The sequence below is a fragment of the Bombyx mori genome, chromosome 1, assembly GCF_030269925.1.
Source record: "Bombyx mori chromosome 1, ASM3026992v2".
In the NCBI taxonomy this organism is placed as follows: Eukaryota; Metazoa; Arthropoda; class Insecta; order Lepidoptera; family Bombycidae; genus Bombyx; species Bombyx mori.
In genome coordinates, this window is record NC_085107.1 from 6,858,627 (window position 1) to 6,996,496 (window position 137,870).

Below are 137,870 nucleotides of genomic sequence, written 5' to 3' on the forward strand. Positions count from 1 at the left end.
AAAGAATTCTGAAGAGATCGAAACAGGTGGAAATCTGAAGGTGCAAGGTCAGGACTATACGGCAGATGCATTAACACCTCCCAGCCAAGCTCTCTTAGGTCTAGCGTTATCATGATAAAAAACCACACCCCTTCTGTTGATTAACTTCGGCCGCTTTCTCTCAACTTCTTTCTTTAATCTCATCAGTTGTTCGCAATAGAGTTCAGAGTCGATGGTCCTGCCTGGTGGTAACAGCTCATAATGAATAATGCCCTTTCAATCCCACCACACACACAGCATCACCTTGTTGCGAGTTAACCCGGGTTTCGCCAGTCTGTGAAGCCTGACCGGCCTTTGACCACGACTTCGCACGTGTTCTTGTCGTACGTGATCCACTTTTCATCACCAGTTATCAGCTTGTTAAAAAATGGTTCGGTTTCATTACGTCGTAATAAAGAATCACAAATGAGTACACGGTTCATTCGGTTTCTTTCAGTGACCTCATGAGTTACCCAAATTTCGAGCTTTTTTGTGTACCCAGTTTTTTTTAAAATGCGCCAAAACTGTTTTGTGGTCAATTCCCAGTTCTTCAGCTACGTCGTAACTACTGATATGCCGATCTTGCTCCACTTTTTCAAAAATGACATCCATTTTATCCGTAATAGGGCCAAATTTGTGCTACTCTCACAGACACTGCACTATATAAGTCCATAAACATCGCAAATTTTTTTCGAGGCTTGCGTTGCATTTAACCTTTTTTGTAGTAAAATGTATCGAATTTCTTCATTAGATTCACTCATCTTGATAGTACGAAAAATAAATACAAATCACACATTTTCCTTATTTGAATTTGGAATTATCTTCTTTAAAATTTAAACTTTTAATGATACCAAAACCAGGCAGATACAAATAGTATAGCCAAAGAGATTTTATTTTTTATTACAAGTTCATACATACTATAATGCGATAAGACATTTTCCCCAACCTATTATATAAGTATGTTTATCAGTCTCTGTTACCAATAACAAAGGGAATCCTAAATTAATTAGGGCCGGATGAACATGCGTGATTTATTTAAAAAAAGAGAATAGGTGACCTCCCTATTCAAAATGACCATAATGATTACTTTTATTTAAAAATAAAATAAAAAAATGAGGGAAAGGTTCATTACATAAAAAAAAAGCAACTATTTTTGGTGGTGATATGGAGATAATGCCTTACCATACGATTTATGTTAACAAAACGTTATTCGTGAGTAAATTAAATTAAAGTAAATGAATCTTAAGCTTTAACAGCTATGGAGTTATGTAGGAATGATTAAAAACAAATATATCAATTTTAACTTTATTCAATAATGTTATTCGATAAATTTCGCCAAATTAATGTTATACGTCGTTACATCGGGTACAATGATAAAAATATACACAATGGAGCACGTGTAAAAAATAAATCAATTCTTAATTTCTTTAAATTTCACATTTCGATCATCAACTTTTAGCTTATTGAATTAAAAAAAAAAAACGTAGCGTGCTATTAATCGCATAATTATGCTTGTTGTCGTGTATGGCATAATTGTGCAGACTCTTTCTTTCTATTCCAATTTCGCGCGGACCGGTAGGTGAGCTTATGGGCTCAACCTGACAGAATTGCTAACACTTGCCCTAGCAAGAGCAGTGCTTCGCTGAATCTATTACTGGATCGGAATCGTGACCTACTGAGAAGATCCGGCGAGAAACTCAGTGGGTTGTGTCTATGGGCTAGTTCGCACGTCGGAGTCGACGAGGACGGTGACCGGTGCTTGAAGAACCTAAAAGCACCGAGAGTGGATCTGGGTGATCCGAATGTGCGGACCTAGTTATGTTAGAGCAGCACTATGTAAAATTGGTATTAATGTTTTACGTTTAGTAGCGTTTACGCTTAATGACATCACACAACGCTAGCATAACGAAAACATGATAAAACATGACGAAACTGCTTCTTAGTAGAAATACATATTTTAAACTATAAATATTATTAACGTTTTTAAACAAACTTAGACTTTATTAACCTATTACGACGGTTGAAACTAGTTATGGGTCTGACTTCTGAAAGTCAAATTGTACTTTTTTTCTGCATTAGACACGTACATACATACTTAACACGATTCTACAAAAGAATTCGTTCTTTGTCCTAAAGTTTATCTTATAATTTTCGGTTAATTATGCATATAAACGAAAAGAAAACACATTTTTTGTTATAAAGTTTGCTTTTGTGAAAGTTATACCTACTAATAATACTCATTTTTGAATTGCTTAATAAATTTTAATGCATTGGTAATGATTGGTAATAGAGTTTAAATGTGTGTTGTGTCTAAGAAAACAATTACCCAAGTACCTGCGCTTTCACGCGAGCATTACGCAATTTGTTACCATATTGCTCAAAGTGCTACGACTTAGACCAAATTTATCAATTATGATTTGATAATATGTATTCATTAAATACAATTTAAACAAATTGAAAATACAGTCTACCACATCTATGGAAGATATTCATGGTTCCTACCTTTCAAATGTGCCTATGGCAGATAAACGACCAATTTTAGGAAAAATTTAATAATAATTCTATTTTGTTATAATTTATTTATTAATCTTGAGGTCGATGCCCTAAGCAACATTCATACAAGCTTTACAGCTTACACGAATTCGTATGGAAGAAGTAGCGCCGACTAATTTTTTTTGGAGGGATTCAAAGGTAACTACATATTTGTCCGAAGACCTTTCAGGCTTTGCCCAGGAGGATGGACGTACTCAAGGACTCTGCCGTGTGGGGAAGATTTGCTAGCTCGGACTCTATCTTTAATGCCGAATTTTTTTTACAAAATATTTTATTGAACAAGAATAATTCAAATTTTAATTTAATACGGCTCTAGTGTATCTACATATTATATGTATGTGTGTTGTTTGATAATAAATAAATAATTACTTAAAAAAAAAATGAAATTTTTTAGTGCTAACCTTACGTTTAAACATAAACTACTAAAGATAATACTTATAACCTACTGAAAATATTTGTAACATCACAAGATAGTAACTATTTTATTGTGGAAAATCGATTTTTATGTTTTCGTTTTACGAGTTCTTGCTCAGGGAAAAACTTAATCAACTCAATTCAAGTTTTATGCAATTTTTATCGAAGGAAACAATCAGATTAGTTCCGTTTTTATTATCACTGGTTTCTGATAGCCCGACATGTACGAAACAATATCATCTACATGTCTGTGATAGGAAATGTATTTCCAGGAAACCAAAGCGAAACAATCAGATCTCTTTCTAGAAATTCTAGAACCAATGGATGCAAATATAATTAATAATCTAAAACTTCGATATATAAATAAGTTAGACGACTCAAATCCAACTTGTCCGTTTCACGCAGTTCAATAAATTCTACTATATTATATACTATTATAATTATACGTATGTACATATTGATATGTTTCGATATATGTTAAAAATCGTATACGTAGTGTGGTTCCGATACCCAGTCTCCAGTCGATTGAATATCCAATTCATAGTCTTAATATCGTTTGACGGGCCTGAACTAAATACACTCATTTTGTTTTTGATATCACAACCTTTGTTTATTTGGAAGCTTAAGCGCTTAATCTATTATTAATATGTGAAGCAAAAACTTTGTACCCATTTTTACCAAAATTGCGCGGACGGAGGAGTATTTCGGACAATTATAGGGAATATAAAGAATAAATAAATAAATAAATAAATATAAATATTTACTAACAATCACGCCACGTTAACTGGTCCCGTGATAAGTTCGTAAAGAACTTGTGTTACAGGTACCAGATAACGGAAATAAATGTAAGATTTTTATTATACACATACATATATTTAATATACATCCATAACCCTGGAAAAGACATTTATATTTATCATACAAATATCTTCCCTTGGCGGGATTCGAACCCGCGACCCCCTTGTGTAGTGACCATGTCACTTACCACTACACCAGACGGCCGTTCAGAAGGAGTGCAGAATGTTAATATTTTTTTAAATTATGCATAATAAATACATTAAATTAATAATAATAAAAACATTACACACACTACCATGTATTTGACACACACACGCATGCATAATATTTTTTTATTGTCAAACTCCTTATTGCTTATAGTAGGTATGTGGTTAAATTGAGAATAGATTTAATATTGTTTGATTTTATTAATATTTGTATAAAGTGGTGTCTTGGCGAAATCTGTGATTATAGAAGTATTAAAGTCTTTGACAATACAATCATAATAGTATACAAAATAATTTCAATTAATTATAGTCGAATTTCGACTACCTCCCAGAGGACCACTAATTATTCTTAATTTTATTTCTAGTATGAGATTATTTTTTTCTATTGCATTCAATAACGCAAAAGAAACTGGACTTAAATAGACTTGTACATACTAAGGGTTTTTCATGTATTGAGTTACCTATTGATTGTACATTCAGTTCATAGTATCACTACTGTATGCATTGTAGTAACAATGGACGGACAATGATATATGCCGAAATCGATGTGATATTCCCACGGTTCTCTACTCTCATGTGGCTAGCTGCTTTGATATTGATTTATTATCAAAATAAATTACGAATTCCTGTCTCCCATGTCTTGGAGCATAAATACCATGTCGTTTTGTTGTTCGTTCCGAAACACCGATACGTAACCTGAAAAACACGTACGGTTAGTTATATACAAGTCCAATTAAAATCATATATCATGCGTTTAATTATTAAGTCGATAAACGTGAATTTAGTTACTATAGGTAAGAAGAGATCAGTCACACGCAACAAACAGTTTTTGAACGCCCGCGTTCGTAGGTCGTTATTTATCATTATTATATTTATTATATATTATATATATTGACATAGTCAAGTTGAAATTAGAAGCTATGTGAGATACCGAAGCAAATGTGATTTTGTTAGTTCATTATCGTGCCATATTTCTGTTTGTTATTCAAGCACAGTTGATTATTATAAACAAACACACGAAAAATTAAATAATTTAGGCAGTGAATATATAGATTTCTTTATTTATAGCAACACTGACGTGGATATTATATAGGTCCTGCGACTGTGCATGGATAGTGTGCAAACATTTTAAAGCTGATTTTGACATTAAGTCTTCTTTGTCCCCACCTTATCCCACTAGGTGGGCTACACAGCGAGTTTTTCTATTCCATTCTCTTCTATCAGCCCCTATTTCAACACTCAGTCCTCTCTCTCTCTCATATTGTCATTCACACACTCCATCCATGTCTTCTTCGGTCGACCTCTTCCCCCTCTACCTTGCACTACCATTTCCATACATCTCCTAGTCACATGCATCTCCTCTCTACGCTTCACATGTCCATACCACGCTAACCGTCCGCTTTTTAATTTGACAATCACCGGGGCTGCTTTCACAAATCCTCTGATATACCTACTCACGATCATGATGATTTTGGCATTGAGTATACGATAAAAGTTTTTTTTATATGGCGTATTTGGCATAAACAAATTTAAATCAGTTCGACGAATGAAAAAAAAATTTTTTTTGCAGTTTTCAATTTATTAACTTTTAATAATCTGCGTAATGAATAGCTTTTGTTTAGCTAGGATGACTGATAAATAAATTTTCGATAAAAGCTCTAACATTCTGCATTAACTAAGGTACTTAATTACTTAATATGGCAACCATACAATCAGTATTGTTTTTCAAAGAAAATCAATTGTAATCTGTTTATCTGGTTTAAGCGACCTTTTTACAACTGTATAGGAGAACCATTTAAAGTTTAAAATTTGGAGAAAATATCATAACTTCTTCAGCTATTCGAATGGAGTAAACTTAGTTAAACGTTCAATAAAAACACCTTATTGTCGATGCTGATTCCAAATAAAACGCACCTTTATCAACAAAGATAAATGTCGCCAAAAAGGCTTATTACACTTGGCTGAATTTAGTCGACTGAATTCAGTGAAGTGTAATAGCATTAAGTAAGTTAGTCTACTGAATTCAGTAGCACAGATGGTTTCTGACTGACTAAATCATTTAGAATTCTAATTAGAGGAAGGTGTAATCGCATTTAGTTACGAATCCATTCGTACATAATTTCTGAAGTCTGCTGTTTCTAAATCACTCATAAAGTTCATATTTGCTAACATTCCGCGCAGCTATAAATATTTCTTCACCGATATTCTTGTTTTTATTTTATTTTTTATTTTGGAAATTGAAACCTAAAACAATAACAACAAAAAAACTTTTTTGTTGTCTAGAGAATACTGGGGCCATCCTCTTCCGCACACGACACATACTACTTCGTTGCGTTTAAGCTGACAATTGATTCAGTAACTGAATTTAGAACATTGTAATCAGGAGCTTATAAATTTGCTTCTGAATTCAGTCGACTAAATTCAGCCAAGTGTAATAAGCCTTTAAACCATATAGCCTTTCATCACTCGTTAAACATCTATAAGTAAAAATCGGTAACAAATACACATAATAATTATTGAAAGAATATTACTGATTGTTGCTATTAATTTATTGAGCGAATATTACTGAGTCTTCGTGTTAGCAAAAATTCATTAGAATCTTTTTTAATCAAGCTCGATAGGTAAATAAAATACTAGTGAATTTGTACAATGTGAATTTTGCTTTTAAGTGACCTAAACTGATCCTAATATATCACTAGTTAATTTTGTTTGAAAATTATTAAAAGAAATAAAGAGTAGATATGGTTGGACGTAGCTGGAGACAAGGAACTAAGCCAAATAATAAGACGGAATATATTTATGACTGTGATAATAATCTTTATTATATAACGATTTCTAGCAACTGTGGACACCTTTTCTGATAAAATTACGATATTTGGTGCCCTCTTGGATAACCACGTCCAACAAACATAATCATTGAATGTAGTCTTCATTAAAATCTGATACGATTGCGTGGTAAAATCGTAAGATATTGCGAACAGAATAATAGTAATATAATTACGGAACATTTATCGGCAATTGTTGTCATGCAGGATTCAATAGTGTTGTCAAACGCATGCAGAGGCTCGCATGCGTCTAAATAGAACATAAATCCAAAAAAAGAAAATAAATTTGTACTTGATCCTCTATCTGCAGAAAACAATTCAAACGTAACAATGTTGTAGGGAAACTTGTTGGTGACACAGCTGAAATAAGTTAGAACTTAAGGATTATAAACGATCTCTGAGCCGTCGAGAAGATTCTATCCATCTTGAGTCGATCCCGAGATTCAAATGAACCCATCAAACGCTGCCACACAATGTCTCTTGGTAAATATCAAACGAAATCACCTATTTCGGGAAGACAAACAAACCGACGGTTTTATAAAATGGTCAATTAAATAAAACAACCGTACGTGTTCAATGTTTAATACAATTATAATACTGTAAAAAGGAACTTAAATACACAACACCAGATTGTTAACTAGTCGACTAAATAAATGCTTACAAATCATTAATACTAAAGATTAGATACATTAGTCACGAAAATAAACCTATAATAAGCAGGGAATGTTACATTTACGGAAAACAATCTTCGATTAGCCACATTTAAAACGTGTTGGTTTTGTTTTGTTACGTAATAAATAACTTGAATGTCCAGAGGATCGACATAAGACATTGATCAGAGATATAAAACGAATACTCCAGTTGTTATAAATAGCGGAGTCCGAGATGAAAGGGTGAATGCAGCAACGGTAAACAAAACAATGAGCCTTTAGAAGGCAACGAAAACAGCCAACAATAAAACGATCACAAAAGTATGGGACGTACAAAACGAAAAATAAATAAATATAAAAACGAGATATATGTAAATAAGAGAGTAATGAGAAATAGAGGTTTTCCTTGATTCCCAAATAAATGGAGGCCGTCCAGAGTTCATTCTGCTATTTGCTAACGATGGTAGAAAAATAGACTAATGTATCGGATTTGACTTATGCTAGCGAAAAGTCACGTCATCTTTCTTCCGTCAATCCCATAATTTTTAAACATTAGCTTGAAGTAGATTGCGCTTTGGCCAGACCAACTGATTTTACTAAGGTGAATATTGCAAGTCAATTAACTCTACTGATTACATAAGACACACTTATGAATTATTATACACGTAAGTATGTTTTTCGATACAAACACTATTTAAAAATCTAGTACAACGAATTTCAAAGGCACAGCCGTTTCTAATGTACTAAAATATTACGTCATTATTGAAGTGAAACTTCTTTAGGTGCGCTGAGAGTAAAATTTTACTCGCGACATATTCGTTACGGCTAGAGAGAGAAGATACAATTTGGGATGAGCGAGAAAAAGTCAGAGCGCCCCATAAACCACTCGACCTTGGAGAGGGAGAAAGCGAGCTAGGTCGTTTCTCTTATACAAATTCTGTTTACGGGCGTTGGCCACTAGATGGCTCGTTATTAGTGTAACATTGATCCTGCAGATGATAGGGACATATTAACTATTATACACTTTATTTTTAATAAAGGATTTAAAAAATATATTTATTATTCTATATATAATTTAAAAATATATATAAATGGCGAAGAGGTCGTTTTTCTTATACACGTAATTCCCTATTACAAATTAATTATATTTAAGGATGACAAATGAAAAAATAAAACACAAATACACACCACAAAAGAAGTTTCACTTCTTTCACGTGCACCACGTTGCACACGTACAAAATTTTTTTTTTTACTAATCGGTAATTTTTTTTCATTCTATAATAAACTATATAGTAAATAATTAAGTATCAGTATTCAATGCCGCAAGGAGAAGCAATGTTTTTTTTTATTTATTTTTTATTCGTTCATGTCTTTTTTACCTTGAGAAAGTCCGACACGTTGAATTTTGTCTTTGAACACGTACTGCACGGTCAAGTGCAGCGCGCAACAGACAAGCGAACCTATTCCGTATATACGGAACGTGATCCAGCCCTGATAGTGATGGTACAATTGTCCGCCTATGAAACTACCAAGAGAAGCGCCAACGCCCTCGAAAACGGCACCGACGAGGCCCTGAAAACGAATATTGTATGAAGCATTCTCGTTCGCGTCTTATTGTATATTTCCTACCTGTGCTGATAGCCTAGTGTAAGATAGTATTAAGTGATTGATACTATAACGCATTGCCTTATGAATACACAAAAATTTCCTACCTGTGCTGATAGCCTAGTGTAAGATAGTATTAAGTGATTGATACTATAACATTGTCTTATGAATACACAAAAATTTCCTACCTGTGCTGATAGCCTAGTGTAAGATAGTATTAAGTGATTGATACTATAACATTGTCTTATGAATACACAAAAATTTCCTACCTGTGCTGATAGCCTAGTGTAAGATAGTATTAAGTGATTGATACTATAACGCATTGTCTTATGAATACACAAAAATTTCCTACCTGTGCTGATAGCCTAGTGTAAGATAGTATTAAGTGATTGATACTATAACATTGTCTTATGAATACACAAAAATTTCCTACCTGTGCTGATAGCCTAGTGTAAGATAGTATTAAGTGATTGATACTATAACATTGTCTTATGAATACACAAAAATTTCCTACCTGTGCTGATAGCCTAGTGTAAGATAGTATTAAGTGATTGATACTATAACGCATTGTCTTATGAATACACAAAAATTTCCTACCTGTGCTGATAGCCTAGTGTAAGATAGTATTAAGTGATTGATACTATAACGCATTGTCTTCTGAATACACAAAAAATTCCTACCTGTGCTGATAGCCTAGTGTAAGATAGTATTAAGTGATTGATACTATAACATTTTCTTATGAATTACACAAAAATGCAGTTAGCACGTACACACTCGTATATACACTACTGAAAATTTACGAAAATAGTATGTTAATTTTGAATTGAGACTCGTTCTGGGGGACTAAATCTATTAATATGTGATATTTTTTTTAGATATTAGACAAGTTATATGAGTTTGTGGTAATCAACCTAATCTCTATCTAATCTAATCTAACCTAATCCTAATCTTAATCTAACAGTTCTACGTCAAATTATATTTGTTTATTTTACTGAGCATCCTAGCAAAAAGATTTGCAGATATAAGATGAGAATGGTACCACTGGGGACACAACTCAGCTGACTCAACTTTTCCTGATGAAAATCTGACAACAGATTAGATTATTGTTTTTCAAGAAACAAATTGCTAAGTTGCAGGACAGAAAAAAAAACAAAAAAAAATTACTTAGGAACTACTTAATCACATCTAAAATTTAAAAAGATTCGTTGTTCGATACAAAAAATGGTATGACATGTCCTTCTTCAAACGAGGCTTGAGGAGAGTATTAAGCGGTAGGCAGCGGCTTGGCTCTGCTCTTGGCATTGCTGAAGTCCATGGGCGACGGTAACCACTCACCATCAGATGGGCCTTATGCTGGTTTGCCAACAAGGGCAATAAAAAAAAAGCTGTCTAATAAATTATTATCGCAGAATAAATAATTTTTTGCTCGAGACCTACGTTTAGGCTACACAATATGTTCCCCGGAGAAGACATACATAACTAATGAATAATACTATATGAAGATACCTGTATGGTAGTTTCTGTGCCCGGTGGTGATACTATACTAGCATATGACGTCATGGTCGGGTAGAACATCCCAAAAGTGATACCCTGAAGCATCTCTATTGGTAGGATCCACCAGGCGTTCGTTAGAAACGAGTATAGTATGAATCTAACACCGAAGGCGAACAAGACCAGACTCATCATCTTCACGTGTCCGACTTTCTTCAAGATATAACCTGTAACGGTCACGTTCGATCACTGAGACATTAAGACTCATAAACTCTCATAAAACTCATATTCTTTTTTTTTGTCCGCTCTGAGTTGTCCTATTGCGCTGAACTAATTTTAAATGAAATATATGTTTCTTCTAATTGTCTCACAACTACAGGAAAAATCTGTCGCGGATCGCATTTCCCAATTAAATATAAATTAATCTTAAGCAATCCATCAAATGTAATCAAATCGTAGTTATATAATTTTTTAATATTTATTGTTAACTAGCGACCCACCCTCGCTTCGCTTCGGAAACTGTAATTTATTATTGATTTCTTCACTATTTAATGGATGTTATTATACATATAAACATTCCTCTTCAATCACTCTTTTTTTTTTTTAAAACCGCGCCAAAATCCGTTTTGTAGTTTTAAAGATTTAAGCATACATAAGGATATAGGGACAGAGAAAGCGGCTTTGTTTTATACTATGTAGTGATGCACTATCGATTGCACCTATAATAATTGAGGTGACATCTGCCATGAACTTTTGTCAGTTTGTCAATGTTTTGTATCAATGATCACTTTGTTGGTGCAACTTAATAAATAAATAAACTCTCATAAAACTCATAAACTCAAAGTCGATCATAAACGAATTCTTTTTTAGATATTTCACTAACCTGACACGAACAAGAAAGGTATCTCGCCGAAGAACGTTTGGATCGCGCTTACCAAGCCCTGCAGTGTTTTTATGTACATAACACTGTCGCAAGATAAACGCGAAACGTCTTCGAGGAGCCAAAACAGAAAGTTCCACAACAATCCCGTGCACAATCCCACCGCCACCGTCCACATCATGAATACGAAAGTGGGTAGCGAGGTCAGAAGGGTTCCGACGTCACCCAAGATGTTCAACGACATCTTTGTCGAGTCGGTCTGCATAAGACGACAACATAAAACAAAAGAAAAATATTTAAATAAAACAAAAAAAAAAAAAAAAACATTCGGTGTTAAATATTGACAATTAAGACGATTTCATATTTAAAAGGGCTGTGTACAGATTGCAGAACAAACCTGAAAGAAAAAGAAAAATCTGAAGAAAAAAATCTTGATAGAATTTTTCATGTCGGGCGTTAATGCTTAGATCAGTAGACGAGCTCACGGCCCACCCGGTGTTAAGTGGTTACCGGAGTCCATAGACATCTACAACGTAAATGCCGCCACCTGTCTTGAGATATGAGTTCTAAGGTTTCAGTATATTTACGGCTGCCAAACCCTTCAAACCGAAACGCATTACTGCTTCACGGCAGAAACAGGCAGGACGGTGGTACCTACCCGTGTGGACTCACAAGAGGTCCTACCACCAGTAACCGTGATCTTGGCTTATTTAGATCGGATATTTACCTTCAAAAAACATGAAACGATGACGTCTCCCATCATAAATACAAACATCAGCACGAACGCCACCGTGTAATCCTTGTACGCGCCGTCGCTGAATGTGTCGATGAGAAAACCAGTTAGGAACGAGAATATACCCCAACCTACCGAGCCCCATAGCCTCTGTTTTCCGTATTGGGCGACTTCGGTACCTGCAAAAAAACAGAACCGATACAACAACCGACAATTAATATCAGCACACCATGCAATCTGTACATCTATATACGTGAAGCAAAAACTTTGTACCCCTTTTTACGAAAACCAGTGATACTCCCGGTAATCGAAATTCGACTTATAATTAATAGAAATTATAAGTTTGTACACTATTATGATTCTATTGTCAAAGACTATTAGCTATTTATACTTTTATAATCATAGATTTCGTCAAGACTACACTATAGACAAATAATATTAAAGACAAACAATATTAAACTATTCTTAATTAGACCACAGACTTTAACAATAAACAAGAGTATATATCCGTGTGGGTGTGTGTGTGTCAAATACATGTATGGTAGTGTGTGTCATGTAACCACTAGTTAGTATGGATACATCAATCAAGACAAACAAAATAAAATATTTGTTAACACCTGAAGTGCGTCCTCCTTTTTCTATAAACGAAATCCTAGATATCCAGATATCTCTGTCGTGCCGAAACCGTAACTTAAATTTGATTCAATGTAGAAAAGAGATAGATATATAGAAAGAGTATACATAATATATCTAAGTTGTCATATTAAAGAAAAACGACCGCTGTGAAACCGTTAATGATCGCTTCTTGATTTGAAAGTAATTCGTTTTTATTTATTACTAGCTGTACCCGTCCGCTTCGCTGGGCCTTTAAAATTAACATTAATATTTCTCACCCTCACAAAGATTCTCATCATTAACGCTTCCACAACTGGTGTAGGGAATCCAAAACTCATATAAATATTAGCCTATCCATTAAATACATGTATTTTCTACATGGATACCAAGTTTCAAGTCAATCCGATGCATGGTTCAGTAGTTATAACGGAATATCCGTAAAAACCACTGTAGATTTATATATTAGTATAGATACGTGACAATATTCTGTGTGTTCACTTACCAAGTAAATTGAAACAAATAGCATCAGCGAAAGTCACAACGACGGCCTGTCCCACCCAACTAATGATCATAAACATGAAAAACATCCAAAACTGACTTGTGAACTGTGAGCTCTCCTCCACTTCAGTACTCTCTTGAGATTCTTCGAATATCTCATTTACCTGCATCAAAAAAAAATTATAAAATACAAAATGTGTGCAATTCACACGTGGTAGAAGTGAAACCTTCCAAAATTAAAATTATCCTAAACGTCTTAAGTATATGTAAAATTTTGTCATTAGTAAATAATTGTAAGGTAGCGCCCTCTGTGAATTGATATTTTAATTTCACGTATAATCCTAAATTAAAATTCACTACAAGAGCTTTCATACACACGTTAGTATTAAAAAATCACACAGATGGCGCTGTATTAAATAGTATGTATATTTCTGTCTCATTCTTTGCTGGCTTCATCCTACACATTTTTGTATTTGTGTCTCTTACCTGTCGTTTTTTCCGTTGCATCCGGTTTGAAATCACAACGATTCTAAAGAAGTTTTCACTTCAAAAACTACAGTTTCCGCGATTTTAAATAGTCTCAAAGTATCGCAAAATTAAGTGATTTGTATCTAAATGATGAAGAAATAATGAAATTTCGAAGCTTTATAGTCCGGTATACGTAATTGGAGATTCTCAATTCGCAACTGATTCTAATAATACTGGCGTTCTTCCAATGCTCGAAGTTCGACGACAAGAAAATCGAAAATCAGTTGACGATTTGAGGAGAAAATGTTATTTAAGTGATTTACCTTTGCCTATTTGTATGTATGTAGACTGTGGATGACTTTTACACTATTAGATTTCTTTAATAGTAAACATGAATCGCGATTTTATCAAAAAATCTTATCTGAATTTATTGGTACTGCTACTGCTGTGATATGATCGCTATGATATGATGTAATAGCTATGCTGTGATGTGATAATATGATGTTACGGATCAGAAATGAAACAAATTATTTCTAACGCACTTAATACACACCATAGTGTTATCGCAGTTCATTTCGCAATTGGACTCGAACAACTGTGAAGTGTTTTGATAATCAGTTTTCATTTCACAATAAGGATAATGTATGGTACCTGTAATTTAAAATGACGAAACGGGTTTATTAGGGGTGTAAACATGTTCGATTCTGTTTATCATTTTCCATTTAACATCAAGTAAGGGTCAAAAGTAAGCCTTTTAGCGCAAACCTTAGTGAAATTATTTGTACAATGACGTAGATAGCATCAAAATAATTTTAATGAAAGATAAGTTTAGGGTGGTTGCTGCAGAAATATTGCTATTGCTCTATCGTGCCTTCACCTGGATGCTACGTAAAGATATGTTACAGACATCATTGTTGATCCCTTCGCAATACCCCATCCCCAAGACACGTCCTGATTTAAAAACTTCGTGACCTTAGTCAATATTATAAATTATTTGAATAACTTTTGCAGTTTTAAGCTTTGAGTACGTATTTTTGTGAGAGGAATAATATTTTTTTTTTCTATTTTTCAGTCTTTGATATAGTCTTGCTTAAGCGATAAAACGTCCGTTGTACTCAGATCGAGCCATGATACTATGCCCTAAAATTCGCAGGTGGGTACTAATTTTTGTAAGGAAAAACGTGTTTGAGTTAAATTCGCGAACGACTCCAATGACAAAGAAATAATAACGCTTTGACGTAAAAATCACCCGTAAAAATATGCTCATTTACCGGTTTGCTAAGGTCGCTGGTATTTCCAAATTTTTGTCATATACCATACTGTTTAAGCATATATTTTTACTATCGACTGATGGTTTAAAAAAACAAACGCAGTAATTTCAGTGCACATCAGTTTCAGGCATTTAAGGGCTGTCAAATCAGATGTACTATGTCCTATTTTTATTTACTATGAATGTATTCATAAATAAATATATGAGCAAATCATTCTCTTTTCGTGTACTTGTAAGTAGCAGATTCTGTAAAAAAAACTAATAGTGAAGTGTAGCAACTATTTTCTCTGTTCCCGATAATAATAGTGTTTTTCAAGCCATCTATATCGTAGACCTACATACACACCCTAACATCGTGCACCATGCGCACCGTACATTCTCCCTGAAGACCTCTAATTTCAATATATTAAAATTAAACCTGTTTATATCAAGTTGTTTAAATTAAATAAACTTACCATTGTCCATTATGATGTTCTTTAGTTTGATGTAAACACAATTCTCCACCGATATCATTGACGACAACTTCAACGTGGCCGTGAATGATAATTTAGATGGAAACGGTTCGTCATTACTCGTCTTTGGGTAGCACGTTTCGGTGACGTCAGCATGCCATCCCTCGCAAATTTCCATTAAACGCCAAGGAGTTTTTTTATCCAGAACACAATCTGCCTAAAATAATTTATTAACATACTTATATATATATTTTTTCATATATTGTCTTTTTGTTCTTTAATCATTTCGGGCAATATATTTTCAGTTGGAGTTTTGTGACGGATTTTAGACTTTACTTGAACTTTGGAGCACACATACATAGCTCACATTAGGACGGTAGAGTAAAAAAAAAAAGAGAACGAAAGAAGAGAGGAGGGAGAGAGAGGAGAGAGAGGAGAGAGAGAGAGAGAGAGAAATACAAAAGAGTTAATTTTCGTTTTAATAGCGTGGTATATCGAAAATTCTGATAGGCTTTATCAAAAATATTTCGCATTGTGTTGGCTCGACAACCACCTAATTCTGATTTAGCTGCAGTCTACCCATAAACAACAAAACAAAATCCAACAGAAATCTCATTCTATAATAAAAAGCCGATAAACACTAACCTGACAGTCACTTTCTATGTTTTGTTTAGTCAAATCCGCGAGGCTAGAGTTCGTACACAGACGATAGTTCAAATGTCGATCCACACAAGTCATGTTCGCTTTTTCCCTCCCGATCACCGATGAAAGATTTTCATTTGTGCAATTTAACGAACACGGCTCGTTTACGTCGACGTAGTTCTGTCCTATCCGACATCGCGGCGTGAACTTCAAGCCTATTGACGAGATACACGATAGATAATTATTTAGTTTTACGGCCTAACGTTTTCATACATTTTTATTTTATTTTTTTATTGCTTAGATGGGTGGACGAGTTCACAGCCCACCTGGAGCCCATAGACATCTAGAACGTAAATGCGCCGCCCACCTTGAGATATAAGTTCTAAGGTCTCAAGTATTGTTACATAATAATTTACAAAAGATATTCAAATCACTTAAAACACGTCGGTTAAGTGTGTTTAATAGACGTTGCCTTTTACACAAATAATTAAAGTAAGCCATTAACAATAAAAAAAAAAAAATGTTTCGAGTTTGTTATATTATTATTCGTCGGTTTTTTGCACGTTCAGATTAATACGCGTTAGAGTTCGCTTTGCGACAAAACAAAATGTAAGAGAGTAACATTGAAATAGGTTATAAATTGCTGAAAAATATAAATTTAACAGCTGAGTACGTCTAGTTTTAAATTGAAATACTAATTCTAACCTTACCTCTTACCTTTATAAAACACCATTTGTTATTTTATAACTATCACATACTTCGTGATATTTAAATGCTAAAACGTTCCAAAATTAAACCTCCTCAATATTAATTCTACAAATTGACTGAAAAAACGTTAACTCAACATGTTATTAACGAGATACGTTTTCAAACGATAAAAGTTAATGACATCGTTGTCCACATTACGTTTGCGAACTCTCAAACTTAACGTCTACCATAAGACAATAGCTGTAACATGAAAGACTTATATCACAGCTATTGTCAAACCATACCGTCCAGAATGACACTATTGGCTGAAAAATATGCGCAATCATCCTTTAATGTGACATTTGTTACGTGGGACGTATATCGTATCCGATCAGTGTTCGAATAACAGTACTGAGGTAGATGCCAGTATTCGCACACTGTTTCCCACATCCTCGGGTTTCCCATGTTACACTCCATCTGAAAAGATATCAGTGACGTAATCTTTTAAGAATTAAGCTTTACGAGGCCAGAAGCCTCACGGTCCGACGGTGGTTTTAAATTAATAAAGAAAGAAATATATTTGTACAACCTATAGGATACCTTGAGTTACATAATTATGTTACACTATTTCTGTAGCTAGCTGTAAATTTTTTTTTATTGCTTAGATGGGTAGACTGGTGTTAAGTGGTTGGTTACTGGAGCTCATAGACATCTACGACGTAAATGCGCCACCCACCTTGTGATATAAGTTCTTAGGTCTCAAGTATAAGTATAGTTAAGTTACAACGGCTGCCTCACCCTTCAAACCGAAACGCATTACTGTTTCACGGCAGAAATAGGCAGGGTGGTGGTACCTACCCGCGCGGACTCACTAGAGGTCCTACCACCAGTAATTACGCAAATTATAATTTTGTTTGGTGATGGTTTGTTAAAACGTCCCTGACGTTTGTATGTACATATATCACTAAAGATATGTGTCCGTAACAATGTGTGATTTTTAACTTGCTTTTATTAGCTTGACCTATGTATAAGAACTGAATATTTCAAAGTTATTTTCGCTTCTTTCAGGATGTCCAATTGATTTGAAAACGTATCGGAAACCGATCAAGTAAAAAAATTTACTATTTTTTAGTGTAGAAAAGAGAACAGAAAAATATATTTAGTATTTTCTTTTCATTGTACCTATATTTTTTATTATTTATTGGTCAGGAATACATGATTAACTAGCAAATAGCCTGTGTACAAAGTGTACAGTAGCTGCTAATAGCCAATGAGGCCGTGAGCTCGTCTACCCATTTAAATCAATAAAATAGACTCAATCAGAAAGCGAGTGTCGCCGTCTTCATACTTTTTGATTAGGTGCACTTACAATGCATTCAATTGTTATACGATATTCGGTGATTCATAAGTTCTATATAATCGCGTCAACTGCCTAGACGTGTGTGTGCCTACTACATAACACTAAATATTGAAGTCATTGTGGTCTAAAGGATTAGACGCCCGGTTTACTCGTATTTAGGGCCTATTACTCCGCACTGGTAGGTACCCTCACCTTGCCTATTTCTGCCGCAAAACAATAATACCACACAACAGACTTCATGTCTTCATTATTGTAGTCATGTCTATAGACTCTAGTAAATACTGAACTCTAGCTTGGTCATGAGCTAGTTTACCCATATATGCAAAATTAATAAATAAAATGTTGTTCCTTAGACCAAATATCTATGCATTGTTTCTGGTCTGATCTAATTGTTTCTGCTTTCCTGCATTATTTTCAATTTGAAGAAAGAACGAAAAGAAAATATTCGTGTTCGGTAGTTCGGAATAAAGTTTTTTTTATTACTTAGATGGGTGGACGAGCTCACAGATTCCCTCAGACACAGTCCACTGAGTTTCTCGCCGGATCTTCTCAGTGGGTCGCGTTTCCGATCCGGTGGTAGATTCTGCGAAGCACGGCTCTTGCTAGGGTTCGTGTTAGCAACGTCATCAGGTTTGAGCCCCGTGAGCTCACCTACTGGTTAAGGCGACGCTGATATAGCCTCTCAAAGCTATCAGTTTAGGTAGGAAAAAAAGAGCTCACAGCCCACCTGGTATTAAGTGGTTACTGGAGCCCATAGACAACTACAACGTGAATGCGCCACCCACCTTGAGATATAAGTTCTAAGGTCTCAGTATAGTTACAAAGGCTGCCCCAACCTTCAAACCGAAACGCATTACTACTTCACGGCAGAAATAGGCAAGGTGATGGTACCTAATCGTGCGGACTCACAAGACGTCCTACCACCAGTAAGTTTCTTATTACCAATAATTTTAATCAAAATTTGTTAATATTTATAAATAAACACAAAATAATACTCACCTTGCAGGTTGATGTGACATTTAAGTCGCCCGTTGCTTGAATTTTACAGTCCAACGACGGTGAATCTTTGTAGCAGCTTGTTAAAACTGTACCAGCCGGACCACAATTGAGTTCTACATTTATTTTGGGCCGATTGTGTGGCACAAAGTATATTGCTGAGAAGCTTATTATAGTCACGAATTGAAACAATATAAATATTGATTTCTGCAGTTTAAATCTGAAATAATATTTGAATGTTACGATGCAACTTCTGCTTGCTACGAGATCGAGATGTGGAATAAGTCGTCCCCCGTTCTGCATACAACGTCCCACAATTTGTGCACAATTATCCTTAAGAAGATAATAATACCGTTGCCGAGAGATGGTCGAGATTGACGACGACCACTTACTCTTATTGAGACGAGTCGTAAGGGTCATTTTCGGATTCGATCTATCGTTGGCGAAAGCTTTTGTATTTCAATTACCGCTGAGAATGAAAGGTCAAATTCATAGAAGCGTGTGAGCATCCGCTCGGGGGATCGTTATACATGCAATATTCTTATTACTTACAATATGAATAACAAAATTGAGTGACCATTAAAACATTACAATGCTGTTAAATTTTGCATGGAAACACTACTTTTGGTTTAAGAATAAAGATTATTGGGTTATGAAGATTGCGATAAGATAGATCGAATGATAAAACAGAATCGTAAATAGCTTATGAAATTACAGTTATATGACAGCTGATTGTTCTTTTAAGATATAATTTAATACATTATATCGGGACATACCATAAATACTCATTTACAATAGAGATTATTACGAAGAATTCTCTGTGTAAAGCCTATGTCGACAAGACAATCATTTACGTGCACTTTAAGTTGCATCCTACCGGACTCTTTGCCTCCTACTCTCTTATCGACGAGTTCATAGTCCAAGACGGTTTGTTAACTTACTGTCGGAGATGGAGTGATACTCATCAAACTCTTCCTACCCATACTCGAAACAGGCGTGATTCGAATACGTTCATTTGCGGAGAATCACACGTTATTATTACCATTATATTTACCTTGAAATGCAAGTATAGTACTGTAGATATTATGTGCAGCTACTACGGTAATACCAATGATAAAATCTACTAGTCACAAAATTGGACAAAACGATGAAGCATTCCAGAGAAACAGAAAAAAAACAACAATGTTACATACCTATCCGCAATAACACCGAACAATGGTTTCGCAATCAATCCACATATTGGTAATACAGTATAGATTAAGCCTACTGTTGTAGAAGAAAATCCCAATTGCCGTGCGTATGTTGTCAAATATGGGACAAGCGGTGCTGTGCCTGTAAGATTTTATTTGTTTTATTTTACTAATTTATTTAATTAACTAAACTTGATTGTGCAGAATAATAACAATAGTCTTTAAAATGCGTTATTCCTTCTTTTTTCTTTTTTTTCTTTTTATACCTACTAACAATCACGCCACGTTAACTGGTCCCGTGATAAGTTCGTAAAGAACTTGTGTTACAGGTACCAGATAACGGATATAAATGTAAGATTTTTATTATACACATATATATATTTAATAGACATCCATAACCCTGGAAAATACATTTATATTTATCATACAAATATCTTCCCTTGGCGGGATTCGAACCCGCGACCCCCCTGTGTAGTGACCATGTCACTTACCACTACACCAGACGGCCGTTAAAAGTATATGCTGTGCGGGATTTCTTAAATAAAATTGTACAATTGATCGGTTTTTTCTTACCAATTATACAGAATTATTAAGTATATAAATAAATTAAATGTTTATTAGCGCATACTTTCGTTCGGGTTCGTAAAGTACCTATGTATTCGTAAAATTCAAATCTATTCGATTCAACAATATCGTCAATGTAAAAAAACATAGTTATTCACACACATGTGTAAATAATATAATTATAACCGTATTAAGATTATGTGCGACATTTTATATTATGTAACAGATCGGATATACTTAACAAAGGAAAAAAATATCATTTACGGTTTGAATTTCATATTGTTTGTCGCATAGAACGATAATAATAATGGAATAAAACCATTTGTTAATTATATTTTTCGTAATGAAGAATGTCTATCAGTGATAACCGTTAGCCTTCTTTACTATAACACCCTTGGTAAGTGCACGGCATAAATATACGTATGTACACCGACCGTAAGCATCACTGGTTCATTTATTTAAATGAGTCGTCTATTGTCAAAGGTGGCAATCTGTGCATTTGGACAAAAAAATGTTATTGATATGGCGATACAGATTGATTTGAATATAATCGTCTCCTTCAAAGAATACGGTTCAAAACCTGCATTAAATAAAGGTTAATACTTAACCTGTTATTTATCTAAGATGTCGTTCAGAAGAGTTTTGTGACTGCCAATGGAATACAAAGTCAATAATTCGTTTTTCTGATTTACCAATAATTGTCCAAAAGTCACATTTGATAATAGTCGACGCAAATATGACATGACGATATGAGCTCATTTCAAATGATATTAATAAAAATGAATTATTCTTCAATAATATATTCCTCTTAATAATCGATCATAAGTTCTGCTAATTTTTTTTTTGTTTCTCAATAGCCTAATTATTTATTCTTATATTTGTAGGTAGGTTTGGAATCTCCATTTAAGTAAATATATGCTTGTGTTTGGAGAAATCGCTTTTAAGTAACGATATTAACATTTATAAATAACAGCGAACAGTATTCATGAAATTTGAATGTTCCGAATACGGCCACATTCGTGTGATCACAATACTTAGAAAATATTTTACGGCTCTGGCCAATATATTTCGCTTAAAAACGTACGATCGTAAGGTTCAAAATAGACATATAAATAATCTGACCTTAATGACGATCGGAGGACACACAGGACGAAGGTTGTCGAATAAAATATTCTTCGGCATGTGGCTTACTCTTTTTTATTCTATTGTGAATATAGCAGAGATATAAGATAAGAAATATTTAGGAACTCTTTAGAAGGTAAATATTCTTTATAGTTGAAATGGATGTACACATGCGCGCAAAACCTATTATAAATAGAGATTTGAAATTCATCTTTCAATAATTCATTAATGAATTGTACTTTTTTTCTTTCCTTACCTATGCTGATAGTCTTGAGAGGCTATTTCAGCTTCATCTTAGCGTGTAGGTGAGCTCTCGGGGCTCAAACCGGAAGTGTTGCTAATACTAGCCCTAGCAAGAGCAGTGCTTCGCAGAATCTACCACCGGATCGGAAACGCGACCGATTTAGAAGATCCGGCGAGAAATTCAGTGGGCTGTGTCTGTGGGTTAATTTACTCGTCGAGCCCTTTGTCGCTAGCGACGAGTTCGGCGAGGACGGTGACCGAGAAGTGTATCCCTTAATACCTTGGATATCAAAATGTAAGTTATCGCAGTATTCAAACTACAAGATTTTTATTTGATTTATTTATTTATTTATAACTTTTTATACTATAAAGTATAAAGGCGGACTTAATGCCATAGGCATTCTCTAACAGTCTACCTTAGGGGAGTGCAGAGATGAAGCTTGGTAGGTGTAGTGTGAAGGTGATATTACTGAAACATAATAATATGTGTATATATAACATACATAATATTTATAGATACAAATACTCGTACTTAAATAAATACATATACATAAATATATACATATACGTATCATAAATATATACATATAAAAACATATATAAACAAATATTATCAATTAGATGACTCTGCTAACTCTCTGAGAAACAGTTCTCGAACCTTCGTCTTAAACGCTTCACGTGTAGTGGCAAATTTTTATGTTACTTTTACAGAAATATTCGAAAGCTTTATCATTTTATCGGTAGGAATTGCTGAAATTGATGAATATTATTAGTGCCTCTCTACAACTAGTTACAAAACTACATTTAAAACTACGTTTTCGGTACATCGTGCTCTATCTACCAGTACTAGAGATAATTTCAGCATTTATTGTCCCTTATCTCCATTTGATCCTAAAAGATAAACAAAAATGATTTGTATATTCAAATTGTAAAATTGTGTCTAAAAATTTAACTATCTTTATGGTGGTTATTCATTTATAAATGTTAACCAGCATTTGTCTGGAAAAATATGTCATTTTATACTTTGTTTATATGTAATTTCATGTATCGGTTGTATTTCACTACATTAGTTTTTACGCCTCTTTAATATACTTTACCGTTTTCTGGTCTACTAGAAGAAATTTCATTAATGCGTTTTCATTAATTATAAATCGATTTTGTACGCCCTTGTTTAATATATTTCTTCTATCATTGTGTTTTACGTGTACAATAAAGTACAAGATAAAATTGGAAATATGTGGTAATATCATATCATAACGTCAAATATCTCACGTCGCGTCTACACTATGAAAGTAGTTGCAATTTCACCAAAAAATCGCGCAGAACACGAAACTTATTAGCATTCATGAAATTAATGCATGCATTACGAAAATATTAAACTATACGTGAAACTGTAAAGCTAATGTCACGAAATTAATTTCATGCCACTAATTTCGTTATGTAAATTAACCCTTAGGATTTAGTAACACAGTAAAAATTCCAATTCAATAACACAATGAAATGTTTTTCACGACAATATGACATTGTAAGCGAGAAGCTGCCTAGATGTGAATTTGGATCAATTACATGAATCGATCACCACGAGAAGATTCATTTCACAAATTCGTTTATGAACTCCCATTTGTTTAAACAATTAACATTAATTTATTTTGTTTGTAAAAGTCTTCAGAGCTTGTATTTTTAAACATAATGTAATTTATGAAATTTGAGGAATTACTATGAATTCGAACCAGAATAAATTGAACAATCCTTTGTGATCCGTCCGTTCTGTTCAATTTAAAGTTTACATGGTTACTAGGGTCCATGGACATCATAATGGGAATGCCATAAATCGACCTTACGCCATGAGATATATATTTCGCTCAATTAATGAACAGCTTTCTAACTACTCAAATAGAAGCTGTGTGACTATTAACTCAATTGCGAACTCTTTATATTCAAATCACGTCAGTGAGTGGGTGAGTAAGTTAAAAATACAAGGCATCATTGTATAGTAAGAATCAGAAGCAAATAATAAATTTAGATTCGATATCAAAATTTTACACAATAATTGCATTGATAATTATAATTAATATTATGTTAATTTGCTTCAAGAGTACATCTCAACCTTGATACTTTATCTTGTGATTGTGTTTACATAAATTTTGTTATGATCAATGATTATTATTATTCTAAATTAAAATAAATTATAGTTTAAATGTGTATTATTTACGACATTTAGAAAGAATACGGATGCGAGTAATTATTTGATTTTGTTAGAATTTTCAATGTTTTGCAAATGCCGATCGCTTTTTTTTTTATTCCACAGAGTTGAACGAGTTTAGGCCCCACCTAGTGTTAAGTGGTTGCCGGGCCTTATATAAATTACAACATAAGTAACGCGACTCACCTTGAAACATGAGGTCGTAGTCTCAATTCTATTATATAACAGCTGTCCTACTTCAAACCAGAATGCAGACTAATTCGCGGCAGAAATCGGCAGTATTGCGGATCCTACCCCTGTGGACTTACAACACACCCTACTAATATGTTAAGCAAAATATTTTTTGTGGGTCTAATTTTTTCACACTATATTTTGTTCTTACATAATGATTGTCGTCCGTGATAATTGGTTAATTGCGTATTACCTTAGAAAAATTAATACCTGCATCCGGGTTTTGAACACTAGCATTCTCTTCGTTTGATACAAGTATACCAAGCGTCTTAATCTTTAAACCGCGACTTTTTATTTCTGAACTAAGTTCAATGCCTTTTTATTAATTCTGCTTATTTTTAGCATGAAGTAGTAAATGTTCATGTTTTAAAGGTAGTAGAGACATTAATCGATATTTATGGTATCGAGAATGCGTTGAAAACGTTTCACGCATCTTATTCAGGTGTATTTAGAAGAGTCCTAAAATCCACAAAAAGTCAGTATTGCACCAAAGGGCAAATAGTTGCAAAACGATTACTTTTGGCATAAACCTATCTATCTAATAAAACAATAGCCCGAGAAACGCGCCTTAAATTAAGCATTTCGTGAACTCAAACTATATAGAAGTGTGGTAGTACATAACATACATAGCTACCATCGTTGTTTAATGGCATTCTCAATGCAGTGTTTTTTCATTGGAGGATTCCTGAGATAATAATGATTTTTTTGCCTCATACTGTCCCCCCATTAGCTTGCTGCCGAAAATGACAGTTCTTTGGGAAGATTCTTCTCTTACAATACTTTTCTGATAAAATAAATGAAGGCAAGATCATTGATTTTATTAGCACACAATTAAGTTTGCACTGTTAATATGGAACTTCAGAATAAATATGTACATATTTAGAATATTGATACTGATACTGTTTCTGGACATTTGATAAAATTTGGTATTAAGGGATTTTAAAAAAAAAAAAAATGTCATAATAAAAACATTAGTTTGACTCCCTGCATAGGGGCTCAAAAATCAATATAAATTGACATTATTCTAATGCATATTATAACTAAATGATCTACTTTTCTAAGTACTTTGTGTCATTGTTGGTGTATGTATGTGTGTATGCAGATTACTGAATAAGCTGGACAATTTTTTTGAGAAAACACACTTTGGGACAATAAGCTTGATTCACGAGTGCAACAATGCAGTGGGTATTTATAAATTTTATCAACTTTAGATACATAATATATTTAAACATAATAATTTAATAACAAATTTTTTATCTGAATATTTTAAATACATGTGATATGACGGTGCATTTTTTATTTTTATTTTGTACGCAGACTAGCTTAACGGTCCACCTGATGATGGTGGCTACCGTCGCCCATGGACTTCGGCAATGCCAGGGACAAAGCCAAGCCGCTGCCTACCGTTAAGGATTCTCCACAAGACTCGTTTTAATAATGACATGTCATAGGGCTTGGGACTCACTGTGGAGGGAAGCTCATTTCAAAGCCAGATGGCATGTAGCAAAAAAGGTAAAGGAGACACACTGTGTATGAACACAACAGTGGCTCCAGGTAGTACGGATGAACTCTAGCCCAATGCCGGGCGGTACAATTGTAAAAATGAGATGATGGAATTGTCTTAAACAACTCCTCAGAGCACTCCTCATGAAACATATAGTACAAAATACAGGGAGAAGCTAAGTTCCTCTGCAGGCTATGTTTACGTTCTTAAGTCATTTTTACTTTTCATTAAATTTAGTAATTCAACCAAAATATATGGCATCAAATTATTGTATTGTATTTTTTACAGAAAAAGAAAAAGGTACTTAGCCCTTCAACTCAATTGATGCTTGTCAAATTTTACACCCACAAGATCATGCACTGTTATGGCAACTGGAGCATATATTTGGAGATGCTTTGAAAATATACAATTATTTAAAAAACTGAAAATCAGTTTTACTCAATATAAAAACTTAATTATATTATGATAATGCTTTTATAGATTACACATAAAATTCCAAGTTATTTACTATCTTATAATATTGTAATGTTTGGCCAAAAAGTGTAGAAAAAGATGTGTTAGGTAAATAATATTTTTAGAAAATAGCAGCCATTTCTGATAAACTAACATATGGTTTTTTTTATAATGTTGAATGTATTCTGAAACCCTTGCATAAATAAGTTTCAAATGTTAAATGGAAGTTCTCTGTCACAAAACAAAATTTCATACTTAATTATTATACACAAAAAGGAGGGGGATACATTACTTTTATCTTTATCCTTCCCATACAAACTGTATGTCTATAGATTTAAAGCCACACTACAAAGAAAATTTTGAATTGGATGTGTGTGTAGATACATTTGCATGTGTTCTGAGCTAACCATATCAAAGAGTAGTAGTAAGTTTGAAATCATATGCAATTCGAGACCAAGAGCTAACTCAATCCATTTGCTTTTGGTTATATTCGTTTGATTATTATTTCATGTATAAAAACACAGGAAAACTAACCAGCATTGAAAAAAAAATAATGTCCTTTTATAGGTAATAGTTTTTTGTTAACTTGCATTTTAGACGGCAGCATTCCAAAGTCCAAAACAATTATGTTCCCATATAAATCAGTTTTTCTCCTAAAACAAACAACTGTGATGAAATAACTTTAAATCATAAAATATTTTCAACCTCAATAATATATTTCTCAGCAGCACACAAAACATTCATAATTAATTATGTTCTGAGAAATATTTGTAACAGGAACAACAATTTTTTTTGAGATGAAGGGAAGGTCGTTCTTGTACAGATAGCAATTAATTGTCATTTAACTTTTTTTTATCTAATTCTTAAATTTCTATGATACATATAGATGTACGATAAACTTACTACACTTTTAAACTTAATAATCAGTTGAATAAATTCAGCATACACGTGATCAGAAACAAGCAAATCGTGTTGCTATTAACTTCGCGGTTTTTGAATGAAAAGATGAAAAACTGTGCTTATTTTGAATATATAACGCTAATATTCATAAATCAAAGTTAGCTTTATTTTATAGTACAAGTTTACATAGCACTAAACTTTACTTTTTTATTTATTTTTCCCTAAATAGCGTCTTCCTTAGCAACTCCCGGTTTCTAATAATTGTAGCTGTAGATAGATAGTAGATACTATTTGGTCTGTGGGATTGATTATGACATTTTTGACAAATAGCAAACCTTTGACGTTTTATGACAGATGCTGTGCCTTGTGCATTATTATACGAAAATGAAAATCGATTTTTATTTTGTGTGAAATCTGATATTCCTGCAAATATTTGTATTTATTAAATTTAAAGTACTTATATATACCTAATGGGTTAGTGTGGTGTATTAAATAGTATAGTTTAACCTTGTTGCGTCGTGGTAAATGAGCGTGGACTGTATTTATAGTTTTTGAGATATTTATTTGTCCATAAATGACAAAATAAAGACATATAAAATATAACAGACAGAATTATAAAATCGCTGCTTCGCTCTTGGCGGCCGGATTTGAAAGAGAAAAAGTGTCGTGGCGGACGTCGCTCGCGACACTTTTTTACAATGACGTTCAGAAATTGAACAGCCTTTTGCATAATTGAATTGAAATGTACTATGAAACATTTAATTTAAGTTAACAAATATTTTAATTTATTGTCAGAAAATACTAGAGATAAATTAACTGTGTTTTAAAACAATAAAAGTAAAAGTAAAATAAGAAGAGAAAATGTTTTATATATTTAAACATTTATTAAACTAACTTTACCTGACATAAAACTTCGAGTTGAAAAATAATTATCCGACAGAATGTTTGAAGTTTGATGTGATTCAAAATTGTTATTACTCTCTTTACCTTTTATAACTTTTAAACTATAGTTGTTATATATATTTTTATGCATGTAAAACTAAAGTTTCTTTATAAATCTACTGTGTTTGAAAAAGTTTATTGTATATTAGATAGAGATTAATTTCTAAAACCGTACTATGGTTCTTCTGCTACAAATAATAATAATAACATTTATTTACTCCACAATACAAATAACTTGTCAATTAATATGACATAAAAATTCTAATTCTAAACAAACTTGTCAAATATGATGAAAAGAGACAATCGAACTAACCCATAGACATAATTCACTGAGTTTCTCGTCAGATCTTCTCAGTGGGTCGCGATTCCAATCCAGTAGTATATTTAAAGCGATACTGCGCTTCCCGGGACCGGTGTTAGAAAGTTCTCTGGGATTGACCACGTGAGCTTCCATAGCTCGCATAACCCCGTAAGCTACCAGCGAAAATGTAGAGGAAAAAAAACGAATTGTAAGCAACGAACAAAAAAATATTAAAATCGATTTTTAGTTTGTTACAGCCCTAATTACAGCTCAGATGTCACTGTCATTTACATTTACAAATGAAGTCAAGAGACCTAGTACCAAACAGCCAATAAACACGATTTATTATCTTATAGGTAACGCATTGCAGATTAATAAATTATTTTAACGAAGGTGGTACGTATACCTTTTTTCGATTCCACCCATTATTCTGTATATTTTTATATTTAAAATAAATAATTGTGCATTTTATTAAGATATAACCATTTTTTTTAACTTCATGTATCAAATTTTGAATACTATATTACGAAGATAAATATATTTATTTTAATTTATTGGAAAATTATGTACTTTCTGCGACCCGTTCATTACAAAATTTTCAAATTTAAGTTGTTACAATAAATGGTCTTTATCTGCCCGGCCCAATTAAAGAGTAGAATAGCCGATTATAGATAGCAATGCAACCTATTCACATTATTGTACTTAATAAATGCTGCGGATGTTGCTTGATATGGTGCATCGCTCGCTCATGATGAAAAATGCTTATAATTCTCATTGATTTTTCTTTTCTATTATTAATAGTCCGTATGTTTCATACATAGGGATTTAAATAGTATCTACCATGTAGGATTTATTGTAATAAAATTCCTTGGGGTGATATGAAAATATATTTAGCCAGATCCACTTAAAACTTTTTAATGACCTAAAATTATGCGACCGCAATTTTTAATTTCACCTAACTCAATATTAATACATATGTACGTATTTAAATATTAATATTTGTATAATTTCTGTTTAGAATATTTAACACTCACATTTCCAAAATAATTATGGTTTATCAAGAACATGCTAGAGATAAAACAAAGAGTTCAGCGACACCACCTAAGATTTATATGGATTAGTATATCTCTCAAATTGAATTCTAAAATGATAAATACTCAATGCAGTTGCTTCTCGCCCTGACTCTTGGCGTGGAGTACTACTCCCATCTCTGGACTGCATCTTCAAGCTGCTTCTACGATTTAACTCCATACAGAAGAGGGGTATTCAGATTTTCTTGATAGTCTAGATCAGCATCGAAAAGGACTAGTTCTCTGTGTATTGTACCGTACATTACATGAGGACTGAATTCATTATCAAAGGCACGAACAATGCCGGCAGGAATGACCTCTGCTACGGTGCTGGGTTACGCGATGGCAAAATGTAGATGACCATCACAAACAATAACTCACAGTTGATACTGTAACTTCACGGTCTATAGCACACCTGTCTAAACTCAAAATTTAAGAGGAAGTACGGTTTTTTCCTTAAGTTTTGGGCTGCCACTTTATTGATGACGACAGGAACGTGATTAACTCTAGACCCAAAATGTTGTGTCTAGGTTAGCAGGTAAGGTTTATGATACATACCTACTACCTTAACAGCGTCTCGTGACATCTATTGATTCGGGGAGTTCTGTGTACGTCAGCTTATTTGATAAAATTCCGTAAATGTAATGTTTGGGAACTTATGTACCTACTGTAAAGTCCGTTATAGAATAGATATAAACAGTGGCGTAGTTATGGCGATCAAAATAAATATGGCAGCCTGCAATCCCACTTTATTCATGACAACTCAGATGAGAGAAATTCAAATATGCTTAGGGAATTCCAATAAATTCTTTCTGTAGGTTGCCAGTGTTGTTAATTTGACGGATGAGTGATATGTGCGTTTAATTAATAATCGAATTGCGTTTTATTCTGAATTCGAGTAAATATTTTTTTGTCGAGAACAGTTAAAAAATTTAATACTGTAACAGGAGTAAGCTCGTAGAGGCCACGCGGTGCGCTACCAGCACTCTAGCACGCTGTCAAGGAGATAAGATACACCGAGTGTATCGAGTCCGGACCCGGCAGGCTGGTTCTGATCCAGTGGGGTATTCCGGGACACCAGCGGCACCGTCTGGGCGACCTGACGTGCTGCCGTACCGAGACGGCCGACGGAGCTTTCGAGGCGAATCGAAGGCTCTGAAACGTCGGCCGGGCGTCCTTGAGCTGAGCTGCACCGTCTGGTTGTAGTGTTGACCACGGTAACCTCCTTACCTCATCCGGGTTCTGACCTCGGAGAGGATCGGATGCTTGTGCGAAGAGTGCAGGGTAGTAGTTTAGTGGGTAGGGCCCTGAAAACATCCTTGGGCCCGTGGTCTCGCAGTCGCGGACCAGTCCCACATATCGCGCGCGCCCCCAGGCGCGGGGACCTCGTAGGAGGTTCGGACCCAGCCCGAGAAAAAAGGCCCGATCTTTATATAATAAACCCCTGAATCTTCTCTATTTCGTTTTATTAGCCTAACCTACACCAAGTATTAATTATAATTTATGTTGTTACTGTTTAATATTTTTATTACCTGCCCTGCAGTGCACAAGAAAGAGCTAAAGTAGCTTAGAATTTTTAAAGTATTTGTATATTTCATATTTTTATTTGATAAAACCTAATCAGCTTACATAGCAGTGGGGCCCCATTTTTTAATTTGCCCCAGGGCCCTTGGTTACCTGGCTACGCCACTGGATATAAAATTACAATTCTACAGCTTACTGTCCGGTTTCTTATAATAGATCAAAATTATAGGTTTAAACATCGAATTTCTAAAATACCTACTTCATTGGCATAAATATTTTTTCGGATTGTCTGTGCGTTTTTGTCGGCCAATTTCTGTTTTTGAAATTGGTATTTTGATTGTTTGGTATATAAAAAGCGTTAGCGGTGACCAATCAGCGCTTATATCTAGGCAGTGCCGGCGCTGCTTCGAGATACCGTCCTGATCCAGAACCAAACCGCAACGGATACAGCGCCAACCAGTAGCAGACCACACCACCATTTTTAAAAATCGTGAATGTGTTAAATTGGTTATGGGATGCTCAGTTATGACAATGTTAGTGCAGTCATCTAATTTGAGGCCTAAAGTCTAAGTCACAATTTTATAGTCATACGGATGTCTGACTTGAAACCGGGAACCGGCTTCGCGGCAAAAATAAACGGTTTCTACCAATGCCACTTCTTCTAGCTTCTACCCATGCAACTTCTTCTAGACTTGCAACTGTGCCACCAGTGATTACTTACGCAAAATAAATTTTGTTAGTTTATTTTTTATTATATGATGTATAATTCTCTATTCCTACAACGAGGAAGTCCTTTGTGAACATATTGTGCTAAGTACGTATTTCAACACAAAAGTAGGCAAATGCCGGGGGGGTTTGTTCATGTTCGGATGTGGGGGTCTTTTTATGTAAACCACGGCATCTTTTTTTTATTGCTTAATTATTATTTATTGCTTATTCTTTTTTTTGCTTGTGTTAAGTGGTTACTGGAGCCCATATACATCTACAATGTAAATGCGCCACCCCTTGAGATATAAGTTGTAAGGTCTCAGTATGGTTACAACGGCTGTCCCACCCTTCAAACCGAAACGCATTACTGTTTTACGTCAGAAATAGCCGGAGTGGTGGTACCTACCCGTGCGGACTCACAAGAGGTCCTACCACCAGTTATTTAGAAAGTTTGGAAGAAGCCGGCCATCGCCATCATCCGGGGCGTATACTTTCAAAACACATTAGTTCTGCACAGACTAAGGTAAGGCAAGCGTGCGAATGTTTTTAACCGAGCTACCTACCATTGAATGTTAGTCCCACCGTCTCTTTTTGGCGAAACTGGAACGGCCTTCGGGCCGCCAACTATCCTGTAAAACTAAAAAAATGTGTGAACGACAGCGAATGGAATGGAATAATTTTTTAGGAGGTCACGTCATATATTACAGTCGGATCCGATAACATAAAACCGAAATAAAAAAAAAATTGTTAGGTTTTGTCCATATTTTATAAAACATTTATAACGTAAAAAAAATTCATATTAGCCTCTATATTAATCGACGAAATTAATTTGGATGTTGTAATATAGTTTTTTTTTGCCCCGATAAGTCGACGAGTACAACGTAGCACATCAATGTAAGGATTACGTAGCCAATACATTTTGTTTGATGGCAAAAATAGCAAGGTCAGTTCTGTAGTTACGCTAAAAGGGGAAGCAAAGTACGTACCTGAATCGATGTTTACTTACCTAACATCGACTTTACAATGCGAACGCTCATTCCGAGAGTTCGTTTTTAGATACAAACACGTCCTGTAAAAGTAGGTCGAATATTGTGTACTGGATTTACAAAATGGTTTTTGAAATAAGAATATTATTTGTATTATGCCTTAAATACATATATGTACACATATCCTGTATGTGTACATGTATGTAAGTATTTCACTGGAATGGGACACCGCGCGTAGTTCGTTTCCAAATGATTCTTGTCCATCTGATGGTTGTCTGGAAGGGATCGCTTTTAGCGATAAGACCGCCAATTGTACTTTTTTGTGTTTAATGTATCACATTGTTTATTTGTTTTTTGGTGTACAATAAAGAATACTCTTTCTCTCTCTCTCTCTCGCTCTTAATACGTTTTGGTGGGAAAACAGGAACTCAAATATTGACACAAAAGTTCCCAAGAATTGAAGTGTCGAACATTTACTTTCGAAGCATTTACATATAATAAAATTACTAAAGTACATGTAGCTTACAAATAACGAAGATGATAGAAGTGCGACAGATAGTTGGTTGGGTTTGATACAAAATAGCTTGATTTTTTTTATTGTTTCCCTGTAGACAGCCGTGCGTACTGTCCATGGTTAGGGGTTGCCGCTGTTCATATATGCCAGTAAAGCCAGGCATGAGGCCAAGCCGCTTCCAATCGTTGAGTAGTCTCTGCAAACCTCGTTTGAGAAATACAATGTCATTAGAAAACACCACGGGAAGTTCATTCCAAAGTCGGATGGTGCGTGGCAAAAATATCTCGAAACGTAGCGTTGATGATTTTTTTTTATTGCCCTTGTAGCCAGACGAGCATACGGCCCACCTGATGGTGAGTGGTTACCGTTGCCCAGGGACTTCAGCAATGCCAGGGGCAGAGCCAAGCCGCTGCCTACCGCTTTAATGATGGATGGTTGAACAATTCTGAAGTCTTGTAATTTTATTAATTGTTAACCACAATTTTTATTTATATTACTAATAGTGTTACTAATAACAGATTCAAGAACGTTTGATTATATCTTATGCGGCTGTTAATGTAGAAGAGCGAACGATTTATGTAGGTACTAGTAGATTATTAAAGATATAATTAGATAGTACTTATTAGTAGAGTTTATTATTTACTTTTTTTCTACTCTATTTGAAATAAATAACGTCTGTTTTTTCATTTTATTTTCTTTCATAGTTATTGATGAACTGTATTATCAATAAAAAAATTAACATTTTTTCTCCGCCAAAGTCAGCGGTTAACGACAATAAAAAACGAACACTGTTTTAATATTTTTTGTTTTTGGCTATCTCGGCATTATTAAATAATGACAAATGACGTATTAAATGTGTTTAGATTTGTACAATTTACAGAATACACAAATTTTGTCTTCTAAAAGAGATCACTAAACCAAATTTAGGGCTTAAAATATTATTGACGCTTTATACAAAAAAAAACAAATCAAATTGATTAGAATTTCGCGTCTCATAATGACATTAAAGTAGTTATTCTACTTATTTATCCCATTTCGCCTTTTCTGCAAATAAGATGCCTGGCGGCAGCGAAACCTTAGGTGGATATAAAAAAACTAATAAGGTCAATGGAATGCAGTCGTCCAAATAAAATTTGCTAATTTTACTACGTAAAGAGTAACAGCGTGAAGTTTGAACATGTGTATTAAGATTGAAATTAGGCAACTTGTAAATTTTACATTTCAATTTTTTGAGGCAAAGAATAATAAAAAAATGAGAAATATTAATTAGGTAAGGTGCAATAAACAAATTATTTTAAGGGGGCTGCTGTATTTGTCTGGCCGAAATTTCGGAGCGTTCACGAGCCGACTCCTCCTTCCTATAACCATTGGCGATGGGCGGCTGTGCCCCGCCAATGAGACCGCGGCCTTCCCCACTCGATGCCGTTCCGCATTACGAAGATTACGTTTTCCTTGATTGTGAAAAGCGTCCCGAATTAAATAAATTTCGCCACTAGCGGACTAGGGTTGTAGTCGATGCGTTCTCTGGTTAGACGCGTACGTCTACCCACAGCTGAGGGGGTTTTAGGATTGATTCTTAATTTGAATGCGAGGTGTGCCTGTCGATGTAAATGATGCGATTGAAGACGCCTACACGGTGGCGTTTAAGGCCGCTGGTGTGTTCGGGCTGCTAGTTTCGTATAGTCGAGTCAGTTCGCGACTTGGCTACGAGCGTACGCGTCTCTCGCTCGCGGCACCGTCCGATATTATACGATACACGACCGCCCGCCCAACATTCACGTTTTAAAAAACGTTGAGATTTTTTTCTTAATTTCTGACTAGATATCCGCAAAGTAATCGCTTTGAATTCAATTCGATATTGATAAAGAAAAATATTTTTTTACTAAATAGTGCAACACAAATTATATTAGATTCTCGGTGTTTCATAAGGATGTTTTAAGTTAAGTTAAACATTAATTATTTTGAAGGATTTCCCGAATTCAAAACGGGTATCGAGGAGCTGCTCCGTAACGATTTTCGAAAAGTGGGTGAGTAAAATTAAATATTAAAAATATAAATGTTTAGGAGAAGTCAATTAAAATTCGATAAGCAATCGCATTTCGCATTGTTACGCATTAATGAGGTGTTTTCTTATTTCAATTAATTCAATAGTGTTCAATAGTTAATGGTCACGCAACAAATTCGTTGCTTAAAACTTAGTTTAATATTTTTATTAACTTCCTTATAATTACGATCCGAAAATATTGTACACATTAAATAGATAATGAATTATCTGTTAGAAAATTTGATGTACGGGTCATCGGTTATATCAGTTGTGTATGTACGCATCAGTAACCGCCCATATAGACAGGTTGCCGTTTGAGAAATCGACACGATATACCTTATCGATGTTTTGGTCTACTAATATAATATGTACGTATAGGTAAGTATTTAAATTAATTGAAATATTTGGAACTACGATATACGTAGAGTCGTCGTGACGCTATAAGCTTGATGCTTAATAAATTCCTGTCAAAGTCATAAGTACCCACTTAACTTTCGTATGATATACGATCTTAATTGCGATACCATTATGATGACGAACAAGATTACCAGTAAGAAAAAAATTAAACTTCATGCGGAAACACGATTTTTTATTAGCCCTATAGGTAGACGATCGTACGATCTACCTGATGGTGAGTGGTTACCGTCACTCGTGGATGTCAGCAATGCCAGGGGCAGAGCCAAGCCGCAGTCTACCGTTATTACTGGTGGTAGGACCTCTTGTGAGTCCGCGCGGGTAGGTACCACCACCCTGCCTATTTCTGCCGTGAAACAGTAATGCGTTTCGGTTTGAAGGGCGGAGCAGCCGTTGTAACAATACTGAGACCTTAGAACTTATATCTCAACGTGGGTGGCGCATTTACGTTCTAAATGTCTATGGGTTCCAGTAACCACTTAACACCAGGTGGGCTGTGAACCGAGTCCTAAGTCTCAGTTCTATAGCAGATACAATGGCTACCCCACCTTTCAGATCGAAACGCATTACTGCTTAACGGTAGACATAGACAGGATGATGGCAACTACCAGTGCGGCGTCCCAAGACGCTTTACCACTTGTTAGGTTGGTAACGCCAAAGCTTCCATAAATAGCTTCCATAAAAGCGTCTGTCTATAAATGGAAAAATTAAAATCGGTTGATAAATTAAGAAGAAAATGATACTGACAAATTTTAGCTTAGTTTATATTCATCTATATTGACTGAACAATTCGTTAATAGATATAAAAAAAAATGCTCCGTAGGTAGCGGCTTGGCTCTGCCCCTGGCATTACTTAAGTCCATGGGCGACGGTAACCACTAACCATCAGGTGGGCCGTATGCTCGTCTGCCTACAAAGGAAAACCATAAAAAAAATACGGTAATTGTTTTCCATGAAATGATTCACATTTTAAATAGAGTATTATAGAAAATACCATAAAAGCGGGTCGCCAAAACACTTAAATATTTATAAAGCATAATATATGTTTAAAGTTGTTTTAGGAACAAAAGAGTCAGTAGCTCATTATAAAAAAAAAATATGGTTCGATTTTTAGTGGTCAATGCGTTCGTTTCAGCTTTGAGTTCAAAACGTAGTTATTGAGCTTTCAATGGATGTTTAGTACGATCAAATGAAAAAAGGTAATGCCCGAACCGTTTAAAAAATCGATTTATTTTATTTAGTAATAATTAAAACTATATTATTTCCGACATTTTAAATACTGTTGTTTAAGACAGTACGCGAGCGAGCCGCATTCTTATTCGGTTGATTGTACGCCGTGATCTGAAGGAAATTGTCCCTTCGTAACGCCGTAACAATTTTTAAAACTTGCATACGTTCCGTCATGACCTATGAAAGTGTAATGTTCGCTCACGGGCCCGCATGCACCTAAATTCTCTCCAGGTGAACGAATCCTGTTGCTGCAGGATAGCCATAGGAGCACCGCGGTACATGAATAATGTCGACCTTCACAACGATCTAAACTTAGAACCGATATGTAAATATCTTAAGATAGCATCAGAACGCTACTTCGACAAAGCGGCGCAACACGATAACTCTCTTATCGTGGCCGCCGCTAATTACGTATCCGACTCAGGGGACGGGAAACCGCAAAGACCCCGTTGCCCGAATCGTCTTGCGGGATCCCCCAGATCCACTTTCGGTTCCTTTAGGCTCTTCCAGAAAATTGCTCGCCGGATGTTCGCAGTGGAACGGGATTCCGAACCAATGGTAGATTCTACGATGTGCTGCTCTTGCAGTTTAGTGTTAGCAATTTCTTTCAGATTGAGCCCATGAATGAGCTAACCTAACCATCCGCGTGTAGCTGGAATAACTCCTTAGGCTGCGAGCGAATAGGCAGGAAAAAAAACTGTTATAGTTGCAATTCATGGTCATGGATGACTAAGGCATTAGAGATACTTATTCACGAAATAAATAATGTAATACCTAACGTAATAACGTAATGTAAATAATATTTAACAGGAACCTGTGTCCTTCATCTGAATAAACAAGATATTAGGTATCATCCAAAAGTAAATAGAAGATTATTTACACTACATAATAATAACATACATAATTAGAAATTCTATGAAAAAAGCATATAAAACAAACGATAATTAGACATTATCATCAACATTGGTCTTACTTCTTACTTAATCATATCTCGGGGCGATGAAACCGAATATTCTGATGCTTTTTTCTCCGAATCCAATACTATCCGTAATTAAAACCAGTATTTGTGTTAAATGCGTATGCGTCTTTAATTTGTTTAATTTATATTTTTATAAGTACATTTTTTTGAGGATTTTATAGTTAATTATTTAATAACGAAGCGGCCGCGGCCCGTGTAAAACGCCTGGTGTAATTTTATCAATTGATGAGACTGTGTCAAGGATTTTCATTTCACCGTCGACGCCCTAGACACGTCCTTACGGATCCATCAGATCCAATAATCTTTGCCATAGACGCCTTGAGCTCTAACACTAGAAGCAGGCTTTGGGACCCCGGTAACCGTGCAACCTATCCCATGTATCAGCCCGCTGAGTTTCTCGCCGGATCTTCTCAGCGGGTCGCGATTCCGATCTGGTACTAGATTTATTCGCGAAGCAGCCGCTCTTGAGTTGTTAGGTCTCCTTCGGAGGCGCTCAGGCAGCTGTAAGCAAATCCTACCCATCTTGGCTGAGCCTTTGCTCGCCCACATCTCCTGGTGAAACTGGAAAGGCTTCCGGGCCACCAGTAAACCTTCAATCTTAAAAAAAAGGATTTGTAAGTATTCTCTAATCTAACTCCTCGATCAAGCAACAATAAATTTTGCATACACATAGAAATCACGGCGCGAATGTTTAATGTCACTGTAACGGCTCCCCCCATCGTCAAACGGAAACGATTGCTTTAAAGCAGACACAGGCGGGATGGTGACCTGTGTGGCTCATAATCTTCGCGTTCTAATATAAAATATAGAGGCTTCGGCAACCACTTAATACAAGCTGAAGCAAGGTGAACTAGTTTGCAATAAAATGAAATTTCCGGTAATCACCGATAAAACGCACATCCGTTAAAATGGGTTTATAAATTACTATAAATCTTATTCATTTTTAAAAGATTCGTTTTCGCTTTCATGATCACAATAAAACATACCATGTTTACATTTATTTGAAAGTAGTTCCCATTTCTTATGATCGTAAAAATATATGTAAGTATTCCTTAGCGTTAGTGATATTTACATTTTGCAATGATAATAAAATATTATATACATATACTTTCATTAAACAATTTGTTTAACAAGTGTTGAAAAACAATACGTCTATCACTGCAGCTGAAGCACTTAGCCGACCGTGACCCACTCAGCTCCATCCATCGCTACAGTTATCCAATTGAGTGCACCTATTATTTTTGCGTTCCTGGCCACACCATCGGGCTATCTCGCTTTGGTCTATCTTTGCAACGTTTAAATGACATTGATCACATTTAATTCATGCTCCCACAGATTGTTGTTTTAATGCGCTTTTATTAGCGTGTTACTTACGAGTTTGTTTGTATGTAATGGACTCTTTGGACGTCATTTTCAACGATTTCAAGAGGTCGATTTGAAAACCTGCACACACATTTAGGATCGATGATTATTTAATTTTTTTAACATCACTCTAACAGTTCAGCTGTTAGTACAGTATTGCTATTTGAGCGTGCTTTTCTTTTCGTTTTTAAACTGCAATGTAATTTCTGTAATCCCGTTCGAATTTTAATTAAAATTTAACATTATTGCTATTAAAACTCTGCGAGACAATTCTTTTTATGAATGTATTTTGCTAATTGACAATGTAATCATACAGAAAGCTTTTAGAAGCTCGCCTGATTTTATCATAATATTCTCGTTGGATCGTACACTGTGACATGCCTATGAAGAGTTTACAATCTTAAGATAGAATTGAAGTTTCGATTGCATTCGTACGGATGGCTTCTGTATATTTTGTTACACTGATTTATCTTAAAGAGTTTTTAATCGTTTTTTTTAAATAAAAGTAATTATCGCTACCAAATGTGTCCGTTTTCTAGTAGTATCTCATTTCTTGAAAACCATTATTAAATAAGAAAATTTCCATTGTTGTTATTAATTGTAACTCCATATATGAAATGAGACCATCGCAGTACGGAGTACTTCTACTGCAAAGTCAACGCTCATGTGTTGCGCTGGGGCGTGTCATTCGCATTTTTATGTCTACAAGGATCGATAACCGTAGAAAAAAAAGATTTTAATTAATATTAACGAATTAAATTGTTTGCAGTGTCTCGAGGCACTGATGGAGGAGGACTCGATGGGGTGTGCAACAATGAGGTTCCAAGACTGACCCCAGGCTTGCATCCGGAGTCATTTTTCGACATGAACGAGCTGCCCACAAACGCGTACTCTCTGGACACTCGCAGAATGCAACTCTACTCTCACCAACACATTCATCCCGCGGTGAGTCATGCCCGCCTTTGTTTCAGGTAGCTTGACTTACATAAGCCTGACGTAGATGGTTCACCGCAGTTCTTTGAATTAGCGTTTTCCATATTTGAAAACGAGTGAAACTCTATTCAAATCGATGTTTGGGGGCACGTACTTTAGACTATTTGCACGTTTTTTTTATAGTTCTGACGTCGTGTTGTCGTCATAAAAACGTATTGAAGCAAAGGGTGTCGAGATTTTACAACGCAAATGCATTGATCGAGTGGTTAACACGTGACATCTGTTTATTCGCCATCAAGTTAACCTTTGATTTGTGGAAGCTGATTCGTCTCAATTAAATGCATTAACATTTTCATGAACAGATCGCTTAGTTGACCCGTGTGCTTCCACTACTTACAATAAGACTTTTAGATACCAAGAAAGAAAGAGATTGGCTTTATTGAAATTCGTTCTATTTGTTTATTTAGTCGTTTTATTTCAATAAAGAAAATTCAAAGACGAGATATGTGTTAGATTTTACAAATCATCTTATTAATGACGTCTTTTATGGACTCGGGAGATCAACAAGGTCGCGATATCAAACACGATTATGTTTTTTCGTTACTAAGAAATGTTTCTTACTTACTTACGCACTACTTTATTGATTAATAATAACATTAATAACAGCTAATTGTGATGTAAAGTTATTAAAAAAACTTTAGTGTCCTTACAAAAAAAAATAAGAAAAGTTTAAGTTTTTTGAGGAGAAAAAGCAGGGTGTGTTTAAAAGTCATATATACATTTGAATGTTAAATGCCAGTTGGGTGTGAAATTATCACGCTGCGTTTTATCTCCTTCTGAAGTTCACTGTTTCTGTTTTTATATCCGTCATCGTTATTGCTAACTAGCTGACCCGGCAGACTTCGTAGTGCCTCAATCGATAAATAAAAGACCTAAACTTTTGTTAAAAATAAATTTAAAACAAACAAAAGGAATCCGTCCGACGGGGGACACATCAAAGGAAAAACATTTTTTTTTATTTAATTCCGAGCATTTTCATATATCTACTTTTTAAACCTTCTCTAGACTTCCACAAATAATTCAAGACAAAAATTAGCCAAATCGGTCCAGCCGTTCTCGAGTTTTAGCGAGACTAACGAACAGCAATTAAATTTTATATATATAGATATAGATAACAGAGCGAATTCATTACAATACAAATAGAGTTTACTATGCTTATAAGACGAAAGTTTTACAATTCGAAATAGTTTCTAAAAGTAATTTCGCGAATTGTGTACACAATGAAATTAGTGCTTAGTAATGGAGTAAGTACGTTGACCCTAAATTTTAATATTCGTTGACATTATGTGACCGGTACCTAATAACAAGCGTGTCTGGCCTGATCTCACGTTTTAATACAAATATAACGATAAATCGGAGTTTATTTGTAAATATTTCGCGATTTAGGCCGTAATTAATTCACTGAACTTTATACGTAATACATAATATTATTAGTTAAACAAGAAATAATCGGCATGACGTTTAGTGGGGTGATGAAGATGTACCTCAGAAATGGCGTTATCGATTCGTTCTTGTCATCACAATATGTTACATCACCGACCTTGTTTGTTTGACATTCGTTCGATTTTTGTTATCGTTTCGCTTAAATGCTGAAATTCGGAATAGACTTCAAATAGATACTCACACTCTTCACATAATATGAATAGTACGAAAACAGCATCTATATATTAATACGCGAAGCAAAAACTTTGTATCCCTTTTTACGAAAATTGCGCGGACGGAGGAGTGTGAAATTTACCACACTTATAGAAAATATAGAGAAGAAGTGCACAAACCTAATATTTTTTTTAAAATAATGCGTAAAAGATACATTAAATCAATAAATGTACTATGACTCACACTACCATGTATTTGACGCACACACGCATGCATACTATTTATTTATTGCCAAACTTTTGTTCTTGACGTCTGTGGTCAAATTGAGAATAGATTAAATATTGTTTGTCTTTATTAATATTTTTCTATAGTGTTGTAGTCTTGGAGTTGAAAATACAATCATAATAGTTGACAAACTTACAATTCCAATTAATTATAGTCGAATTTCGACTACTGCGGGATCTCTAGTATAAATAAATACGATTACAATTTTGATGTTGGTCCGAGTGCAAAAAAAAAAAAATCGAATCCAGTTCGAAAACGTCAGAGCCTAATTAGTGAATTATGAATTAACTGTTGCATACAAAGTTTATTCACACTTCATTGTTACGATACGATATCTCTTACTATGTATACAATTTGTTCGTAGTATTCGATTCATTATTAAAAGTAGCTCATCAGTTTCGCCTCCATCAAATTTCAAGTTGTAATGAGTATGACTACGTATGTAACTATTATCGGGCGTCCCTGACATAGGTTCATCGCGGACGGACCGTCAGATTGTCAATAAGATTTAATACTATTTACCACTCAATAACATAAATGTACTTATGTGATTCTAGAAATATACAAATATTAACGCTAACAGTCGCTTAGTTTGACCTCTTGCGGACCCGTGCGGACTCCCACGGGTAGGTACCACCACCCCGCCTATTTCCGCCGTGAAGCAGTAATGCGTTTCGGTTCGAAGGGTGGGGTAGCCGTTGTAACTATACTGAGACCTTGCAACTTATATCTCAAGGTGGGTGGCGCATTTACGTTGTAGATGTCTATGGGCTCCAGTAACCACTTAACACCAGGTGGACTGTGAGCTCGTCCACCCATCTAAGCAATAAAAAAAGAGCTTTACAGGCGAGATGTCACATTCGATTACCTCCAACAGGAAATAAAAAAATAATAAAAAACTTGGAAATAAAAAAACCCTGAATTTACATCATTATCTAGTTTCAGTTTTAATAAACTACAATGACTTATTTACTTAAGCAATCACAGAGACATTCAACGTTAAATCCTGATAGAAAAATTAAGTAATTAATACTTAATTAAGTGGTTAGTAGTTAATTTTTAAGAAGACTCTTCTTAGAAGACAAAAGAGAAAGTAAAATGAAAAGCTTGCATAAAATAATTATGCCAGGTAATAAATAGCTTATTAAGCTTATGTCGTAATAAAATAAAAATATTAACATACCGATACAAATGAATATACACACAATACAAAAGAGGATACCTGAGCTACTGCAATTGGGATTTTTTTTTGTCAAAAAGTAGACTTCCAACATCTTATAAGTTGTTTGAAAGTTATCCACCTGTCTGAAAAAGTCTGAAATAAGACTTAAATCAGATTGTTTCAATAAAAAATGTGATTCAATAAGCTGTGGTCCATTTATGTAGTTTTGAAAAACAATCGAACACCAAACAATACAGTTTATTTGAATGAATGAGATGTTTGTTCGCTGCCATCAAAAGCGCAGTGAACCTGATAAATTATAGCTCCAGGATTTAAACGAATATTTCACTAAAGTGTTGAACTTGCAAATACGAGCCAACGCATTGAATGATCTGGTGGTCGATTCTAAGTCATATGATTTATTTTGGCACTCATGAACTCAAAACATTTTTTCAGATATTTTTTTAGTAGTGACTCTATGTGCTCTAAAATTTTATTGATGTGATAGTCAAAAATTGTCAATTGTTTTCTTAACGATCTATTTCTGACCTGTAATAAATCGTACATATATACTTAAAGAGTACTTGATTATTTTAACGTAGCGAAGATGTCTTCATTATGTGTTCCGGTTTTAAGAATAAGACAATTACGTATATCAATGAATTTGTGTTGCTAGTGGTGTGTAAAATTACATACTTCAGCTATGTACTTGACTGCTACTTACCCATCACTAGGTTTTTTTTTGGTTAGGAAGAAATCGCCGGACTTCCGCCCTCCACTGGGGATGGCGGGCGGGGAATGTTGGGAGTCGATCCGACTAATAAAATCCTATTGCTTAACAACCCACGTCCGAACCCCGCATGAGACAGAACTCGTGAAAAGGCAAAGGGAGAAAGTGAGGCGCTTAGTGCGGATCGCATCTCTCCCATCTCTACTTATCACCAAGTAGACGGTGTTGTTTATACCTGTCTATATATTTTTTTTGTTGCTTACCCGCCAATATAAAACTATCAACTATAACCCATAATAAAAAAACCAAACTACGTCATTACCTTTAATAACGCAAATAGCAAAATTCATTAGAATAAAAAAAAAACGGGTTTCGATGATCATGAAATGAACCTAACAATTGAATTATAATAACAATTACCATTGAAAAATTAATATTGTTAGTACTGTAATATGTTACATTGAGTATGTGTAGGCGAATGACTAAAATATAAATTTGAAATTAAAAACAACATGATTTGTATCGACAACTGCTTGTTCAGATTTATCTCTAACTTTTAGAATAGGATGTGTACAAGGCGATGACGTGTAGTCGGCAGCTACGGCACGCGGCAGCTCGAATGACTCCGTTGTAATCCGATCGGCTTTGTGACAAAAGTGAAAATTATTTAGTTTTTATGTGCCGAGTACTCGACACCGAGACCCTATTTATGACATGCTCAAGAATTTGTCCGAAATTTGGTTCTCTCGCAAATATTTTGGGGAGCAGTAAGACATTTTTTGTTTCATTATGACGTGGTTGAGTTATAATCTACTCCTACAGACAAAAACCCGTCTGTTTATCCCATGTCCAAGTGGTAAATAAAGTTGTTCTTTTTTTTTTTCGTCACTGAAATAAGAATTCAGTTTAAAAAGAAGAAAAAAAACGATAGTTGTTGGTATTTTAACAACATTAGAATTCAACACCGTAAAATTAAGCGTGTCTTAAAATTTAGAATAGCCTCTTCTAAGCTTTAATAGGTACACTCAATACTACAGCTTGATCAGTATTCGACTAAACAAACTACATATACCTAAACTCACAGAAAACCAAAACTCAACCCACTTTCTCGCCGGATCTTCTCAGTGGGTCGCGATTCCAATCTTGTGGTAGATTCAGCGAAGCATTGCTCTTGCTAGGGCTAGTTTTAGCAAGTCCTCTCAGGTTAAGCCCCGTTTACTCACGTACCAAGCCATGCGGAGCTGGCTATCGAGGCTACCAGCTTTTAAATAGAGAAAAAAACCACAGAAACTGCTAAGCAGATGAGGCTTCCGGGTCACCTAGTATCTAATGGTTACCAACCAAGTTACCAAGACCACGAGGACGCAAATAGTTCTGCTTTGTGAATCTTTTTATCTTTATATTGCATTTAAGATACAATATAAGAAGAAATCTACCGTTAGCGTTCCTTAAACTTTACGTGAATCGCTGTAAATCATTTGCGTTCAAACTCTAGGAGGGCTCATTTGTTATTTTAAGTAGCCACTAAACACAAAGTTTATGTACATTAACCGCAGACTAAAGTACACGCAGTTTGTTCGCGTTTATCGTGTGCTACAATGCAGTTGAATGAATGAGTCGAATTTGAATGTACTGTAATATTAAAATTTTAATAATTATCATAGGAAGTTATTAATAAAATAGAAGGTACATAACAGTACATAACGAACATCACCTATAAAATTACTGTAATATATTTATAATCTCTTTTAAGAAAGTTCATGAGTTGTAGGCTCGTTTACAAGCAATGAATAAAAGAAAGAGTATCAGGTTCTTGTGAAAACGATATAGCAAAAAAATTGATTGCAATACTTAAAATATTATGCCACAATCACTATTTTTTTGTGACATTTCTAATGTACTCGTTTTTTTTTTTATTATTGCAACTTTTAATAAAACTTACATGATTCACTGTGGGTGTTAGACTGTGTGAAAATAAAAAGGGTACGTACGTATATTTTGTAAAGCAATAGTAAACAAACGTATTTTCGACGTCTTTTAATAGAATACGTTTGTGAAAATAAAACAGGTTTCATTGATAAAATGCGCAAAGGAAAGGATTGAATGGAATTATATTTCGTAGGTATGAATTTCATAAAAAATTTTTTTTTTGTTTTTTGACGTTAACCACAATGTTGCGGATAAATTGTTGTTTTAGAAGGAAAATCATCGAGTTGTATATTATATTTCACAAAACGTTACGCCATGCTGAAGACATAATAATATCTACTTTATCTATATATATAAAAATTAATTGCTGTTCGTTAGTCTCGCTAAAACTCGAGAACGGCTAGACCACTTTGGCCAATTTTGGTCTTGAATTATTTGTGGAAGTCCAGAAAAGGCTTAAAAGGTAGATAAATATGAAAATGCTCGGAATTAAACAAAAATTACAATTTTGTTTTTCCTTTGATGTATCTCCCGTCGGACGGATTCCTTTTGTTTGTTTTAAGTTTGTTTTATACAAAAGGTTAGATCTTTTATTTATCGATTGAGGCCCTACGAAGTCTGTCGGGTCAGCTAGTATATTATATAATCGATTTGGAATTTGTTGCACACTTTCAATAACCTCACGTTCAAAAAAGGTAGCCAATAGTTTGATTTCAGCAAAATTTCATCTCTTATTATACATAGCAGGACTATACCTCTGCGAAATACGTGATTACCCAAATTATTTTGTTAGTCTAGTGGGGCTGCTTACTTCTTGCCTTGGTTCCTGTAGCCCAGATCAGTTGCAAGGCTGCAACATGTCGCAGGTAGCTTATAGTGGGCATATATTTATCTAGTATCTATGCTCTATTATAATTGTTAAACATCAACCAGATCCAGCGCTCTTTTTCCTATTCGCGCTTATAATAAAAAATAAAAAATAAATTTAAACTAATTTGAATTAAAAATAGTGTAAGAAAAAATGATTTTATTGTAAAAAAAATACGAAAAAAGCGTATTTTCTATTTTTTAGTTGGATTTTCTATAAAAGCGTATTTTGTTAGTTTTTTTAAACTGTTATTTATATTTCATTTTTTAGTTGAATTTAAATTTTTTCAATTTTAATTTTTTTTAATATTGAATTGTCATCGGTCTTTATTAAGTATACCAAATTTCGAGTTAATCCGACGTCTTGAAGGTGGTCAAAATCATGTTCAAAGATTCCGTTACAAACATACATACGTCTGAAGCTAATAAAAGCGTATTAAAAGCGCACTTTTTGAAATGGGCCGTTTTACGGCGATGTCTAACATTATCTACTATCATCCCTAGAAGTAGCTTACAATTTTTTTTTTGATTTTGTCTTAATAATAGAATTCGAATGTCTAGAAGATGATTAATTTTAAAACCTAACGATGTGCACTACGAATAAATGTCGCAACGTTTGACCTCAATCATAAGAAAGAAACTATTACGTTTTCATACAAATTATGCCAATGTTATACTTGTGATCGAAATGAAGCGTGTTCATCGTTTTGCTTAAAAAGCATTTATGAATTATGCTCGTTTCGTAAAATACAAATTCCATGTTGATGTGTAACATACAGACCTCATTTTGATGCATCACGGTTCTCGCTTTTAAGTTTCAATATGGTTTTTAAAATAATTAAAAAAAAAATAAGTTCTTTTCTTCTGATCGTGTGGCAATATTTTGTAGTTTCCGTGTATAGCTCGTAGAACTTCGTAATGTTCATTTAACACATCGTTTGATCTTACATTTAGAATTAATCCAATCACCAGATAGATGTATCACTAGTTCAGATGACGAGATTCAGAGAAAACAGACGGGAGGGCGTTATTTCGTAGATTTTTTTATACATATACAAGTTCAAAGTACACCACATGGTAATTCGCTACCATCCTACGTATTCCTGTCACGATGCAGTAATGTGTTACAAGTTAAGGAACAAAGCCTAAAAAACGATCTTACGCTAATTTCTTTATTTCCGTATGGCATGTTTTTGTCCCGAAATCTATATATATATGTATATAAAAATGAATTGCTGTTCGTTAGTCTCGCTAAAACTCGAGAACGGCTGGACCGATTTGGCTAATTTTGGTCTTGAATTATTTGTGGAAGTTCAGAGAAGGTTTAAAAGGTGGATAAATATGAAAATGCTTGGAATTAAAGAAAAATAACAATTTGTTTTTCCCTTTAATGTAAATCGGACGGATTCCTTTTGTATGTTTTAAGTTTATTTTATACAAAAGCTTAGGTCTTTTATTCATCGATTGAGGCACTACGAAGTCTGTCGGGTCAGCTAGTAATTAATAAAAAACTCAAAGGTGAATTTTCAGCCGAGTAATCAAATCGATGCGATCGATGAAATAACTGTAAACGAAGGTTTAACACTAACCATAGCCACACTTGCTGGTACCCATTTCTAAAATAGCGGGTAGATAATGGTATACAAGTATTACTCAATATAAACAAAGCAAAACAAAACAAAAAGGATTTATTATACCTGTAGATTAATTGGTAAGAAATAACATGAAGTCAAATGTGCAAAACCAATAAGATGATACGTAAATTTTCAATGCAAAGGTTCAAAATGGGTCACTTGACCCGTTATGGTATGTTTATGTAAATTTATCTATGAACATTTTAAATTTCCTAAGTAACTATAAAATATGATAGAACAATTTAAAAAAGGTCTCAATTATACCATAGCTAAATTGATTTACCTACTAGTTTCTTAACACAAAGTATTTCAAAATTCAATTAATGTTTTCGTCTCGGTTATTCGACAGAAGTAATAGATTAATTATGTAATCTTATGATGGGCATAACACGAACTTTAGATTTCTTTATTTTTGGCTCATCCTTAATTTATACCGGTCTAATGTTATCTCTTTTTAGAATAGAATCTGCATTATCCGTATTTCCGTGTAATGCTTCAAAATCAGGATGGTTCGTTTAGTTAGTAAATCAGAGAAGGACTTCTACTACTGCTACTACTACTACTACTAGGGAAGTGGTAGCCAAGTTCGTATTATACACGCCGTTTACTACACGGAACGTGTTCAATGTAAAATAGGACCCACAGCAGTTTGAGCGCCTGACTTGTTCATTGTTTTAAATACATTGGCAAAAACATTACAAGTTTTCGTTCATAGATTAAACGGAAAATCTTTGACCTAGCAAAACAGAGATTGCACATGCAACTGAACACTTGTATGCATATTTGTTGTGTGCTCGTGGGTGGCCTCACGAGTACTTGCGCAAATACCTATGTGTATTTCAGTCAAGCGTCATCTTACATTTGCGTCACGACAACCGAGAGTCGATCTTAAAGAACTGATTTAAAGAATGAATTAAACTGATGTAGCTTAAATGTAGCTTATCGGGCAATATTGCTTAGCTGTGCAGCTAATTCGGTCGCGTACAATACAATGGGCCTATTTCACGTACCGATTGACTTGGACTCTTACATTTTATTTAAATGGTATCGTGTGACACGCGTAGATTTTATTACTCGAACAATAATTCAATTTTTTTTAAATACACTGATGATACTGAATGTAGGATGGTATGGTATGGTAATGTATGATGTAACTAATGGTATTCATTTGTGTTTTGGGGTAACTCATTCATAGTATAATTGAAAACACTTCACACTAATTACTATTTATTATATTTATATGTAGCTACTATCAAAATGATTTTGATGTATCAAGGCCGCCACAAACAGCACCTAAATATTTAGTATATAACAACTCTACTTCGATATGTACAATTTTACAAAAGTATATAAAAAGCACCACATCCATCTGAACTAAGTTATTGTTTATCTTTAATTTATTTTAATAATTTAAGTTAGTGTATACCGGATTCGAACACCGGTGCATCGCTCAATATGAATGCACCGGACGTCTTATCCTTTAGGCCACGACGAGCTATACAAACTATAATGCATAGAAAATATTATGTATTTGAAATGGTGGAGACTGCATATCGGTATGTACCGCTATATGTAATCATATTAAAATTATATAAAAAAAAAATTCTGATACATATAGATATTAAAATTTTTGTTACCCAGTGACAAAGTATTATTCTGATTTTTATATTTCAAAAAAATACTCATTGTATTTTTAATTTTCTAATTTTAAGATGTTGTCAATTATTGCACTGTCGATTGCACCTAAAATATATATAATGTATATAATGATAGTTATGTGTTAGATTTTTTAAGTTACTAACATAGATTATAAGTAATTACTACTAACAAAATGTTATGGTTTTAAAAAAAAACCTGAATAAAGTATTAATAATAATAATAATAATAATATAATTGAGGTGACGACATCTGTCATGTACTTATTGTCAACTTGTCAATGTTTTGTATTGATGATCACTTTGTTGGTGCAAATAAATAAATAAATTGCCTTTTTTGACGCAAAGCCGTCAATTAGGACCTTTGTTTTGAAGCTCAGAGCGGAAATTTTCAGCATAAATTTTATGGGTTACGGTAAACATTAAAATAACAATCAGAAAAATCGTAAGATTGTCAGTCCGGTTACAACTATGTATGAATGAGTTAAATGGGCTTATAGTGTTAAATGTTCTTCTTCTAACTTAGATAATGAAATCTGTTCATTCATTTATCTACATATATTTTGCAGTCTAACTGTTGGGTGCTCTCTGTAAAATCAAAACACGTATACGTTTTTGTAAGTTAAGCGTTCATTTCGTTATTATCTAAAAAATACGTCATTATTTTTTTTACGCAATTTTCTTTGTTAAATTTCATGGGGTACCGGAGTATCATAATATCCTTTTATTTCTTATTGAATTAAAACCGAACAATCACGGATTGACCACACTGACGAGCTGTATAATTAGGAAAACTGTTTCTGTTTAAAATATAAATGTTTTCTTTTTGGAACTAAAATTAAAACGTAATGTCGTGGGACGATAGATATCTCAATATCTACTAAACAATTCTCAAATATTATCTTGTTTGATCAGTTTTCTGTTGGTACTGTGTTTCAAGATGGGTAAAATGAAATGTTAGTTGTGCAAAAAAAGTATTTGTTGCTTAACCTCCTTTAAAAATATATGCGATTATCTTTGGCAATTCAAGAGCCTAATTATTTCTGTAATAGCTAGGTACTACATTAGCATTTCTTTACCAGATTAGGAAAACGACGCAACGTTTGCATTCTAAAATGTCGTGCAACTTAACGCTAAGAATAATTTTGAATATCCTTAACATTGAGATTAAGTCTTAATCGATTAGTAACAAGGCCTATCTTATAACTTAAGTCGGAACGTATGAAATAGAATACTCAGTCTTATTTAATACTATCAAATTGTTAGTTTGCCGTAATATTTGCTGTATTTCATCTAATTGTTTCGTCGTTGACACATTTCATTTACTATCAGCAGTGATCTTGATACGCTGATCCGGGAAATTGTTGATTTAATTACTTCCTTATACTGTAGTTCAGACACCGATGACTAATATAAATTAGTTCTAATCATTATTCGAGCCAACAGCTTTGTCACGTATTACTTATTTGCTTTTCGAAAATACATATTATGAAAATACATCAGTGCATTTAGGTACAATTTAAACTAAAGAGATAACGTTTATGAAATAATAAGCTAAGCCATGTTCTTAAATATTTATTTTTATTCATCAATAAAGTTCATGTTTGATAGAAAACTGATTGTTTATGATGCCAACGCTACTTCAACGTAAATTTTTGATGAAAACTAATTATGGTTTATAGTACCTACTGGCGTTGGTAAAAAAGTTCAGCTACATATAAACTTTCATTATCTTTACATCCTTTGAACTGTAAGGTGGGATTACTTTCGATCGAAATATAGGGGAGGTAGTAGTGGCTGTACATACAATAATTATTCATACGAAGGCACGGGTTCTCGACAGTAATTTAGTAATTACGAAAGCTCGGTATACTGATTGACATTCTTCTGTCTTATAAATTATACAGTCAAACAATGAAAACCAAAATAAGTGTGGGGTTTAGTATTAATTAATTGAGTTTCAACAGCCTCCTGGCCGCGATAGGGAGTCGCTATTGTTGCCCTATACTGAGGCACTGGAATGAAGTCCATGTTGGCTCAAGACCAGCCATGGTTAGTGTAAAATAAATAAAATGTGTTTTTTTCGTATTACTAACACTTCATATGGAATTTAATTCTGAAATAAAATTTTATTATTATTATTATTCAGGTTGGGCCAGTGAAATAAAAAATGGTTGATGGCTTCACACAAACTTGATTTTTATTACGTCTTTCTTATTCTATGTAACTAAAATATAAACGTCTTACATCTTCAGAGTTACACCGCGTCTATCTGCGATCGCGTCCGGTAACTACCCTCGTCTCACTTAAAAAAAACTGTGTTCCGCATTCATTCGCCGTCTTTCTTACTTCCTAACACGACATCTCCTATCTCTCTCACTCAGTCATGCTCCATATCTGTCATCCATCCATATCGTTCCGTTCCGTTCCTACTTAAATATTAGGGAATTTGTATTCAAAATTTGTACTAGATCAAGAGCGACCATACTGTATAGTGACGTAAACGTTCAAAAGCGCGATACAAATTCCTGTTTTTTAATGCTTATAGCCTTGAGAGGCTATTTCAGCTTCTCCTTGATGTGTAGGTGAGCTCACGGGGCTCAAACCGGAGCGTTGCTAACGCTGGCCCTAGCAAGAGCAGTGCTTCGCAGAATTTACCACCGGATCGGGAACGCGACCCACTGAAAAGATTCGGCGAGAAACTCGGTGGGCTGTGCTTATGGGTTAACGAATAACATAAAAACAATCATGTTGTTGGCTAGCACAGAAAATTACACCTCGTTCACCTCAAATACTTGCAGAAGTTTTTAATACAACTCAAAAACATCGCTCGCATTGCAAGCAAACCTTTTAGTTTCAATAAAAACACTATCAGTTGGCTACCGAATTGTCAAAAAGATTTTTAATGCGATGTCGCGAATGCTATTTAAATGATTAACTATTTTATTGCATTTTTCTGTAAGAACATTACTTATCGAATTAAATAGTTTGAGGCGTTCATCAACACTCAGGAATAGTGTTTCTAGTCCGACGGAATATTATTATTATTGTACACATTGTTCGGCCGACGACTTGCCATGGTTTTTTCTTTCTGTCACGTAAATTTATGAATAGCCATCGGGCAGCATTGAACTCAGTGAATGATTTTCGATGATTCTTAAAAAAAAGCGAGTCTTTTATATGTAATATGAGTCCAATTTTGAGATTGTGGATTCGGGAACGCCCATTAATTATTGAGCTATTTTAGTTTAATCCCACCCTGAAATGTCGTGTCGCTTCGTCACTGTGTGGAAATCATGGAGTTACTATTATTAACTCCATGGTGGAAATCCATTTCGCTCTTTTTCTTATTTTTGTTTATTTCGATGTTACTAATTGTCGTAATCATTCGAAGCTATTAAAGTAATAATTCAGTTTAAAAATTCTAGTCGATACGTTTTGATATTTATTTCAGTTTAATAACAAGGTGAAATAATATTTTTTTTTGTGTAATGGTGTATGTTAACCAAAAGAAAGTTATATCGTTGATCAATTACTGTATACACTATACTCATACTGATTGGTCCCACGATCTGTAATAAAGCTGATATATTTTTTTACCATCACCGATCACTCGAAACATCTGAATTTCATTTTGCATATTGAAAAGCTTAATCTTAAATTGAAACCGTCGGAACATTTCCGTTGATATTCAGCCAAGAGTATATTTTTCTCAAAACCATGAACGCGTAATAAACGTCTCTCTAATAACATGCAATATATGATATTGCTGGTCTATAAATTCAATTAAAAATGAAAAGAAACGCGTTTTGCTTAATTCATTCTCGGAAGGATTAAGACTTTATAATACATTACAACGATCTTATTATTTCATAATTATAAATTGGATCGCAACAAAAGTGAAAATTCCTTGACCAATATTATATCTTTATATAGTAACAAGAAAAATGGCCTGCCAGAAGAAATCACGAATTTATTTTCGATTCTAATTTTTTGGTACAAGAATTTTTCTCGAATGTCACGATGCAGCAAATAAATATTGGTCGTGAATTGGAGAAATAAACCGATCTCGCTCTCGTATGGGCGATTTCGAAATTTCATCTCTTTCGCCCTAATAGCCGGCTGACAAACATGTATCAGCGGTTAATAGGTGCGCACACGCAGCTGTTGCGAACAAATCAGCTCCGTGTAGCTGACACTGTCAAAAAGCTAACACTACGTCTTGCGATGGAAGCGACCAGCGACACAGTAACTCATCGTTTCATTACCTACTCATTCATTTATTTATTGTAACACTTTATGTATATCATAAAAAAAAATTGTTAAGCAAACTAGTTTATCTATAGCTGTTTCCGCAAAGAAAATGTCTTCGATATTTTATCACGAAATTATGCACGCCGAAAAGCGGTTAATGTTTGTTACATAATAATTTCCTTTAGTATAAAGTGTAAATTTAGAAAATTTTAGATTTTTTTCCCGATTGCAATCGCTTTCGCGTTTGTCACGCGCCGCCATTGTAACGACGAGACATTACGAGGAGGGTCGACCGCCGTTCATTCAAGATCGAAGAAAGCATGCTACGTATTTAAAAATAGAAATTGTACGAGTATTTATTGGCCATGTCTTCGGGATTCGATTTAATTTACAGAAAAAAAAAGTTATACGCACGTGCTCCGAATGATTTGTAAATTTTGCGACTTAATCGACCGTCTTCGCCGGATTACTGTTCTGCGCTACGGAATTTCCAGTCAGCTTATATCTTATAAAGTACTTTTTTTATAAGTTTCGTTTTTTGGACCTATGTTTTTTTCATTTGCTTTAATCTGCTACATTGTCTTAACGGAAGCGTGCAGGCACGTGTATTTTAATTATTTCAGAAATGAAAGATATTTTTGGTATGCTACATAAATACTTTGTAAATAGAAGTAATATGAAATTGTATTGCATATTTGTTTATATTTTGCAAATTCTGTTTATAAACGACATTTCCTTCCTAGTGTTATAAGTAATGTTAATTTCACTATTTTACTAAATAACACTGGCATATGAATAATCGTAGCCAGTACTTACAGACGTGTTGAAAGCTACAATATTCGTTTATATAATTGGTGTAACCGGAATTTAAAAATATCGCTGTCGATCCTAGTGCGGGCCATGAAGCTGAAGCTTACTGAGATTCAGTTTTACTTTTAGGCCTTAGTTGAAGTTTCAATGTACGATATAAGATAGGTGTTAAGTACAACCATCGCCTTAGCCATAGATAGCATGACATTGTCGCATAATCTGACGAACCGTTGCTTGATCTTTAATGGGAAAATAGAATCTATAGGGCCTATAAACCCTAGAAGAATATTTCAAAATTCTATGAGCGTCCCATTCCCGCTTGTGTGTTCCGTATATAGCGTAGCGTTGCTTATTTCACATGCTTATAGTAGTGTATTTTCAACTTAGAGAATACAAAGAGACCTCAGGTGGAAAATTTTCCAGTTCCGTCTGCTGATTAAAATCAGAAGAAAAAGTTTCCGGAATTACTCACAGAAACATGTTAATTGCTAGGAGCTATTTTGTATTCGTTAAAGTTGAAGTCCAAAAATCGTATATCATTTTTATTTGCAACTAGCTGACCCGGCAGACTTTGTAGTGCCTCAATCGATAAAAAAAGACCTAAACTTTTATATACAATAAACTTAAAACAAACAAACGAATCCGTCCGACGGGGGAGACATCAAAGGAAAAACAAAATTGTTATTTTTATTTAATTCCGAGCATTTTCATATTTATCTACCTTTTAAACCTTCTTTGGACTTCCACAAATAATTCAAGACCAAAATTAGCCAAATCGGTCCAGCCGTTCTCGAGTTTTAGCGAGACTAACGAACAGCAATTCATTTTTATATATATAGATTAATTTTTCTAAATGCATATTCAGGAACTGTCGATCCACGCTGTCTCCGCAAACGAACTGCTGAAGCCCAAAGATGAGCCCAACTACTCCCTGGCTGCTTCTTCTAACAACTGTTCCATCTTACATCATACAGGTCAGTACTAAATAATACAGTTTGTTTTTAAATTCATTTATCTAGCTTATTTAGCTGTATTTTATTATTTCTTTTATTATTTTATTTATTATTTGTTTAGTTTATTCTTATAGCTTTCTTTTTATTATAAGCTTATTTCTCTCTATCATATTTAGCTCTTACTTTCGAAATATATTTGATTCATTTAACCTTAAAATCAAAACTTTCATTAAATTTATTCATTTTGAAAATCTTATTATTTTATGCAGTTAATATGGCTGTTTAATTAACACCACACAGTACTCGAAGTTAAATCATTTCTAAAGGAAATAAAGACAAAATTATATTCAATTCTGTAGCTAGTTAATGGATTTCTTTTAATTCAAAAATTCATGAATGACCAAGTTTCACAAAAATATAAACTTGTCTTGATAATATTAAAACTTTAAAACAACAAAATCTACAAATATCAGTTTTATTTTTTCATGTGAACAAGATGTTTATTTGTGAACCAAAGTTTAAAATTATCATAATTTTATTTCTATGACGTTTAATGTTCAAAATAATAACACAACACCCTATATACCATATTACGTACAGGTAGATGAAATATATATGTACATATTAAAACAAAAAAAATCTTAATATTGCTATTGAAATATGACCACTCATCAATACTTTTCAACGAATCAGAAAAAGCTATAGGTATGTCCATAATAAGATACAAGTACGCAGATATCATCATTAAACTAAGCCATAAAGCCCGCAATGCTGTCAATTTTTCGGTCGCGAAACAGTGATTTCAATTGTAAGGCAGGCGTTAAAATATACCATTGTGACTTTGATCTTGTATCGGCATTAGTATTATGATCTATGAGTTCCGATAAACACTTAACACCAGATCGGCGATCAACTCACTCACCTATGCAATAGAAAAAAAAACACTTCTTTTTTGAAGAAAAAATGTATGAAAATATATTTTTTATGTTTAAAAAAAAACAAGCCTGGAAATCGGCTTAACTATGTAAAAGAAATGTTCAAGTCCAAAGCAAAATGCTTATTAATGGATCTTAAATTATTGAGGAAAAGCGCCATTAGTTTTCGTGTTTCATTTCGTTCGTTCTGAAAAGTCAGAAATCTGTTTACAAAAATAAATGTTTTTAGTTTATTCGAATACGATCTTTTTACAGCTGCTTTTGGAACTCTAGGGGAGATTGTGAGCATAATACCTTTAAAATTACCGTTTGGCCGTCTGGTGTAGTGGTAAGTGACATGATCACTACACAAGGGGTCGCGGGTTCGAATCCCGCCAAGGGAAGATGTTTGTTTAATAAATATAAAAAAATGTCTTTTCCAGGGTTATGGATGTATATTAAATATAATATGTATGTGTATAATAAAAATCTTACATTTATTTCCGTTATCTGGTAACTGTAACACAAGTTCTTTACGAGCTTAGCACGGGACCAGTTAACGTGGCGTGATTGTTAGTAAATATTTATTTATTTATTATTTATAAAATCAATAATGGCGTACGACACCGTTATATCTAACGAGTGTATTAAATTCATGTAGCCCATAGTCATTGCGAATCGTGGTGGCGTTTTACTACAAGAAAAAATAGAATACTTATAGTAGTTTATTGTTAACTAGCAGTCCGCTCCGGCTCCGCTCGGATCAACAAAAATTTCAATGATATTTGACGTTGTTTTATTTTTTAAATAAAAGAACACTTATTGCGGCGTAACTATAATAGTTATAGATATATGCTGTCGCGACACTTTTTGTAAATAATAATGTGTTCTACAAAGTCGTAGTACATTATTTTATTCTATTATCAATAGTTTTCGCAGGGCACGCGATGTGAAGAATATTTTAGGTAATTTTTTACACCTTGGATTACATTATTGAAGTTTTAGTAAGGATCTCTATTTTTTTTCAAAAAACATTATAGCCTATGTCACTCGGGAATAGTGTAGCTTCCAAACAGTGAAAGAATTTTTCAAATCGGTTCAGTAGTTTCGGAGCTCAATACAAACAAGCAAACAAATCTTTTCTCTTTATAATATTAGTATAGATTACAATCATGCGTACTATTTCTATCGTTTTACAGATATTTCAAAGAAATAATATCTGTCTGACCCCATTTAAAGCTAAAAGTATCTAATGCCAGCTTAAGTTATTGGAATGACAATTAAAAATGGTTCAAGCTTGTAGTTGGAAACTGTGGCACCGATCATAGCGCCTTTCGCTGGGTAAAATCGCTAAATTTAATGATTTGTGATATCAGTTATTGAACGAAAATAGGCTATCGTTATATTGATATAAACGCTAATCATTAATTGACTTCGGCTGAGGGTAAAATCCTATTATTGTAAGGGGTCAGAGAATATTAGATGATAATGTTCTGTTCGGATATCAATAATGAGATACGGGTTTGTGACTTGGCCATATGAGCTATTCTTGCCCCATCTCTGTCCTCCACTAGCTATCATTTGCCCATGCAAATACAAGGTCGGTTATCTATCTAGAGTCTTAGTCTGGCTGGGTTATATGGCGAAACATTTTGCTTGTACGTCACCTCATCATCGCGCCCCCTTTCCTGTTAGCGATTCCTTTCAATTCAGATCGTACGTTTCATTAACGAATGACGGATTGGTTTTAGTACGTATCCGCTATATGGCACTAAGTCGTGTAATGATTGGAAATAGGAAGGTGATCGAAGCATCCATTCCGCTGAGAATGAAAACGAAATAAAAATACATCAAGATAGAAGAAGTAAAAATATTAATAAATACCTGAAAATAAATGAAAATTGGGACGTTAATAAATATAAAATCTAGATTACTACATTATAAGTACACTGTTAATGTAACATACAATTAGTTCACAGATATTCAGATTAATCAAAGTTAAATTATTAGATAATCTTTATTTTTATACTCGAAAAAAATAATCCGAAGCTTCCGTTCCCCTAACTGCTTTAGGCAATGAGTGCCGAATCTTAAAAGAGAAAGGTGGATATTTAGTTACAATCGGGGCGAAGTGGGGTTAAACGCTCGCGTCTATTACATCATTATTTTCTAAGTCGATAAATTGAAATATCAAATAATGAATTCCGTTTTAAACAAACTTAACGTTTTTGTACTGGATACTGTTTGTTCTGCATTGTTTCTAGAGGCCCGGTATCGATTTGTCAATCATTAAAATTACAAGTGTCGAGTTGCTGTCGTTGCACGGTACAAAGCCGTTATTGTGAGCCAAGATTTTATTTCATGTCGCCGTCTATCGGTTATACTTCTCAAGACTCATGTGCTGACTGCTTGACGCTGGCGCAAACTTAGAACGATTTACGAGCGAACACGCATTGTTCATTCAAAACGGCTGCAAGTTGATTGGCGATATTAAAAGTGTCAAGCGGACGGCTGCCGGAAATTCATTGATAGATTTAATCGCTTTAAACTGAAATAACCACAGTACTGTAGTATTTGATTCAAGGAGTAAATTGCTAAGTCATTAATGCCGTCCGGTCGACTCGGTTCCCGCACTAAAAACTGGTGCTATTTCAGGGTTTATTCACGGGGATCCTTGGTTTTAAAATAAAGGCTGATTTTGCGTCATTGTTCGAGTGAGCTGTGGATACGTGGACATTTCAATTTCTAAAATATCCGATCAAGGTCGTATTAAACTAAGGATTTGTAAAGTCCTGCCGTCTTTAAAAGTGCTCATCGTTCTTGTAAAGTTTTAGGAAGGTATTCACAAGAGCTCGTGTTTAATAGCCCTTAACAATATTAATAACACGGATGATGATTGCTTAGAAGCCGATCGTTTATCTACAAGAGAAAGCGTATAAAAAATAATTTCATTTCTGATTAAACATTATTCATCGAATGTAAGGCTTACTGTACTGGAAATACATGTGAACATATAAAATTAAAATTTACGATTTTAAAGGGAAAAATAATACATTATTTGTATTAAAAAAACAAATTTTTTAAGGCTAATGCCTAATTAAGGAATTGGTAAATCATGTAAACTGACATTTACAGACTTCGTATTTATTTATGAAAAAAATACTCTCACCCCTGAATTTATAAGGATCCTTAGGCCGATGATCGTTTGTAAAAATTCTTAATGTAAAAAAGGAAGAATTATATTAGTTTTCCAAAGCCTGTTTTCCATTGATGCACACTAAAAATATTCACGAATAATCGCCCTAGACGTGTCATTTCGGATTCTCGCGATCCACTTTCGGTGCTTTTAGGCGATTGCGTTCAACATGCCAGTTAACTTTAGACACAACCCACTGAGCTTTTCCTTGAATCTCCTCAACGAGTCGCGGTTCCGACCCCGTGGTAGTAGATTCAGCAAAGCACTGCTATTTGAGCAAGTCGTTTTAGAATGAGTCTCGTGAGCTCGCCAATCAGCCATGCAGAGACCAGAATAGCCCATCGAGGCTACGAGGTAAACAAAAAATAATAATAAACAGGTAATGTGTACTAAAATGAAACCCTTGGAACTTGTTAATTTGTATAGTTATTAAATGGACGAACTGTGAGCTCATGCTGTCTGACACTACCGTCATAGCTATATCCACATACTATAACACTAATGTATTCCGTTTCAAAGAATAGAACAGACTTTTTCACATCTCAATGTAAGCGGTGACGTCCAAATTGCGATATGACTAATAAGGTAGTCCACGAATTGCGCATACACAAATTAATGTACCTACAAAAGAAAGTCGGTTGAATTTCAACCACATACGATACCAGTAATACAATATTATTTCAGATCGCAAGTGTTCAAGTACTTATTGGCTATTGTTAAGTTATATAACGACACGTCATCCACGTCCACTGATAGTTAAGCCATAGAAATCAGTCTAAGTAACTATAAATGTTTACATTTCGATCGGTGGACTGTGTGAGAGATCACGGGAAAGCTACTTAATTGAAACGATTGATCGAATCTCATCTTTATCTGGTGCTATATGCGGTTCAAATTAATTTTATTTTAAAATTCGTATATAGTACTGTTGTAGTAGTGTTTGTTCATTTTATAGTTTGAGTGGTTATAGGACTTTAAGTCAATTTCTCTCCAGTTTTGGGATTGTTAAATACGTCCGCATCTTTCGCGTGGGTTTGCAGTAACAAATCGGAAGCACGTTGGTAACCAGCGTCTACTCCTCTAAGATATCAAAAGTTATTTCCTTTTTTTTGCCTACCTAAGCTGATAGCCTTGAGAGGCTATTTCAGCGTAACCTTAACTAGTAGGTGAGCTCGCGGGGCTCAAACCTGACGACGTTGCTAACACGAACCCTAGCAAGAGCCGTGCTTCGCAGAATCTACCACGGATCGGAAACGCGACCCACTGAGAAGATCCGGCGAGAAACTCAGTGGGCTGTGTCTGAGGGTTAATTTACTCGACGAGCCCTTCGTTGCAAGCGACGGGTTCGACGAGAACGGTGACCGATGCTTGAGGTACCTAAAAGCACCGTTAGTGGATCGGGAGGATCCGAAATGACAGTTATTTGCAACAAAACCGTTATATAATTGTGCGATTCAACTAATCTGACCTGCGACTGGAACTCCACTAGCAATCCCGAGGAACTCAACACGATATTGATCGTAAACCGTACCGTATCGAATGCGGTACAAATATTAGCATGCTGTAATTTTAATGTCGCGCCTTTAGCACAGTTTACACCTAAATCGATTTGACATCGAAAGAAATCGATTAACACGTTGCTGATAATTCATTTACGATAACATATCAATGCGATATTTATTGCATTTCAACGGTACAAAATGCGACGTTAAATTTCGAATCGTCCTATTTAATGCGTCGAGTAAATGTCAATGATATTCCGATTCGCCGTACGATATCGGAGTGATCTATAGCCTACACTAAATTCTATCTAGGTTAGGAAGATACACTGTTAAGGGCCGTTGGCCTGTTGATATACCTAAGGACAACGTAGAATGGATTATCAATAAACCTATAAATGGGAAACGGAAAAATATATCCATTTTTTTGATTCTCATTTAGTCTATTGCTTAGAAAAAATCTCGATTGTATTCTATTAAAAACAAATGCTGAGACCAATATTGTTGGTGACCTTGACTTCTGAATCACCCTTCATTCTTTTTATCGTTCAATATACATGTATTAAAAAAAACTCCACCAATCACCAAATACTATTCGGATGTTTTATTTGAGTATCAATTTAAGCTTGTTCCACACTTAAACTTTTGAATTACATTTCATGATTCTTTCCGGATTTAATTGAACAAGATTCCGTTTTAAATAATAAGTTTTACGTTAATTAGAAAGCCCTTTTTTGTTCAACTGACTTACTAAGAGGATCAGGCTAGATTAATTTCTAGATTACCTAGATTCTAGATTTATTAAAGTTGAAGAGCAGTGTGGATAGATCACTATATACTGGGCTTATCTCTGAAACAACGTGGTATCTCGCGGGCGCGTACAGACCCCTGACGTCAGTTGTGGGTCACGTCCCCTTAACCTCGCTCTTATTGCAAGCCGTCCATAATAAATTCATAAAGTGATTCGATTATAATTAAAGAAAAAAAACACACACGATTTTTAATATAAGATAAATTTACTTGTAATTGCTTTTACGTTCGTCTAATGAACGACATGTTTTGTAAAATTGATTTTGTAAAATCTCAATCTGTCCATTCCACTTCGTTCTGTGTCACTCAATCTGATTGAATATATTGCACAACTTAAATGACGTTCTCACAACTAGAACGGCTGAGTAATACTCGTATTTTTGTAAGCCTCATTAATCATGAAATAAAACCTACAGATTTACATGTAGCGCGTATGTAAGATTGGTCACAAGCTTACAATACTAAGGACCTCACAATGCGCACACGCAACTTACCTAGAACGTCACGTTATTAAACTTTATTGTTCAAGAGAACAATTACCTTTTGTATAGGGTATGTATCGACGCCATTATCAGTAGACGCGTTAGGTAACGGAGGCTCAGGTTCGATTTAGCGCGACTTGCCGGAGGACTATTACAACATTTTTATACGTCATTGTTCGGTTCACATGCGAATGAGTTTTCCGTAAAACGATGAATTTCTTCGGAGCTCAGATGTTATTTATTAACTGTTGAACAATTTTACTATTTCACGATTGTCTGTCTATTTCTCATTTCGTACTCTCCCTTGGTGCTATCGTTATCAAAGCGCTGTCTCTTTTTAGAATAATCTAGAAACTTTTTGTAGTATCAGGTGTACCTCAGATAGAATGATATCTACCATATTAAATCTACTAGTGACATTAAGCTGTAGAACTGGTGGTAAAAATATCGTTTCTGAAGCCGAAACCGTTATAAATCGCTGGACAAAATAAAACAATAATATTTTAAATGAAATTTGATGTATTCTTTTACATAGGTAAACAAAAAAAAACATAAAAAATAAATTTCACTGGTGAAGGACCTCTTGTGAGTCCGCACGAGTAGGTACCACCACCCCGCCTCTTTCTGCCGTGAAGTAGTAATGCGTTTCGGTTTGAAGGGTGGGGTAGCCGTTGTAACTATACTGAGACTTTATAAGTTATATCTCAAGGTGGGTAGCGTATTTACGTTGTAGATGTCTATGAGCTCCAGTAACCACTTAACACCAGGTGGGGCTGTGAGCTCGTCCACACATCTAAGCATTAAAAAAAATCCAATGCGCCTCATTAAAATATATATATATTAATCAATTTTTATGTTCTAATTTGTTTCAAATATGACAAAACGTATTATTGTAGTGTCCGGAACAGTAGTGAGGATCGTGAATGCGGAATCTTTAAAAATATCAATTTATAAAAGAGAAGCGATCTCTCAGCATAGTATGATAATGAAATATATCTAAACCAACAGTCAAACCCTTCACACAGAGGAACCTACACACGAATGTTATAATACCAAGCTCTCGTCTCGTGTAAAATGAAGGGTTGAGCTTGGTTTGAAATGAAGCTACTGTTGGTAAGTTAAGGGAATATCTTCGAGAGGGTTTAGTATTCGTATTAATTAGTGAAAAGTCAGACATAATAGTTTCTCCTGTCTAAATTTTCTTACAGATTTTCAATTACTGTTATTGTACTTACGCGATTTCTTATTTGTGTTATCAAGCTCTCATAGCTTTTCGGAAACACCGAAATGATGGAAACGATTCCAATGATCGAAATGCCATGAAATTGCGTACACAGTCCCAGTTTTGTTTTTTGTTTTTATTGCTTAGTTGGATGGATGAGCTCACAGCCCATCCGGTGTTAAGTGGTTACTGGAACCCATAGACATCTACAAATTAAATGCGCCACCCCCTTGAGTTAATATAAGCTCTAAGGTCTCAAGTATAGTTACAACGGCTGCCCCATCCTTCAAACCGAAACGTATTACTGCTTCACGGCGGAAATAGACATGGTGGTGGTACCTACCCGTGCGGACTCACAAGAGGTCCTACTACCAGTTAGATGGTATGTTAAAATGTTGTAATGTATTGTAATAAAAGCATTATTAAAACCTGTCCAAATTGTTTAGAGCTACATTAACTTATTTATTTATTCATATCTTCGATATTATCCCAACTCTTATCGAGAGCATGTGGTAGGAAAGAGTTCGGATTGATGCAACCATCTTCATTTATTTGTATTAAAGGTGAAATACTTGTTATTTTTATGTAGTCCAATACCAGCATGTCCCATTTAGGCTCCGGTAATACCTTAATACATTTGCTTTTTATTAAGGAATGTACACGCCCCGCATGAGGTCTAAATATCAATATTATAACGTCAGGGCCGTGGTACCTACAGGCGTCAGCTTACAATACGCCTTACTACGAGTTATTACGCAGGTCATATCTTTTGCAGATTTGATTTTTACAATACAATGCTATTCGTTGTGGAATTCGTCTGTGAATAATGTTAGACTAGGTTAGACCTCGGGTGTAAGAGTGCAGGGGAGTCGTTTAGTGGGTGGGCCCTAAAATCCTTGGGCCCGCGGTCTGCTCTCAACACCTGCAGATCGTTGAGTCTCACATACCCCGCATGCCCCCTAGGCGCGGGGACCTCATAGGAGATTCGGCCCCCAGCCCGGAAAAAAAAAAGGTTAGACCTTAGGTTAGTTAGTTAGGACCCGGTTAGACTAGTAAACAGGTGTCGGTGGTTAAGTGCTTAGGGTGACTTAACGAACGAGGTAAATTAATATTTCTAATTCACTTGAAACTAATAAGGTTTACTTTTTAAGGGTTTCGCTTGTTTATTTAATCTGTTTCTTTAAAGACCCTCCGTCGTCCTTGACCGTTAAAATTTTAAAGCATAGGTAATTTTATTGTTTCAAGAGCTCCCTTAGATCGACGTTGTATTTTTAAACGTCAATAAGTGTTCGTTGTACATTAATCCCTACTACTCGATGGAACTTTCCAATATGCCCTTGAACACAATATTACTCTTATAGTTCATTCTATTATTAATTCGCTATAAGTTATTTTCGAATTAGACGTTCTTCGAATCTATATTTATGAAGTAGATAAAAATATAATATATATCACCGTAATATGATTGTTTGATAAGAACGAAAACAAAAAACAGTTGGATTGTTAGTAAATAGTTATTTGTTAAGGAAATTTATTAATATATTCCTTTTAATACTATATAAACTATTATATGTATGTATGTACAAACATATGTATGTGTGTATGTATATACTTTTTGTAATTTAATATAAATTTCATTGCACCTACCACTATCCACTCTGCACTACCTTTGGTTGACTGGTAGAGAATGCCTTAGGCATTAAGTCCGCCAATGTAAATTTTACATGAAGTGTAATAAATAAAAATAAATAAATAATAAAATATGTATATATATGACAAAAAATGTACTGAGAGGTAAAGTGACAGCTGGTGCTCATCGCCCAAAAGGATAGAACGATCGGTATAGTCACTTTGCCAAGTTCATAACTCACATGCAAGTAAAAAAAAACGACTTTCAAGTTAAATTTGATGATATTTTTGTCTACCCATGCTGATAGCCTTGAGAGGCTATTTCAGCGTAACCTTAACTAGTAGGTGAGCTCACGGGGCTCAAACCTGACGACCTTGCTAACACGAACCCTGGCAAGAGCTGTGCTTCGCAGAATCTACCACCGGATCGGAAACGCGACCCACTGAGAAGATCCGGCGAGAAACTAAGTGGGCTAAACAAGATGTTTTGGTGGACAAACGAACTTCGATATCAGTATTCTGACTATATTTGCCGCCCAGCTCTCAGCTGTCGAGTACAATGCAGTATAGACATGTGATAGAACTCAACTTCAACGTAATGGGTGGTGTTCACGCTGTGATGTCTATGTGCTTCTGCAAGCCATAAAACGCCACCAAGTACGTGAGCTCCTCTGCCTATTCGAAGCATCATAATATAAATTAAAAATAATAACAACAAAGAACTCCCTTTCTCAACGTTATGTAACGAACATCGAACAATTTGTTTTAAAATACATTGTTAAGACCGTTTTTTATTAGCAGCCTTTGCTAATAATAGGCGTAATTTCAAATTTGTCTTGAAAAACGTTCTTAATCTGATGCACGTGATAAAATGATATTAGAGTTACATTTTAAGTGCTATGTTTACATGAATTTACAATCCTTCAATTATATTATCAACACATAAAATACATAGAAAACAATTTGTTGCATTCAAACGTAATAATGTGCTAACATAATTTACGGTCAATCAGATTGTTACTTGTCAAATTAGTGCTATCCGTTTACAAAACATTTCCACTATTATTTATAAACAAATCTCGATTCTCTTTTTTTTTTGTGAAATTTCAAACATCTCGGCCCGAGATTAACGATTGTTTACACAACGTTATGAGGTTCGTTTTCTTTTTCGTTTGTAACCAGGTGCTGGTGGAATGGCCTCAAGGTGTTCCAATTCCATGGATACACTGTGCTAATTGAGTGTAAATATCATATTTCTTTGCTTGGGGCAAATCCTTAGGGATTAAGGGATCCGGATACTCGGTGCGCTTTAGTAAATAATAGGTATGCATGATTGAGTGGGATTATTGATATAACATGAACTATTAGATAATACGTTTACAAATATCTCATATAATATATATTTTACGATGGGTTCTTTTTATAGAATCTGACATTTTTAATGTAGTCGAAGTATATTTATAATGGCAATTTTTTTTAACTACAATTCGTATTTTTTAGAAGTCCCTCTTTTGCAACATTATCTTTAAACGCACATTAACAATTAGCATTGTCGAAATACTGTCTCGTTCTTTTCTGTTCAGGTATAAATTTATACTAATATATAAATCTACAGTCGTTTTACGGATGTTCCGCTATAACTACTGAACCGTGCATCCGATTGACTTGAAACTTTGTATCCTTGTAACTTGAAATATTGTAGAAAATACATGGATTTAATGGATAGGCTAATATTTATATGAGTGTTGGACTCCCTACATCAGTTGCGGGGACGTTAATGATGAGAATCTTTGTGGTGTTGAGAAATAATAATGTTAATTTTAAATGCCCAGCGATGCGGAAGGGTACAGTTAGTAGTAAATAAAAATGGAATACAACATAAATTATATATATATATTACACCGCTTAGTTCGACATTATTTAACATTTCAGCAATTGTTTAATGGCACCACAAAAGACGTAAGTCGATCACGAATTATTCGTGAACGCATTATTCAATCGCACGGGTAATTCGCACAGTTCCCGAACTAACGTTTCACAATTGTTATTTGTTATTAATTTCGCGAACGATACGCCGGCTTTTAATGTTTTATAAATACGACGCATTGTTCTATAAGCGACACAATACCTCGCGCCGTTTGCCTCGCTCGGCTCAAATCCGATATCCTACCACATAGTCGGACGGCAATGGCGACTGTCTGACGCATTCTCACGAACAACCATTATGAAAATGTATTCTTACAGTTTCACACAAATTCACTAGTTTATTTTGGTCATATATTAAGATCGCCGTTTGTTGGATTTTAAGCTAATTCGAAGACATCTTGTGTGTGCGAAAGTTTATTTTGGTCTCTTGTTTATCTTCATGTCTTGTTTCTGAACGAATTAGCAAATAACAATTATAAACATGCAAACGTGCAATTCAAAGAATTCCATACGCTTTTCATTTTAAGCGTACAATATTGACGTTTGTTCAGTAGTTTGAAATGGCCAAACCCTTTCTTTCATCCATAAACGGGTACATGATTATGTCATCAATAATTACATCGATTTCGGACGTACTCGCTGCCGTAGACTCATTAACTAGAATACTTACCTACAAAGAGTACATATAACGCTTGTTTAGTTACCTATAAAGCTAAGCGACTAATTCTGAGAAAACTGTTTCGGGAGGCACGTACGCGTGAGATTGGCTAAATCTCATGTGTTAAATTTTACAACACAATAACAATAATATGTGTTGAATTCGGTCGATGTGTATTGGAAGATGCCATTCTCATGATGAGTGTAATGTATTTCGTCCTTGTAACTACTTTGTTGCATTATTATGGAAATATTATCAGAAGTAGTTTACGTACCTACTCGCTTATAGAGTGACTTATGGAATTGCGTTCGTGAAAAAATTGAATTTAGTATATTCTGTGTCGAAACTTAAAAGACTGTAGTGTTTTTTGTTTAAGTTTTTCAGACACTTTGTAGATGAGGTGTTGCTTTGCTGATTATAATTATTGATATTCGGCTATTTTTTGTTAATAATAAACAGTGAGTTTGTTTTGAGTTTTACTTTACAAAACCTCGAAACGATTAAGCCAGCGTTTTTATATTGGTGTGAGTATTATAAATTTTACACAATCAAATTTTGAAGTAATCGTGCCCTAAAGGATAAAAAGCCCGTTGTATTTGTAATTAATGATGCGACTATGCCAGTCCTACCGTCAGATACCGATTTTTCCGACCTACTTAATTAAGAACATGTTCTCGAATGATTTTCACGAGTCAAACCTACCAAAATTATAATTTGCGTAATTTCTGACACGCAGGGGTAGGTACCACCGCCTGTTCTATTTCAATTTGGAAGTAGTAATTCATTCCAGTTCGAACAGTGGGGCAGCTATTCTACTGAAGAGCTGAGATTTAGGACTCATGTCTTTATATGAGTGGCGGCATTTACATTGTCCATATCTATAAGTTCCGATAATCATTTAACACCAGGTGGGAGGTGAGCATTTTAGGTTCTTGAATACCTACCCGACGTATTCAAGATCTGAATTATGTTTACTTTGCACCTTCCTGTTGTAATTGCTTAAGTTCCTTATGAAATTTTCTTATTACTTTATGACTATAGGCTTTAATTTTACAAATATATAAACATTAGCAATCGACTACTGGCGTAATTGATGGTATTTGTTTTTCACGATTCATGACCTGGTAACTAAGACCTTTAAGTCAAGTCTTATTTTAATTTTTATGAAAAATAATAATAGGGAGTGAAATGAAATCAAATGAAGATGATTAATTTGACAAATTAGTCAAGTGCGATGAAATTAAATAAATTGAGATGAGATGATATGGGATGAAATCTAATCTCAGTAAAATGGTGGTCATTTACTGAGATTTTTTTAAGTGGACTTTTTGGACGATTCCGTGATGCTACGTCCAACGGCTTTGTTTAATTTTCCCACATTTGTGCACTTTCACAGATATTAAGCAGTTAATAAACCACCATCATTATATATTTAAACCTGAAGAAACACTAAATAGACCTAACAAAACAAATCACATAACTTCACTTCTCACGTTTCCGCAAAAAAGTCTAGGGTATTTGTTAATAATAGCTTTGTTATATACCCACCTTTATTGTTATATACAAGCGTATAATAATAATATGATAATTGTATAATAAAGTAAGGGAATAGTTCTCAAAATATAAAATCTTAGGTTCGGTGTTTCGCGACGCCTGACCTTTATAAGGTGACGATCATTTGTGATATTTTATTACGTTCATGGTGGGCATTTATCAAGAAAATATTTCATTTCTGACCTAATACGTGTATTTTGTTTACATTTGCTGTTTATAATTAATGAAAGCCATTTCATATTACATTATGATTTTACAAAATGCCATCTAAACTCAATTAGTTAGAGATGAAATTTGGATACCTACAAATCGGAATTTAATGGTTCACATTTCTAATTATGATTCCATAATAACGAATTGTGGATATATATACGATAATTGATATGGTAACATTACTTAAAATAATTTATATAGGTCGTATCCACAATTTTCTCGATCTTTTAGGTAAAAAAACTACGCAATAATATGTACCTAAATAAGCGATTTTTTGCTAACCTGCTAGTAGCCACAAAGGGTTATATTAGCTTCACCTGTGGTGTAGGTGACCTCACACAGCTCAGCCCGGGATACTGTACGTAACATTTGCCCTAATAAGAGCAGTGTTTCGCTGAATCTACCACCGGATCGGAAACGCGACCCACTGAGAAGATCCGGCGAGAAACTCAGTGGGTTTGTAACTGTGGCTTAAGTCGCACGTCGAACCCTGGTCTAAAGCAGTAATATCACGTGAACGAAACGCCAAAAGTTCTCAGAAGTCGTTGAACCCTCTTATTTTTGTACTTCTGTTACATTAAGTGCAATGCAAAAACATTTACAAAAAAAAGTAATTTCCTAGCGTCGTCACTTAGCGTAAAAACGATTGTATTCGTTCTGTAGTAGAAAAATTAACAGTGGTACCTTGAATTGTCAAAATTGAACTTTACTTTCTTCCTTAACGTTTACGCCTCTAACACACCGTACATTAATCCAATAATTTAACTATCAAAATAATTCTCTTCACTAGTTACTTCACCGTACGATAATCGTATATGCATGGATACCAACACCAATGAGAACCACAACGCTCAGAATTCAAAAGGGGACGAAGACCTGTCTCGAGTTTATCAGACATTGTCCTTACCGACGCTGCCATCTAGGGAGGAAACTAGTCCAAATAACAGGTACGTTTATCGTTTTTATGTAATAAGTATTCCGAAGTTCTAATATTGACAAGAAAATACGTAGGTAATATTACGAATAGGAAAGGAAAATGATAGAGATGATTTTGGGATAGCAAATACCCTTTTTATAATAAAAGTCAGATCTTTTTTCGTTTCTTTTGGCCGAGTTTAAAGTTGACAATCAATTTAAAATCTATAATTATACAGCTCTGTAACTGTTGCTAAGCTATATCACATTTACTGTAAGATCAATTGGAAAGCAATTTACAAATAAAAATATATACGCCATTTGAATCTGCGGGCATTTTTACATTTGAAATAAACTGGGTTGCCTATAACTCACGAATTTCCTATTATTCTTTTTGAGTTTAACTAAACTAAACGAAGTTCAAAAAGAGGTACTCCGATTTTTTATATGAACGTTAAATGTTTTGTATTTAATCCTTTTTCATATTATCCACTCTAGCGAGGACTCGAAATCTAAAATAAAAACAATGACGCCGTCGAGCCCCGGGAACAGCGAAATTAAGGCACAGACAACTTCGTCGAATTCGCAGGCTCTGACCAAACCCCCGTATTCGTACGTCGCTCTCATTACGATGGCCATACAAAACAGTCAAACGAAACGGGCCACGCTGAGTGAAATTTACGCCTATATCACGAAGGAATTCCCTTTCTTCGAGAAAAACAAAAAAGGCTGGCAGAACTCGATCAGACACAATCTCAGTCTCAACGAATGCTTCATAAAGGTGCCGAGGGAGGGAGGCGGTGAGCGAAAAGGAAATTATTGGACTCTTGGTAAGATTTATGATATGAATTTACGTTGCTCGATTTTTGTGGAGTTTGTGTTATTTTTTTTGATTGTTTTCGCCCATATTATTATTATGTAAATTAAATTATTTTATGTACCAACCGATCTAATTTTTGCCATTTTTTTGCACTGCGAATGTCTGGCTAGGCGTATTGTTCATTTATTTATTTAAGCGAGTTTTATTTGCTAGCGTTAATTCGGGCATGTTTTAGATCTTGAATAAAGTGTTCTTTTAGATCCACAATGCGGGGAAATGTTCGAGAATGGTAATTTCCGACGGCGGCGGCGTATGAAGAGACCGTTCAGGGCTAATCCCTACTCGAAAGCGCTTTTCGGTGACGGGTACCACGTGTCGCACGTGGCTCAACACGTCCCACCGCACATGCAACCGCTCCCATTGGGCCCCAGAAACTACTTCGGGTCTGGTTCGCCGTATCATCCACCTTCCTATCCCAGATATGACGCGTGAGTATCCAGAAATAGTCATTGCTTACTTTCAATGCATTAACTAGTTTTATTTGTAAGAAAACAACAGTACCTACCCCGAAATATTTGCTCAACTTTCGCAAGCCATGTAATGCCAAAATTGTTAATTAAAAAGAGCACACTAATTGTTACTCAAACGAGATAATTCGGTCAATGCCTTGTAATTAGCGATAACGTATTAAATGATACATGCATTACACAAATACGTACACTGATATTGAAACTCAGATATGTTTTTGGACATTACGACTGTTATTTTTACAATCCGTAATGCGGCAGTTAGTTCTTGACAGTTCTAACCCGACTGGCGAGCCAGTAATGTCGTGACATTACATGCAGACATACGATTAGGTTTTAATTACAATAAATCCCATAAACACAACCCGCTGAGTTTCTCGTCGGGTCTTTTCAGTGGGTCGCGGTTCCAATTCGGTCGTAGATTCTGCGAAGCACAGCTTTTACTAGGGCTAGTGTTAGCAAATTCTCTCGGGCTTAGGCCGTGAGCTCACTGGAATAGGAATAGGAATCACGTAGCTGGAATAGCCTCTTAGGTTACCAGCGAATAGGTAGGAGCAAAATAACAATAAATATTTATGTTTCTGGTCATCATTTTTACAAACATATTTTAATGATTAACTTTCTTTTTTATCATCTTTTATTCTAATTTTTGCCTTTTTATGTTGTTCATAAACGAAGAGCTAATTGATTTCAGAGTTTGTGGTGACCGCTGTATAATAATTCTTTTTAATCTATCCATGCGCTCATACTACGAACATAAGTTGAGTTAATGTCAAACGATACTTGTAATTTTTTGTGTCACCAACACCTCTTGACTACAGATGCCCATTTTACTCATTTAGTTACCAACAAAGGTTGTCAACAATTATCGTAAATCTTACGAAGTACGCAATATTACTTAGAACTATATATTATCACGTATATAATATGCGGAGAAATGAAGTTTTAAATTCACTCAAGTATAAATCGACACGGCTTACAATAAAATATGGCAACTATAGGAATAGGATAATGCATGGTAACCATCCGTAAAGTTATGTAATTTTTTTAATACAAACATATCGTCTTACTCATAAAATGTAGATTAGCTCAATCTTTCAATATTTTTATTTATTTTTTTGAAATTTAGTTTAATTTTAAATAAACAAAAGCCGCAGCCAATTGCATAAAAATGCTGTATTTCGACATATTTTTTACTGAATAGTTTTAGTGGAGACGGCAAAGAACAATCGTAAAAAAAGAATCCTTAAATTAATATTTTAATCTGGTTCCAACCAGTTCCTTATTTCTCCAAGAATAGCTATACATTGTACTATATAGTATAATTTCAGCCGTGTGAATCCGCCCGGGTAGGTATCCCCACTTCGCCTGTTTCTGCCGTGAAGCAGTTATGCATTTCAGTTTGAAAGCCGGGGCAGGCTTTGTACGATAAAAACTGAGAACTCATGTCTCAAGGTGGGTGGCGACACTTACTTTGTATATATTTATGAGCCCCGGTAAGCACTTCACAAAAGGTGAACCGTGGGTTTGTCCTAGTTAGATTATGCAATAAATAAATAAAAATCACTGTTCTTGGAATGGTTTGAAATAAATAAAATCAATAGAGATAGAGTCTCTCGTCTTTGCTAGAATTAAACTTTTTTTTTTTTAATTCATATCAGCGCTGATTTCCGCGCGACTTTTATAAGTTTAATTGAACGTCAGGTGTAATCAACATGTCGTAAGGTTACGCTCGGAGGTGACGGTCGTAGATAATAACATTACCTGACAAGTAAACAATATCTTATTAGCGGTGTCGTCTTTAATTATCATCATAATACTTATAATATTTTTAATAATAAATATTAAGGAGTTAATTTTATAATATATATTAATCTACTCTAGGAAGCTTAGGCCGGTGCATCGAATTTAGTTTTAAGATAAGAAGTGATGAGTTTTTTATCGGAAATAATATTTCATATCACCGCCAATGTATAGGTACTAGTGTTTTATCAAGTTTGTAAGTTCGATGTTCTAATCTATGTCATCTGTCTTTGAGTTTCTCTTACTTTTTTAAGTATTTTATAAATTTGTATATTATAAATAGTAGATTTTACAATACTTGATACAATACTACATAATAATACTGTAACATAGATATTTTTAAATCAATTCTTTTAAAATAAATTATCGATTCTTTAAAAAGGACAAAAAATATATTGAATACGTATGTATATACGCACCACAGTCCCGAAAATGAATACATTTCAGTAAATTTTAATTATTGTTTCTTAATAAACATAAAACTAGTACCGTAAAAAAGGAAGAAATGAATGATCATGTATTTTATTATTGTTAAAGACTAAGTAACCGGCTCACGATTGGCCGACAGGTGTGGTGGGCGTGGTTTCTGCATTTTATCTCCGGCTATACACCGCTAAATGTTTGTCCTACAAAGTCTTTGAGGCGAAAAATTTACCCAATAATGGTACGCTTTAGTTGCAAGTCTGCACGACTGACTGACGTAAATTGTAAGTCTTACGATACGTATGTCCTTTTCTTACGGAGATTTGTTTACGATGTATGTGGTATTTTTTATCGATATTTTCGGAATAATGTCAGTCAGGCAGTCCAGTTCGTTAGAGACACCCCACTGAGTTTCTTGCCGGATCTTCTCAGTGGATCGCGTTTTCGATCCGGTGGTAGATTCTGCGAAGCTCTTGCTAGGGCTAGTGCTGGCAACACATCCGACTTGAGCCCCGTGAGCTCACCTACACGCTAGGGTAACGCTGATATAGCCTCTCAAGGCTATCAGTAAGGTAGGAAAAAAGCCCGCATACTACAGTTTAACTGCTTAATAATAATTTCCCTTTCCTTCAAACTAGAAAGCATGATTACATTGAAAGCATTAAATTATAGGGCGAAAACCTTTTTTATTAGCGATAAACGAATCCACTGGCTTTCTTTCTAGGTGTGGATTGACTAGTTTCTCGGTAGTAAAATAAACAAATATAATTTGATGTAGAACTGTTAGATTCCGGTTGATATCCACAAACTCATATAACTTGTCTAATATCTAAAAAAATGTCAATTATTAATAGTTTTAGTCCCCCAGAACGAGAGTGAATTCAAAATTGACATACTATTTTCGTAAATTTTCAGTAGTGTATATATATACAAGTATGTACGTGCTTACTGCATTTTTGTGTAATTTATTACATAAGACAATGTTTATAGTATCAATCACTTAATACTCGTTTAAAACCGATTATTATTTTCCATAAGTGTCGTGTCACTAAGTGTAAATATTTCTGAAGCATCAGATTATCCGTCCCGAATTCTCCCTTACTCGCAACAATCAAGAAACAGCTGAGATTTCTAAACGACAACGGCGTCGTGCAATCATGGAATGCATAGACAGCTGAATCGATAAACAATAACATTAATGTGTAATTAATACTTTGTAAGCAAGAAACGGCTCGTGTTGTGATAATTGCGTGTGGGAGGTCTCAAGTGCGAATGTGACAATGTTTTTTTCAGTACATGGCTGAGTCAGTCCGCGGGTGGGCTTGGCTATGGCTCGATGGCCCGTAGCCCTCCTGGGTGCTCGCCACACAGCGCGCTTCCCCACCAAGCTCCTAGTGTCGCGGTCAGCCCATTCGCTACACATCAACTGCAGGGTCAAGTAAGCCGTAACAATTGTTCCCGTACACACTTTGTTACAACATCAGATGTATGATGATCGACCACGATGTTTTTAATATTTTTTATTTTTTGCTTACTGGTGGTGGGACCTCTTGTGAGTCCGCGCGGGTAGATATTACTGGAGCCCATAGACATCTACAACGTAAATGCGCCACCCACCTTGAGATATAAGTTCTAAGGTCTTAGTATAGTTACAACGGCTGCCCCACCCTTCAAACCGAAACGCATTACTGCTTAACGGCAGATATAGGTAGGATGGTGGTACCTAACCGTGTGGACTCACAAGAGCTCCTACCACCAGTATATTTGGAGATAATATATATGCCTTATTTCAAGCTTAATAAAGGTCTATAAATCTACGTTCCGCGGACGTGTGTATATTTAAATCGCCGGGCTTTTAAGTTTGTAAAGGATCTTATGTAATATTATGAAACATAGAAAGTATATCGAGACGTGAAAGGCTACTTAGCTTAAGCGATATTTCGCTTGATACGCGAAATTTATGTTTGTAATTAAAGGTGCGTTTTATTTAGTATCATCATCAACGATTCGATGTTTTCAATTGAACTTCGATTATGTGTACATCATTCAAATAGCTAAAGAAGTTGTTTTGTTATAATATTTTTTCAAATTTAAGCTGTAGGTATATACGAGCCATTCGTAAAGTCTCAAAAATGTCGCTTAAGCCTATTTGGTTTCGCCTTTCACCCCTCAATGTAATATAAACTTAACAAGTTTAAGTAGACCCTGTCTATTGTACTCGGGTTTTAAATACGATATTCGGCAATGGGGGTCAACGTGCACTTGTTCTCAATTGGAGTTAGTGAGCGCTTAGTGTGTTCCTGTTTCGCATAAGTATTTACATTTACTGCGTAGACATGTCAGAATCCTTGATTGTAGAACGTTTTATTTACTTAACAATTTCAATATTTTTTTTATTATTATTGAAAGTGGCCAGCCATATTGTATATATTTTTTTAAATCTGTATTAATATACAAATCTACAGTGGTTTTTACGGATGTTCCGTTATAACTACTGAACCATGCATCCGATTGACTTGAAACTTGGTATCCATGTAAAAATACATGTACTTAATGGATAAGCTAATATTTGTATGAGTGTTGGCTTCCCTATAGCAGTTGCGGGGGCGTTAATGATGAGAATCTTTGTGGGGGTGAGAAATAATAATGTTAATTTTAAACGCCCAGCGAAGCGGATGGGTTCAGCTAGTGTTTAATAAAACTATTTGGTCGTAAAAGTCATATTACTGTTATTGAATAAAAATAATAAACGAAAGTACCTACGTCCGAAAGAATGAAACCATTTCAACGGTTCGGTACATTTAGATGGCGTGTTAAGTGTGTTTCATTTTTGTAATTAAATCGAGATTAAAATTTTAATGGCGTACCAAAGGGCCGTAAAATTCTGGCAAATTGGCAACATGGTAGTACAATGATTTTTTTTTTTATTGCTTAGATGGATGGACGAGCTCACAGCCCACCTGATGTTAAGTGGTTACTGGAGCCCATAGACATCTACAACGTAAATGCGCCACCCACCTCGAGATATAAGTTCTAATGAACCGGAGCGTTAAAGTTTTGAGTGGAGGTAAATTGATACCGTTTATTGATAGGCATCTACACTTATTGACTGGACTTTAAATGTGGCTGCTTGAATTACTTCGCTTGAAGTGCCCCAAAAACTTTTTTCACCGGCCTGCCTGCGATGTGCTTAATAAGCTTAATTGGTAGGCAGGGGCTTGGCTCTGCCTCTGGCATTGCTGACGTCCATGAGCGACGGTGATCACTTAACATCAGGAGGGCCGCATGCTCGTCTGCCTACAAAGGCAATAAAAAAAACAACGCATTCCACGGCTTATTATGATATTTTTAGATGTAAAGGAAAATTGCGTTTAATTTTTTTTCTTAATTCTACACAACTATACTTCCGCTCTTTAGATCGGTTGTTAATCATTTCACTTGACAAAATCAAATAGGTACGAGAAAAGTAAATTTTTAGCTAAATTGTAATCGAATTACAAAGTTTTTTAAAAGTTTAAGTTAGTAAGTTAAAAATTTATTTACCGTGAATCCTGTTTTAAGTTTCATTACTAACACGAGTCGATCAGAATATAAAGGCTTTTTTCTAAGTATGTATATAAAGACAAAGACGAAACAGTTCAGTTACTACTAGGGTTGCCAGACGTCCCGGATTTCCCGAGACGTTCCGTATTTTAGGGTTAGCTTAAAATGTCGGGAAGTAAGAAAAATGTAAAGTACGGGACTGACTCTGTCCCGTTTTCGAATCGTATCGTTATAATTGTATTGATTTTTCTAAATATGTTAAAACTGACTTGCTCCTCGGAGAAATATAAAAAAATAAATAATGTCACTATATAATTTTTTTTTATTTGCCCCGGGTAAAAAACTAAATTCCCGTATTTTGCCTCTTTAAGCATTTGCCTGTTATTGGCTGAAAAAAAATCTGACAACCCAGTTACTACCTATATTCTCCACTGTTTGCAAAAGCCTTTTTTTTGTTTAGTAGCTATGGATGACCGTTATAAGAATATTTGAGAACTGTTTTTTTTTAAAACCATTGTTTGGTTCGTCAAAATCCTTGTTTGGTAATTAATAGATTTTTTTATCGAATATCGTTAATTGTGCAAATATTAGCTGTAATAAGTGTATCTGTTATTGTACACTGGTATGCGTACTGTATCTATCATTCTAAGTAGGTACCTACGCAATGCTTCAATGGAGTCTTTTAAAAGCTACAATGTAAGGATGACTAAGACCGAAGAAACAGGTTTAGAACCAAGAAACTGGGTGCAAAGGAATCGGCGACGGGTCGAAATCAGTCTGTAGTGCACATAATATTTCCAATCACGATATTACATAAAAAAAAAATCGAATAAAAAATAAATTATTAATTGAAAAGGATTTAATAAAGGAACGTTTATTTCAAATATGACATTTCCGAACTGTTTTTTTTTTTTTTAATATATATTCCGAATTGCGTAACGGAATACAGATTAACAAATCAGCTGACGCCCAGACGTAGCTCCAGACGTAGCTATTCATACATTGCGAAACGCGAGCATCACAATAATTATTCTGCTTGCATCAAGAAGGGAATTGCTACGTAAGGTCTCATGCCTTAAATTAATTAAAAATATCTAATCCCATCTAATGCTCAATTATTATTCATAATCTAAAACAGTACGAAATATAAATTCGTAATACTATTTTCAGTTCCCGAGCTCTCTGCAACCCATGCAGTCGATGTCGCACGTCAACTCGTACAATCCCATTGGAGTGACATCTATCGGTGAGTGTCGAAATTAAAAGAGTAAGAAATATCTCGGCATTCTTCTTAAATGCATGTTGTATTTTAGTACCAACATTTATCGTCAGATTGCAGTTCACGTGTTTCAGAAATTAACATGAAGGATTTTAATACAAGCTTTAGAGCACAGTTGCTTTATATTCTGTTTGAATGATTTGAATATACCGTAACATAATTATTAATCACATTTGAATTTAGTATTAAAAGAAAACCGTTTCTAAAAAAGTTATCCTCTTCTAGTGCTGAGGGTCGTGACCTGTAGGCTTTACGGAGCACTTTTGTTTCGGTTATGATTTTTTTTTGCCTTTTTAGGCTTGTACGCAGACGAGCATACGGCCCACCTGATGGTGAGTGGTTACCGTCGCCCATGGACTTCAGCAATGCCAGGGGCAGAGCCAAGCCACTGCCTACCGATTTATGTTCTATAAAAAAGCTATATTGTTTCTATTTTTGAGATTATTACACTTGATTTGATTACAGACGGCCCGCCAAGTCCAGGACCTGCATATGCGAATTCCTCTGTTGGTGATTTCTCGCCTAGTCGACATCACGACATCGTCACTTCTTCGGACACGCCGGTCAGATTACCTTTCTGGCCTGAAGGTACGATGCTTATTATGATATTATTATACCAATTTGCTTTTAGGGATTTTAACTATATCCCTTTGTTTGAACGTGGAATCAAAAATTTGAGTTTTAAGAATTTCCAATTCAACTAATGCCATTCTTCATTTTCATCTAGTATAATTCATAACAATTCATTCGAGATGATGAGTTTATTTCTGCCTATAATTACCATGGTAACCTTCTGTTTTAGTTGAAGTGTGCATTGTTCAATCATGTGCAATATTTAATTTTTGGGCAGTTTAGATTTTCTTAAGAAGAAAAGCTCCTATTGCGCTCTTCTTATCTTGGCTAAATCAAAATAAACTTTGATTGGAAAATAAACACACATCTTCTTTACAATCAAAATCAGAAATTTTGATGTCATTGTGTAGTTTTATCAAAATAAAAATTAAGTTAATATATTCAAATTCATATCAGAACTACACGAAAAGCTTTCCGCCGTAGCGGCATCTATAGTTATTTGAGAGAACTGATAGTGTCGGAAAATTTTCGATAGATGGCGTCACTGTGCAGTTTATTGAAGGCATCGCGAGATTAAAGCTCTTTTCGTTTTCAATTAAATACTAAAAGCTCTAGGCGTAAGAGTTATGTTTTTTGCGATATTTTATAGTCATTTCAATTCTAAAATTACCTAAGACATGTTTAATAAACAAATTCCACAAAATTAAAATGAATTTTCATAATTTGCGAATTAGCGAACTTGATCCAAATAATATGATGCAATTAATTGTAACATATATGAAACCGCTTCAAAAGTGTCATTTCAATATATATATTATGTTATTTAAGCTTTTTTTCGGTGTTTTATGCTAGCCGATACGAATACGCGCTTTCAGGCTAAATTGTCTCATGTCACCATTGACCATCGATGATGTCTAGATATCAGATGTTTTAGGATACGTAACGATTAAATAAAGTGCACAATTCAACTAATATTGTAATAAATAAGTTGCCATCCTTATTGAAAAATTTACACACATTAGGTTAACCCTCTGCAGGGCAACGAGAGTATTTTTACTACCATCTTTTTTTTTGTAGTATCTGCATATTTCTGTTCGTATTAGGTCATAATTTTTTAAAGCTGCAACATTCATGAATGTTAAAAAATTAAGTAATAACTTTTCTTCTTTATGAAAGTTGAAATGGTTTTTTTTCATACAATTTCTAGATCGTTATGCCCCGCGAAGGGTTGAGTACATTTACTCTATTTTGGAAAATATGACGCCGCACGCGCCGCTAACACCAACCCCAAGTATTAAAGTGGAAGATATCATTTACGGTACTCTACTAAACTATCTAAGCCCAGCAGAACTGTAAGCGAACGATCAGGGTGGGCCTTCGTTCGACTCGACGCCCAAAAATACTATTGGGTCATTATCCCTACCTATTCTATTCCTGCACCTCGCGGACGGGTAGTTGAGCTCATTAGCTTAACCTGAGAGAATATTCTAGCACTAGTCCTAGCCAGAGCAGTGCAGATTCTACCACCGTATCGAAATCGCGGCCCACTCAGAAGATCTAACGAGAAACTTAGTGGGCTAATCGAGTATGTTATAAGTTACGACTCTAATAGGAAATTAGTTTCGAATTATCAAATCAAATAAATAAAAAATTCAACATAAATGAAAGTACCTATATACTTGTTGAACGTCAAAAGAACTACCGCCAATTCACAAAAACACATCACAAGAATTGGCAAGAAATTCAGCGGGCATGTCCTTTTTTTTTAATATCATTAATCATTTCTAGGAGGTTCGTCGAGCCCTAATCACGGATACGTGCCGTCGAGTAACTTCTCGCCGCCACGTCGTCACGAAGCCGTCACGTCGTCGGACACGGCGGGAGCGCGCTTCTCCTTCTGGCCAGACGGTGACCGTTGGTTTTGTTTAATGTTTCTTATCTTATATCTTATCTATTATATACTTATGCCATATTAACTGTAACCGCTATGTACATCACTGTATACGCTAAACCTTTATGAAGACAATCTTTTATTGTTTTCGTAATATTGAATGGTTGAATTCGATTGGATCGTTTTTTGTGGAATAAATTTTGTTGCAAATTTAATCGTTCTATTTTCTAAAAGTGAATTCTTAGTTTTCATTTTCTTTCTCTTTCTCTCTCTCTTTCTGTCTCTTTTTTCGTCATTTAGCTAGTTTCACTTTTGTTATTATGTGTACTGATTTGAACAAATCTCTATGGTAATTTCTATAATAATTTATATTTTTATACTTTTATTAAGTAGTATATGTTTTTTTTATGGCAGCTTACGAATGGTGAATGTGTCTTGTTGTTGTTGTTGTTGTTGTTTTAAAAACGATTTATTTCTATGGTACATTAACATGTCGTTGTGATTTGTTTTTCATATGCTTGGACGGTGGTAGATGTTGATTTTCGTTGATATTATTCAGTTTACAGGACTGAGATGGAAGATAGTAAAATATTTTTCTGTCTGCGTAGAAAAATAAGGTGAAAGACTAATATTCATATTCAACTTGTGTGATAAAAATACATTAAAACGCCGAAAACGAAATTTGTATTTTAATGGCATTATAATGTTTTCGTGGCGTGCTTCAATTTCACTTATCACAATGTTCTAGCCAACGAAATGCACTTGCGAATTCACATATTCGGTACGAACTTGTTATTGTAATTTTAAAAATCTATTTTTTTTCTTTCTTTCAGTCGGTGTCAAAGAAGAGGCCTCGTCGAGTCTTCTTTCGAACGCGGCTCCTTATTCTAAATGTTTTATGTAAAGACAAAACTGAAGTCTGTGAATGTGCGGAGTCTTATATTATAGTCTCATACATAAAGGGCTTAAAGAAAATGTACGTACAAGCTTATCATTATATAATATATTTAGTTAGAACATAATACATACTATCGGAGCGTGTTATGTACAGTCGTCGTTATGAATTATGAATTACATTGTTTTGTTGTGAATGTAGTTTTTTGTTTGTTTGTTTATTGTTCGATTTGTGGGTATTAAAAATTAAGTGCTAGAAGTACCTAATGTAAGTTTTTGTTGAAAATTTTGACGGTCATATTTTCGTTTAGAATTCCGTTTATAAATCTGATATTTGCAGCTTGGCTCGTATTGTACTATTGTATTGTTTTTTTTTTTAATATTACTGTATGCTTACCGAACGATGAATTTTAAATATAAATATAATAATTGATGAGTTCTGTTTATTCGGGCAAACGGTCGAACTCTCATCAGTGGCGTAGCTACCTAGGGGCCAGGCGGGGCAGTGCCCCGGAGCCCTCAAGCTCAGGGGGCCCTCGAATCCTTACGAATCCTTAGAAATCTTGATCGAACTGAACTTTTGGAAATTTCTCCTATTTTTAAAATAAATATGACAGGTTGCAACCCCACTTTAATCATGAAAACTCAGTTGAGAGAAATTCAAAAGTTATGCCTAGGGAATTCCCCTGAATTATTTCTGTAGGTTGGCAGTGCTGTCAATTTGATGGATAGTGATATGTGCGTTTTATTGCCGATAGTGCCCGACCTTTATATATTAAACTTTTGAATCCTCCCTATTTCGTGTTATTAGCCAAACCTACACCAAGTATTAATTGTAATTTATGTTGTTACTGTTTAACATTTTTATTACCTGCCCTACAGTGCACAAAAAACAGCTAAAGTAGCTTAGGATTTTTAAAGTATTTCATATTTTTATTTGTTAAAACCTAATCAGCTTACATAGCATTGGGGCCCCATTTTTTAATTTGCCCCAGGGCCCTTGGTTACCTAGCTACGCCACTGACTCTCATACGAAAAGAAATATATATATGTATGTACTTTAGAAAATAGAACAATGTGATTATTTGGATCTCGAAATAGCGACGAGAAATCAAAACGGACAATGGTTCACGATGAACGAATCTTTTTTCAACTTCACATTCGATTAGTGAGTCACAGTTGATTTTGTTTTGTTCGCCTAATATCTAGGTTAGCTTATGGGTGTTGAATACGTTTCTACCATAGCTTAAACGGTAGTTCTATGAGTATATCGTATTGTAGTTATGTGTATCGTTCAATGTTACCTATATTAGTGACGTAACTAGCTAGTGTCGTAAGTCCATGCAAAAGCATACGAGTATTTTGTAATCAAGAAATGTTCGTAAGTTATTCGTCTAAAATCTATTTACGTTTATGATATTGTTTTATCACTGAATGTGAATGTTTGTAGTATTATTGTTTCAGTGGAACCAAATTGTATTTTTTTTTGGTAAGTTAAAAAAAAAAAATTAAAACTATTATATTTTAGTGTCCCGTAGTTCTTTGTTCGTATAAATATTTAGTTTAATCATTTACATATAAATCAACTGTAATATATAATATCGGTGTAGTGATCAATGTATAATATAAAATGTAAGAGTGTTTTTAAAATTAGTGATCATGATGTCGAGAAAATTTGGATTCGCTAAAATAAATGTTAGTTATGGCATATGTTTCTTTGAAATCCTCTTCTGCCTTTCTTTGTTGATGGGGCCGTCACTTACCTATGTTTTGGGTAGCAGCATCAAATGAGCCGGATTTAGTATTAAAAAAAATGATATACCCTTAGTACCAGTTAAATCAAATGTGCTCAGAAGCACACAAATATGGCATGTTTCCTATCAGCCCATGGACGTCCACTGCTGGACATAGGCCTCCCCCAAGCCCGCCACAAAGACCGGTCCTGCGCTGCCTGCATCCAGCGGATCCCCGCGAACCTCAATAGGTCGTCGGCCCACCTTGTGGGAGGCCTACCCACGCTACGTCTTCCAGTACGCGGTTTAGTTGCAGTTTAGTACCACAAAATTAAGATATGCGTAATAACGCACCGATAGGCATGTTTAGTCTCACACAAATGAGGTGTGCGTAGTATTGTACAAATTAATCGTGTTTAGTGCTACAGAATATTGAACGAAGATCTTGGTTGTTGTATTTTTGAAAATACTATGAGCTTAACCAACATCTACATATTGTATAGTCCTCCAATGACGCTCACAAGACTATAAAAATTGTAATTAAACCATATATCATGATTAAACATACTTTTACGATTTTATCTTACTTTCATTTTATAACTTTTTCAAATAACAATAAAAGAATAATAAATAATTCAATTTACTCTTAGGTTGTTGACACGTGAGAGTTAATTACGTTATTTTATATACATACATATATCGATTCAAAAACAGTCAGGATTCATTTTGCTTCCCGAAGACTCTTTGATAACACCGATCACTCCATTGTAGGTTTGCTCAAATGCGTTTATTTGAGCAAACATTTGAAAATATTTGTACATAATATAGTTATGTATATCTTGTGTAGAAAACTATTTACCTGTAAGATTCATGTTTAGCGTGCATATTAGCAAAACTTATTTATCTTTTGTTTTTGTACACAGAAGTATGCAGTTTCAAAATCTATACCCAATTATTTTACAAACACGAACTTATAAGTTTTACTTCCCGTAAAACACAAAAGGTAGTAAGTAACAAACAATATAGTTTTTTTTTGTCGAATTTAATTATTTTCATTGATTATTTCATCCTTACCTCTATTTTTGATATTATCCCCAGCAAGTATCAACTAAAATCGCTGTTTTTTGTTCTCATTGTATACATAGCTATAAACTTTGACTAACAGTACCTTAACCTAATGACTAGAACCGACTTAAGCCTCATTGAGCCACTCAAAACTGTTGTTACCAGGGCCTTTCCAATTCTTAGGGTTGTCACCGTCTCTCCTGGGAGGAAGTACTCAAGGATGCGTGGGAATTAATATAGATGTATCGAACTTGTTTTAATAGACAGGTCGATGTGCTATCAACTAATGAAATCAGAAGAGCTGTACGTTTGTCCGTTTAAATCGACTTCGTGGAGCCGGCCTAGAATAATACCAAACCTTTTCGTCCCGCAGAATGGGCAATAGTTATAGAGGCACATACTTGGTGGCAGGGAGAATTGAAAGGTCGTAATATATCACCATTCTGTATATTCTGGTTAGAAGGGCGGGACAGCCCTTAAACTATACAATTGAGACTTCGAACTCATAACTCAAAGTGAGTGACGCATGTCATTTTTACGACATCTATCGGCTCTGTGTGCTTCGTGCAAGTTTTTTAAGGTTCTCGATAACGAAAAAGTTAACTAAAAAATTGTATGCAGTTGGAACGGCGCTGCTAGCGGCAAACGTACACAAACGTTCCAACTCCATACGAATTTGAGTTAACTTTTACGTTATCGAGAACGTTAAAAAATCGTACTAAGCACACAGGTTCAGTCTTAACGAGTTTTCGCAATAAATAAAAAAATAAAAAAATCGATACAACTTCCCGATTCAACCCAATATGAAGTATCGGAGAGTAATAGAATATATCTATAAATTAGATCAAACATTGTAAGTCAGTCTCACTAAATATAATGGAAATTAGGAAAGTTAAGAAATCTTCGTTGGGTTAAACATTAGGCGCCGTCAAGCAAGTTGAGAAGTTTAATTGGTCACGTTGTCTGATGAAAAACGGCGTGCGTGTAATCGGTGATGTAACCCAGAAAGCCATCGTGTTTTGTCTATTGCTTATGACTAGTTATAAAGTTAAATGTCGGAACGTTATGATGGTGCCTATGGGGTTGCAGATTTGGAATGCATCAGTGCTACGCGGCGGAAATATTCAAGGCATTGGTTTTTTTATTTATTAATAAAGGATCAGGATAGGTGGGTTAGCAGGAGGGTTGGGATTTGCTAACAGCCACCCAGTGCCTCCAAAAATAACCTAACAACTCAAGAGCAGCTTGCTTTGCGAATTGTTCTATCAAGGCGTTGGTACCAACCCGGGGCTCATGCAAAGCCCGACAACAGAATTTATGTAAATTTCAAAACATTAATAGGTATATCACTACAAATAAATTGAACAAACATAAAACACTTTTATTTCTAAATATACTTGTACTAATATTATAAACAACAAAAACAGAATTTTAATATCGACAGTCATAGTTCAATTTAAAACTCAAATAATGTTCTACCTCATTTAATTTTGAATGTTTACGTATACCTCTAAATGACTGCATCTAGTTTATACTAACTACTAATAAATGTATCTTTTTATATTTTTAAACTGTATACCGTGGACCACATGTTCCAAAAACGTCTATAAAAGATGGAATATTAATTCAATTCTATATTTAAAAACTTTTAATGGCTAGATAGATATGGTTGCGATACAATATAGGTATTATTAAAATAGCACATATTATAATATGTTTCTTTCACGATCAATAATAAATTCACGAATCTAGGCTAATATCCCGATATCATTCGAGAGGTATTTGATAAGGTTAATGAAAGGTTATGATAAGGGCCGTCTCACATAACCGATTGATTTTCAAATTCATCATATTCCATTCGTGGTGATGTGGTTAATTATTGTACAGTTTATTGAGAAAGGTATATAGCATCAACTATATGAACATAAAACACTGGAAGAGTTCATAAATTTATGCTTATCCATAATTAAAATAATTATAAATGAACATGAAAGACGAATACATATATACGTATTTAAGTTGAAACCTCTTCATACTAATTTATTAACATCGAGCTAAGAGAATAATCTGACATATTTACTAGAATACACACATCATTGTGATTACAGTCTGGTATAACAATATTGTTCCTATAAAATTCTACGTAAATATTTTCTTTTCACTATTATTGAATAAATGTAGATTTTTTTTATTAAAAGTAAAACATCAAATTTGAATATGTCATTATAAAAAACAATGACGTCATATGATACTATTATTACATCATTTCTCAAAGATCTCCCTCCAACAAGTTTATACTTAAAGCCACATTCCATTGACACCGGTTGTCTTTTTGTCCCAATACGTCGCGTAAATGCTAAAACACTGCAAAATTTCAACACTGCCTTCCTGTTTTATCACTCTTTGAATCTCATTCATGTAACTACAATAATTTAAAACGATATTATATTTATTCAAGTATACTCTGATTTATTGCAATCTTTTAAATCGATGAGTTTTGACACATTTTTTTGTTTGATCCAACTGTTGGCACGGAAACCAAATTTGAAGCCCGCTGTTGCTATTCCACACAGAAAACTATTTTAGATGATTCATTCGGACGACTCATTCTGGATTCTTTTAATTCGAAGTGATTTGCTTCTTGGTTCCGGGGGAGCGTGGAGGAGTGCAGTGGTTCTTAAAACGCAAAACGAATGCCCCCTCTCTCTCAGTGGCATTGACTGACTCGCCACAAGGGAGCTATCGTTGACTGACGTCATCGGAGCCTCGCTGTATCCTGAAGCTAGATCTTTGGCAATTTCACTTTTCAACTCTGAAGCATCGGATGAGGTCACATCGTCATCCGAGGGCAGTTCATCGACTTCATCTTCCAGCATCCTGTTGACAAACAACAAAATAGGATGTCGTGACAATAAAATTGAACGCATTCGCTTTGTCTGACATATTTTATTCGCCGTTCGCATCTAGCAGATAGCACAGTATAAAAATATTAATGAATCAATCGTAAGAAAGAATAAGTAGGAGATACAGTAAGAAAATAGTATGAGTAAGAAAGAACGGAAGGAACAATAAAATGGAAGATCGCTTGTTAAACTAACCTAACTTCTATATTGTTCATCCTTTGTTTCATTTCAGCTTGTTCCTCGCCTACGTCTGCCAAAAGGCCTTGTAGACGATTATTTAGCATTTCTACGGTGGTCTCCAATTTGTGAACAGTTTCTTCTATGCTTTGTTGGGTAGTTTGTGCGCTTTCAAACAAAGCTTCATCAAGTAGTCCATCCTGTAGAAAAAAAACAATCATCAAAATAATGTGTAAGAATGGAATTGACAGAAAAGTATTTACATATACATTGAATATAAGAGTTAACAAGCTAACCTTTCTAAGCAATTGACAGCCGCGTTCAGTGAGTGTATTTCTTGCATCAGGGTAGTCACCTAGAGCCTCCCAGAGATCCCTTTTAGCGAGACAAAATAGGTCAGAGTATCCCAAAGCTCGTACATTAGCAGTTCGTCGATTACCGGTTCTGTTACCGGCGATTTCCAGGACACTCACTTCTCCAAATACAGAGCCTGCACTCAAAGTAGCTAATACAGTCTTTCCATCATCAGCAACGACTTGCAGTCGTCCTCTCTTCACAATATACATTTCCTTGCCAACATCTCCTTTTCTGCAAATGTAATCTCCTGGGCTGAACACTTGCAGCTTTAGCTTTAGGACCAATGCCTCCAATAAACCAGGTTCACAATCTTGAAATATGCGAACTTCTCGTAATGTGTCCAAATGTACCCTTATAGCGATTTCAGCTTTTAATTTATCAGGGAGAGATGACAATACGTTTTCTTCATCTAATGCACCGCTCTGTGCCCAAGTGTAAGCGAACCAACGTATGACTCTGGCTTCAAGTTCACCGCTTACTTTTCTAAAGGCCATATACTGTTTCACGCCGTCCATTTTATTCTGGAATTCAACTCTGGCAACGTTCATGTTTGAAATCATCGAGCCAATGTTCCCTACGATTGTGGCGAAGATCAGAACTCCCGCCAAAAAGTCAGCCACGACAAACAAATACTCGGCGTCCTTTTCCGGTTGTGGTGTTTCACCGATGGTCGTCAGAGTCAAAGTTGACCAATAAAAACTATAGATATATTGATGCGTCAAAGAACCGTTGCGAGAGCCTGTCAAATTGTATACCCAATTGTCGGTACCGAAACCGATAGCATAGCTGATAGCAAAGTATAGGCAAGCGTTCCAGTGGATAAGAACTAGTATCGCCATCACAACCTAAAATGAAATGTTTTTTCTTTAATACAAAAATTGTTAATGAATTAATTCAAACGGATTTTTTTTTACTTGTAAGGTGTTTCAGCCCACGTGAGTAGGTATCACCATTCTTCCCATTTATGTTGCGAAGAAGTCATGCGTTCCGGTATGGAGGGTGGGGCGGGGCAGTCGTTACACAATATAATTCAACCTCATGTCTTAAGGCGGCTGGCGATATTCAACTGGTGACGTCTGTGGGTTCCTGACGTCTTATTTTAGGTGACTGTGAGCTCGTTCACTTAGTTAAGCAATAAAAAAAGGGTGCGTGTACTTATGTACGCGCGTAAGAAGTTATACTTTATTTTTATTAAATTTATTTCTTTTTTTTAAATATTAAATAGTTAATAATAAGTATTTAACGTTAATAATTTAATGATATTTAGTATGAATTATATTAAATAATAATTTTGTCATTTATATTACTAAAAAATGAATGCTAATAACACTTTTTTGTACGAGTGTACATGCGCGAAAGTTCACCTGCGGCTATATTCAGACTCGCCAAGTTACGTCGGTCGTATTGTAATGAGCGATTTAGTGGGCAACTTCATTCTGTTAATTTAATGTCACGGTGCGCGCGCATCGTAAAATTTCACTCTCATCAATTTTTCATAACGCGCCTAAAGAAGTTTAACTTAAAAAAAAAAAAAATTACCTTGCAAATTCTGAAAGCGTTCGGATAACTTGTGGCTGTCTCTGTTCTATCAAACCATTCCCACATGCGAGGCAGGCGGAGAAGTCGATTTAACCGCACGATAACCGGGCACGGCAAATGCATCTGAAACGGAATCAAGGTTAAACATTCAATAATAACGTCATGTAATGAACTATATACGTTAAATTGTTGATATACGACGATGACGTATACTAACATGATCGCACGATCCCGGAGGCCACCAATAGTACGCTATATCGGTCGGTATCAATGAAAGCAGGTCATATTTCCAAGAGCTCGACTTTAGATAGTGGTGTCTGAGCATCTTCGCATCTTTAACCATCAGTCCTTGTTCGAGATAGCCTGAAAATCACATTTACATTTCATAATATGTACCTTAAAAATAAATATGATAAAAATCGCTAGGCCACTCATAAAATACGGTAATTGTTTAAAATAAAATTCACGTTCACTCACACTAAGAGAATTTCTATATATTAACATTTGAAATTATAATTTAGTGAAAATTTTTAGCTACGGTAAGATTTTCGTCATACGAGTTCATTGATAAACAAGAGGTCAATCACAAAAATAAAAGTGTACCGCCGCAATGCAATATTTGTACGGAAAAAGCAACAAGGCAGGGTCGAATGTTTGTCTACACGTTAGCTAAATTTGATGACGCAAGGCGAGGCGCAGCGTGTGGGTGTCAAATTGTTGATTTGCGAGCTCACTTGAACTCAATACACGTAACTTACATTGTTGCGAGTGGTATCGATTTCACTAGCCCCCGTGACTTTTATGCACTCATCGCTCGTAAACACTTTACGGGTTACGGACTAGGACAGCCTTATCTAATAGGGGACGGATTATACGAAGATTTTAGGTGATCGAAAATGTTCAAACACCTATCACATGTTTTAAGTAAGCCTTTGATTTGTACCAAATTATTAAGGGACCCCTTTATGAACCATACTTATGAATGTTATTCGTATTTCACGCAATCTATGCAATAAAGTTTGCTTAGGTACTAAAAGTCTTATTAGACAGCCCACTGAGTTTCTCGCCGGATCATCTCAGTGGGTCGCGTTTCCGATCCGGTGGTAGATTCTGCGAAGCACTGCTCTTGCTAGGGTCAGTGTTAGCAACACTCCAGTTTGAGCCTCGTGAGCTCACTTACACATGTTAGAGTGAAGCTGAAATAGCATTTCGAGGCTATCAGCATGGGTTTAAAAAAAAACTTATTAGCCACCGAATGAATACGAATAATCGGTGCTTAGTTACGAACCGCAACCGTTTTCAGGCTTGTGTTATGACACTTGTCATGTCAGTCTGTGTATTTTTTTTTAAATTGTTTTGTCTACATTTTTGTACATTCGATATCAATATATTATTAAATTAAGTTAAAATTGTTATAGAAGACGCATTGGAGACGCCATCTTGCTGCTTTGCTTGTCCCACCGACCGATTCCCACAATGTTCGCAGACTGGATGAACAGTGGCCAAAAGAATCTCACCTTCCGGGTCACCTGCACTAAGTCACCGGGAGGGAGCCGAGAATGGAGTGCCACTGTTGTAGTTACGACGAAGAAATGGCTCAGCACGCGCTCATAACGTGCTCTCGAAGTTCAGATTTGAAAAAAAAAATTCATTGCTATCGTTGCTGTTACAGTGCTGAGCAGGGTCGATTATTGGAACGTAGTGGCCGATTTCTAACTGTCCACTGCCGCTGCGGGGGATCGTGATAGCTCTTCTCTTTCCGCACTGATCGATTCGATCTAGCCACACCAGAAGAAGGACTAATGTCTAGTTTTAGCCTCCACAAAAAATATAGGGCAGTGGTTCCTTTAAGGAAAGTCCCACATACATTGCGCGCCCCTTTATAAACAAAAACTTGGTTGGCATAAGACATTGTTTTGCAACTCTTTTCAGCTCTAAGGAAAGCCTTATTAATGAAACTAGAAACTGGTCGTGCTAAAAAGGACACCTACCTATATAATAATAAATTGTATTTTTGTTTTGAAATAGCAGATAGGGACAGATTTTTCGCCATTTATGTTCGCGGAGGCTACGCAATGGATTTATGTCGTCTTCATTGTTTACCTCGCCGTATACTGTACGCTTGGTTTGTTATACATGCAGCATTTGTTTCGTATTTGGTTCAAGTGTCACTTCGTGTGTGATATTACTTCTCGGATTTCTCTGATTGACATCACAGTGACACATATCATCCGCCACATTTGAGGCCGAAACTTCAATATTGTAATACAACGGCTGCCTATTTATTACAATGCATAATTTCTTTGTGGTAAATTTATATAAAACTAGCCGTGCTCGCGCGCTTCGCTCGGCATTTAAAATTAACATTATTATTTATTGTCATTATTATTAGGGAGTCCAACACTTATATAAATATTAGCCTATCAATTAAGTTTATCTATTTTCTACATGGATACCAAGTTTCAAGTCAATCGGATGCATGGTTCAGTAGTTATAACGGAACATCTGTAAAAACCACTGTGGATTTATATATTAGTATAGATACTGGTTTTATGTTAACAGTTCATCGTTTAGCTCGAAATCTGATAATATAATTCTATTGATTGTTAACTAAAGAAAACGTTGCGGAATAGATTCGTCCTCACCGTGAGGTGTACAAACGAACGCAAATAAATTGCCCTCTCTTTGTATATAGTGACAAACATTCCCTTTGCAAATATTTTTCGACCTTCTCTATTCGCTGTATTAGAATGTTCTGTTGTTTTTGTAAAATGCTATCTTATTTTATATAGATTATTTTACGGCTTCGAATTGAATGATATGTGGTTTTTGGAATGAACTTAATTACAATTGAAAGGATAAAACGTTGCAATTTGAAATTTAATTTCAAGTGTTATCTATTGTTTTTGAAAACAAAAACATGTTTGGTATTTGAGATGCTTAAAATAAAACTATTGTAACAGGTTAGTTAAAAAAAATTACAAAATCAAGGGTTATTTGGTTTAAGCGACATTTCCCTACGCGACATTTATCTGACTGCAAGAACACGTAAATTTTTCTTTTTAATCTCTTTCTTCACTTTATTGGGTTTCACAATTAACAATGACATCCACCCGCTTTTATTGTACTAAGCTAAAATTGTCGGTCGTTCGAATTAATGTAAATGGCTTGTGAATTGAATTATATAACACATGTTTAAAGGTGCATAGCGGATTATTTGTTTGAGACATCTGGCTCTGGCGGTTAGTTAATAGAAAAGGACTGAGCACGTCAGCTTATCTAAGACAATAGATTGTTACGTTAATTCAAAACTAATTTCAAAGCTGTTTGAAAACTGAATTCATTTTTTAACAGCAAGCACAATAATACATAAGAAACTTGTATTGTATTCATACATTAAAAAGTAACTAGAAGTCTCGCAGTAGTTGAAATTCGACTATAATTAATTGGAATTGTAAGTTTGTACACTATTATGATTGTATTTTATACTTCTATAATCACAAATTTCGCCAAGACTATACTATAAAAGATTTAACAAAGACAAACAATTTTTAATCTATTCTCAATTTGACAGCAGACATCAAGAACAAAAGTTTGACAATAAATAGTATGCATGCGTGTGTGCGTCAAATACATGTCTGTAGTGTGTGTAATGTTTTCGTTATTGATTTAATGTATCTTTTATGCATTATTTAAAAAAATTATTAGCATTGTGCACTTCTTCTCTATATTCTCTACAACTGTGGAAAATGTCACCCCCTCAATTTTCGTAAAAAAGGGATACAAAGTTTTTGCTTCGCGTATTAATATATAGATTATGTTATTGAATTCATAACAATTTATCCCTAAATTAAATAAATGATCTCTCGTCAAATTCCCACATAATGAGTCGGTTTGATGAAGTATTTATTACATTTATTTTCTAGTGTATAATTTATTAACTGTATATTATTATTTACTATTAATATAAAAAACACGGCGCGTTAAATTAAAACTACATATAACTAGCATTAAACTGTATGTGTTTCAATATTAAGCATATTGTGGTCGTACGCTTGGCCTTTGTCTAGAAAATGCGATGCTACAAATGCTTTACATAAATTTTCATAAACACGCGACCGCGATTTTATAAATTTAATTTGGATATTTTACGCTGAAATTTTTTAAATTCTTACCTACTTTTTGTTTTTAAATTATAAATCACGGGACGGTATCGTCATTATTGATTAATTCCCTAAAATAAACAATTACTAGTGGTTCCGCAGTAGTCGAAATTCGACTATAATTGGAACATTATTATGATTCTATTGTCAAAGACATTATAAATACTTCTATAATATAATCACAGATTTCGACAAAACTACACTATAGATAAATAATATTAAAGACAAACAATATTAATCTATTCTCAATTTGACCACAGACTTTAAACAGTAACAAAAGTTTGACAATTAACAGTAAACAAAGAGTATATTTATATGTATGTGTCGTGTCAAATACATGATAGTGTGTGTAATGTTTTATTTATTTATTTAATGTATTTTTATGTATATTTTAAATAAAATATTATCATTCTGCACTGCTTGTCTATATTCTTTATAAGTGTAGGAAGTTTCATACTCCTCCGTCCGCGCAATTTTCATAAAAAGGGGTACAAAGCTTTTGCTTCACGTATTATTATAAAGATACTAAAAATGTAGCGTTAAAATATAATAAAAACACGTTTTTCAGAGCAAATCGAACTAAATTTTAAAATAATATAATAAATTGTATCCCGGTTTGGATAATAAATAAAAAATTATAAAAGTGAAATCATCAGTTTTTGATATGAGTGCACATTTTCAAATTAATGCACGCTTAAATCGGCGAAAATTACGTCGGAAAATTCCATAACATAGATACAGCTTAAGCCAATAGCGGTGATTTAAAAAAAAAAGATGTGTGGTGTCGTGGGACACCGGATAGGAACGAAGTTCCCAATTATAAAAATATTAATTTAAAGTTCTATTCGAGGTATGAAGAAAGAGAGAGAGAGACAGAGAGAGAGACAGACAGACAGACAGAGAAACATGCGACGCCGCACAGCTTACAATAGCTTACTATAGCAAAAAGTGTCGTGACAACTTTTCGTAAGAATTTATAGCAAAAAGTGTCGTGACAACTTTTCGTAAGAATTTTTTCTGTCTAGCCCCCTTTCACAACGCGCGATAAGGAACTTCGTTCCAAAAACCTTAAAACAAAACAAGCACGATAATATGTTTCAGTTGGTCATCCGCACCTGTAATAACACTGCGATTTCAGTAATTAATTTGATTGCGCGACACGTGGCACTATGATCACTATTCTGCTAACAACTAATGTTTGTTGCCTGTAGATTGTTAGGTAGATTGGAATGTTTGTTTTGTGTTGATTCAATATCCGGAGAGTGATTAATAACAACTCAGTTTGCTTAAACTTATACTATGCTTAGCTTTGTCTTGAATGATTATTGCAAAGGGAACATTTGTTTTCTACTATACGAAATAATGGTGATTATATTACGTTTACGTATACGTTAGTATAGACATTAGTTTGTACAGTATCCGTTGGGCTTCAATACAATTCAATAAAGGCTTATGGTTAGTCCTCATCCGACCCACTGGTAGTAGGACGTCTTGAGAGTCTGCACAAGTAAGTACCACCTCCCTCCCTATTTCTGTCGTGAAGCAGTAATGCGTTTCGGTTTCAAGGGCGGGGTATTCGTTGTACTGTTAAAAGTGGGACTTTACAACTCATATTTCCAGGTGGGTGACGGCATTTACGTTGTAGATGTTTATGGGTTCCAGTAACCACTTAACACCAGGTGGCAAAGACGTCATCGCCCGATCTATGTCTTGTCGGACCCCTCGGACCCATTCTCGGTGCTTTAAGGCCCCTAAAGCTCCAGTCAACATCCTCATCAAACTCGTCGATCGAAGAGTTCGACGTGCACATTAACTCATAGACGGAGGCCACTGAATTTCTCGTCGGATCTGCTTATTGGGTCGCGATTCCAATCCAGCGATAGATTATGCGAACTACTGCTCTTGCTAGGACTAGGGTTAGCAATTTCTCTCTACCAGGGAATAGGCAGGGACAAATAATAATATGGTTAGTTATTAATTGAACACGCACTATCTTCATTGGAATCCATGTCCAATCTGGAACTTGAAATAAAAATCCCGTTTTTAATTCAAGTTCCTAAAGCATTCCATTCAGTCATACTATTTTCTCTAAAAGAAACCATAAAACACAATAAAGCACATTATGATTGGGACTAGGCATCAGTCTTCATCTTCGATGTAATTAGAAACGTTCATTTTCAGCTACGCTCGTGTAGATCAAGCCTTATGATCAGACGCTGAATATTACTAAAAGGATTCTACTTGGTTTTGTAGCATGGTGTTATTAAGAAGTCGTACCCAATAATCGTATCTTGCTACGTCTGGGCCGATGTTTTCATAACATTTTTACAAAATTTAACTCAAACACTCCTTAATAGCTAACTCTGTCACTGAACAAGAAAAATAACACCGTCGTATCCTACTAATTATAATTGAGAAGATTCTGTAAAGGTACCTACAAGCAACTCGGTCATTCTGATTATTTAAATATTGCTCAATAGTGTGAAATTTCTGGGGTACAATTTCGCAATAAATTGCATATACAGATACTATACGAAACTTTTTGTAATTCGCTACGTACTGGATGCTAGGAGACCGCTTCCGAAAACGAAGACAGACGATAATACTAATGACACCTTTGATGATGGGCCGGAAAGAAAATCGATCATGACTAAAACAGAATATATTTTTAAAACGTTTTATTAGCATTATTTACGTGCCATAATGTTAGTACAACTAAATGAAACGATAGTTTCATAAAAAATGCATTACTTTACTTTAAAAAAAACCAGCAATGAAACACAAAATCAAAAACAGCTGATGCTCGGATCAACGACCGCACGGGTGTGGCGCGGCGCAGACTCGCGCGATCCCACAAATACTTATTTACAACATTTGCCTAAATAACTCCATCGTCAAAGGTGTCATTAGTACTATCGTCTGTCTTCCTCATCTCCATATTCTCCTCTAATATTCCTCTGATATTCTTCTCCAAATAACTCCATCATCAAAGGTGTCATTAGTACTATCGTCTCTCTACGTTCTCGAAAGCGCTCTCCTAACACCCAGCATAAGATTTTAGTTAACATACCTTCGTGTATATGTATAACGGTGTCGACGAGATAAACGAAGTCGCATAGATAATCCAGGACGAACCAGACAGAGGTCAAGTTGTCTAGTTCCCAGAACACCGCTCGTCCGATCACAAACACCACGTTGTACAGGATAGCCAGGGAAACAACCGCCAACCACTGTTGAATTTACGACTTACACAACCATTTATTTAAGTACATATTGTAATATACTATATATTTTTTTTCAAACTATTTGAACCAGTGAATCTTGGACTTTTGAAATTATTAATTAATTAAAACTTCACATTATTGTTCCGATATCTATAGACCTCAGTAGCCAAGAAACCGAGATAGTAAATGACTTTTTCGAAATAAAAAAAATTAAAAAATTACGGATAAGACAATTTTTACTTTTTTAGTGCATGTACGGAGAGCCAAGGTAAAATAAAGTCAACAAATGAATGTCTCTCCGCATCGCATAACACTGCGAATCTCCAACGCCTTTCATTTTATTTACAGTTAAATTACATCAAAGGTAATAAATGTAAAATAAAAAAATTAAATCACATTTAATCATTTGATTTGAAATTTTGTGTCATTGAAAATCACTCAAGATTTATTAAAGATACTTATTTTGGGGTTGATATCTCTCATTCTTTTTTTTTATTGCATAGATGGCTGAACGGTTGGTGGTACCTACCCGTGCGGACTCCCAAGAGGTCCTAACACCAGTAAAAATCATTCAATTCATTCGATTTAGTAGCTCTCTCAGTTGGTAACACTCTGCTTAAATTATAGACAATCTGATCTAACAATTTTTCCTTTTTAATAAACAACTTTTTTTCAATATTTTAGGAACTCATTCGATTATAGCTGCTTTTATTAGGTATTACATTCAGAAATGTTTATTGTGTTTGAGTATTTGATTTATTAACTAGGATTGTGATATACTATACACATCTCAAATTTTATTTAAGAAATAAAAAAAATATAATAAATAAAATGTTTTGTTTATCTCGGTCAAAAGCGAAAACCGTAACTGACCAAAGTATATGTTATACATTAGTAAGTTCAGTTATACAAGAAATATCCGAATCGAGAAATGATATTCCGTGTGCCTCGTAGCGTCGATTGGGGTCGCCAATTGTTGACCAAATACCATATACATATGTACGTATCTATGAAGTGAGATTGATTATTGTACCGAATTGATGTAGAAACGGGACAGTGACGGAATGGAAAGGTTACTTGATAATATTCTCTACATACGTTTGTATATATTTTTATATATTGTATATATTTGATACTACTGTTTACATTTTGTATATACAGCCGTCTGTATACACTATCTAAATTAGGACCAAAGTTTTTATTATGCCATGATTTCGCATTCATAAAATCATCTTTCTTCATCACAATCAAAAAGTCATTTTCGGATTAGGAGTGCTGGTGGCTTTGATTGAGACATCGCTTCTTATGTTATGGTTCAATCATGGGATACATATAAGAAATAGAACTATAAGCAAACTTACGTATATCTGTATATAGGAAATAAATAAAAACTTAAATAAATATACTAAAAATTATTAAAAAGTAATAGCTCAATACCTATCCAAGAACGTCAGATGAATGCGATCGTTTAATTGACACATGAGACCTATTTCCAACAAAATTATAAATAAAAGATATAACAAAAATTAATCATATAATAATAATAAAATATATATTGCCCTTTTATGGCGGTCAGTGTGTTCTGCAGCGGAAATAAGAACGCTAGTAAGCTCAAACATCCCTTTTTTGATCTAAGTACCTAATTTGTTGTGTGTTATACACAAATCGACAGCATGCTTACAGTGTATATAATAAGCTGGTTGTAAGTATCATTTTTTTCTGCGAAGCACTGCTGTTGCTAGGGCCAGTGTTAGCACCACTCCGGTTTGAACCCCGTGAGCTCACCTACACGTTAGGGTGAAGGTGCTATAGCCCCACAAGGCTATCAGAATAGGTAGGAAAAAAAATCAAATTTTGTCGTTAGTTAAAAAAAAGCTTACGTTATAATGAGTTGGTAAGGTTGGGTCGAAGGCTAATTTCATCCCGCAGAGTAGCTTGGAACGTTGTGCCTGGTAGAGCGGTTCTTCGGGGTCGGTGAACGTTTGTGCAGCGAATTTGTCCAGGAACCAATCGGGGGGCTTGGCGCGACCTTCATTTTTGATACGGAACCGCCAGTTCTTCGTCAGACGCGAGAATTGCCGCTGGATCCAGTTGTTGTTGGCGTTCGATTCCGTCACAGCCTGGTGAGTAGAAATTAAGAATAAAACGTTTATGCTTTGCTTGAGTTATTTTTAATGATAACAAAGATAAAGAAACAGAAATTGAATAGTTCCCTTTTTTTTAAAACACGTAAATATAACATTATAACAATCTCGGTTTTGAGATCACAAACTCAACCGTTTCTTTTTCTGAAGGTCAAATTTAATTAAGCAGTGTATCAAGTTAATAATTTAGCTTCCACTATAAAGGAATGGTTGGAGGAATTGGCAGTACCGCAGCTGCAGATGCAAAACGATACGAATTGTTTCTGTCGAATGAATCTCAAGCGCTGCAATACTGTCGTCTGTGTTTGTTTATTCAATTTCATGGAAACGAAGGGTCGCTTTCGATCTGCGGCCTCGGTCTGCCGCTGACATGGCATTCGTAACTAAAAATAAACATGGTAGCTATATGAAAGGTATGCTAAAATACAAAGATCAATAGTACAATTCAATTAAGAGTGCCCTTGTACTCTGTATCCTTATTGACGTGTCTTTTCTAACAGCTGTGTGTACAAAATATATTAAATAAATAAAAATAAAAATAAGATATTTCCCAGTTTCTCATTGTTTGTTTATTGGTTGTTTGTCCGGGAATTTAATGAAGATTGAATAAAAATGCCAATAAAGCTTTAAAATAACTTTAATTATAATGAAAAATACCAAAAACAATGAAAAGAATATTAGCAAACTAAAAATTTACAATAAAATTATTACGTAATTAGTAAGCTCTGAAACCAGTGCGTCTTATGCGTCATGACTTGCAGGTCTGAGATATAGAAACTTACGACTCGTCCGAATACTTAAAGTCGCTCAGTGAACATGGAGTGAGTCATGCTCGATGTTTCTCTGAGGAATCTTATCCTGAACGAAGTCATTCGCCAGAGAAATAAAGCTACTGACATAGCCTGGACATAGCCTGGACACAACTACTTCCAAAACGAATAAAATATATCACAGGAAAAAAAGAATTTATTCATTAAGACGAAACACATGCCTGATTAGGTTTACGAATAGACCAGATAGTGATACCTAACCATATTCACAATTGGCCACACTGCGAGTTACTAACTAAATGTGATTTTGTGTGTTAGCATTTGTCACACGATGTTATTGCTTCATCTTGGATATCACCGATGAACAAGATTAAGTTTCTTATTATTGGTATTTTTTTCATTTCACAGAACAAGTTCGCAGCCCATCTGAGCCGACTATTCAAGCCGCCATCTCTCTTGTGTCATGATAACGGCTGTACCCCCTAAACCAGAACTCATTGGTATTCGTATGTAGTCATTAAAATGGGTACCTGGCGTAGGATTAAGACCTGGCATAATAGCATACTCGATGCGAAAACAAATATATCATCTATTAAGTTGTGGACAATTCGATGCCTGTTATTTGAGATGTCTCCACAACAAATGCCTCAATTTGAGCTGTCTACAAGCTCTTCCCATTCTATCAGAATATATTCTATCAGAATTTACCAAGTAATTATTTAAAAGCTACAACGTGGAGTCGGGAGGGACACTTCACCAAGCACTACGGTCTGTAGATATTCCCGCGTATTTATCTTACTAGGGTCAGCCGAGGGTGAGCCGAGTAATAAAATATTTTGATAAAGTATTTTCTTCGGTTGTTCCGAGTCGTAGATATAATTAAAACTACTTTTATTATTTTTACTTAAATTTTATTATAACCGACGTTTCGAATATTATGTAGTTTACAGTTTTTGTGGTCATGGTCGATTAAGCAGTTTATTGTCGACATTTGAATGTTGTGTTAAAAATATCGTGTATTTTTCTGTTAGATATAAAATATATCTAGACTTTTACATTTCATTTCACACGGAGTGCACTAATAGTAATCATCAGATTTGCCAGATTATTTTGATTTGGGTTTAAATCTTCGCGATAAAAAAATACCATGAGATAGTTTTAAATAAAAAAATTGATAAGTTCGTATATGCAGCCATAATATCCATAGACATTAATTGAATGTTGTCTTTACTAACTCCGCACACTCTCATTGAGATGATCTCATGTACTTTCACAGTACATTCAATATCATTACTCAAAGTATTAATCAGACCAGATATCAAGAGGTCATCGATATACTTATAGAATTTAGTAAAAAATTAGAAACTGGTCGAATACATATTCTTCTTCTTCTCAGTCGTTCACTCCTGGCGGAGTGGTCGTGGTTACGTAAGTCTTAATATTTGGTTGCGGCTTTTGAGAGGCTTCTCCATCTCTCTCTATTTGTGGCGGTACGTGTACACTCAGTAAGGGAACACTTCGTAGAAAACTTAACCAAGTCTGTCCACCTTGTGGGTGATCGGCCGCGAGAGCGTTGACCGTCTACTCTTCCTTGAATACATATTGGGCTTAATGAAATTATAATAATTTTGATTCTCCAATTTAAATATAACACCTTTGGCTTCATCTTTATTCACAGTGTGCCCTGAGTTACGAGAAGCACGGTGTTTCGTAATAAGCGATGTGAATTTGCCGCGGCTCAAATTTCGCAAGGGTTACCTCTTTTTTTCAAAAAACAAAAAACAAACGGTACGGTGGAACAATTAAAAAATCAAACCCAACAATGTATCTATCTCTAATTGAGGGCAGGTATTTGTATCTGTATATCTACCGCGTGATGTTAATACGTTCCGGTTTGAAGAGTGAGCGGCCAGTTGTCGGGTTGTATTGAAAAACTGTGACTCATGTCTCAAGTTAACTGTCGATATTTTCATCGTTGATGTCTATGGGCTCCGCCAACAACTTGATATCCGGTGGGCCGTGAGAACGCCGCCCATGCGAACGATAAAAAAATATTTAAGGATTCATTAATTTAGGAAAGCAAAAAGATAATTTACGAATGATTTAAAAAAAAAAAAAAAAAACTAGTGATGGGAGATTAAGTAGTATTAGTAACCACAAAAACACCAAAAAAGCCACTTGGATTATTCAAATTCTCCTTAGTTCAAGAGCTCAATCATTCTTCTTCTTCTTCTTAGTCACATACTTCTTTGCTGAAGGTCGTGTCCCTGACAGCCCTTCGTGGCTCTTTGTATCATAAGCTTCCATTTCCTTCGGTTTTCGGCTTCTCTCAGGGCGGTCGCAACAGAGAGTTCAGTGAGCGCAGTCATCTGATCTGACCAACGGTTTGGTTGCCGGCCGGCGGGTCTTTTCCCTTCTACCTTGCCCACCACAGTCAATTTTTCAAGGTTGCTCAATCATAGTTACTGCGTATTTCATCGATTGGCATCTTCGCAATGCAAACACCCGCGTACATAATTCATGCAGTATCCTTATCATATATTTAAATTAGACGCTAATTTTGTTCTCATAATGATTATTCGAGATGGATTACTGCTTCAAGAAAGCCAGAGCTCGCTTTCCAAGCGCAAAGTTTAAATTAACGATTTCCATCTGAACTAAGCACGTGCACAAGTCGAAGAGAGCAAGCACATCGTTATTTTTACGCTTCGAAGGCTTTTGTAGTTAGTAGCGATTCAAGTTCAACCCTATTTACTGAACTACGTTTCAGTGTTGATTTAAAGTTGCATCAACAGAAAGATTTCGATTAATTGAAATGCTCTATATAGTTGGAAGTGTTTGCTTTTCGGGAACTATCCGATTCTGTGGTTCGGTTTTAAATTCGTTGATACAAATTTAGTTATTTAGTTTTAGTCAAATAAATTTTCGGTTAATAATGTTTTATGGTAAGCTGTTTTCGGGTTTAGTTCTTGAGAATTCGTCGAGGCTTCAAGAATGAAACACCCTTTGTATTTGTATCGACTGATGTGACTATGCCTGTTGTGTTAACTCTTCGAAAGAAATACGTACTTAACACATGTTGACGTATGACTACTACAATGAAGGAATAAAATTATTTAATAAAAATTAAACTCTTAAAATGTTTATTGTGCGTAATTACCAAACAATTGAGACATAGATCTCAAGCCTCAAGACGGGTTTTACCGGAGCCCATAGACAACTACAACGTAAATGCCGCCACTCACCTTGAGATATGAGTTCTAAGGTAGGTATCAGTTGTAACAGTATAACGGCTGGCCCGCCCTTCAAGTCGAAACGCATTACTACTTTACGGCAGAAATAGGCAGGGCGGTGGCACCTACCCGTGCGAACTCACAAAACGTCCTACCAACAGTAATTACGTAAATCATAATTTTGCGGGTTTGATTTTTCTTACAAGATGTTATTCGTTCACCGTAGAAGTCACACATTTGCTAAGTATGTATTTCTTTAGAAAAATTGGTGCCCGCCTGCGGGATTCGAACACCGTTGCATCGCTTGATACGAATGCACTGAGCGTCTTATCCTTTAGGCCAATACGACTTTTTAATATGTAGGTGGCGATATTCACTTTGTGATGCCTATGTGCTTAACGCAAAGTAGGTCGTAAGCGACATTCACTAGCCTACGCTATAAAAAAATATATTATACAAAAAAATCCAAGTCAAGTAAAAATGCATTTTTTTTAACTAATTGTTTCTCATGTTTTTCATCTCAGGATACCTCAGAAATAGCGTAGGTACATGCATTCAGATAGGTAAAATTGAAATTTTTTTTAAATTAAATAACCTGCAATTCATATGTCTATGAAATTGTGTATATTACTTTCAGTAACTTTAATAAACATATTCCACTACTGAAGTCAGTTTTAATTGTTTTTAATTACTCACATCATTATTGTAAATCATCAATGTTTTGTGTTCGTCAGTAGTGCATGATAAATGCGCTATCAAGGGCGGACCCAGCTTTGGCGCCAGGAGGGGGTCACATAGTCGTGGGCAAGTTAAGAACTTATAATTTAATTTTGATAACAATAGATAATAAATAAATCATGATTTTCTTCAATTAGTCCAAGTTACTTCAAGTCCTGGAACTTGCTCACGGGGGGGGGGGGGGGTGTCATGACCCCCATGACACCCCCGCCGTTGTGCGCTATTATAATTACTTTGAACGTACTAGTACAATAAACGTGTTCATTCAATAAAGCGGCCATTTTACTATTGCTCTGATATAAATTCTTGTAACTTATCACGTTCCTTTACTAGACCGTAAATAAAATATGTATTCAAAGAAATATGAAACGATTTGCTATTGATGGTCTGATTTCGGTACGCGACTAAATATCTACAAATAAATAAATCGAGTTAATTTGTTATTTTTATTGGAACATAAATAGAACTACGACGTCTCGTGGATTTTGTAAGAGTTCGATTCTAATCTAATTACTTTGCGAATATATTTTGATATCAAATAGTTTTCATTCATAAATTCTATAAATAGTAGAGTTGACGAAATTTGGATGCTATTCGAAAATCAATTTTTCACTGGTGGTAGGCCCTCTTATGAGTCCGCACGGGTATCACCACCCCGCCTGTTTCTACCGTGAAGCAGTAATGCGTTTCAGTTTGAAGGTGGGGCAGCCGTTGTAACTATACTGAGACTTTATATCTTAAGGTGGGTGGCGCATTTACGTTGTAGATGTCTGTGGGCTCCAGTAACCACTTAACACCAGGTGGGCTGTGAGCTCGTTCACACGTGTAAGCAATTAAAAAAAAGTCATGTGTGCGGGAAACGTACACTTTATCTACGAAAAGTGAAACTAAATCTCTTACCATTAGCGCTGAATTGAACGAGAAATAGTCTAAGCAATCCATATCAATAAAAATACCGGGCGTATTCTAAGTAATTTAAATTTTTATAGCAAAAGACATGAGTCATAAAGTTTTAGCAATTTGAATCAAGAATCCTTTACCAGCTTTATAGGCTGTTAAGGATTATATGTTTAAACTCACCGCTAAGTGATTCGGTAGCTTTCCGAAGAGTTTTTTTGTTCAAATTAGAAAAGTATTACGTTAAATTCAATCGTAAATTTTTCGCGACACACGGAGTTCATTTTCATTCTGGTTTGTTTAAAAACAAAACTTATAAATGCAATTAAATAAGTTTAGGTAACTTCATAGTTTCTCACAGATACATTATCTATACAAATAAATAAAATTGGAGTGTGTGTTTTTGTAATATTAGATAACCACTTTTTACTAAATGTATATGTATGTATGTAATCACGGTATATACTACATAAACCAAAATTAATTTGAAAAAAAATTCGTCTCTCTGTCTGTCTGTCGGTCGGTCTGTCTGTCTGTTTGTTCCGGTTATCTCAGGAACTCCTGGATCAATTTTGAAGGGACTTTCACTGATAGGTACCTGATAATAAAAAGAGCAACTTATGCTACTTTTTTAGATTATCTTCGCCTCGCAGCGTTAACCGCGGTACGACAATAACCGCGGGTACCATCGCGGGGTTCAGCTAGTTTAAAATAAAATAAAAATTTTGGAAAAGTTATTCTAAAATTTTAATACTAAATCTGTTTTATAATTATTTTTTTTATTTATTGCTTAGATGGGTGGATGGGTGGACGAGCTCACAGCCCACTTGGTGTTAAGTGGTTACTGGAGCCCATAGACATCCACAACGTAAATGCGCCGCCCACCTTGTATTAGAAGGCATTTGACTATTAGGAAACTATTATATTGACTAGTTTTTTACGTTTTCGCGGGCATGATTATCCTTCACGAGTTTATTATTTTATAATAAGAAAATCATTATATCTTATCAAATCATCATATTAATCAATCATATGTTAAGAAAATCAATTCAGAATCGACAAATCGGGCCATTATTGGCTTATCGTATGCGATACCTTTTAAAGCGCTCCGGAGAAAATCCAACATCGTCCTTTAAGGCGCGGGGAGTTAAAAGGAAGATGCCAAAATAAAACTGTCACGTTCCGTTGGTTCTATTTCGAAATTCACCTTGACCTGTGACTTTGGAGTCCTTATACGTAACAATTACAATATAATTTACAAATTACTTCCTCTTAACCATTTCTTTCCTCATGGCGTTAGAGGTTATAGGGATAGTGTGTTCATGTTTGTTTGTGTGTCGGGACTGTGGGACATTTGTTTGAGTTGTGAATAAAAATGCCAGTGTCAAGTTGTGGCTTGAGTGGGTATGATATTTTTTATTGTTGGCAAATGTCCATTAAGTCAAGGCAATAAAGTCTTCGACAATTCGAACATTTTCGTTATCCAGCTATAATTGTATCTATACTAATATTATAAAGAGGAAAGATTTGTTTGTTTGTTTGTATTGAATAGGCTCCGAAACTACTGAACCGATTTGAAAAATTCTTTCACTGTTTGGAAGATACACTATTCCCGAGTGACATAGGCTACAATCTTTTTTGAAAAAAATTAGGGATCCTTACTAAAACTTCAATAATGTAACCCAAGGTATAAAAAAAGACTTAAAATATTCTTTACATCGCGTGCCCTGCGAAAACTATTGATTATAGAATAAAATAATGTACTACGACTTTGTAGAACACATTATTATTTACGAAAAGTGTGGATATATCTAACTATTATAGTTATGCCGCAATAAGTGTTTTTTTTATTTAAAAAATAAAATAACGTCAAATATCGTTGAAATTTTTGTTAAAGACCCGAGCGGAGCCGGAGCGGACCGCTAGTAATTATATAAAATAAGACAAATTGAATTCGGATGTTTGAGCCGTAGGTACATTTTGGCGTGTACTTTTATTATAGTATGCAAAAAAATAAAGAGTATTTTTTTTTTGGTAACCTATTAAAAACTTTATATAGGCACCTACTTTAAAAGCGGTAAATATGTAAGGAAATTACTTTTACAGATAGAACATAGAGCTGTCACATATTGTAGTTCAGGCTTGGACCTCAGACTCATAAAAGTAGGGGAGGGACGTGTAGGCAAACGTTATTATTTCAATAAACGTCACGCTTAAGAGCAATTTCACATTCTTTACAGAATCATCCATTTGAAATCATGACCTCACTATATTAATATGAATTTGTGTATCATCTATAAGTAGCACATACAAAGCCATTGAGTGACGCTCAATGTTTATTAACTGCGAATTAACGGCTTAATGAGACTGATTCGTTAAAGTCGCTGTCTGTAGAGTATTTTATTAACCATTGTTATCGTTTCCATTCTGCTGTATGTACTTTGTACGGTCTGTGTACCTTGCGAATTTTGATACTATAACGTCGGTTAGGTGTCTATAAAAAATAAACTCAGACGATGTTCGAAGTTGCAATGTGTCAACGATAAATTGCGAATTTTGACACTATAAATTAAGTTGGATGTCTATAAAAAATAAACTCAGACTAGCTTCGAAGTTGCAATGTGTCAACGATGAATTACAAATTTTGATACTATGTATAACGTAGGTTAGGTGTCTACAAAAAAATAACTCAGACGATGTTCGAAGTTGCAATGTGTGACCAATATATTGCGAATTTTGATACTATAACTTAAGTGAGATGTCTCTAAAAAATAAACTCAGACTATGTTCGAAGTTGCAATGTGTGAACAATATATTTCGAATTTTGATACTATAACTTGAGATGTCTCTAAAAAATAAACTCAGACGATGTTCGAAGTTGCAATGTGTGAACAATATATTGCGAATTTTGATACTATAACTTAAGTGAGATGTCTCTAAAAAATAAACTCAGAGTATGTTCGAAGTTGCAATGTGTGAACAGTGAAAATATTCAAGAGGCCATCGCAATTAAGTACAGAGTTGAGTTTTTCTCCACTTTTCAGTTATCGTTTAGATATTTTTGAGTAATGAAGTTCTAAAACCCACAAAGAGTTTGGCTGTGTGGTTAATGGGCTTTAATAGGCTTAGAAAGACACCGATCCATCTTTCCCGGGATAGCGGTTAAAGGTTACTTAGGAATTCTCCAGAGAATGGGCGGTATCGTTCTTTGATCCCTGTACCAGTGCCCTCCTCCGCCAATTGTTATACAATTTTAATTGAGATTTCTTTTTCATGCTTCGATGTGAATGGTGCTATTTTCTAGGATGACCATGAACACTTTTTTATTTTTTTCTACCTATGCTGATAGCCTTGAGAGGCTATTTCAGCTTCGCCTTGACGTGTATGTGAGCTCACGGGGCTCAAGCCGGGAGTGTTTCTAGCATTGGCCCCAGTAAGAGCAGTGCTTCGCAGAATCTACCACCGGATCGGAAACGCCATCACTGAGAAGATCCGGCGAGAAAGTCAGTGGACTGTGTCTATTGGTTAATTTACTCGTCGAGCTCTTTGTTGTAAGCGACGGGTTCGGCGAGGACGGTGACCGGTGCTTGAGCTACCTAATCGCACCGTTAAGCCATGAGGCCGTCGGTACTTATAAGTAATAGAAAAAAAAATTCAAACCAATTTTTTTAACGTATTTAACAATAAGTTCTCAATAAACTAGAAAAACGTTTGTTTTGTTAAATACTTGTCTCTGTTCATGTAATAATAAAAAATTAAATTGTTCGTTTATTAATGTGTTTTACCTATCATGAATATATTACGAAGTACAACGCTGACGACGTGATAATCCAAGTGACAACAAGGATCTTTAAGTATTGCTTGAATGGATTATTGATTGAATTAGCAAGGGCTCGTTTTTATCCTGATGTGGAATCGCCGGATCTTCACCCCACGTGTTGGACCTGCGGGTGCTGTGTGCGAGTTGAACTCACTGAAAACCCCTTCATTGCTATTCATCCTTTATCATTCGATTTATTTATCTAATGTACAGCTTTCGTGCTTAGTTTGTGTGTATTGGAAATATTTATTTATTTAAGGATTACCGACAGGGTTTACAGTAAGACATAAAATAACATTGACATGTATAGAGCAATTGATAACTGCAACTCTAATTATAGGCAATCACAGCATGCATCACATTAACATATTAATAGAGATTTAACAATACTATAAATAATAATAATAAATTAAAAACAGAAAGACAACAAGGACAGTAATACCCGAGTACTCAGACCAAGGCCGAGGCTGAGGTTCAACAACAAATATGTGATTAATAGTGTTTGACATGGTTCGGGTACCTTGATTTGTCTTTTCTTTCCTACCTATTCACTGGTAGCCTAAGGGATTATTACAGCTACATACTGGCTTAAAGGTGAGCTCGCGGGCTCAAGCTGAGAGAGTTGGTAACACTGGCCCTAGCTTTATCTACTACCTTAGTTGAATCTACTACCGGATCGGAATCGCGGCCCAGTAAGAAGATTCACCGAGAAATTCAGTGCGTTGTGTCTATGGGTTTGTCATTAATATGTATATCTCGAAAACTTCTATTAAAAATTTTAATATTTGTAACATTTTTGTTGTCTTTGGGTTAGTTTAAGTTATACATTAACAGAATAGAATTTAAAAAATATGAACCTCATTCAAAAATACATATATCTATTGGCCTCAATACTTATGCATACATACCTTAAAACCTTTTGGCCGGTTTTCGATTAAAACACACACTTTCACTTAATTTCATAGGAACTTTTAACAAGCATTGGTGAAAGAATGTTATGATGAATATTAATTTTTTTAACAACATTCATCTCCGGACTGTATGTGGACATTAATTTATGCATCACCCAGATTTTAAACGTATTAATAAATGACAAATAGAAACTAATAACGATAAAACTAATTTAATTCCTATTAAGAATGATTCATTAACAAAACTAAATTCTGTCATTATTAATAATGCATCCATCGAAAATTTTGGACACGAAGAGTACATATATTTTTTTTATTTTTCTCACCAACATAGACAAAAATTCAAAAACGACTTCACCTGTACATACCTGATGAAAGGTTTTAAATAAATTCGTAATTAAACCGGTTTTTTTTTTTCATTCATACGAATTAATTCGCCGAATGACCGAAACACAACCGTCGCCGTTTTATTTGCAAAAGCTCGAGTCATTAAACGTCAGAATAATTAGTAGCCGTTCGATCCCCATTCGAGGTTACACTTGAAATATACACCCTCGCGTACCTTATTCATTGCCAAGACCAAACAAACTCGGTGAGTTATATGTTTACTCAATTTAGTGTACACGTTACACTTGTAACTCACTTATACCTCGATCGATTCAATAGTCCAGATGTTTAATTGATGCCTCGCCCGAATTTGCGTATGCTAAAATACTTCTCTAATAAAACTGTGACCAATTGATCAATTAATACGTACAGTAGTAATTAAAAAATGGATATATTAATGAAATTAAATTATTTTATATATACAGTAGAAGCCACTAAAATAAATTATTATTTCCTACTAGCTGATCCGGCAGACTTCGTAGTGCCTCAATCGATAAATAAAATACCTAAGCTTTTGTATAAAATAAACTTAAAACAAACAAAAGGAATCCGTCCGACGGGAGACGCATCTAAGGAAAACCAAAATTGTTATTTTTATTTAATTCCGAGTATTTTCATATTTATCTACCTTTTAAACCTTCTCTGGACTTCCACAAATAATTCACGATCAAAATTAACCAAATCGGTCCAGCCGTTCTCGAGTTTTAGCGAGACTAACGAACAGCAATTCATTTTTATATATTTAGATAACTCACCGGGACCACGCTGTTGAGACGAATCTGATGTATTGTGTAAACCGGACTCATATTTGACAGATACGCACTTTTCTTGATCAATAAATTGGCATTCTATCATTAATTCTCCGATTTCGCACTGTTCTTGCAAAAGACAATCATTAGAGCTCCTCGATAAACAGCGTAGATCAGTATCAAAGTAATTATCAGAGGGCAGCACGATACCTTCGCACGAACTTCTATTAAAGATATTTCGTTAACACGACAAATAAACGTCTTCAATTAAGATGGACGTCGCGTTTATTGTACACCGAAAATTAGTTTCCGCGGCTCCGTGGCGTTCGTTACATCCACAGTTGAAATGGGAATGAACATCAAGTCCAAATTGAATAGATAGTCTGTGCGTGTCCAAGGCAGCACCATTGAAACAATGGGCAATGAGGATCGGCGGGCAGTGGCGGCTTCCCAATGTCGCGTTTATAACGCGCTCGCCGTGGCTTCCGTCGTAAATACTGATTGTCCGACCACCATAGCCGAACGTAATACGTCTAATTGCCCCTTTAAAAGTTAATGCATTAACTTGATCATGTTTCGATGCCTCATCACAATTACACAGATGTTTGCGGTGTAAACGTTTTAACTAAATTAAGTGAATTTTTACTGAATAATTACACGTTTATATGTCTTCTGTTTTGAATAAACGATGTGTTGGATGTTATTTTATGTTATTTACGTGCTTTGATTTTTAACTAACTAGTTTGTATCGTCGTTTCCGTACGAGCTTTAGATCAAAATACTGAAGAATTTATATGCGAATCAAATCGTAAAGATTTGATTGACACAGCAACAATACCTCAGTATTTTTTATTATGTTTTTCATTGCTTACCTGGGTGAACGAGCACACGGCCCACGTGGTGTTAAGTGGTTACCGGAGCCCGTAGACATCTTACAACGTAAATGTCAAACCGAAACGCATTACTGCTTCACGGCAGAAACAGGCACCCGTGCGGAATCACAAGAGGTCCTACCACCAGTAATTACGCAAATTGTAATTTTGCGGGTTTGATTATTACTACACGATGTTATTCCTTCACTGTGGAAGCCAATCGTGAATATTTCTAGCGGGAGTCGAACACCGGTGCATCGCTAGATACGAATGCACCGGACGTCTTATTCTTTAGGCCACGACGATTCATAAATCTAATATATAAAATTGTCGTGTCACGGGGTGCGTGATTGAACTCCTCCGAAACGGCTCGACCGATTTTCGTGAATCTTAGCGTGCAGATCGGTCAGGGTTGAGAATCGAACAACATTTATTTTTCATCCCCCTAAATGTTAAGGGTGGGTCCACCCCTAAATTTATTTTTTTATTTTTTAGACAATTTTTTTGTTTTTATGATACAGCATACAAAATACATACAACCCTAAATTTTCATCCCTCTACGATCTACCCTTATTTTTTATTTGATAATTAAAAACTGTAATTTTTTTGGTAAGATTTTTATTTTTTCATGAATTAAAATAAAAAACCTGATGTTACTCTCAATTTTCACTCTTATACGATCAACCCCTATTTTTTCATCCCGATTTTCATTTTTTTTATTCTATGCAAAGATCCGCAATAAGGTTGCAAGATGGCAATCAAATTATAATTTGACTTACCTTTCACAATAATAAAACAGGTATATTTATTAACCACGTACACGTTTTCGTTTTGATTTAAAACAATTCTCAAAAAATGTTAAGTATATATACAGGTACGGTAATGGCCGTTGTTGGCGGGAGCTTACAACACGTGCTTATTTACATGAGATCACTTAATTAACTGAGAGTTAAAACTGTCTTTGTCAGATTAATAAATTGTAAATAAATAATTATTGCACAGGAAATTAATGATAATTTTACGATGACAGTAAAATTAACATGAGAGTTGCACAGAAAAATTAAAATAATAGGTATAACAGTCACTGCTACGATTGATACACAAATAAAACCAAAAAAACATGGCTGAAAAATGTATAGTGAGTAAGACAGGAGACTGGCTTCCTCCTCATCCCCACTACGTGATGTTTGCTGGATGAGTGGTGACACCTGGCGGGGATAACTGATCGATTGATAGTTGATCAGTAGTCGACCGGCAAGGGCGGGAGATCTATATGAATTTAAAAAAAATCATAATTAAAGAAGCTTGAAATTATAAGCTCTGAATAAGAATTTATCGTACTACAATTATAATATTTGATTGCCATTTTTCAACCTTATTCGGGATGGAAAAATAGGGGTTGATCGTATAAGAGTGAAAATTGAGAGTAATATGATTTTTTTTATTTTAAGTCTTGACAACATAAAAATAAAAATCTTGCCAAAAGAAATAATAAAGTTTATAATAAAAAAATAAGAAATAGGGGTTGATCATAGAAGGATGAAAAATTGAGAGTAACATTAGATTTCTTATTTTAATTCATGAAAAAATAAAAATAAAAATCTTGCCAAAAACATTAAAGTTTTTAATTATCTAATAAAAAATATGGGTTGATTATAGAGGGGTGAAAATTTTGGGTTGTATGTATCATAAAAAAATAAAACAAAAAAAATTGTCTAAAAAATAAAAAATAAAATTTAGGGGTGGAGCACCCTTAACATTTAGGGGGATGAAAACAGATGTTGTTCGATTCTCAACCCTGACCGATCTGCACGCTAAAATTCACGAAAATCGGTCTAACCGTTTCGGAGGAGTTCAATCACGCACCACGTGATACGAGAATTTTATATATTAGGTATACAAAGTGTCAACGAATACACAAAAAAACACGCGAGCACATAATCACATGCAAACAAACAGCATAGTGCATTTTATACTTGAAAAGTATTAAGATATTACTTCATAGAAAAGTAAATGTGGAAACTTAACTTAAAATAAGATTTTATTTAAGCTGATGTTAGGCATAAAATATGTAAGTAAATGTACGCACGTAGATAGAAATGAGATAACCTCTTCAATAGACAAGTGCCGTCGACCAAAGCCAGTCTGTATCCGCTTCCGTACTTAATTAAGACGGCTAGCCTCTTGACGTGGTGATGGGAATTCGGTTTGATGTATTTTTTGTTCAGTTCGAAACAGATTTCATGTTCGTTATTTAGATTTTTTTTCTTCTAAATAGAATTTTCGTATTTCAGACATGATTAGCTCAATACAATCATGGTTAGCTGTTGCGCATATTATTTTGTTTACTAGCAAGGTCCGGTTACCTGGTGTACTTTGAATAAAGTTTAGCATCTCTTTGAAATCGTAGCAGACTCCTATAATGATTTGAACAGCTGGGCTAAACGAGATGACGTTCCGTCTAGTATTAAGTGGTTTCCGAAATTCTCAGGTCATGGTCAGGTCACATCTCAGGTCGAAATCTCAATTGTATTGTGTAAACGCTGTCTCACCCGTCAAGCCGGAACAATATGACTATTTCGCTTTTTAAGTGAGCAGGTTTCTCGTACCTACCTACAGGCACTTGATTAAAATACGCCCTAACACTAATGACGGAAATTTAAATAAGTTTGGCAATTTAAATTATATTCTACGATTTTGTTGTTTCATCATTGCAGTGGCTAATAACTCTGTATTATGTAAGTATTAGAAAAACTAAACTTAGAAAAACTTGTAACTACCTGTGATTCGATTTCGGGCACAGTCGCATCGCGATACGAGTGTACTTTACAAATATAGAGAAGGTTAGGCCGCTATGACTTCTAAAAAAATAATGATAAATGCAAACTACTAAACTACCATACGTTTTTTTGAGGTAGAAAGATAAAAACTGAGGTCGAAATATGAATTGTATTAAATAATTACATCATACGACTGTTTCGTGACAGAAAAGGAAAGAAAAGGTAACATTTTTTCGGGTTTTCAAACGGAAAACCACTTAGATAAGTAGTTTCATATCTCTTCAATTGTTTCGTGGGCTCTAAATCTCAGGGCGGATCTTGTATTGTTATTACCGTGTACGTCACTATGAACAGACAAGACGCGTAGGCCGTAACTTCTCCATATCGCAAATGCCTCAGACATAAACAACTCTATTTATATTTATGTTAATATTCAATCTAAGAACAAAAGCAAACTTCTATTTCTCAGTCTATTTGATAGTGTCCTTCAATTCGTAGTCTGAATTAGTTAGTCTTGGTTGTGTTCCAATGAACAACCAATTTTCGAAAATTAAGAAACACGTGGCTTATGTCACTATCACAATTAAGATTCATCTGATCACACAATTGAGAAGAAAATGTGTTTTGATTTAGTGACCAATTTTTTTTAAAATGCTGCATTTTCAGATTGGCGCAACGTTCTTCTTGCTGTTTAATTATATTTACAAGATTTATGCGTAGGTACTTTTCTGAAATCATTTCTCTTTGAAAACGATAGATAGGAATTAGTTATAACGTTAACTTGGGATTCACTAACTGTATCGTAATCTACATTCCAAAGGTAAAATGTTAAAAAATATTGTGTAGCCACAAGAAATAATAGTCTAGTCGACAAGTTAAAAATGGTGTTAATTCGACATACTACTGCTAAAATTATGTGGTTTAGCTCATTCGATTCGGAATAATGTCTAGACCATTGTGCTAAAAAATTGAATTAGCACATAAAAAATTCCAAAAGTTATTAACAATTAAACACCTTCAAAAAATAACGTTTCGTTTATGGCTTATTGTCCGTAAACTATAAATATTTTCGAAATTTGAAAAAAAGATCCTTAAAGAGGAGGAAATTTAGTAAAAAAAAGTTCCAACTCCCGGAACTGTAGCTCCATTATTTATAATTTTAATTTAACGCTGAAAATAGCCCGCCGCGCGCCATTGTTAGGTTGCGCGCACGGCCTCGAAAGCGAGTACGTCACTTAAAAAAATTTTTTTCAAGTACTTAAAGTTAATTGAAAAATCTAAAAAAATTATTGCATAATCTAAACACTTTAGAAAATTTATTCCCGTTGGAATTTTTTATAAAAACATATTTTTCAATATTCTAGACGATTGTTAATTAAGAAAAAAAATTCCAATTTCCATCATCCTTCTAAACTAAAAAAAATGTTTAAATAATTACCTTAAAATTATTTCGCTTCGTGGACCTCTTCTTATAAATATATTAAACAAGATTGCGTCGTCTAAGTTATGAAATTGTTAATATTTTGTTAATAATAATTTTTTTAAGTTAACAAAAAAGAAAAAGCACAATTATGTTGTAAAGAATTTTTTTTTCTTTATTTACTATTATATTTTCGTTTTTATGTCAATAAAAGACATCTTTTAATAAAATATATACTATATAATAAAATATATACTAAAAACGAAAATATAATAATAAATAAAGAAAAAAATTTTCTTTACAACATAATTGTTCTTTTTCTTTTTTGTTAACTTAAAAAAAATATTATTAACAAAATATTAACAATTTCATAACTTAGACGACGCAATCTTGTTTAATATATTTATAAGAAGAGGTCCACGAAGCGAAATAATTTTAAGGTAATTATTTAAACATTTTTTTTAGTTTAGAAGGATGATGGAAATTGGAATTTTTTTTCTCAATTAACAATCGTCTAGAATATTGAAAAATATGTTTTTATAAAAAATTCCAACGGGAATAAATTTTTTAAAGTGTTTAGATTATGTAATAATTTTTTTAGATTTTTCAATTAACTTTAAGTACTTGAAAAAAATTTTTTTAAGTGACGTACTCGCTTTCGAGGCCTTGCGCGCAACCTAACAATGGCGCGCGGCGGGCTATTTTCAGCGTTAAATTAAAATAATAAATAATGGAGCTACAGTTCCGGGAGTTGGAACTTTTTTTTACTAAATTTCCTCCTCTTTAAGGATCTTTTTTTCAAATTTCGAAAATATTTATAGTTTACGGACAATAAGCCATAAACGAAACGCTATTTTTTGAAGGTGTTTAATTGTTAATAACTTTTGGAATTTTTTATGTGCTAATTCAATTTTTTAGCACAATGGTCTAGACATTATTCCGAATCGAATGAGCTAAACCACATAATTTTAGCAGTAGTATGTCGAATTAACACCATTTTTAACTTGTCGACTAGACTATAAATAGAAATACGAAAAAAATCTCAAATTGGTTAACGAGATATTGTTGACAGCAATTTCAATTGAATACAATTGATTTGTAATTATAATGGGCACGAGGATGCAACCAATCTTCTTATCAGCCCACAGACGTCCACTGCTTGACATAGGACTCCCCCAAGCCTCGCCACAACGACCGGTCATGCGCTGCCTGCATCCAGCGGATCCCCGCGAACCTCAATAGATCGTCAGTCCATCTTGTGGGAGGCTACCCACGCTACGTCTTCCGGTACGCCGTCGCCACTCAAGAACTTTCTGGCCCCAACGGTCATCCGTTCTACGAGCAATGTGTCCTGCCCACTGCCACTTCAATGTCGCAATCCTTTGGGCTATGTCGGTTACCATGGTTTTCCTACGAATCTCCAACCAATATAATATGCAAACTAAATTTTTGTACTTACCTCTCCATAGTGTTCAACGACTTGGTTCTGCGGTTCTTTATCATCGGGAGCTATATGGATGGAGCTGTGCGCGTTGCTCTCGATTGATTTCTCCGTATCTTTGGAGATCTCGGCAGAGTTTGTGTTCAGTCCTGAAGGACCAGGATTAGAACTGCCGGAATTCGACATGGTGAATATTTTGCTGCTGCCGTGGCTGTTGAAGAAAATTATATTATTTTAAATACAAGTAAACAAGCTTTTTTTTTCATATGTAAATTGTGCTCTGTAAATTTTTAATAACAAAGAAGGTTTTAAAGATTACAATATTTTTTTTCTGTTCTATCTCTAAGTTTGTCAATGACGAGGATATAGACTAGCATGAAATAAACACGAGCCTTTGTTTTAACACAGTTTTGTCAAAAAAAATTTAAAGACAAGACAATTGACGGCGGAATTAAGTTGTGATCTCTGTTAGCACAGGTAACTAATTAAGAATACTTAGACGGTGGCTGAGCATATGCATTTCATAACAATCTATACTAATATATAAATCTACAGTGGTTTTACGGATGTTCCGTTATAACTACTGAACCGTGCATCCGATTGACTTGAAACTTGGTATCCATGTAGAAAATACATGTACTTAATGGATAGGCTAATATTTATATGAGTGTTGGACTCCCTGCACCAGTTGTGGGGGCGTTAATGATGTGAATCTTTGTGGGGGTGAGAAATAATAATGCTAATTTTAAATGTCCTGCGAAGCGGACTGCTACCGCTAATATTTTATAAAAATATGAAACGTCTTATTCCAAAATCTAGTGAATAAACTTCCTTCACCGTGTTTTGTTTCTTTCGATAGCGCTTCCAGCTGACCGTCAATGCAAAAGGAGAGTGGAGTGTCCCTAGGTCAAACCATTTGGGTAAATGTTTACGCGACGTAAATCTATATAGTTCTTGTTGATTCATGTATTACTTACGTGTTCAATTGGTTGTCGGACATGTTTGCTGGAGTGTTTGGCTTATTCATTGACTGGCGCGAGTTCCCTCGCGCCGCAGCTATTATGTATGCCCACATAACAGTGGCGACCTAATGTTACACCCGACATGGAGATGATTCTGAAACAAAGGGACAAACAAATTGAAATTGAATTCTGAGACAAACAAATTGAAACCTGCCAAATTATAATTTGCGTAATTACTGGTGGTAGGACCTCTTGTGAGTCTGCGCGGGTAGGTACCATCGCCCTGCCTATTTCTGCCGTGAAGCAGTAATGCGTTTCGGTTTGAAAGGTAGAGCAGCCGTTGTAACTATACTGAGATCTTAGAACTTATATCTCAAGGTGGGTGGCGCATTTACGTTGTAGATGTCCATGGGCTCCAGTAACCACTTAACATCAGGTGGGCTGTGAGCTCGTCCACCTATCTAAGCAATAAAAAAGGGATATATTTATTTACGAAATACCATTGAGACATGTATTTAAATTGTAAGACGACTAGCTCTGGGCCTAGCTCTTTCAGGAGCCCATAGACCGTAGCGTGAATTCCGCTGTCTGTCCTCACCTATACTAATATTATAAAGACGAAAGATTTGTTTGTTTGTTTGTATTGAATAGGCTCCAAAACTACTGAACTGTTTTGAAAAATTATTTCACTGTTTGAAAGCTATACTATTCCCGTGACGTATAAGTGACATAGGCTGAAATTTTTTTTGAAAAAATTTAAGTTTCCTTACTAAAACTCCAATAATGTAACCCACCTTGGGTAAAAAAATAACCTAAAATATTCTTTACATGACGTGCCTTGCGAAAACTATTGCTGATAGAATAAAATAACGTACTACGACTTTGTAGAACACATTATTATTTACAAAAAGTGTCGCGACAGCATATGTTAACTATTATAGTTATGTGTTTAAAAAAATAAAACAACGTCAAATATCGTTGAAATTTTTGTTAAAGATCCGAGCGGAGCGGGAGCGGGCCGCTAGTATAATAATATGAATATAGAGTCTTAATTAAATCGGAGCTATCATTGTCCTTTCCTTCAAAGATAATTATTTCTTGTTCGAAATAGGAACCAGGTAGGTTTTGCGATCAAATACCACAGATTGGACGGTTCATACCCGCAAAAAATTGTTTTGTAAAAAACCGAGACAGATATCATTATAAACGTTCTTAGCCCTAAACTTGTTTGGCCTTAACGACCCCAAAAGTAATTGCGAGTAAAACGAGGAATATACTTTCAAAACAAAATGTATGCACGTAGCAACATTCTCAGAATTTTGCATAACTGTTTTTTTTACATTTCAAATTTTATTTACACTTACAGAAATCAATACGTAAATATTAAATAGTAATTGAAGGAGTGATGAGAAAATTATTGTAACCAACGAATAAATGGTAATAAAGTTATTCGACTTCAAAGGTTTAATAAAATACAAAATCTACACTGACACTGAAAACTGAAATTAAGTGCAAAACCGAAAATATTCCGGTGTACCAAATCAAGTACAAGTTTTTGCATTTCATCCCCTTTTAACGCGTTATACATAGTAAGAAGAAGAGGAAAAAATGAAAAAAAATATGAGGTCAAGTTAAAAACTTGAGTCATTACTGGTGCCTACAGATTTGCTAGGTTTCAAACTACGTTGGCGCGATATGATCTACACAGACTAGCCTGTTCGAATTGAATGGGTTGAATGCAAAGGAGAATTAATGAGATAACTAACTGCTTTTGAAGTTATCGTTTCCTAAAGGATAAGACCGGGATATATTCGCATCAAATGATCCGACTATGCCGGTGTTCAAATGCCGCAGACAGGAACCAATTTCTCTATATAATATTTATCTTAACATATATTCAAGATCGACTTCTATGGTGAAGAAATAACATTGTATAATAAAAACGAAACTAGAAAATAATTTGTTTGCATAATTGTTGGCTTGGAATATTGTAGGATACGAACTTCGATCTTGTCGACCGCATGCATGCATTGATCTGTTCCAGTTTGAATGATGCCACAGGCGTAAAGAATTCAGTTAAAGCTAGTACTTCACATCTCAAGGCAGTGGTGCCATTAATGTTGTGATTTAACAAAGATACAGCCCATAGAGTTTTTTGCTGGATCTCTTTCACGATCCGGTGGGAAATTCACTGAAACACTGCTTTTTCTAAGGCAGATTTTAGCAAGCTATTTCAGGCTGAACTCCGTGAGCTCGCGCCCTAAGGTAAGATCAGAAAAGCCCCTCAAGGTCACTGGCATGTAGGTAGGCAAAAAAACTATGATTTCTATGAGCTTCGAAAGCTGCTTAAACAATAAATAAATAAAAATGAAATTCCGATTATGAGTAGATTATAATTTAATCTATATGGAATATCGCAAATTAATAATTGGTACAGTAATTCGGTATAGTAATTCGTAAAGTACACAGTATGTTATTTCTAGTCTATAGACATTTTACTGTTCATAATATTCCGCCAGAGTCTACTGCCACCTCTACTTCTGTTACTGCTACTACTATTTCTACTACTAATGCTCTTGATACTGCTGCTGCTCTTACTACAACAAAACCATTACGTTACTTATCTGCGGTTAGTGGCTGCGGTTCGGTTTCCTCCAGACCCAATACGAAGGACGTAATGTCAGGCCGCATAAATGGATGCCATTCTGTATTTACCGCAAAGCAATCATGCGATCTGGTTTGACTAATTGAAGGGCCGTAATACAACACAATTTAGACATCGATCGATAGTCTTCAGTTGGATGGCCCTGTTTATGTTGTATTGTATATCCCAGTAACCACTTCACACCAAATAGGCTGTGAGCACGTTCTTATCAAAGGCAAAAAAAGTTACTTAAACTCCAGACGTCTCCTTATCTATTACGCAGACACAGACCTTTCATAAAATCGAACTTCGAAACACGAGAGGCCTGAGGGTGCCTTAGGCCCAGATAGATATCCGTGAATAAAATTCACAAATTATTCTTTTCAAATTACATTTTTTTTTTCAAATCAGTAAAGGCGCAAACGAATTAAGAAAAGCACCAGACACTAATTCATATAATTGAATGTTACCATGACTACAGCGTGAATATTAAAAAAAAGGTCAATAAAATTTCAATAAAGATTTTAAATACACATTGTGAATGAAATTTAGTTTTTTTTCGTCTATCTTTCCGTGTTTTATAAGTTTTTCTATTAAAGTCAAGAATTAAGAAAAAATCTAGACACTATTCCGTATAATATAAATAATGTCACCATGTTCCACATTGACCACTGCATCGTGGGATATTAAATAAATTTTTATTAATGGTGGATGACATCAGTGGTCAATTTCAATAAGTATTTAAATTAAGCATAATAAATTTAATTATTATTTTATTATGATTTTTATTATTATTATTGCTTTTTCGTCAATCTTAGAAGGTGTTTTAAGAACGAATGATACATAATAATTTACGGTCGTCAGTCATTAAAATTAGTTTATACAAAATTCACGGACAAGCAAGACTTCTCTAAAACTTTGTCTGGTTAAAGGAAAAGTTTAATTGTCTAATGATCTAAATGTTATGCCTCTAGTCTTTTGTCTTAACTTTTCGTTTTCGGAGGAGAGTATAATCGAAATATGATTAAATTTATTTACACTTGTTGTTATATAATATTATTTTCTACGTTATTATTGTACATTAATTAGATAGCAAAATATTTCGACAGCCGAAGAATAACGTTACTACTACTTATATTATTGATGAAGTCTCTACTTCATACTTGAAATTCATAAAATTATCAATTCAATTTAGTTAAAATTAATAAAAATACTCAAGTGTGATATGAATCAGTATTATGAAAACGTTGCAATATATTAATGAAAAAAAATATGTGTTGTTATAAGTATGTAATCATGGGTAGATTTTGTGTTATACAATTATCATTTTAATTATCATAGCACCACGAGTCGTATAGCTACACATTGGGGGCACGCTTGTTTGATGTATACGGACATCTTTATTTCTGAAGCATTTATTCTGTTTCGGCTTGAAGACCGGGACATCTGTCACTCCACACAATTGACACGGACCTCAAGATGGCTGACAAAATTCTCATATTTTCCGTGACTAAATTGTTGGCTGATAGCTTGTATACAAACGCAATAAAAAAAATTAAATATTAACCGTAACCGGCTTTTATTCTATAATATGAAAACAAACTAAGATTACCAAGCTTTAAATGTAGAACAGACACATAAAATCTTTTACACGATTTACAGTATACCAAGGATCTCATTACAAAGTAATAGTCGTTCTAGTTTATGTGAGATGCATGTTGTGGGGTGTGCAATATCCACACAGATAGCCAATTTGAGCCCTTTAGCGCTACAAACTCGCTGCCAGGTCACTGGGAGGCTGTCGTTTAATGAACAATACTATGTGTATTTCCTTATAGAGCGTTGACCTCAGGACATCGCGCCGCTAGAATTAGATTTAGTGTAATTACGTAACGCGACAACCGCTGAAGGTTCTGGTATACAGAAATCTGGCAGAATATAAGTTATGGAGATACGTTATGGAATTTTGTCCAGATTGTTTAGTTAAATTTAAATTAAATTCAGATTTTCGTTTTGGAACGAAGTTCCTTATGGGATGATGCGGAAGGATACCCCAACCGGGACAAAACGTCCGTAACGTAAGATTTTTATTATTTATGTATAGGCTTAGTATGATGTCTATATACAGTGTCTAATGTATAGTCTAGTACGTGATAACGGTTATTATTATTATTATTCATATAAATAGCTGTTTCTTTGTATATTATTATTATGTATTTTTTATAAATTATTGTGAATAAAATAAAGTTGATAACCTTGTAAAGTAGTTTTTTTTTATCAATAAAAAATCATAATAAAATTTTTATACCCGATTAGTTATTTTCTTTATACCTCGAATAGAACTTAAAATTAATATTTTTATATTAAGGAACTTCGTTCCTATCCTTTTTTTCTTTTCTTCTTATTTTGCCGAGGTCCGCTAACAAGTCTGCTTTGAGACGTCCGAAGGTTTGAATTGAAGTAACTGCTTCAAATATACAAATAAATGCATGAATTATATGCGGTAGATGCACGAGGATCAATACCAGTATTAACATATTTTTTTCTTCATCGTACCCGATAAAGATTAATTAAATAATCTACCTATTCTAGATTAATAACCGCATACATTTTAACATTGAATAATCCGGGATCCTTATTTATAAAACTATGTGTAAAATGCACATAGATTTAAATTATGAATAACTCGATAAAAACAATTTGAAAACATAATTTTAAGAGGTCCTAAAATTAGGAATAAATAGATCCGACCGTTTCATTATGATTTGCGAACTGGATAACAAGCAAAATTCGATATGTACCTATAAGTAATTGAGTAGTTACTACAATGTAAATATTAAGTTATACGATAACATTAATTACTGTTAATTTGAGACACCTCAAGATTTAGAATTAATTTTTGTTTTGTTTTTTTTATTGCTTAGATGGGTGGACGAGCTCACAGCCTACCTGGTGTTAAGTGGTTACTGGAGCCCATAGACATCTAGAGCGTAAATGCGCCACCCACCTTGAGATATAAGTTCTAAGGTCTCAAGTATAGTTACAACGGCTGCCCCACCCTTCAAACCGAAACGCATTACTGCTTCACGGCAGAAATAGGCAGGGTGGTGGTACCTACCCGTGCGGACTCATAAGAGGTCCTACCACCAGTAATACACTTTCACTTTCACACTTTCACTTTTGATTAGTGAGTTTTGAAGAAAAAAAAAGCGCAATTATTGTCTTTTTTATTGATAAAACTACAGTCCGTCAATAGCTACTTAATAAAGAAAAAAAACAATCGGTTGACAAACACAGAAGACAACAAATAGTACATGATTAGTTGATATTTGTCTGTCTGTAGATAGTTATATAAAAGTTATATGCTACGAAAGATGCGTGACTACTTTAAGTTTGCCCGATTGGTTTCTGAGTTCTCACATTTATTTCATAGAAAATAATAGTTTAATTATAATTAGTCAATTGTAAATTTAAATATATATCGTTAATTTTCTGATGGTCTACTGAGCTTAAACTGATAGTAGGGCTTATTGTTAGCTCGAATAAGCATTTAATAAATACACTGCTTCCTAGTTTTGCCATGAAGTAATCTTGCATGACGGTTTGAAGAGAAACAATCGTTCTATAATAGTAGAACTATTCTATAATCTATACAATATTCTATAATAATTATCTATTCCATAATACAGTTGTATTGAACGGTTGTGTATTAAACGGCTGTTTCTTTTCAAATCGGCGTCAAAATGATAAGTGAGTAGTTTGTGAGTTCACCTACGTATCTAGAGCAAAATTACTTTTTGTATCCGTTTCGTCAGGGTCATATCCTACGCGGCTAAGTTTTTTAAATTGTATTGCCTAAGAAACATATTAATTACCTCTCCTCTTAATAAAATAGCGAGATGTTATTGACATCTAAATATAATATTTTGGAGAAGACGGCAATAGTTATTCAATACAATTAGAATCTATATCATGCGATGTTCATGGTTTTTGGAGATAGCCTATTGCCAGTGTGATATGCTCTATTCATCTAGGGAAATAAAAACTAAATGTTGTAACAGAATACCATTTACTATATAATATGAACAGTAAAGTATAATAAAATTGGTAAAATAGTAAAATTAATTCCACAACTTTTAATGAAAGTAAGAGCTGATCCTTGATGAACAAGATGAAAACTTAAAGAAAATCTTCAATTACCCTATACTGTTTGAATATTATTTTAAAGCATTGATCTTATTAGTATACTAGCGACCCGCCCTCGCTTCGCTTCGGAAACATTAAAACACACATGAAACAAAAAAAAAAAAATTTTTTTTTTTTTAAAAAGTAGCCTATGTTCATCAGGGACAATGTCGGCTTCTAATGGAAAAAGAATTTTTCAAATCGGTTCAGTAGTTTCGGAGCCTATTCGAAACAAACAAATTTTTCCTCTTTATAATATTAGTATAGATATCATGTGCTCTTTTTATTTAATTACTTCGAGTTAACAGCCTATTTACTGTTAAGTGGTTACTCATAGACAACACGGCATAAAGTCCGCTGAACTTTTTTATAGCTTAGATGGGTTTGACGATCCTACCTGGTGTTAAGTGGTTACCGAGGTCCCTAAATATCAACAACGCAAATGCCTCCATATTGGAATATGAGTTCAAAGTCTCAGTTTTATAGTACAACGGCTGCCTCACACTTCAAACGGAAGCGCATTACTTCATCACTGCAGAAATAGGCAGGGTGGTGATAATTACACGTGCGGGCTCACGAGACGCCCCACCTCCAGACAGGAACATACGTTCTACACAGTTTTCTTCTAATAATTACGATACGAAGGTCATTAGTTGTCTTCTATAACTTTAGCCGTCAAGTGACGCACCCATAAAATGCAACACAATAAAATAGCATTTTACGCAATAATCGATACCCACAGCACCGGATAGGCCCTCGCCATCATTACTCGACGATCCGCGAATACTAATAAGTGACGCGACACAAATTTCACGTTGAAGAATAATTCAGTGGTATTTTTTTATTTTTTTTTGTGGCGAAGGTGTTTCCCAAATCGTTTAATAAGTTTATGACCGGCTCGTGGTTTAGTGTTAGTTCCTGAAGAACATTCCATGTTTGATTTCAAATGATTATTCAAGTCAAGCATCCTAGGGTACCACAGCGTTTTTGATGTCCACAGATCTAGGTTTCTATGTTCCTATTTTTTTTAACGAAGGAAGGATTATTGGTGTCCCTAAGGCCTTTCCAGTTTCACCAGGATAGTTGGACGAGCACAAACTCATCCAGGAGGGTGACTAGTTTCCATGAAGTAGGCCGTATGCATCTGTTAAGGCACTAAAAGATTAGTAAGAGAAATATACATTTTTAGGTTTAAGGTTTTGTCATCTTTTTTATTATTGCCCTTGTAGGCAGACGAGCATACGGCCCACCTAATGGTGAGTGGTTACCGTCTGTGGACTTCAGTAATTCCAGGGGCAGAACCAATTTGTTATTTTATTATACACTTTTATTATACTGTTGGTACGCTATCTTAATTTAAGGTAACTTTAATACATCTATATTACACGTACATGTAATATATGTAAATCGTGTGAGATTGTAGGACGTTCCTCGTGTCACGCGAGACGGGATTACGTGCGTCTCTTGATTGTACCTGTACATTGCGAGTAGCACTTTTTAGAGTAATAGGTCTTACTTTTATAAATCTCCTTAGTAACCGACTCATAATAATTGTAGTATTTAACATACAAGCTAAAATGAAGGTAGGTAATTTGAATGGATTTCTTTTTAATCGATTATTAATAACGAATGAAATGTTAAAGTAACAAAAAACGTACATATGTAAGTAAGTTTACATTAGGCCTTCCTTTTCGCATGTTCTTATCTAACTACATAGTTGGGATTAATAGGTTTTCTGTTCCATCAATCGACGTCATCATAGCCTCATCCTCGGAATTGTAGATTGAAAAACTGGTTTATATTAAATTAGCAGGAGGATTAATTTGGTTGAATTAAAATGATCATGTTCTGTGAGGCTGAGGAGTGTGAAAGGGAGTGGGATCCCTCTTCGGCTCCTCAGCGCAGAAGGCAAGATGGGTGGCGCGGACGAGAAGCCCCCGCTCAGCCCCTGTAAGGGCTGTCGGTCTGGTGGTGAGGCGGTGCAAGGTGGCTCCTATGTACCTACTGTCTACGGTGTGTCTCCCGAGACGACGTCCTTCGGAATATTCCCGAAGATAAAATCCCAACGTATCATCAGGATGGGTACCGGCGAAGGCAGATTTTTGGCCGCACTGCGGTATTAAAGATTTGGTGAAGCCGGTGTGGTGGAGCTCGATGGAGTTTAATTGGTAGTCGGCTTTGCGAGGCGAGTGCCTTGCACGCCTCTTTCAAGGTGTAGTCTCCTGCGAGGAATTGGGGGAGGTGGAGGGCATTGGCCCTCTTCGTCTCCATCTTCCTCTCTGGAGGCACCGAAGACTGACATAACCCGGTCCATTACCCCTTGACCGGATATCCGTAAGTGGATTCCCCAGCGTTATAAAAAAAAGGAGGGGTAAATTAAGCTCACTGAGTTTCTCGCCGGAGCTTCTCAGTGGGTCGCGTTTCCGATCCGCTGATAGATTCTGCAAAGCATCGCTCTTGCTTGGGCTAGTGTTAGCAACGTCATCAAGTTAAATCTCTGTGAGTTCACCTACCCAGCCGGTTACGCTGGCATAACTCTCTAATAAAGCGTAAGCTACTGACCGATAAATATGTATAATATAAATAAAAACGATTTAGACCTTTAGGAGCTTTCCGCGTGACCAGATCTGCTTGCTTTGTACAAATCATTATCGTGTATTAATTATCTTCTTAATAAAATTAAATCAGGTCCTGTTTTTGCTGTTTATAAAATAACTCTGTATCTGTTTTATAAGAATCTATTGTCACTTAAACGACGGAGCAACACTTGGGATCGGCTTGAACGATTTCATCGATTTTTTAAACGTTACGTTTTGGGTGATAATTAGGAAAAAGTTTAATTGTGTGAATTTTTTGTTAGGAAATTCACTAGTATTATTTCTAATTTTAATTCAATTAATCGCGGAGCGCGACCGTGATTCATAGTGGTCAATAAACATGAAAATAAATAGTCATATAGGAACCTTCTTAGTGATTCGCATCAACGGCCGCTAATCACCGCTTCTTCTTCGTTGTTCTACTAGATATTGACAGCTGTGAAACATCTATAGCATTTAAAAAAACCGTAGAAAATCTTTTTTTTTTTAATTCTAATAATTTCACTTGCCTTTTCAACTAGTATGGTTAATAATGATAAATAATAAAACTATACATACTTTTATCGTGCAACAAACAAAGATGCTTCCTACCCATTTTAATAAGAATCTTTGTGAAAACAGTACGAATATCAATGTAAACAAAACTACATGTAAAATGTGAATGGCAAATGACGACTTTTTACATCTCTGTCACGCGCTCACTACGTAATGCCGATGACGTAATGAACCATCATGTGTATCGTTTTTAAAAGTAATTTCACGACTGGATTGAAAAGGACTTATTTTCATTATATGGCGTAATATTACGATAAATACAAAAAAAACTTTGTTTCTTTTTTTTTTGTTTCTTTTTTCTTTGTTTCTTCGCCAATAATGACAGATATAGACCATGGCGTGCTCTTAACTATCACCAGAATATATACTTCTTAACAGCCCACAGACGTCCACTGCTGGACATAGATCTCCCCCAAGCCTCGCCACAAAGACCGACGATCTATTGAGGTTGACGGGGAATATATACAAACATGCCTAATACACAATTATACATAGAAAACTGACTTTGTACACTTCTAAATTTCGTGCATAAATAATTGTATAATGTATATTATGTACTTTTTAACGCCCTTTATGCTAGTTGAAAATTTACACACGTATCAACGGACCGATGACAATATATTAATTATATTACTTTAATCTAACTAGTTGCCCCGCAGTAGTCGAAATTCGACTATAATTAATTGAAATTATAAGTTTGAACATCGTTAAGATTCTATTGTCAAAGACTATACTTCTATGATCACAGATTTCGCCAAGGCTACACTATTGACAAGTAATATTAATCTATTTAACCACACACTTTAACAATAAACAAAAGAGTATATATGTGTGTGTGTGTCAAATACATGACAGCATTAGCATTGTGCACTCCTTCTCTATATTCTCTATCAGTGTGGGAAATTTCGTACCCCTCCGTCCGCGCAATTTTCGTAAAAAAGGGTACAAAGTTTTTGCTTCACGTATTAATATATAGATATCCTGATCAGGCCCACACTATAAGAAATAAGTAATTTATAGTTCAGCTTACTATTTAACCATCTATATTTATTTATAACATATTTATTGTGTAGGAATAAGCGAAATTTTTCAATTAATCGACTAGAAAGAGTAAGTAAGCGGAGATAATTTAAGTCAGACAGTGAAATAATCTATACCAATATATAAATCTACAGTGGTTTTACGGATGTTCCGTTATAACTACTGAACCATACATCCGATTGACTTGAAACTTGGTATCCATGTAGAAAATACATACATGTACTTAATGGATAGGCTAATATTTGTATGAGTGTTGGACTCCCTAATAATAATGACAATAAATAATAATTTTAATTTTAAATGCCCAGCGAAGCGGGCGAGTGCCTACGGCTAGTGGTAAATAAAGTTAAATATCGAATGGTTTACACATTTAATTTTGTTTCTCGATTTGAAATTTTCGAAACACATAAACTACCGTTTATCGTTTAACGAGTGCCGCAGTCGCATTGATGATGGAAATGAACATATCCTTCCCGCATGGAATTTCATTTGCTCGTCGGACTTTACTACATACGTCAATCGTGTGGTAAATGAAATTATCGGCATAAATATCCATAGTACATCCATGTATCTCATAATGACATTAATGTCGGACATCTGATTTTATCTTTTAAAACGGAATAAGCATTTCAAATTAGGTGTATTTTTAATATGTACGCGGTCATCTTCGGTATATGATTCTTTTGAATTATTGACCTAGAAATAAACATATAGAAGTCGAGTTTCCAAGAAAAATAAGAGCTACATCTGAAGTATGGCGACAATGGACCGCATTTTGCAGCCAAAAATTACATTTATTTCGAAATATATATTAAGAACAGCTTATAGGTATATCAGTTCTAGTATAGATACAGTGTATTTTTTGTGTTTTTTTTTTATATTATACAGGCGTGAAGTTTAGACGCGAGGTGTTCTATTGTCAATTCTTCGACAGATAGGCTCGATCGATCCTTATTGAGAGCCAGCCCAAGAGCAATGAGGAGTACCATGCTCGGAGTTTCAATATCATATTAATATCACAATATATTTACATTGTTTTTCTCTTTCCTATTGCTTTTAACCTGTACAGCGTGTACGGACACTAAAAGCAGATTTATAACTGTAGCGTTCCTTATAATTTGGCTGGTTATTTCAAAGTTCATCTTTATCTAAACGCAACGTAGTTCAAATCAGCTTGCAGAATCTCAAAATCAGTTTCAGCTTAGCCTCTCTCAAGATTGGAGCTTTCCAATTCAATGACGATTCTATTTTCAAACAGCGTAGAACACGAGAAACTTAAAAAAAACTCTAATTCAATACTCTAAAAAAACAAATAAAAAAAACTATGTTACAAATATTATTATATTATTGTAATAAATTAATATGAATACATCATGTCGTATCGTTTCTAGTGACTTTTCAAACTACTTTTTTTTCATTCATTACGGTAGGCAGCGGCTTGGCTCTGCCCCTGGCATTGCTGACGTCCATGAGCGACGGTGACCACTTACCATCAGGTGGGCCGTATGCTCGTCTGCCTACAATGGCAAAGAAAAAATCATAACCCTGCTTAGAGTTATTATTTCTAATTGGACCCAAAACCAAAAACAGTGCAATAATGCCAAAGCTGTTTTATGTTAATTTAACCCGGGAAAGTTTGCTGCCTCCAAACCGGGAACCTTGCAACCGCAACCTCATTGTAACCTAAATGTCTTAAGACACTTGTCGCCAAACTCCTTAGGTACGTGCTTAAATACAGAGTTGTTCTTAGTTGAATTAACTCAGGGAAACACACGTTTGAGTTGTACTAAAACTATTGATTAAAACAAAATACTGATTACCGATGAACTATTGATTAAATTAAAATAAAAAGTTCTGATCCTGAAAAATTTAAGACGTATTAATATAATTATTTGTTACCGCCATTTTTTAATAATAATTCAGATTTACACCTGATATCTTGTAGTGGTTGATTCATTGGGCTTTGTATTGGCCACTTGACTGCTACCCGTTCGGGTAATTAGCCACAACTCGCCCACCTAATTATACCGTAAAGCAAATGGTCGTTAATTTTGAAGGGAAAATACAAGTAAGGATTTGACCATTGTCTCAAGGTGAACTGCGGCATTGATCTTGTTATACTTTTCGCCTCCCCTATTCATTTAATACGAGGTGAGCCGTGAGATCATCTGGTTATGCATTGCAAATAAATCTTTCAAAAAATTCTCCTCTTTCTTGACATAATGTTCACGAATAAAGGTCGTGCCCAGTCTGAATATTCATGGCTCAATTCTTGCATAAAACCTCTCCACGTCTTTCTATCCTCGACTTTCTTTACGGAGCTAAGTATGTCCAGGATAGTGAAGGAATTTAATTGGTTTAAAATAATGTTTTTTTTGTTTTTTTTTAGCTTAGATAAGTGGACTATCTCACAGCCCGTCTGATGTTAAGTGGTTACCGGAGCCCATAGACATCTACAACATAAATGCGCCATCCACCTTGGACATAAGTTCTAAGGTCTCATTATAGTTACGACTGCCCCGCCCTTCAAACCGAAAAGCATTACTGCTTCATGGCGGAAATAGGCAGGGTGGTGGTACCTACCTATGCGGACTCACAAGACTTGTAGGTGTTTTTACCCAAGAGGTCCTACCACCATGTCTTAATCAAGTTGTGAACTCGTGAAAATTGACAGCGAATCTTTAAAAATAATCGTATTCTTTGTGGACAGTTTCTTAAATATTAATGTTTATATTTTCCTAAAACAAATTAAATCAAATACCAAATTAACCACTGAACACTAATTGGGCAATCACTCATGAACTGTGAATAAATTGCAATTTTCTGTTGATATATATCTTTTATTTATAAAATGTACAGTACAGTACAGTACAGTACACTATAGTACAGTAAAGTACAGTACAGTACAGTACAGTCTATTAATATCGGGTTAGAAAATCAAACATCATCATATTTCATTATGTTTAAAAACTTGTGAGATAAATGTAACGTAAAGTTTTTGCGTTTAATCACATGGAAAATCAAAATTATTTTAAAGTTACATACTATTAAATATATAAGTCGATTAAAATCCATATTGTATGGGTCAGGAACATAATGAATTGTTGTATACGACCTTGAGTGCCTTGCAATAGCTCCGCGAGACAAGGTGAAATGGAAAATCAATTCCATTCAATTGTATCCCCAGCTGAGGTAATTTTCATTAATTATCTGCTAAAGTCTTTACGAGCACAGAGACGATTCACCTCAGTGTGTTTTATTAATTAGCTCTGTGGGAATAGACGTACACAAGCTATACATTTCTATATAAAGTTGCATTTAATCTGAAGACGCAGACGGGCTTCGATTAGTTCTATCAAATATATTTGGGCTTCGTATGTAGTGAAGTAAATTATATTGACTTTTATTGTGACAATTAGTAATAGTAGTAGTATTAGTAGCAGTAGTCGTTGTACTAATTTTTTTTTATTGCTTAAGTGGTGGACTAGCTCATAGCCCACCCGGTTTTAAGTGGTTACCGGAGCCAATAGACATCTACAACGCAAATGCGCCACCCACCTTGAGATATAAGTTCTAAGATCTCAGGTATAGTTACAACGGCTTCCCTACCCTTCAAACCGAAACGCATTACTGCTTCACGGCAGAAATAGGCAGGGTGGTGGTACCTACCCGCGCGGACTCACAAGAGGTCCTACCACCAGTCATTACGCAAATTATAATTTTGCGGGTTTGATTTTTGTTACACAATGTTATTCCTTCACCGTGAAAGTCAATCGTGAACATTTGTCGAGTACGTATTTCATTAGAAAAATTGATACCCGCCTAGGATTCGAACACCGGCGCATCACTCAACACGAATGCACCGGACGTCTTATCCTTTAGGCTACGACGACTTCAGTAGTAGTAGTCGTAGTAGTAGTCGTAGTAGTAGTAGTAGTAGTAGTCCTCGTCGTCGTCCTAGAGATCCCCGCTGGTACATAGGGTCCTCATAAGTTGTCTCCACTTCACAATGTGTGACAAGTAGACAAGAATAGATTTAAAATAAATACATATAACATTGAAGATTTGTAAATAACAAATGTTTATTTTTAACAATTCTTCTATTCTTAAAAATACAACGGAAATATGACTGCTCACGTCGTTATATATATTATAAGTATTATAAATACATCAACCCTGAAGACAGCGAAGATTTTCAATGTCATCATGTTTATTCAAATAGAAAAATATTTCCACTTGATGTTGTACACAAACTTTGTTTCTTGTTTTTTTTTATTTGTGTCGTCTTGTGTTCATAAACATGGATGAACAGAACATAAAAATGAATATTCCATTTATTTGTATATTTATTTTTGATTTTTCCCTATATTGTCGATGGTATATTTTCATACAACACATTTAACAGGTAGATTTTTATTTGCCAGAACACAGAATGCATGTTTATCTAGAGACACCGGATTCATAACATTTTCTATATCCGTAAACGAAGCTTTTCAACGTCAACTTTAAAACGAAATATTGGTCGTTACGGCCGTAAGTTTTAATGATATTCCCTTGTTTTATTAAAATCCGAAGACAACGACGACGAAGCCGAGCTTCCCTAGTTGATAAGCCACAAATTAGACATATCCTGTTAACTCAGCCCAACATCGAATTGGTTCCTTGTTTTAAACTTTAACATTAAATTAATTCAATTATCCATTCGCATTTTCCTCATTAAGCTAATGTTATAGTTCAAAGGTTACGTTTCCGTACAGAGAAATCAAACATAAGCTTCAATATAAATGAGAAACCAAGATAAATTAAAAAGTTCCGCCTACCACTAATATGTTAAGTTAGTTATATGTATTTCGTGGATTCGCTATCTAAAGCGACGGTAGCTTGTCAATGCTTACCCTCTCGCATCCTACGAAGCCATTGACCTCTCACTTCAGCTGATTTTAATTGCTTTACATAACGTGCCGTACTCGAAAACATTTTTTTTGTTTTTTTTTTTAAAGTTTTTTTTTTTTTATCACTTGTTAGTTAGATACTTTTTAGTGTTCGTCTCTCTATTTTCGTATGTGAAAAAAGTAAAATATATTTATTGGTCTGTAAGAGAAAGCCTAGCAGTTACACTCTAATGAGACAATATACATTTGAGAAATCACAAATGATATACCATTTTTTTTATTTAATGACTACACCAATAATATTATCTCAAAGAAGCTTGCATACAATAATAATAGTATTATAAGAGACTGAATGAAAAACTACATATAAATACAGGCACATACCACACTTAAAATACAGGTACATATATCAACAATATCAAAAAGTGAAAACGTTATCGTCTAAAGTATTTAATTGGAAATGGTTGATTTTCCGGTAAAAGAGTTTCCCATGACCCTCAATGTTCGCCTACCAAGGACATGCAGATCACACGCGGCTTTTCCGCAGAGATTTCCACTTGTAGTTCGTAATTGGAAAAGTACTTGACATCAAACTTTTTAATACAATTTTCATCAAACGTTTCTCGCAGTTGTTTTTGATCCACGAAAACTAATATTACGTCTACAGATTTTGTTCTTAATGACGTAAATTAGAATTATGATCAACACAAAAGTTAGAAGTTATTCGAGATGATGCCAAACATAAATGAATAAATATGTAAATAAAATAAGTAAATGAAGTTCACAAACATCAGGGAAAAAACATCCAACATTGAGAAATATTACCGCGATATTAAGTTGTTTAGTGGAAGCAGTTTAGTAAATTGATACTTTTTACGTCATATAAAGCGACTATTAATTAAAAAAATGTAAATAAGGATTTTTCTAAATAAACGATAAAAAACGGTGTGTGTGCGCCGTTTCGAGCATTATTTATCCGGCTTTGGCGTCTTTATTGCTGTCGTTTACTATCCAAGCTTTTATAGTAACTTTGGAGAGCAATTTATTGTTCTTACCTTTATTTAATTGAAGGCTTAAGATATCATTCAATCACGAAAAACACTGAACGCTCCAAGTAATTTGTGAGATTAGCGTGCAATTAGTTGACACATGTTTGACGTGACGTATCTGAGCAAGGGCGGCGGAGAGGCCGGGCGGCGCGACGATGCCAACCGAAGGGCGGGAAGTATCTGGCCGAGAGCTGACAGTCTGACTGCCCGGCTTGTTGGATACCGCGCGCCGCGGCGCCACTTCGGTCGCGTCTCCTCCCTTGTTTTGAGCCTCGATGACATACTATCTACTATTAATTAAGTCGTTATTAACAAGGATTCAATTTGTACTCACTCATTCACTTCGTTGGAACGCTGGATGCTTTTACGATCGGTTTAAAATCAATTACAGCGGATGTTCGTTTTTTTTTATTTATTTCTTATTTAAAAAGAAATTATTTTATTTCTTATTTAGAAAGAAGAAACGGGAAGGTTACGTTTTAAAAGTTCCAATTGTGTCGTTGATTGATTTTTAACAGAGAGATAGTTATATTTTACTTGTAACTTACTATTTTTTTTCATTTCAATGTAGTTTTAATGAAAGCGATTGTCGTTTTTTTTTTAAATCTTATAGTCAGTAGAAAAGTTAAAAATAGTAAAAGACAAATAATAAGTTATATTTAATTTAACAATTCGTTATTTCCATTTGGAGTCATGAGACAAGCAGAGGCTCGCTCGCTGTGGCCTCTAGTAGCTGGTTAACATCAGGTGAGCCATAAGCTCATTAACTAATATACCTAATTGATTAAAATAAAATAAAATAAGAAATCATTATTTCTTATTGGACTTAAACTTCAGAAACCCGTTACAGAATGACATTAGTGCATTCGCACTGCATATATAATAGTATTTTCATTTGTTGGTTTATCTATAGCAGGCCGATGCTTATCGAAGAGTTAATTAATTGCCTTCACTTAGTAACTTATGGCTTTTTGAATTGCATTATAAGCACACGAAGTTGATAGATGATGCTTTTACTAAATGTCATTCATTCTGTTTCGAGCGCAAGGAGCTAGTAGTATTGATTACTATTAATATTTCTCACTACGAGCTTATCCCGATCGGCAAGTATTAGCTGCCTATCTGTGCCTAGTGCGAAGGAAGGTGTTGGGGTTGCTCATATTATGTAACTAAGAGCTCAAATTAAAATATTAAGCAATGCGATATGTTGTTCCCGTGTTGAGGCGGAGGAAGGTGGCCCCTGAGATGACATTCCGTCCTATTATCAGACCGGGTACCGGTGAAGGCGAACTTTCGGCGCGGACTATGCTGTACCGTGGGTTTCGTGGAGTCGGAGTG

The 137,870-nt window shown here is 34.8% G+C and overlaps 3 protein-coding genes and 1 long non-coding RNA gene across 9 annotated transcripts; 2 read left to right on the forward strand and 2 right to left on the reverse strand.

Annotated features, from left to right (window-relative positions):
- Nucleotides 1–1,311: 1,311 nt before the first annotated feature.
- LOC101744860 (major facilitator superfamily domain-containing protein 6) lies at nucleotides 1,312–27,878 on the reverse strand. 3 transcript variants are annotated; one of them, XM_004929762.5, is made up of 14 exons: nucleotides 27,575–27,878; nucleotides 27,206–27,324; nucleotides 20,355–20,493; nucleotides 19,165–19,381; nucleotides 17,111–17,282; nucleotides 16,122–16,333; nucleotides 15,480–15,693; nucleotides 14,308–14,405; nucleotides 13,291–13,450; nucleotides 12,168–12,352; nucleotides 11,444–11,699; nucleotides 10,576–10,787; nucleotides 8,844–9,036; nucleotides 1,312–4,685 (listed from the first exon to the last, which is right to left on the reverse strand). In XM_004929762.5, exons 2-14 carry the CDS (start codon nucleotides 27,276–27,278, stop codon nucleotides 4,606–4,608), a joined length of 2,211 nt encoding a protein of 736 aa, XP_004929819.2. In that variant the 5' UTR covers nucleotides 27,279–27,324; nucleotides 27,575–27,878; the 3' UTR covers nucleotides 1,312–4,605. The 3 variants fall into 3 exon arrangements, with proteins under 3 accessions (XP_004929819.2, XP_037867979.1, XP_021206038.1); XM_038012051.2 differs by having other exon boundaries at nucleotides 27,618–27,866; XM_021350363.3 differs by having other exon boundaries at nucleotides 27,775–27,793.
- A 7,152-nt stretch (nucleotides 27,879–35,030) lies between these two features.
- Nucleotides 35,031–84,992, forward strand: LOC101740018 (forkhead box protein L2). 2 transcript variants are annotated; one of them, XM_012693503.4, is made up of 11 exons: nucleotides 35,031–35,643; nucleotides 40,415–40,590; nucleotides 56,426–56,534; nucleotides 71,407–71,563; nucleotides 72,030–72,361; nucleotides 72,611–72,839; nucleotides 76,398–76,542; nucleotides 79,818–79,893; nucleotides 80,392–80,514; nucleotides 82,288–82,407; nucleotides 83,224–84,992. In XM_012693503.4, the coding sequence occupies exons 2-11, from the start codon at nucleotides 40,510–40,512 to the stop codon at nucleotides 83,292–83,294; spliced, it is 1,443 nt and encodes a 480-aa protein (XP_012548957.2). In that variant the 5' UTR covers nucleotides 35,031–35,643; nucleotides 40,415–40,509; the 3' UTR covers nucleotides 83,295–84,992. The 2 variants fall into 2 exon arrangements, with proteins under 2 accessions (XP_012548957.2, XP_004929950.2); XM_004929893.5 differs by having other exon boundaries at nucleotides 35,037–35,643; nucleotides 82,288–82,413.
- Nucleotides 84,993–87,442: 2,450 nt separating this feature from the next.
- LOC101740153 (cyclic nucleotide-gated cation channel subunit A) lies at nucleotides 87,443–136,715 on the reverse strand. Of its 2 annotated transcripts, XM_038013554.2 has the most exons (10): nucleotides 136,539–136,715; nucleotides 119,585–119,723; nucleotides 118,626–118,818; nucleotides 100,326–100,565; nucleotides 98,292–98,451; nucleotides 91,276–91,421; nucleotides 91,059–91,181; nucleotides 89,459–90,364; nucleotides 89,181–89,362; nucleotides 87,443–88,959 (listed from the first exon to the last, which is right to left on the reverse strand). In XM_038013554.2, exons 2-10 carry the CDS (start codon nucleotides 119,680–119,682, stop codon nucleotides 88,674–88,676), a joined length of 2,334 nt encoding a protein of 777 aa, XP_037869482.1. In that variant the 5' UTR covers nucleotides 119,683–119,723; nucleotides 136,539–136,715; the 3' UTR covers nucleotides 87,443–88,673. The 2 variants fall into 2 exon arrangements, with proteins under 2 accessions (XP_037869482.1, XP_012548956.1); XM_012693502.4 differs by lacking the exons at nucleotides 118,626–118,818; nucleotides 119,585–119,723; nucleotides 136,539–136,715 and adding an exon at nucleotides 112,101–112,638.
- Nucleotides 99,911–105,263, forward strand: LOC110385842 (uncharacterized). 2 transcript variants are annotated; one of them, XR_009973124.1, is made up of 3 exons: nucleotides 99,911–100,050; nucleotides 100,375–100,568; nucleotides 101,768–105,263. It is a non-coding gene; the product is annotated as an uncharacterized LOC110385842 (long non-coding RNA). The 2 variants fall into 2 exon arrangements; XR_009973128.1 differs by lacking the exon at nucleotides 101,768–105,263 and adding an exon at nucleotides 100,794–101,146.
- Nucleotides 136,716–137,870: the final 1,155 nt, after the last annotated feature.

Bases quoted from the DNA above. Each gene is read 5' to 3' on its own strand.
- LOC101744860 (XM_004929762.5), bottom strand. From the start codon at position 27,278: ATGCTGCCGTCTAAAATGCAAGTTAACAAAAAACTATTACCTATAAAA. The intron at 14,406-15,479 runs GTAAGTTTATTT...TTTAAATTACAG, and splicing joins GAACATCATAATGGACAATG to GTACCATACATTATCCTTAT. The intron at 13,451-14,307 runs GTGTGTATTAAG...TTTTTGATGCAG, and splicing joins TGAACTGCGATAACACTATG to GTAAATGAGATATTCGAAGA.
- LOC101740018 (XM_004929893.5), top strand. From the start codon at position 40,510: ATGAACGAGCTGCCCACAAACGCGTACTCTCTGGACACTCGCAGAATG. The intron at 72,362-72,610 runs GTAAGATTTATG...GTGTTCTTTTAG, and splicing joins AGGAAATTATTGGACTCTTG to ATCCACAATGCGGGGAAATG. The intron at 79,894-80,391 runs GTGAGTGTCGAA...ATTTGATTACAG, and splicing joins CATTGGAGTGACATCTATCG to ACGGCCCGCCAAGTCCAGGA.
- LOC101740153 (XM_038013554.2), bottom strand. From the start codon at position 119,682: ATGTGGGCATACATAATAGCTGCGGCGCGAGGGAACTCGCGCCAGTCA. The intron at 91,422-98,291 runs GTATGTTAACTA...TGTGATTTTCAG, and splicing joins CGTTATACATATACACGAAG to GCTATCTCGAACAAGGACTG. The intron at 90,365-91,058 runs GTAATTTTTTTT...ATTTCATTTTAG, and splicing joins ACGCTTTCAGAATTTGCAAG to GTTGTGATGGCGATACTAGT.